Below are 144179 nucleotides of genomic sequence, written 5' to 3' on the forward strand. Positions count from 1 at the left end.
TCAACAGTAATATGCCAACCCCTATAACATATTACTTGACTTGGGTTTACTTTAAGTCTATTGGTCTATTATAAAGTACAGTCTCACTTCATGCTTGTATGAACACTTTATAACTACTCAAATAAACTTAGGGTTACTTTCTTTATGAAAGATTTGTGCCTTTATATATAGTTACATTTTAATGATATATATCTGATTAAACAAATGATCAAATAAACAATTTATTCATTAATAGTAATATCCTAAAACAATTGTCTATAGGACATAAACCCCAACATTCTCCCACTTGGACTAAAGCCAATTGTTTCTAAAAACATTCCTATAAGCGTTTGTATGACTATCATGAACCTTTTAGGGTAAGACATTCTTTAAAATGGATCTATAAGATTGTGCCTTGGTGGGCACTCTTTTAATTCTCACATCTACTCTTGTTGTTATCTCTCGGAAGAGATGGTAACGACTGAGGTAGTGTTTGGACGTATTATGAGACTGCGGGCCCTTAGCAAGAGCAACAGCCCTATTGTTAATCTCATTAACAATGTCAGGTACCACGCCTAGTTCATTAATGAACTTGCATTCCAAACTTCCTTTTAGCTGCTTCCGAAGCTACTACACACATATATATATACTCTGATTTAATTTACTGGCTCGGTCACGATTTCCTGCTTGGAACTATTCCAGCTAATCGTACCTCTTTCAGAATAAACTTGTATTCCGTAAGATCATCTTTATCTGTTTGATGACTTATATCTGAAAGTCTCCAACTTTCAAATTTCATCTCCATATACCCGGAACATATCTTCAGTCATTTTAAGTACTTAAGAATGTGCTTGAAGCAAAAGTGATGTTAGGTCTAGTGCAAAACGCTTTGAGCACTTTGTCAACGTGTTTAGACTAGGAGGGGTCAAGCAGTCTTCTCAATCTTAGATCTTAATCTTTAAGATGTAAGCTGCTTCTCCTAAGTCTATTATGGAGAATTTTATCCGATAACTAAAATTTTCACCAATTGCAGGGTAGCTATGTCGTTCCCATTAGTAAAATATCATCGAAATGTCATACTAAGTAAACGACCAAGCTCTCATTAGTTTACATGTAAAGGCTCACACGAGCTCCCACTAGTTTACATGTATAGGTTTGCAAGGGTCTCCTCATAAGCTGTAGGTTCATCGTCTAATACATGAACCTCTTCGTTGTCTCCCACTAGAAATCCAAATCTCTTTGGGATTTCATCGGCTCCCACTAGAAATCCAAATCTCTTAGGGATTTTGATGAACTTGACCAGACCTATGAGTTAGTAATGTCACCAGTGTCTCATCTTGTGAGACAGATTCGGTTTCCACCATCGCTTCCGTTATTTCAGCCAATCCTTCTTCTTTGAACTTCTTCAAGTTCAATCATGCTTTTTACTTGTGTTTCTAGAAGAAACTCTTTCTCTTAGAAGTATAGCGTCTTTGGATACTGTTACTTTTGATCATCTGGATGATAAAAGTAATCTCCTACTTTTCTTTCAGATATCCAATGAAGAAGTATTTATCAGATTTAGGGTCTAACTTAATCTGATGTTTATGCATTTGACATATGCTGAACACCCTTAAATTCTCATGAAAGAGAAAATGGGTTTCTTTTCCTATGAACGATTCAAAAGGAATAGAACTGGCGGTTTTGTGGATACTCGGTTCAAGGTAAATAAGGCGGTTCTTAGGGCGTAGCCTTAGAACATCTTTGGAAGAGAAATTGTGCTCATCATGGATCGTACTATTGATAGGGGCGTTTCGTCCCTATCTTTTAGCGTGATTTACGGTTTAATTTGAGATGAAATAAATAAGTTTAATTGCAAAAATAGAATGTTTTAATAAAATAACGAAATAAAAACAAAATCCGTACTTTTGGTTAATTATCTTTATTTTGGATTAATTTAGGAAATAAAAACGTCAATCTAACTCGGCTCTCGAGAATTGTATTTCAGGTACGAGTAAGGAGCAAAAATCCACCGACATACGCGGGGCGTATCACCCTCTACGCGGGGTGTGGAACACCAAGTCAGAAATGATTGCTCAATCCGCAGGCACCACATGGGATTTACCCACTGACACGCGGGGCGTCCTACCTTACACACGGGGCATATAAGCAATGATAAGCTCAATCATAAATGTCAGACTGCATGGTCTTCCAAGTCAACTGCTCTCACGCGGGGCGTCCCAACCTACACGCGGGGCGTATATGGGAAGTTCTCCAATCTAAAATTCCAGGGACTCATATACGCGAGGCGTCCGCTAGGCCACGCGAGGCGTAAAAGACTCATTTCAGGCCATTAAATCTCAGGAGCTCAACCACGCGGAGCGTACCCCAGTCTACACGGGGCATGGTTGAGACAACAAGATCTGAATTTGGTCCACATGCAGGAGATTTCTAACGGAATGGGTCAATACACGGGGCGTCCTCTACCATACGCGGGGCGTATCATGGGAATTCTGCAGAAATAATGTATCTTCATGCTTGTATCTTGTGAATTTACAATTTTACCCATGGCTTGATGTGTATAAATAAGGGTGATTCGCACTCATTTAGGCATTCAGATTTTACATAGCAAAAACTCTTTTACCTTAAGAGCTTGTTCGTTTATTTCGGCATTCCGTTAAAGTTCCGTTCTACCTTCGTTCACCAAGCTCGAGAGTTCCACCTCCAAGTCCTAAGAGACGGCCTTGAGTCTGGTTAGCTAGTTCCGAGGGTGGATTCTTCCCTTTTCACTTGCTAATTAGCTTGTACTCTTCCTATGTACTAGGCTTGGTTGTATTCCATATTTACATTCTCCATATTTATAATTTATGATTCATAATCTCTTTTTCTATATATGTGTTGATGTTTGTTACTTGTTTTGATATTCGTAATTGATTATTGTGTAGGGGAACGCGATTTCCGACGCCATTCGGGCTATCTTTAGGGATTCATATAGGTGTTGCCTTACCGGGAGTGACGCTCCGGAAACCATAGGAATTGACAAACCACGGAACTTACGGGCCCTAATTTCTGATCCCAAGCATTAGACACGCCTTGACTAGGAACCACGTAGTCTAAGTACTTCACGAGTCGGTCACACTACACGTAGTCGTCATTGCAAGAGTAAATCATTAACCGTATATATATATTGGGAGTCATTGTTTATCATATTTATAACTTATCACCATCCGTATCATTTCGTAGAGTTTTTGTTATATAAATTTGTCTCACCCGTAGTTAGGAGTAGTTTGTAGTTGTTCCCCGAATCAACTTAAAGTATTCACCGCTTAGATAACGTATAAAACCGAGTCGTTTAATACTTGTAGTTATAAATCCCGTGGATTCGATACCCGGTCTTAACCGGATTATTACTTGATACAACGAGGTACACTTGCCCCTAAGTAGTAGCGTCTAGTAGAGATAGAGCATTTAAGAAGATCACATCCATAGTCGTAACGCACTTATCATAATATATATTTCGTAAGCTCTACCTAGCCGTTCACGCCTATCAACTATATCTAATAGAGTACAGTTTCTCCTTTCAGATACATGGTGGTGTATACGGTGGAGTCCATTATGAGTGAATCCATATTCATTTAGATAATTCAGGAAATCATTTGAAAGATGTTCTCTGCGACGATCTGATCGAAGCATTATAATATTCTTTCTTGTTTGTTTTTCTTACTTCATTCTTGAAGCATTTGAACTTTCTCAAAAGCTTCTGATTTATGCTTCATCAAGTAGATGAATCAATATCTGGTATGATCATCTTATGAAGCTAATGAAGTGACTGAACCTTTCTCTTGCTTGTGTTGACATGTGACTAACTACATCTGAATGTACTAGTCCTAGAGTGTCTGATACACATTCTCCTTTATTGCTAAAGGGTGTCTTTGTCATCCTTCCTTTAAACAAGATTTACATGTGTCCATTGATTCAAAATCAACTGAGTCTACAAGCCCATCTTGATGAAGCTTGAACATGTGTTTTTCGTTTATATAGGCTAAGTGACATTCCCACAAGTAGGTTGAATTATCTACCTTTTAATTCCAAATGTAAAAGCACCATCCTGACCTTTCTTCTAGAGAAAGTCTAAGTACTTCTTACAGTTCCTTTTCCAATTCCTTTCTTTACCATATTGGTGGCATTCCCTTTTGGCTTCTTGCTTTTATTGACTTGGTTTTAATGCATTTGTTCTTCTTAGAATCTTTAGAATTGGGAAACTTCCCTTTTCTTCTCGTGAGATCTTTCAATAACAAGTGCTGACATCACTTTCTTAAGATTTGGGCTCAACTGTCTTGAGCATATTCAAGAGCTCTTTTATAGAGGTATTTAAGTTATTCATTTTATAGTTCATGATGAACTTATGAATAAATCTCCAAGAGGGGTCGAGAACTAAGTCGACACTTAATTCATTATCCATTACAAAGCTAATACTACAAAGCTTCGGTGATGTAGTCAATCGTCTTGACACAAAGTGCCATAGCTGCAAGTGTGATACATCATGTACGTTTGTCATCTGATTGGTGCTTCCGGTAAACAACAATCTTTTGACAAGAGCATCATCTACTAGGGCATTGGGCATCGGCATGCCCAATCTTTTCGAACTTCAAAACAATTTTGAGTTTGCCAAAGTAGTTGGTGAATTTTGAACTATTCAATTTGTTATCGGTTAAAATATTATGTAGATCCATTTTAGATATGATGATTCAGAGTATTTACTTTAACTTGAGAGTGAGATAGAGTGACGGATGTTATTCATTTGCTTTAATATATTTCAATTTAAAACATAGGACTTTAATTTTATTTTAAATTGCTCCCACTATTTTACCAAATTAATAGCCCTTCATATTAATTCGAAGAATTTCACAAATCCTTTAGTGAGCTAGGATCCTAACTCCTAAAATTTCACATTGAGTTTACTCAACAAGCTAGTCTCATTTGTTAGGTAGATTCATACAATCAATCACATCAACAATATGATTCCTAGGTTATTGGGTTACTAAGCACATTAGTAACTAATATGTTATTCATATTAATCCCAACCATATTGCCCATTAGTTTATGATAACATGAGTTTACCCATCCAATTATCATAATCTAATTTAAGTATTACCCCATATTCGTGAAAACGATTTTCGATAATTCAGGTGTTACCATAAGACCCCGAGCTCGAGTTTACTCAACAACCCAAAGGCCCCCAGTACTGCTGGCTGAATTATAATATTAGAGAGGGGCAATCGATTTTAATAACTTGCTTATTTACTTAACTTTTAATTAGTGAGAGATTTTATTATTGATAGGGGTAAGGTTTGATAGGGGTATTGTACCCCTATCTTTTAGCATGATTTATGGGTTAATTTTGGATAAAATAAATAAGTTTAATTACAAAAATAAAGTGTTTTGATAAAATAAAGAAATAAAAATAAATTTCGTACTTTCAGTTAATTTTCCATGTTTTTTATTAGTCTAGGAAATAAAAACATCAAGCTAACTCGGCTCGCAAGATTTGTATTTCAGGTACGAGCAATGAGCAAAAATCTACTCAAATACGCGGGGCGTATCATCCTTTACGCGGGGCATGAAACATGGTGTCAGCAATAATTGCCTTATCCGCAGACGCCATGTGGAATTGACTCAGCATACGCAGGGCGTATGCCACCCTACGCGGGGCGTATGACACATGTCGGAAATAATTGGCCTAATCCTGAAAGTCAGACTGCACTGTCTCCTTGAGTCAACTCTTCGTACCCGAGGCGTATCACCATACACGCGAGGCGTACCAGGCAATTCCTCAAATGATAAAAACTCAGAGACTCTTTTACGCGGGGCGTACTTCAGCTACGCACGGCGTAAAAGCTCCAATTCAAGCAATAAAACTTCAGAGACTCAAACACGCGGGGCGTACTTTAGCTACGCAGGGCGTGCTTGAGACAACAAGACATGGAATTGGTCCACATGCAGGAGATTTCTGACGGAATGGGCACTTACGCGGGGCGTAGACCACCTCACGCGGGGCGTATCATGGGATTTCTGCACCAAATAATGTTGCTCCATACTTGTGCTTTGTGAAGTTACAACATTGCCCTTGCGTGATGTTTATAAATAGGAAGCTCTTGAACTTCATTTGATACCAACACCCAATTACACACTAGAGAGCAAACTATACTTGTTTTGATTATTGTTGTAGTATAGATTCAGTTTTTGTAGCTAAACTCTCCACCTCGAGAGCTTGTTCGGTTGTTCCGGCATTCCATCGAAGTCCCGCTCCACCATTCGTCACCAAGCTCGAGAGTTCCACCTCCACGACCTAGGATACGGCTTTGAGTCCGGTTAGCTAGTTCCAAGGGCGGATTCTCCCTTTTTACCCGCTAATTAGCTTGTACTCTTCCTATGTACTAGGCTTGGTTGTATTTCATCTATTCACTTTCCATATTTATAATTTATGATTCATAATCTCTATTTCCCTTTACGTGTTAATGTTTATTACTTGTTTTGATATTCGTAATTGATTATTATGTAGGAGAACGCGATTTCCGCCGCCATTCGGGCTATCCTTAGGGAGTTATATAGGAGTTGCCTTACCGGAAGTGACAAACTGGAAACCGTAGGAATTGACAAGCCACGGAACTTACGGGCCCTAGTTTCTAATTCCCCCGCATTAGACACGCCTTGACTAGGAATCACGTAGTCTAAGTGCTTCACGGGTCGGTCCTACTACACTTAGTCATCTTTGCAAGAGTAAATTATTATCCGTATACATTTAGAGTCGTTATTTATCGTGGTTATAACTTATCGTTAGTCATCCTACTTCATAGGGTTTTCGCTACATAAATCTGTGTCGCCAATAGTTAGGGATAGTGTGTAGTTGTGTCTTACTTTACCCCAAAGTAATCACCGCTTAAATAACATATGAAACCGAGTCGTCTAATACTTGTAATTATAAATCCCGTGGATTCGATACCCGGTCTTAACCGGATTATTACTTGATACGACGGGGTATACTTGCCCCTAAGTAGTGACGTCTAGTAGATACAAAGCACTTAGAAAGACCACATCCATAGTCGTAATGCACTTATCATAATATACATTTTGTCGTAAGAAAACACGACCACTAGACGTCACGCATCAAGTTTTTGGCGCCGTTGCCGGGGATTTATAATCTCCTACAATATTAGACAAAAACGTTTCATTGTTAGTTTAAGCATTCTTTTTGTATAAATTGTTTATATATACTTTTACTAACATTATTCTTTCTTGTTGATAATTCTTTTATACTTGTTTTACTTTATGCACACCCGATCTAAGAGTGATCCTCTCGTACCTATTGATCTCGAAATTGAACGTACTCTTTGTAGGTTACGTAGAGAAAGAATGGCAAACCCCAACGCCGAGGTCAACCAACCCAACGGAAACCAAAGGCCGCACGTGAACAACATCCGCGGGGGCAATGATACGCGTTCGATGATGGAGATCCTTGCTCCGCATCGTCCCCAAAATCGTAATGGCATTGTCGCTCCCACGATCCCGGCCAACACATACGAGATCAAAACCGGCATGATCCAACTGATACAACAATGTGGTCAATTCGGAGGGGAACTCCATGAGAACCCCAATGAACATTTGGATAAATTTCTTATGTGTGCCGATACCTCTCGGCAAAATGGTGTTCGCGTTGAGGCTGTGAGACTAAAATTGTTTCCTTTTTCATTGACAGGACAGGCGTTGGAATGGCTACACTCATTGGAGGCGGGATCCATCACGTCATGGGAGGAGCTCGAAAAGGAGTTCCTTTCCTACTATTTTCCGCCATCCAAAACAGTCAAGTTACGGACCGATATCACGTCCTTCAGGCAATTAGAATGCGAGGCCCTTCATGCAGCTTGGGCTAGGTTCCGGAAGTTGCTCCGAAACTGCCCCCACCATGACATCCCGAAGCACGACTTGGTAAGCACTTTTTACCACGGGTTAACCCCCACTAATCGTGCGACTGTTGATTCCGCTGCAGGTGGGGATCTATTTCGGAAGTCAGCTAGTGAGGCCTACGAGCTCATTCATGAGCTCGCGAGGAAAAGCGTGCAATGGCAAGAGGATCGGCTTGCCGGTCCGTCGCGACACCAAATGTTTGCTGTGTAGAAAGAGGCTCCGAAAAGCTCCATGGCAGAGATGCATAAGAAACTTGACTCATTAATTGCCCAGCTAAGCTTCAACAAAAGTGCACAGGTCCTGATGTGTAATCACTGTGGTGGAGACCACGACGGACTCAACTGCCAAGCCGGTAGCCCTTTCGCCGGCGACATCGAGAGTGTAAGTTACGTAGGAGGAAATCCAAGGTATAATCCTAATCTGAACTCCTATCACCACCACAATAATAATAACGGCGGATGGAGGCCTCGGTACCAACACCCGAACTTGTCATATGGCAATAATAATAACGTGTTAAGGCCCCCATCCGGCTTTGAGCAAGAATATCGGGAAAACGGGCTCGGGCAATCACAAGCCGCGCCCGGTAATCGGAACGCTCCACCTTCCAACAATGTACACGACCAATCGGTCACGTCTTTGTTGAAAGACATATTAACCCGCCTTTCCGATAGCTAAGTGTTTTGCAGGGATCTTAGCCGCCAAGTAGCCCACCTGAACCGTCAACAGCAGGAAAGGCCTCTAGGAACCCTCCCGGCGAACACTGAGCAGAACCCGAGGGGTAAGAATCGGGAATCCGGACAAGCGATCACACTCATGAATAGGGGAAGTTCGGACCCGTCAAGCTCCAACACGGACGTCTTGCAATGAGCCGCCGTATAAGAAAGTCGAGCTACTTCGACTCAAAACGTAGCATCGGTTTGAACTTCTCGAACCACTTGTCTATATGTATTATAAACTTATTTTTTTATCTCTTTTATTTGTTTTTCCTTTGAATTGTTGTTATTTTATTTTCATTTCCATTTTTTGCTCTTCATTTTTATTTTATTTTATCCTATCTCCTTTTATTTTCATAAAATTAAAGGAAAAACAAATCCCATTTTTATCCAAATTTTTTGAAGTCACGCGGGGCGTACACACCATTACGCCCCACGTAATCGTGTGTCTGCTCCTGTTTCTACCAAAAAAGGGCACACTATGCAGGGCGTACCTATAGGCACGCCCCGCGTACTCTTCTTAATTCGGCTTAATAAGAGCCACATAGAGGACACGCGGGGCGTACCCTGGGGCGCGCCGCGCGTATCCTCGGGGAGTTGTGAATCACAACTCCCCATGGCAGCTTTTTCCTCATAACTTCCCATCATTCCTCTTCCCCAAAAATCTTTCCCATTTCTCCACTCCACCTCTTCTCCTCTCCAATCAACTTCTACCTTTTCAAATTCAAATCCTTAACCTCCCTCCATAATAAATTGTGCATTAACTACCCTCTTAATTTCAAAACTAAAACACACAAAAAACATTAATTAAATATAAAAAGCATAAAAACATTAACACCGCATTAATAACATCATAAATCAAAACTCCAAAAAAATTCAAAATACATCTAAAAAAACGAAAAAGATTGTTCCAAGTTCGTCTTTACGCGCGGCGTACTCCCCTATACGCCCCGCGTACCTGCCTTTTTCTTCCATCCAAAAGGGCAGGAGGTGCACTACGCGTGGCATACCCCTATGTACACCCCGCGTATTGCGCCCCTATTGCGTAATTTACGCTCAAGAGGTGGGATACGCGTGGCGTGGCCGCTTCACGCCGCGCATATCCCTCTTGGGGATCCGAGTTTTGCTTGGATCCCCACTTCCCTCCTATATATACACCCTTCCTTTCCTCCTTTTTCTTCCTCACTCATTACCCCAACTCTTCAAACACTCATCTTCTACTCTTTCTATCTCACATTCCACCATGGTTAGGAGAAAGAACACCGCCGATATGCGTCCCCCACAAGCCACTCGTACCCGTACCGGCCGCACCCAAAACCAATCACAACCACCACCCGAGCGGGAAAGCGCACCCCCCCTCACCCGTCTTTACCGGGCTCCTTTTCACCTTCTCACCGAGGAGGAGGCTACCCGGTACGAAGACCTTTGTGCCGCCACCGTCATGGAGCTTCCCTATATCCAACGTAGCGTGCTCGATCAACACGATCTCGGCACGCCTTTCGAAGCTCGTCTTCGTGCCCTCGGGTGGTACGACATCTACAGTAAAGAATACCACGTGTACCCCTCCTTGGTCATTGAGTTCTACACCACCCTCACCTCCAACAACGTCCCCGGAGCCGCCCTCTTCAACTTCCGCCTCCACAACCGCCCTTTCTCCATTGACACTCAATGGCTCCAACACCATTTCACTTACCAAGCGGAGGGGGGCACATCCAGTTGGCCCGACGGTGTTGCCGCACATGAGTTTTGGACCTCCATCACCGGGTCCGAAGACTATGATATCTCCAACCTCCGCCCATCTCTCATCCGCGACCCTATCCTCCAACTTCTCCACCGCTTCATCTCATTTTACTTCTCGGGGAAGTCCGAGTCCTCTAAGGTCAACAAGCACGAACTGTTGGCCCTCTACTGTTGTGCCAATGGGTTCACCTATGACCTTGCCTATCACGTGGCTGCTCACCTCCATGCCACACCCATTCGGAAACAGGCCAAGCTCGGGTTCGGCCACCTCGTCACCATCTTCGCCCTCTCCACTCTCGGCTCCGACGCTATTGAGCGCCTCCCGCGCCTTGTGCCTCGACCGTTGGACAAAAACGCCTTTAAATCCTTAAAGCGTCCAACTTCTGGCCCGGGCGAGACTTCGGGGGCGGCTCACTCCAATGCGGAAGGGGACTCGGATTCAAGCATGGGTCTCAATTTCAGTCCTCCACCCCTCCATGACTTCAACGCTCTTTATGCTCGGTTGGATATCTTGGAGGATAACCAACGCCGGGACCGGGTTCATTATGACTCCCAATTCGCCACCCTCAACACCCGCTTCGACTCCATCGAAGCACAACAACGGGAGGATCGGGTTCACCTCGATGCTCGCTTCAATGCCCTCACCAACTCCTTCGTCTCCTACTTTAACATCCATGGCAACCCTCCTCCACCACAACCTTAGTTTCCATTTTTCTTTTTATGTTTTCTTTATGTATTCCCTTTTGATGTTGTTTTTGTATTTTCTGTGTTGTTTTATGTTTTTTGCTTTCTTTCTAAATATACGTCGTTAAATTCCGGTTGTGTTTTGTGCTTTCATTGTGGTTGTTTTTGTTGTTTACAATAACACCACGCAGGGCGTACCCTATGGTACGCCCCGTGTACCCTGCATTCTCCTACTTAAAAAAGTTCAGAAACTCAAACACGCGGGGCGCCCTGTTCCTACGCCCCGCGTATTTGAGTCTCTAACTCAAAAAGAAATAAAAACGCCGCCCTACGCGGGGCGCCCCGCTGGGCATGCCTCTCGTAGGGCCCCTGACCACTAAGGGTCTTCTTTTCCTTCCTTACCATTATTTTTGTTTTTATTTTAACTTCTTTTTACGACGCCCTTGGAACAGGCATCATTTTAAATAACGCGGAGGGCCGTGCAACCCCGCACTTTCAGTTTGTTTTGCACTAACAAAAACAAAAATAATAAAAAAAATATAATAATAATAAATAAACCAACAAAATAATTAAACTACTTCATTGACTCTTTTAAATTCTTCCCGACATGCTATCCCTCCTTCGGAAATTAATTAAAGTTCCGTTATTTGTCATCAAAAATAAAAGACGTCGACACAAGGGGATGATCTAATTAAGGAATTTTAATCTTGGTTTTGAAATTAGGGAATTTGTGCAAAGCTTAGGTTAGTACTAAACTAAGACATTGAGTCTTAACCCAAATGTTATCTCCATAATGAATTTTGAAAAGGCAATAAAAACGGGATAGTTGAGAATTTAGCGAAGACTTGATAGTACACAATTTAAACCCGAATCTTTGTGAGGTATTTTTGAGCCTAAAGGAGTTCGTACGAGAACTCCAATTCTTTCACAATTTTTCGAGAGCTTTGACTTCACTCGACTCATAGAATTTGCATCCAATACCGGGTTAAGTACACTTATTTTTGGTAAAAAGGCAATAGATGATAAACCGAACCCACGTAGGCTAATTTCTTTTTCTCGTTTTCATTGAACATTAGTAAACCCCTTCGAGCCTATTAACCAACTTTTTTTTTAATACCCTTCTAACATTTAACCCTTTTTCCTCTTGTTCGAAATACCGACAAAATCAATTTGCACCCAAATCACTCGGAAAAAGTCACGGCCTTAAAAAACGAGCACCATAAGCCTTCAAAATATTGTTTTTGTGCCTCTATCAAAAAAAGGGTACGATAAAAATAAAAAGGCATTCTCAAGCTCCACTCAAGCAATTTTGAAGTACATTTGTAAAATTCGCCAAGGCCGAAATAAACAGAAACACGGTGCAATCACAAAACGGTATTTTTGAACTTGAGTTTCTTTAAACTAACCACTAAAGAAGCCACCCACATTACTACCCCCCTCCGGGTTCATTTTTAATGTTGCCTAACCATATTTTAGGAGGAAAAACCCGGATGAAAATGCAAATTCGACATGATCTCGAGTAAGTGCAAAGAAGAGTGCTAAAACACCGACCCACCTTAAATTGAGCGTAAGAGCGAAATCCCTTGGTGAGGTACTATCGGGTTCTCAAAAGATAATCAACCCCCGTTAATATTGCCTATTAATCTTGATCATGGAGGTTTCAAACAAGTTTCGTACTCAATTGTTTGCGTAGGTACTTACCGAAACCTTTGCATAAAACCATAACTTTGAAATCACGCACTTGGCAAAACCAACCTTCGGTTTGTTTCTTAATTTTCTCAATCCCTTGTCTTTCGATTTCTTTTACTTGAGGACAAGTAAAACTTTAAAGTCCGAGGAGGTTTGATAGGGGTATTTTACCCCTATCTTTTAGCATGATTTACGGGTTGATTTTGGATAAAATAAATAAGTTTAATTACAAAAATAAAGTGTTTTGATAAAATAAAGAAATAAAAATAAATTTCGTACTTTCAGTTAATTTTCCATGTTTTTTATTAGTCTAGAAAATAAAAACGTCAAGCTAACTCGGCTCGTAAGATTTGTATTTCAGGTACGAGCAAGGAGCAAAAATCTACTCAAATACGCGGGGCATATCATCCTTTACGCGGGGCGTGAAACATGGTGTCAGCAATAATTGCCTTATCCGCAGACGCCATGTGGAATTGACTCAGCATACGCGGGGCGTATGCCACCCTATGCGGGGCGTATGACACATGTCAGAAATAATTGGCCTAATCCTGAAAGTCAGACTGCACTGTCTCCTTGAGTCAACTCTTCTTACGCGAGGCGTACCAGGCAATTCTTTAAATGATAAAAACTCAGAGACTCTTTTACGCGGGGCGTACTTCAGCTACGCACGGCGTAAAAGCTCCAATTCAAGCAATAAAACTTCAGAGACTCAAACACGCGGGGCGTACTTTAGCTACGCATGGCGTGCTTGAGACAACAAGACATGGAATTGGTCCACATGCAGGAGATTTCTGACGGAATGGGCACTTACGCGGGGCGTATCATGGGATTTCTGCACCAAATAATGTTGCTCCATACTTGTGCTTTGTGAAGTTACAACATTGCCCTTGCGTGATGTTTATAAATAGGAAGCTCTTGAACTTCATTTGATACCAACACCCAATTACACACTAGAGAGCAAACTATACTTGTTTTGATTATTGTTGTAGTATAGATTCAGTTTTTGTAGCTAAACTCTCCACCTCGAGAGCTTGTTCGGTTGTTCCGGCATTCCATCAAAGTCCCGCTCCACCATTCGTCACCAAGCTCGAGAGTTCCACCTCCACGACCTAGGAGACGGCTTTGAGTCCGGTTAGCTAGTTCCAAGGGCGGATTCTCCCTTTTTACCCGCTAATTAGCTTGTACTCTTCCTATGTACTAGGCTTGGTTGTATTTCATCTATTCACTTTCCATATTTATAATTTATGATTCATAATCTCTATTTCCCTTTACGTGTTAATGTTTATTACTTGTTTTGATATTCGTAATTGATTATTGTGTAGGAGAACGCGATTTCCGCCGCCATTCGGGCTATCCTTAGGGAGTTATATAGGAGTTGCCTTACCGGAAGTGACAAACCGGAAACCGTAGGAATTGACAAGCCACGAAACTTACGGGCCCTAGTTTTTAATTCCTCCGCATTAGACACGCCTTGACTAGGAATCACGTAGTCTAAGTGCTTCACGGGTCGGTCCTACTACACTTAGTCATCTTTGCAAGAGTAAATTATTATCTATATACATTTAGAGTCGTTATTTATCATGGTTATAACTTATCGTTATTCATCCTACTTCACAGGGTTTTAGCTACATAAATCTGTGTCGCCAATAGTTAGGGATAGTGTGTAGTTGTGTCTTACTTTACCCCAAAGTAATCACCGCTTAAATAACATACGAAACCGAGTCGTCTAATACTTGTAATTATAAATCCCGTGGATTCGATACCCGGTCTTAACCGGATTATTACTTGATACGATGGGGTACACTTGCCCCTAAGTAGTGACGTCTAGTAGATACAAAGCACTTAGAAAGACCACATCCATAGTCGTAACGCATTTATCATAATATACATTTTGTCGTAAGAAAACACGACCACTAGACGGCACGCATCAATTATTAAGTCTCATAATCTAACCTAGTCTTGATTTGTTTTAGCATTCATCAGATACATACAATTTATATTGGTAGTTATGGACATATCATCTAAATTATTCCGTTGAGCCAGAAACGGAATAAAGGTCACCCTAGGGTAAATACTAACTATTACATATTTATCCTCCAGGTCCTCCGTCTTTTCCTTGACGCCTTGAAATTACATCAACATCAATTTCTATACTGCTAAAGAACACTTCAACTAATTTGAAGGGACTTAGATGAGAAGAGAAATTACAATAGAGAGTAAATAAGGCAGGACACGCATACCAAAAGACTAAATAACTATTATAAAGGGTCCAAATATGTCCATAACTCCAAACATGCAAAGACTCAATTAAATAAATTTAATTGGTTGATTACATAAACCTTTTATGTAATATTTAAGTTAATCAAATTAATCCTTTAGATTAATTACATTTTCAATTTAGTCCTTTAATTAACTTTACTATCTAATTAACCTTTAATTAATTTTGTATCATCTATATTTTATCTTAATTAAATTATGTCAAATATAAACTTAATTAGACAATTCAAAATACAACTATACAAAATATTAATTATTTGTGTTCAATTATTTTACCAATATTATTTAACGTGTTTAATTCAACCGTATCACATACAAATAATTAAACTATGTAAAATCAATTCCAGAACACAAAACTTTTAAGACGAGAGATTATACATCATTGTATTTAATCATTTTACCAAAACCGTTTAACGTGATTAACTAATATATCAAGTATATTTATTAAGCACAAAACGGCTCGCAAAATCAAGTTAAAACACATATCATTACCATATCTTTTTATTAATTATGACAATTAATAAATTCATATGGGCTCATTCGTTGTTCCTAAATTTTAATTTTGTAACAATGAAATAGTTTATCTAATCAACCGTATTAAAACATCTTAATTAGACAACTGAATTCAATCTATACAATTTAAAATAGACAACGATCAAATCATAAGGACTAATTAATTATATATTAATTTTAGTTTTCTGAAAAATCCAAATATTTAGAAAAATTAAAATATACATGTGACGGGGACAAAAATCGGGTTCGTCCCCGTTGCGGATCATATCCGCATCAGGTGGGAGGACTGCTGCCAAAAAGGCAACAGTCCCGCCAACTCTTATTAGAAGAGTTGGCGTGTCCAACTCTTCCAATTGGAAGAGTTGGAACACAACTCTTCTAATAAGAATTGGACACATCAAATTGATGTGTCCGATTTCTATTTTTTTAATTAAAATCTTGTTTTTAAATTAAAACCTTTTAATTAAAACTTTAATTAAAACTTTTATATATAAATCGTATAAAGCAATTTATAATTATATATAACCATTTTCAATATATATCCCTAATTAATCGGTTCTAACCGTTTCGTTTAAATCGTTTTAACAAAATCAAATTTTTCAAAGATTAATCGAATTAACCTTTTCAACGATTCATCCTTAATCCACAAATTACATGTATCACATATACAAACCTTGTTTTAATCAATCGTTTAAGAAAATAAATACTATTTTTTGGTGATTAATATTTACTAACATATTATTTAGAAATATGGCACAAAAATACTCCTAATTTTTCAATTTACTTATAACATTGACGATTTGGGTCAATTTAAGACATTATTCAATAAAAGATTTCACATTCTACGCCAATTGTATATCAGTTGGTTCTAAAAAAAGATTTCATATTTGTTTTATTCAATAAAAGAATTGGAGATTAATATTTATAAATTCGGTGAAATATTTGAATTTTTTATTCAACTCGTACACAAGACAGTGTAATTCTTTTTTAAAAAATTAAATGTTTTTCACGTTTAATCATATATTTATAATCTGTTACTAATTAGTGATAAAATAAACACATGACCGAGAAAATATTTTGATGAATTATTTCTCAAATTTACCCGACTTGTCAACTTTAAGAGTACAATTGCTCTTGACTGCTAACGTAGGGGTACAATTACACCATTTTAGCCGTTATGGATAAAATTGCTCCTGGTTGTAAACGTTATGGCATTTTTGTACTTTATCCCTATTATTTATGTTTTTATTAGTTTAATTCTTAATAATTAAAATAATCATCATTATTATTTAGCAAAAATAATTGACTTATAATTAATGTAAAATTTAACAAAAAAAATTATTTATATAACAAAATATTATAAAATATTAAATTACTGCATAAATAAAATAAAATAGATTAAATATCTTAATCAAGTATTAAAATACAAATTCTTAAAAAGTATTTAAACAAAAACTGATTACAATTTTTAAAAAAAAAAACTTATTAATACTTGATTACAAAATTATATATTAATGTCAACTTTTATTTTATGTGCTTTCTATATTTTTTATGTTATAAATTATAATATGACAATAATAAAGTATCATAAAAAAAATGTTATATTTGATGACCATATAAAAATTTCATAAATTAATATTAAAGGGTTAATACACATCTTTGCCCTTGTATTTTCTCGGAAAAACAGATTTGCCCTTAAATCAAATAAACCCACAAAACTATCCCTGAATTTTCCATGAACCTGCAATTATACCCTAATCTGACAGAGCTGCTAAACGGCGATGACATCAAACCTTCTTATCTCCAGAAAAACTTCAGATAAGAACAGCTAATCACAAACAGAAAAAAATATGCACATTCAATTTCGATTAAAAGCAAGTTAGAAGAACAGATTGGTCAAAATTCATTTTCATAAAAGTTCAATCAACCTAATAAAATGGCGTCTAAACCTCCTAATTAATCCAAAAGCAATAGCAATAGAAAAAATAAGAAACCAAATGAATTTTGATTGTCGTCATCCAATTTTTTGGAGACAAGAAGGTTTGATGTCATCGCCGTTTAGCAGCTCCGTCAGATTAGGGTATAATTGCAGGTTTATGGAAAATTCAGGGATAGTTTTGTGGGTTTATTTGATTTAAGGGTAAATCTGTTTTTCCACAAAAACACAGGGGCAAATATGTGTATTAAACCAATATTAAATTATAACAATTTAACTTTAATGATGATATCAAAAGGTCATAAATTAATATTAAATTATGACAATTTATCTTTTTGTCACATAATTATTCAAATAAATAACAATATTAATATTGTCACAACAAAATAACAAGACATAACAACATATATTTTTGTCACATTTTTGAATTTATTTTATCACGTATTACAATCGTCATTAAATAATTATCGGTAACTACGCAACTTTAATCGTCATTTATTACAAATATTTCGTCATTAAATTATTATTTATTCCAATTTGATATTACTAAAAAAATTCCAACAATGTTACGGTGACGATAATTGATATATCGTTATAACAATATCTCAAAAAATAATAATAAATGACACAATCTAATTTGTTACTGTTTGTTCGAAATTAAATGATGATAAATACCAAGTGTCATAAAAAAATAATTCTTACAATGACGATAGATTCGTCACGAATTTTTTTTCCCTCCATATTTATTCTACTAAATTTTACCTCCAAAACTATAGGTTATGATATTTTGCTTATCGTCATAAAATATACTAATAGTGACGAATTGATAGACTTATAGAGACGTTCGTAAAAATTGTCATGAGAAAATTAAAAACTATGACGAAAGGTAAAATTTGTCATGTTTAAGTGATTAGTAGTGACGAAATTATGTTTGTAGAAAAAAAATCGTCATAAAATATCATATTTCTTGTAGTGTTTACAGAGAATAAAAAGCATGGAAGCATTCAAAACAACATGAGAGTTCCGGGTCGTCACTCCTTTCCTCAAACCTCGTTAGAGTTTGTCGGGCTCCGGGGTCGAATCCTCTACTTAATCTTCTCGCTGAATCTTCGGAATAGAGATCGTTCTTCTACTACCAAAATGTAAACTAATCTTCGAACAGATCTTAATCTAAATCTAAAAGCTACTGTGTTTGCAATTAATGAGTAAACAATGTGTGTACATCATATCGTTTTTACAAAATCGAACTTCCAACTCTGAATCGTTCTTGACTCAGAATTTCTGCATAAATTATGTACTAAATCTTAACTCTCAATATATCTTCAACTCTCAATCAACTCTTTATTTATAGATGTTGAAGAGTCGTGTCTAGGGGACGTCTGCTGCAAAGAGACGTTTCTATCCAATCGAACGGACGCGTTTCTTTGAAAACGAACATGTGTATGTTGTGCTAACAGAAAATCTGAAGTTACCGAGAATGGTGAATCTCTACCGAGATTAGGGGGGTAGGTTTTGGTCTTCGAAAACGGAGGAGAGGGATGTCAGTAGGACGCGTGTTGCGATCGAGAATAGGGAATCTCGGTCGCGACAAGGATGATTATTCCCCGTCTTAACTTCGTTTCCCGTCTTCGTTTCGGTGCGTTTGATTTTCTTCGTCTTTAACTCTTTTCGTAGGATTTTTCCTTCGTTTTTGACCTCTTTTCGTTCCTATTTGGATTTTACCAAATATTTAGGTACCTTGCATGAAAGAAACATATTCAGACGTAAAAGTACTCTAAATAGATATAAACAGCACAAATTCGTAGCAAAACGGTGTTGGTCCCTTATAACGTAACAAGTTAGTTCCAAGGGGGGGATAGGAACTATTTAAAATTTTAATACGTTAAGGCTGACTTCTTTTTCTTTGAAAAAGGATTACACAGCGCACTGAGTAAATAAGACACTAGCTTAGTCAACTGGTGACTAAGTCAGCTTCTTTCGTTGAGTCAGGAGATAGCACTTTGAGTCTATTCCTGAACTCAGACACTCAATACACACAACTCAGCTTGACCTCTTTACTTGGTCAGTTTTGATTAAGCAAGCAATATATATATTAAGGAGTTTAAGGTTAGAAAGATATTACTCAGCAGATTTATCCAGGTTCGGCCTCCAAGCCTACGTCCTGTCCCCGGAACACGTTTCGAGATTTCGAATTCTCTACTGAGCTCTTTAACGGTAGAGCATCAAACCTTTTACAACTTAGAAGCTGAGTATAACAAGAGTACCTTCCTCTATACCTCTACTCACTCCTAATCTCACGCTGAGTACTATAACCGAGTACTCAGCCTCTCCTTTCTAATCTCTAGAAAATGATAAAGATTTGTCCTAAACAACAATTGCTAAGACACCTTAGATGATTGAATAATCACTCTAGACTTTTACACAAAAGATATGAAATTTGGTGTAAGAATTTGCTTTGCTTTTTCTTGCAGAACTTTGAGTAGAATTTTGGTCAGCGTAATGGCTTGATCAAGTTCTGTATCGAATGAAGCAACTGAAGGGCTCTATTTATAGAGACGTCTGAGGCATCGGTCATTTCGAATTTCGAAATAACCGTTGGAGGGAAACGGCTTCCTGTCGTTGTCACTCAGTCTTGCTCAGAGCTCTCGGCCAATCAGATTTGAGTATCTTCTGTCCTCGGTCAGTGTTGAGCAGCTTTTAGTCAGCTCGGCAGAATGTCTCTCTATTTATGGTAAGGTCAACTAGACAGCGTTCTGTGTCTTCTGAACTTTACCCAAAGTGGAATTAATTTGTCTGGAAGTTGTTCTTGCTCAGCTGCTTGCTCGTACTCTTTGTCGATTCAACTCAGCGGGTTCACTCCGAAGTTGTTCAATGAAGGTCTTCTAGATCCTTCTCTTGCTGAGTTGCGTTTTGATCCTAACGACAGCGTTTTGTACACGCGGGCCGAGTTGTCTTGATCTGTTTGACTTGGGCTTTGACTTCCGTATTGGGCTTTGGCCTTTTACTCTTTATGTCTTATAAATAATTTTAACTCAACATTGAACAAACACATTAGTATAATAAATCAAAGCATTTAAACTTAGTGTGTTTAGAATATATTTAATTGGGTAAATTCCAAAAAAAACCCCTGTGGTTTGGCCGATTTCCAAAGGTTTGGCCGATTTCCAAAAAAAACCATGTGGTTTGTTTTTACCAAAAAAAAAGAGCGTGATTTACGCCGTTACCAGAAAAACGGAAAATGGGTTAACAGTGTTAAAAATGAGGGGTAAAATTGGAAATTCCGAATTTTTTTAATTTTCTCTTTTTTCTTTTTTTCTTTCCTTCTTCTTTTTCTTCTTCTTCTTTCTTCCTTCCTTCTTCCTTCTTCTTCTTCTTCTTCCTCCTTCCTTCCTTCCTTCTTCTTCTTCTTCTTCTTTTCTCCTTCTTCTTCCTCTCTCTCTTCTCCTTCCTCTTTTTCTTCTTTTTTTAATCGGAAATTCCCAGATTTCCGATTTTGGAAATCTGAAATTTCCAGATTTCTGGAATTCCAGAAATCTGGAAATTCCAGATTTCCAAAATCGGAAATCTGGGAATTTCCAGATTCGTGGTGCATCAGTGATGGTGGAGCTTCCCTGCTTGGGCTTCCAAAATCGAAATAGAGGTATGGCATGGTGTGGACTGAGGGTAGAGGTGTGTCGGGGTGGTGGCCGGTGGCTAGTGTTTCGCCGTTTAAGTTCTCTGATTTCGTAAGAACGAGAAGTGAAGAGAGGGAAATAGGTGTGCAAGTGATTCTAGCTAACCAAACTAAGTTAATTAAAATCTTTGTACTAACCAAAATCAATCACCAAGCTTTGTTATGAAGTCATAATTGCTACTGGAGATTTTAGCAGCAAGTTAACTGAGTTAATTAATTGATTTGTGTACAAGTGATTCTAGCTAACCAAACTAATTAACTTCCATTTTGTAGGTCCTAATATAACTAATAAAAACTTAAATATACCATGCTTCATATTAGGGAATTTCCGAAGAAATCTGGAAATTTCCAGAAATCTGGAAATTTCCAGATTTCAGAAATTTCCAGGGGTATCGGAAATTTAAAAAAAAAATAGAAGAAAAAAAAGAAGAAGAAGAAGAAGAAGAAGAAGGAGGAGGAGGAGGAGGAGGAGGAGGAAGAAGAAGAAGAAGGAAGAAGAAGAAGAAGAAGAAGGAGGAGGAGAGAGAAAAAAAATAAAAGATAAAAAATAAAAAAAATTCATTTTTCCAATTTTACCCCTGGGCCACGTCAGCTTTTTAACCGTGTTAAGGCATTTTCCGTTTTTCTGGTAACGGCGTAAACCACGCTCCTTTTTTTGGTAAAAACAAACCACATGGGTTTTTTTGGAAATCGGCCAAACCGCAGGGGTTTTTTTTGGAATTTACCCTATTTAATTTTACTTAAATAATTTTGTCAAATCAAAATCATGTGAAAAGGTGTTTCAACAAACTCCCCCATTTTGATGTTGGCAAAACTATTCAGCGAGGAACTCAGTGTTGAGCTCCCCCATGATAGTTGACCTATTATTACTTAGCAAACTCCCCCGTCAGGATTGAGCTACTGACTTAGTTTTAACTCTTAAACATTCTAAGGTTTAATCGAGTAGGTCTAAGGTCAGTTTTCAGATATAGGTCATCTCATGGAACATATTCTATGTTACTCAGTATTAAGCGGAAGGTGTAACATTCAGAGAGCACTGAGTAAGCATTTTGTTCAATGGGTTTTATGAGACAATGTTTTATAAACATACAAGACAATGTCAAACATATGATCAGCATGGGATACAATCAACAAGTATTATAGATAGTAAACACAGTTGATGTAATTGAAGATACACAACAACATAATACTCAGCATCATATGAAATAACTCAAGTTAAGATAAAAGATGCAAGTATTGTAATAAAGTAAAGTAGTCAGCATACATAGCAAAAAGATGAGCATAAAAGAACATAGGACTACAGACTAAGTTAAAGACTAAGTCTAGCCTATTTCTACTTCTTTTTCTTTTACTTGGACTGACTGCTTCTAGGAGCCTCCTGCTGAGTTCTAGCCTGTTCTTTCTCCCCCGTTTTGTCAGCATCGGGAGGAGCAGGAATTCTAAAAGAGTCGGTTAAGACAGCGGCGGTTAGCACGGCGGACAGCTCCTTAAGTTTATCGGCGCTTTCATTAATGCCGTCAAAGACAATAACGCCTTCATTCAAGACCTCTTTTGGTATGCCGATTTCAGCGGCGCTGAGTAGTTCCAGTATATAGGCTTGTGACTTACCTACCCAAGTAATTGAATCTGTCAATGCAGTAAAAACTTGATGAAAGGTCTTCAGCAAGGCTGTGTTATAATATTGACGCTGGAGATTGTTATGACGCACATGGGTGAAGATCCTTTGAGAGTTGACCAATATCTCATTTTGCTTCATTTGGTCAGTGTCCATCTCCTGTTTATTTAAGTTCAGCATATGAACTGCTTCGCTTATTTGCTCTACCGAGCATTGAGAGTAGGAGGCCAGCTGGTGGTTGGTCTTGATTTGCTCAGTGTGAAGCTGGGCGAAGAGCATCTTAACTTCATCAGAAGTTGCATAATTAGTGTTCGCAGCTGACAAGGTCTGGAATTGGCCTTGAAGAGTGTTAAGATGTTGAACCGTTGTCAGTTGGAGCTCAGCCAGCTTGGTTATTGAGTCCTGCTTGGGCTGATGTGATTGAATTGAAATCATATCACTTAGCAGATCCTTCAGTCCTTTAACCTCATTTAAGAGCTGAGTGACTTGGGACAGCTGAGTTGATGCATTGTTACTCGACCCAGCAATAGGTTCAGTAGATTGATGAATGTCCTTAATGAATGACTGCACCGAGTTGATGAGTTTTCTACCAGTCTCGGTGGCATGTAGATAGTTGAGGGATTCATCATCATGTTGCCTAGTTTCCTCAGTATGACCAGTTTGTGGAGGAGTCAGTGTTATGACAGGGTCAGTGACTGGAAGTGTGTTTTCAAGCTGTACTTGATTTTCTGGGAGAGAGGATTGATTGGCAGTAGTGATGGTCGGTGAAGTAGTAATCCTAATGCTGTCAGTGATGATTGGTGCAGGAATATTCTGAGTCAACACAGTGCTCGGAGCAACAGCATTAACGAGAACTTGCTCGATCTGACTCGTTGAGTTTGCGGAAGCATTCAAGTCGGCTTGTTCCTTTGGTGAAGAAACAGAGGCTTGCTTTTCAAGAGAAGCTTGTTTAGAAGAAGGGGTTTGCTTACTGAAAAACCTTAGCTTAAGAGAGGAAGGATCTTTAGTTGGCTTTTGAACAGGTAAGTCAATGACAGTTTTCTGACTTGCCTTGATTAATCTTCTTCTTCGAGGAGGAGTGTCAGCCTGGATAGACTCTCCTGAGTGAGAGGGAGAAGTTTCTTCTTGATCAGCATTAAGCTGGTTAGCTTGTTCTTATTCTTGATCTGCACCCAACTCAGTATTAGATGGGTCAGCAGTTTCCTCTTCACTAGCTGTCTCCTCAGCGTCCTCAGCGTCCTCAGCGTCATCCTGACCGCTTGCTTCTTCTTCTGCTTCCTGATCATCGTTATCTAGTTCTTCTTCCACCTGAGTGATGAAGTGATCATCCAGTTCCACATCATCTTCTGGATGCTCAGCTTCAGTTCCTTGACACTGTGTGTAGTGAGAATCACCAGGAACAACGATGTCAGTAGGGATAGCATCAATAAGGGTCAGCACAGAAGACTTCTGCTTCTTTTGAGATTGCTCATCAGCATCTGTCCTTTCCTCTATTTCAGGCTCATCTTGCCTGCTTCTCTTTTCAGCTGACTTAGGTCTCTCCTGACCTTTTTGAGCAGCTGACTTAGGCTTCTTGGCCTGAGGCTCAGCTTTCTTTGAAGGAGTCCCAACAGCTTTCCTTTTTCGGGCAGCTGGAGCCTTTGTCCTTTTGCCCTTCTTTGGGACAGTTGTCTCCTCATCAGCCTCATCAGTATTTTTGCGTTTCTTAATTGGCTGATTGAACTTTAAAGCCCTCAGCGAAGCAGCGGTTATCTCAGATCCTCTAACCTTAGTTTCCTCAGATAGATCAATTTGATGATCTAAGAGGATTCTGGTGATGAGCGAGCCCAGCCTGAGAGTTCTAGTGCTCCTTTGGAAACCAGCAATCAAGAATACTGGCATGTTGATCGGCTTGTATGTTAGTATATGCCATATGAAGCATTGCTCAATATTCGTTGCTGAGGTGGTGCAGTTGATCTTGGGATAAATGTAGTAGGTCAGCAGATAGTGGGCCATCTTTTGGTGCTGACCCATTGAGGTGCTTGAGATTTCTCCAGAGTGGCCAGCGGGCTTGCAGAAGGTGGTATTGTACCCAGTTCCTTCATGATCCCTAGACCGCCTCAGTTTTGTTCCCTCATTCTTTAACTTCAGCAAGTTAGCAAGATAGGTAGGGTTTATAAAAATGGTCTTTTCCTTTACCATAGTTACCAGATAGTCCTGGTTATCATCAGCAACTCGGAGATTGTGGTAGAACTCCCTTTCAGCAACTCGGAGATTGTGGTAGAACTCCCTTACTAGGTCAGGGTAGGTGTGATCTCTAATGGAGAACAGCTCGGTCCAGCCATTCTTCGATATCCATTCGCAGAAGGGTTGCTCAGTTTCTACGAAGGCTTCTGAGACCCATCTAGAGAAGTCAATCTTCCATTCTCTAACGTTGTCGAATACCATGGTATAGGTTCTGACCTTGGTCGGCTTTCCCTTAGAGGAGGTGGCTTGGCCAGCTTTGCCTTTGCTCGGCGTAGTGACCTTTGTGGTTTCAGGCGAAGTAGTTTGCCTGGAGGGTTCATCGGAACTGGTCTTAGGATGACCGGCACCGGAGATGTTAACGGAAACCTTAGTCATATTTTTAGAAAAAGATTGGGAAGCTTTGAGAGTTTTAGAGAGAGAATGCTTTGCCAGAGAATTCGGTAAGTGTAAAGAGATAACAATGGGGATTTGCCCATTATTTATAGCGGTGAAAAGTGGATCTTATCGAATCCATGTGTCAGTTTTGCCTTGGGATTGTGAACCGACAATAATCCTGGCTTTTATGACACATTCGGCGCATACGTCATCCTAGGTGGCTATTCGCGTGCTTTAGCATTAAATGCAACGGATCTAATACTCAGCGTTTAGAATACTAAGCGTTTTATATTCTGAGTGGTCAGTTTTATACGGATGATTTCTCAGTTTGAGGTAACTACTCGGTGCCAATGTTTGCTCAGTATGTGATTAATTTAGCATTTGACACAGCATACATTTATTCACTCAGCAAACAATAGATCATTCAGCATGTTAATTCACTCAGCATGAGTCTATATTAAGAGCTGGAATTTACTGAAGAGGATTAAACATACCAATGGCTTCTTTCAGTATGCTGAACTGTTCACGAGCCAGTGGCTTTGTGAAGATATCCGCAAGCTGCTCATCCGTTGGGACGTAGGTCAGCTTTATCTCACCCTTGAGTACATGGTCTCTAATGAAGTGATGTCTTATGCTGACATGCTTCATCCTGCTGTGTTGAATTGGGTTCTTTGATAGATCAATTGCACTTTTGTTGTCGCATTTGACCTCAATTGTCTTTGTTTGAACACCATAGTCTTCAAGTTGTTGCTTAATCCATAGGACTTGAGCAACACAGTGTCCAGCAGCAATGTACTCAGCTTTAGTGGTAGACAAGGCTACTGACGCCTGCTTCTTGCTGAACCAGGATACAAGACATCTTCCTAAGAAATGACATCCTCCAGAGGTGCTTTTCCGTTCTAGCTTGTCTCGTCCATAGTCAGCGTCAGTGTATCCAACGAGTGTAAAGCCATGAGTGTTGGGATACCATAAACCTGCGTTCACTGAGCTTTGCAAATATCTAAGGATTCTTTTTACAGCTATGTAATGAGATTCCTTAGGGTTAGATTGATATCTAGCACAGTAGCATACTGAGAACTGAATGTCCGGTCTACTTGCTGTTAAGTAAAGTAGAGAGCCTATCATACCTCGATACAATTTGCTATCTACCGACTTACCATTCTCATCAGCGCAGAGGACAGTGTCAGTGCCCATAGGAGTGGATATTGGCTTGCAATTTTCAAGATCATATTTCTTCAATATCTCCTTGGAATATTTAGCTTGACTGATGAAGATGCCATTTTCCCCTTGTTTGATTTGAAGTCCAAGGAAGAAGTTGAGTTCTCCCATCATCGACATTTCAAACTCAGTCTGCATTTGCTTGCTAAATTCCTTGCACATTGACTCATTAGTAGCACCGAAAATAATATCATCAACATATATTTGAGCCAGCAGGGTATCTTTACCCTTTCTCTTAATGAATAAGGTTGTATCAGCTTTGCCCCTGACATAGTTTCTAGTCAGCAGGAAACTGGTCAGCCTCTCATACCAAGCACGTGGTGCTTGCTTGAGGCCGTATAGAGCCTTTTTGAGTTTATAAACGTGGTTTGGGAATTTAGGATCCTCAAACCCTGGAGGTTGATTAACATAAACTTCCTCATTTATAACTCCATTAAGGAATGCACTCTTAACATCCATTTGAAACAGTTTAAAGTTCATATAGCTTGCATAAGCGCATAGAATTCTAATAGCCTCTAGCCTTGCCACTGGGGCAAAGGTCTCACCGTAGTCAATACCTTCTTGCTAACTGTAGCCCTGAGCTACAAGCCTTGCTTTATTCCTGACTACATTTCCTTGCTCATCCAGCTTGTTGCGCAAGACCCATCTTGTTCCAATGGTCTTCTGACTCCTTGGATGTGGCACTAACTCCCATACATCGTTTTTTCTGAATTGGTCAAGTTCCTCTTGCATTGCGCTCATCCAGAATTCATCTTCCTCAGCATCAGCGAAGTTCTTAGGTTCCTGAACTGAGACGAAGGCTACATTGCTGAGGTATCTCCTGAGTTGGTTTCTTGTCATCAGGGTATTCTCAGCGGCATCAAGAATAGCACTCTCTGAGTGTCCTCTTGGTATCCTTATCTCCTTTGGTAGATTTATGTCTTGTGTTGTCTGTGTTTCAACAATCTCTGCAGGTGAAGACTGGTCAGTGAAAACAATATTTGGTTCACTTTTACCTTTGGTCAGCCCTTGAGGGAATGACTTAGCGGCTGTATCTTGATCAGCGGATGCTGAGTGTGGATCATCCTCGGTCAGTGGCAGATATCTTCCTGCAGGGTTAGTTTCGTCGAACTCAACATGTACTGACTCTTCTAAAACTTGAGTTCGTTTATTGAAAACTCTGTATGCTTTGCTGTTTGTTGAGTAGCCTAAAAAGATAGCTTCATCAGCTTTTGAGTCAAACTTAGCTAGGCTATCTTTGGTGTTTAAAATAAAACATTTACAGCCAAAGGCACGAAAGTATCCAATGTTAGGCTTTCATCCTTTCCAAAGTTCATAGAGGGTTTTCTTTAGTATAGGTCTAACAAGAGCCCTATTAAGAATATAGCACATTGTGTTAACAGCTTCTCCCCAAAAGTACTTTGGAAGCCTATGCTCACTCAGCATTGTCCTGACTATTTCAACCAATGTTCTGTTCTTCCTTTCAACAACCCCATTTTGTTGAGGCGTCCTAGGAGCATAAAAATTATGGTCAATGCCGCTGGCTTCACAGAATTCAACAAACTGTTGGTTTTTGAATTCTCCACCATTATCACTTCGGATGTGAGCCAATTTTAGGTCTTTATCATTTTCAAGTTTTCTAACCAAATTTGAAAATGTCTCAAAGGTCTCATCCTTGCTACTCAGCAAGATGACCCAAGTGTACCGAGAAAAGTCATCTACAATGACCAAGGAAAATCTTCTTCCACCCAGACTCAGCGGCTGGACTGGACCGAAGAGATCCAAGTGTAGTAGCTCTAACGGACGCTTAGTTGAGACAACATTTTTACTATAAAAAGATTGTTTGGTTTGTTTTCCAGCTTGGCAAGCGTGGTATAGTTGATCTTTTTCAAATTTAAGTTCTGGCAGTCCCTCAACCAATTGCTTTCTTGCTAATTTGGCCAGGAGGTCCATGCTTACATGACCAAGTCTCATGTGCCATAGCCAGGAATCTTCTTCCTTTGAAACTAAGCATACAGTTTTTGAAAACTTTTTCTCCAAGCTCAGCATGAAGACATTATCAATGCGAGGGGCAGTTAAAATTAACTCATTAGTTTTACCCTCGAATATTTTACATCCAGTGTCATCAAATATAACTTTTCTCCCATTATCACATAGCTGACCTACGCTGAGTAAGTTATATTTGAGTCCGCTGACTAGGGAGACTGACTCAATAGTAGGATTACCTCCAATGGTTCCTGACCCTACTATCTTACCCTTTTTGTTGTCTCCAAAACTTACACTTCCTCCTCGTTTACGCTCGAATGTGATGAATTGAGTTTTATCACCCATCATATGCCTTGAGCATGCGCTGTCAATATACCACATCTTTGACTTTTCGGCACATCTCAGGCTTACCTGCAATGTAACTAGTTACTTTTAGGTACCCAATTCTCTTTGGGTCCTTGCTTGTTAGGTTCAACAGGTAAAGCATCATATTTTATTTTATGGCGGCATACTTGGACAGTATGGCCATTCTTTCCACAGAAGTCACAGCTGACCTTCCGTTTAGGATTTTTCACTAACTGGTCAGCACCCCAGTGCTGAGCGTGCCAGCACACCTTTGTGGTGTGTCCTTTCTTCCCACAGAAGTCACACTGGACATTCCGTTGGGGATTCTATCTCTGCTGACCAGTACTTCGGTACTGAGCATTCAAAGGAATGTTTCTTTTGTTTTGAACCTTTAGTTGGTTCTGAATGGATGTGACATCCTTTCTCAGTTTCTTGGAATCTGATTGGACCTCAGAGACAAACTTTTGCATAATTCCGATGTTACTATGCAAATCTGAGTTGTCCTGAAGAAGATATCGAAGGTCACTCAGTTTGACCTCCTCAACCTCATCACATCGCCTGCTGAGTGCTCTAATTTTCTTATTACACTTTTTGACAAGTGTATAGAGGTCACTCAGGGCATTAACCATTTCATTTCTGAGCTGGGGAAGTGATATTACCTCATTTGATTGCTCCTCATCGTCAGATGCAATGGAGGGGTCAGCATGCTCAGAGATGCACGGCTCAGCAAGTTCGTCAGCCATAAAACAGATCTTTGCTGACTCAGTGGCATCAGCTTCTGATGATGAAGACTCATCACTGTCGCTCCATGTTGCCACCATTGCCTTTTTACCGTTCTTCCTTTCTTTCCTCAGCGTGGGGCAGCTTGACTTAATATGGCCAGTTTGATGACATTCAAAGCATGTAATGGGCTTTGAGTTGTCCTTCTTGTATTTGTTGTCGCTGGACTCAGCTTTATACTTATCAAACTTTCTGTAAGGCTTCTTAGAATATTTGTCATTCTTTTTTAATAGCCTTTTCATCTTCCTGGTGAACATAGCCATCTCCTCATCATCTGTTGAGCTCCCATCAGTGGAGTCAGCTTTCATGATAAGAGACTTTTGCTTCTTGTCTTCAGACTTTTCCTTCACCTCGAAATTCTTCATCGAGATCTCATGGTTCAGCAGTGAGCCGATGAGTTCATCATATTTATAGGTGGTTAAGTCTTGAGCTTCCTCAACAGTTGTCTTCTTTGCTTGCCAGTTTTTAGGAAGACTCCTAAGAATCTTCTTGACTTGTTCTTCCTCGGTGAAGATCTTCCCAAGTCTCTTGAGCTCGTTGATGATGTTTGTAAACCTTGCATTCATGTCAGATATTCCTTCATCATCGTTCATTTCGAACAGCTCGTATAATCTCATCTGCTGGTTCACCTTGGACTCCTTCACTTTGTTGGTTCCTTCGTAGGTGACTTCCAGCTTCTTCCAGATCTCTTGCTCCGACTCACAACCTGATATCTTATTATATTCTGCAGCATCAAGCGCACAGTGAAGCATATTTATAGCCGAAGCGTGATTTTGTAGCTTCTTGAGATCATCCTCTGTCCATTTGGCCTCAGCTTTGACAACTGTTTGGCCAGCCACAACTTCAACAGGAATAAACGGGCCTTGGACTATTGAAAGCCATGCACTCATGTTTGTTGCCTGAATAAAGTTTTTCATCCTATTCTTCCAAAAGGTATAGTTAGACCCGAAGAATAGGGGAGGCCGAGTAATGGACAGCCCCTCAGGTAAGATCTGAGTTGTTTGGTTTCCTGGGAGAAACCGAGTGCTGTTTTCAGCCATAGTGGGGATCAGCTCAAGGTAGTTAAACCTTTAACAGTGAGCTTTTAAGCTCTGATACCACTTGTTGGTCCCTTATAACGTAACAAGTTAGTTTCAAGGGGGGGATAGGAACTATTTAAAATTTTAATACGTTAAGGCTGACTTCTTTTTCTTTGAAAAAGGATTACACAGCGCGCTGAGTAAATAAGACACTAGCTTAGTCAACTGGTGACTAAGTCAGCTTCTTTCGTTGAGTCAGGAGATAGCACTTTGAGTCTATTCCTGAACTCAGACACTCAATACACACAACTCAGCTTGACCTCTTTACTTGGTCAGTTTTGATTAAGCAAGCAATATATATATTAAGGAGTTTAAGGTTAGAAAGATATTACTCAGCAGATTTATCCAGGTTCGACCTCCAAGCCTACGTCCTATCCCTGGAACACGTTCTGAGATTTCGAATTCTCTACTGAGCTCTTTAACGGTAGAGCATCAAACCTTTTACAACTTAGAAGCTGAGTATAACAAGAGTACCTTCCTCTATACCTCTACTCACTCCTAATCTCACGCTGAGTACTATAACCGAGTACTCAGCCTCTCCTTTCTAATCTCTAGAAAATGATAAAGATTTGTCCTAAACAACAATTGCTAAGACACCTTAGATGATTGAATAATCACTCTAGACTTTTACACAAAAGATATGAAATTTGGTGTAAGAATTTGCTTTGCTTTTTCTTGCAGAACTTTGAGTAGAATTTTGGTCAGCGTAATGGCTTGATCAAGTTCTGTATCGAATGAAGCAACAGAAGGGCTCTATTTATAGAGATGTCTGAGGCATCGGTCATTTCGAATTTCGAAATAACCGTTGGAGGGAAACGGCTTCCTGTCGTTGTCACTCAGTCTTGCTTAGAGCTCTCGGCCAATCAGATTTGAGTATCTTCTATCCTCGGTCAGTGTTGAGCAGCTTTTAGTCAGCTCGGCAGAATGTCTCTCCATTTATGGTAAGGTCAACTAGACAGCGTTCTGTGTCTTCTGAACTTTACCCAAAGTGGAATTACTTTGGAAGTTGTTCTTGCTCAGCTGCTTGCTCGTACTCTTTGTCGATTCAACTCAGTGGCTTCACTCCGAAGTTGTTCAACGAAGGTCTTCTAGATCCTTCTCTTGCTGAGTTGCGTTTTGATCCTAATGACAGCGTTTTGTACATGCGGGCCGAGTTGTCTTGATCTGTTTGACTTGGGCTTTGACTTCCGTATTGGGCTTTGGCCTTTTACTCTTTATGTCTTATAAATAATTTTAACTCAACATTGAACAAACACATTAGTATAATAAATCAAAGCATTTAAACTTAGTGTGTTTAGAATATATTTAATTTTACTTAAATAATTTTGTCAAATCAAAATCATGTGGAAAGGTGTTTCAACAAACGGATGTAAATATTAATGATGTTTTAGGTATATTTTGGGCTTAACAAGTATCTTAGTTCCCTCCCAGAGCGACACCCTGATGTCCCTCTTTGAGGCAAGTTCAATAGTAGTCTTTTCTAGCTCAGTCTTGACCCTCTCTAGCTCACCCACGGTCCCAGTAAGCCCCTCCTACAACTCATTTAGCAAACTTTCCTGCTGCCGACATATAAGGTAGACCTAGTGGGATCCGACCAAACCGTGCCATAAAGAAACAAGTTAGAATCTGAATAAGTCAATATCACATAACTAATAAGAATAAGCAGGCACTAACCACTCCACATGCCATCATCATATCCCTCAGATGATCCTCGAGGGACATGGATCCACACCAGTGCAACTCACCGGGGACTAGCGCCAACTTGGCCAGTTCACGTGCCAATATGGTGTTTGTCAGGTCACCATCTACCTTCATATTTTGCATAACAATGGTGAACTGCTGCATTTTTCTCTCCATCCGAGCCATAAAGTCAGTGTCACATCCTACAAATGCCTCAGATGGCTCCGGCACTTTGCTAGATTGGCCTTCACCCGTCAGCACAATAGCACGACTTTTCTTAAATGCTCTCTCTAGAGGCTCGTCAGAATCCCCCATCTCATCACTGTTGGGGTTAATGTCCTATACACAATTGTTTTAGGATATAAATATTGATGAATAAATTGTTTATTTAAATCGTTTGCTTTAATAAGATATAGTATGATTAAAACTAGATATGAAAGGCATTAATCTTTTGTAAGTAAAAGTAATCCCAAGTTTATTTGAAGTAGTTATAAAGTGTTCCTACAAGCATAAAGTGAGACTATACTTTATAGTAAGTCAATAAACTTAAAATCAACCCAAGTCAAGTAATATGTTAAAGGGGTTGGCATATTACTGTTGAGACTTGCATGTAATAGTGTTTTCTGTTGAGATATAGAGCTGATCTGACAAGCTTTAGATATGAAGATATCTAGACAGTTACATGGATCCGATGAAGGAGATCATTAGGATTGGGACCTGACTTGAGATAACAGTATGGATAGATTTATCTAAGTGTCAATTGTTCATCTCATTGGTGTTAGTAGGTATAAATATCCTCAGACTTAAACAATCATTAATTAGTGATTCTGGATTATGGAGTATGATGCTTTGATTATGTGCGAGCACGGTCCACTACAGGGGAGGCCCTAGGGCGTGTGAGAGTAGGGTTGGGTATCACATAAAGTAATTGCAGGATAGTTAATGATAGATTGAGCATTCATCACTCCTGATAAATAGGAGATATATCCAAAGGGCCGCTTGTGGTGAATTAACTAAAATCCTTGCAAGGTGATAGAGTTAAGTGTAGAAATGGAGATTTCACTTAACTTATCTTTTCAGAGTTAATTCCACATAGACAAGTATAACAGACTATTCATTATATGTAACATGACATGTTCCTTGGTTATAAGAATTGTCTAAAGGATATAATTGATGAAGGATTGAATTATACTAGACCTAATGCGGAAAGGTAAACGTCAGTATTCAACCTAGCTTCTTATTGCACTGGGGGAATGTCTAAGGTTGTGCTAGTAATAGCTCGCGAAGTCATTCCGCTATATATAAGTTGAAATTGATCATGTTGAATTAATTTCCAATAAATATATACTGCTAGTAGCAATAAGAATCTAATGGATCGCACATGGGACTTGGAACTAGAGGACGGAATTGTAATTTAGAGGGACTTACCTAATGGGCCGAAATTTGTAGTATTATTAGGGATAAAATAATTTGATTAAATAATTATAATTTGATTATAATTGTAAATTAAATTATATGATTATGTGATAATGTGATAATATTAATTAGAACTTTTAATGTGATTATAATTCTAATTAATTATCCCTAATATAAATTAATATCTAATTGGATTAGAATTATTATATTAAGAAAATAATAAGTATTTATTTAATTATCTAATTAGTAATCCTATTCCGAATTGGATTCTAATTAATTAATTAACTAATACAACTAGGGTTTGGATTTGAGAAGTCTATGAATAGACTCTCCCCTTGCATATTTCGGCCAACTAAGAATTGGAGGCTAGGAATTCTTCTGTCATCATCCCGTCTCAATTACTCTTTCGTTTACTCTCTTTTTGATCTCGTGTCGATTCCTTTAGAGGCAATCAATTTAGATTGCTATTCATTGGTTGATTACTAATCGCTTTTCTTTTCTGTTGCCATCATTGTTCGTGATACACAGATTAAGAGTTATGGGCACTTTGTTTGCAACTGTAGATAGTTCATCAATAAAGGTATTTCGTTCTATCCCTCTTTATATGAAATAACGATTAACAGATCTTGGGAAAAAGGAAATAGATAAAATAGATAAAAAATTATATTTCCCTTCAATCACTCTCTCGTTGCTCCTCCGGACCACCCGACTTATTTGAACCGGTCTTTGTAGCAGTCCATTTGCATCGGGAACAACTAACCATCTTCCCCTTTCTATCAGCTTCAACCTTGGCCTCCTCCTTCTCCAACAATTCCACCTCAAGCCTCGCTAGGGCATCCACCTCTACATCCGTGAGAGGCTAACCAACGGGCACGTTTCCCTCTGATTGGCCATCAGCACCCACCTTCAGCACACCTCCCATACTCCACATGACTTGACTCGTATCCTCGAGCGATTCAAGTAAGGCCAGAAGACTCGATATTGCCTCGAAAGCAGTGTTGGGAGGAAGGAAACCTTCAGTGAACTCACTCATGTCGAAGTCCATACTCACTTGCCTACTTCTGGGAGCTGCATCAAATAAGACAAAAGTTAGACACAAGGGCTAAAACAAGCAGGTACTACAAAGTATGAATAACATTATAGTAATCGGCCCCCGAACCCTCACTCAGCATGAAGAGCTACCTTCACCTGGATGGACTCCGACTCAGCGAGCTCCCCCTCAGTAAAACTACAAGCCTTCTTCCAAGCGGAGAACATCACCTCCGACCAATCGACCAGATACGCCAATCGCTATTGATTCCAGATAGAATACCCGGAGGACAAGTAAAACCCAATCAGTCGGTCGACATCTTTTTTTCTCCTCATCATCAAGGAGACCTTTCAGAAATGACACCAACCTTATTTTTGGCTCAATTAATTCTCTCTCCATGAGCCACTGCAAAGAGTCAAAGGGGTCCGCATTCCAACTGACCCGGAATGGAAACTCACCTCGTGTTTGCTTGATCAAGAAAAAATGGTGTTTCCATTCGGGCAATTTATCTTGTAAACCACCAAGGGCATTAAACTTGGTATGAGAGAAGCTCACATACTGCGACCTAGGGCTTTTCATTGGTTTGAAAACTGGCGAAAAACTATCCCCGTCACTTAAAATCTCTGAGAATGGGACAATGAGTAGAAGGCCACCATCATCCGCCAACCATTCGGATGGATCTGACCATAACAAAGGTTAAATTCCTTCATCACCTCAAAGAAGAAAGGAAGAAGTGGCAACCATATCTCGACATCAAACCGCTCCTAAAAAACGATCATCTCGTCTGGAGCAGTAGCATCATTCACACGTATATCAACTGACACCGCACTAATCCCGTAGGGCACAACTATCCGGTATGCTACAGAGAGTGACACAAGGTCCTCCGCTATAATAATAAAAAAGGCCCCATCTAGGCTCAAACTTTCGAGTCTCTTCAGCCTCTTTGCCCGTTCTAAACATAGACCATCTGACCCCGACACGCCATGACCCATCTGCCATACTTTCCTACATGTCCGTTTGTACAACATACCTAGATCTCACCACGTGACTTATAAGTTGCTGTGGAACGGTTACAACAACTTCTATGGTCCCTGGCCTGACCCCCCGCCCCCCTAACGGCCTCGGGATGGATGGAGGCAGACGGACCACGGGAGCACTCCGAGTATGAACCTTCTTCGTTCTCGATCTCTTTGCCCTTTTTCCTATTCCACTATTCGTTTTTCGTTTTTTCTGACGAACGCGTCTAGAATCCTTTAATGTGAAGTCCCCATGAGCTACAAGAGGCAATTTTAGAAGAGGACCCCGCGAAGAATCCCCAGACATAATCCCACCCAAAATACACTAGGCGCCACACTAGCTCACGAAGATAACTAGTAGGGTATAGGAGGACTGACCTTGTCTTCGCAAGAAAGTGTTCGAACAAAGGGGAGAACTTAGCAAGAGCAGCTCCGAACTCACCACCAGCAATGAATGACCAATAGCAGGAAAGATCAAGCAGCAACTTTTTCTCCAATAAAGCTTTCTCACGAAGCGCGCTAATCTCAAGTAAGAAAAACTAGCTAAATGACCCCCAAGACGGCTTTTATAGTCAGAGATTAGGAGAAAACAGCCGCTCAATAAGAACAACATCAATCATAAACTAACACTTGGCACTCGAAGTTCCGCAACTAAGAGCATGCATCATAACTATGGTCGTGTATCATCAATACCCCTGACGGCTTATAGCACGCGTGGAAGCGCAACTGTCTCTAAGAGGCATGTTCTGTACAGCTGGACGATCTCAATCCATCAGACGTTGTCCTCAAAATGACACAACAGACCTATCAAATGACACCTTTTGATGAACCACCTCAGACCGTCCGATGACATCCTCGAATAAATCACATGACATATCGGATGTCATTCTCAGACCATCGAGCATGCTCATCGAATGGCACCATCCGCTAAGCCATCTTGGTCCATCGGATGGCAGCCTTCAACGTTATGCCATCCTATCGACTGACACCCTCCAAGAACCAGACAGAACCATCGAGTGATATCATATGATTGAGCATGTCAATCCATCAAATGAGATCCTCCATATCACAACTCGTCCCCTCGGACGCTTTTCGCAAACAAAATACCTCGTCTTCTCGAGCGACACTTTCTGTCAAGTGACGTCGTCACTCATACCACTTCAGGAAATCGAAGGCCCTTACACCCAAAGAACTATCGGAGGCGAACCTCGAAAAAAACGGAATCTACTAGCAACGCACGCTCACATGCAATGGTTCGCACAACAATTCGTTTAGGGGGGGACTACTTGATAAGGGATATGGGCCAAGCCCAATCCAGTTAAGCCCAATCACAAGCACAGGGCCTAAAAAACCTGCTCCTCGCCTATAAAAGGGGGCAGGCCAGCCACAAATAAGGTCAGGACACACACACACACTCTCTCTTATTTATTACCTCTCTCTCTCTTATTATTGAACACTAACTTGATCGTCGGAGTGTTCCCAGGGACTGCTCCCGGCAGAGAGACGACGTCCGCATTCCGAGAACCCATGGCTACTCCATATCTCCATTATGTAATAAATTAATTTTAATTATAATACTATATTTATCTATAAAAAATATTATTTTATTTGTATTATATCTAAGAGTTCTATAGAATTTAGATTAGTCTCTAAATTCTCTCTTAAAATCTCTCTAATTTTCTACATATTTATATATAATATAAAACAGTAATAATGAAGCTGATGTGTCACTTTCTTCTTTTTTACTAATAAATAATATATTAATTTTAATTACATTATTATATTTATATAAAAAAAAGATTATTTTCTTCGTATTATATCTAAGAGTTCTACAAAATTTAGATTAATCCCTAAAATCTTTCTAATTCTCTGCATATCTATATATAATATAAAATAGTAACGATGGAGGTGATGTGTCACTTTCTCCTTTTTTACTGATAAAAAATATGTAATATAATCTATATATAATATAAAACAGTAACATTGTAGCTGATGTATCACTTCCTCTTTTTTTACTGATAAAATATATAATAAATTAATTTTAATTATATTATTATATTGATATTTAAAAAGATTGTTTTATTCGTATTATATCTAAGAGTACTACAGAATTTAGATTAATCTCTAAATTCTCTCTAATTCTTTGCGTATCTATATATATAATATAAAACAGCAACGATGAGGTTGAGATGTCACTTCCTCCTTTTTTTACTAATAAATAATATAATATTATATATTGATGTTAATTATATTATTATAGTTATCTATAAAATGATTATTTTATTCGTATTATATCTAAGACTTCTACAGAATTTAGATTAATCTCTAAATTCTCTGCATATCTATCTATTATTTATATAAAGCATGGAACAAAAGACACACTTGGCAGCGTATTAAAAACTACATTGTTGATGTGTCGCAATAATAAAATTTCTGCTAATGTATTGATTTCTACATGTTTATTAGTTTTAAATTATTTTTATTAATGTTAAAAGTGTTTTCTAAAAAAAACATTTATAGAGATAAACTAAAACTCTCTCATCTATCTATTATCTGTATCAAAGGGATTTCTTTTTTTTGGTAATACTCAAAGGGATTATTGTTATCGCTTGATCTCTCCAACCAAGACTCCAACCGATCAACTTTCTCTTTCAAGAAACCACATTCTAAGCCAACTCTTCGACTGTCTTCTATCACCGATTCCTTACTGATACCCTAACCTAACCTGCAAATTTCTCTTCTCCCTCAAAGTCCAAAAGCTGCGATTTCTCAAATCTTAGAATTCCCTCAACCGCTCAGCAATCCCTTTCTCAAATTTCAGTTTCGACTACAGATCTGTAATCATCGATTGGAAACCCATTGTTATTGTCTAATTCAGCTTTATTTTGGCAGAGGTTAAAAATGCGCGCTCGTTTTAAATTTCCTCATCAAAGTTTCTGGGCTCATGGTATTTCTTCTGTGGGCTCATTTTCTATGCATTATATTCTAAGTCAGTTATACCATCATAAATCAGATAGAATCTTATGTTGTTTTGTGGTATCTGTTTTGTTTTGCTTGATTGAATTAAATTATTTGCTTCTTTGATTTGTCTTATTTACTGAGCTTATGCTTTTTGTTATGATTGTTAATGTGGTTGCAGTTAAAGAAGAGGAGAAAGTTCAACTGCCAAGAAGAAAGTATCTAATCTGTATACTTTTAGGTATCTAATATACAACTCAATTAGATAGTTTTTTTGGTTGTGCTTTTTGAGAAATGAATTAGTAATATTTCTTTGTTTTCTGGACATTTCATTTTTAATACTCTTCTAATGCAAACACAACAAGATTCTCATGTAGATGAATTTATTTATCTACTTATCATACCATTTATTATACCATATGAGAAGCTTGCTTTAAGAATATTTTATTTATTGTATGGTTTAATAAATTATTGCAGAGTGATTTGGAAGTGTATATGATTTTGGAACTTATTTTTTGCACTCGCTATTCAGGTTTCAAGTGTCAATTTGAACCTAAAATCTTCAAAAAGTATCTTTGGCACTTCAATGTCAACTGGATATTCTTCCTTACAGTAAGTCACCCTTTGCTTTAATGTTTCAATAACAAATGTTGATAGTGTGACATGTGGTTTCATGGTAGTGTCTAAAATTGTTCTTAAATATTTCGCTCCATCTAGGACATGCAGCATAATCAGTTTCCAGCCCTTCAAGGCCACAACTACTGAAAAACCATTGCCACCCACTGTCTTGACTAAGAATCAAGGGTTTCATGTTACCGCTGCCACCGGACTAGCGTGTACAAGAAGACACAGGACTAGAGTCCTAATGGACTCTCCAGGTTTGATTTCTTATGCCAGATCTAAGTTAATTGATTCATATGAAATCTTAAGTTTTTCCATTAATTTTATCTTCTTTTTTTTTGTTTATCTATTCGAATTCTAATTTGCTCCCACCTGCCAACATGATGCATTTTATTGGGTCTGGCTTTAGCTTTAGTCTTAAAATGTTAGATTGATCTACAGCTATTGAGTTAAGTTTTAAAATTTTGTCTTAGAATTAATCTTACGTGATGAGCAATTTATTGGTACGTTCTCTGTACCAATGTTGTATTAGCTTCTGTTTTCAAAGTAATACAATAAATCTTTGATCTGTTTAGGAAATGTTTCATTTAACAAGTAATTACATTGATGGCAGTTTCTGTGTATTTAAATTACAGTAATAGTTTATGATACAATAATAGTTTCTTTGACAGTTTAACTTATTTGGCGAAATACATAACTAAATGACTCCTCGATGCTAGCTCATACAACTCGTGGTCTCTATTCACAAAGAAATAACAAGAATACATTTACCGATTATCAAATTGAAAAGCTTCAAAACATCGGTACACCTCTCTCTCTCTCTCGCACATGTTTGGATGGTGTCAGGCTCAGGCAAACTAATTGGTGTATATGGAAATTTTTTGCAAATTTCAGTATTAGCATACAACTCTCTGCATTTGACCCTCACTTTAATTCCATAGCATCCCACAATTACCAAGTGCAGAAGATACATTGTATCCAAGTTATAAAGCACTCATTTGCCAAATAATAATGTTTTATTTAGATAAATCTTTGATAAAATATACTAATGAATTGAATCATATTTGTTATTAAAATATAAATTAACTAAAATATTATAATACATCCCGTATTTTAGGGAAATTTCATCCCATTGCAGTTCAATTTCTTAGTAATCTGATTTTTTTTTCTATTAAAATAGTGTTAAAAACATCTAGATTTTTATTGGATTTAACTATGACTGTGGTAAAAAAATTCATGGTTTGCATATGATATTCTTCTTCCATCATATGCAATTACTCGAGTCAACAATGAAGAGGATCTTACCTCCATTTTGATCCAATTGGCCATTCTAGCTTTTGGGTATTTGATAGTCAGGTTAGTGAGTCAAAATTGAATCCTTTTGCTTTTGTAATATGATGATGGTGAATTAATTTGAATGAATCTGATGCAGTCAATTATCATGAATTGGCTTAGAATAAGAGGCTGACCTTCAACAAGATTTTGCATATAGGCTCTACTCTATGAATTTTTGTTTAACACGATGCAGGATAGAGTGATATATAGTAATTAATTGAGTTTGACCTGTTTCTTTGTTTGGTGTGGTTGTTTAGCTTCTGTTTTCAATAAAGTAAAAAAAAACTTTCAAACTACTGCTATTGTATTTGTGCGCAGTGCAAAGTGAATGTATGTACTTCTATGATATTGCCTTGGCTATTTAACTGTGTGAATACCATGATTTGTAGGTTAACATAGCTGTAGTTGGTCTTGGAGCTGGTTCACTCAATGTATTTAGCATAATCCCATGCAATTTTCTTATACTCATATGAGGCATATTTTTTAGAAGCCTCCAAATTTCAGGACCACTTGCAAATAGGCATGCACTTAATTGATATATAATTTTGTTTTTCTTATAAAGTTGTTTCCTTTGTGAATTGAATAAAAATTGGCTGTTCTCTTTTCAGAGCTCCATTTTATTGTTTGTTTTTTTTATATTATTTTAACAAACTGAATAACTATTCTAATTTTATTTTATTTTGCAGATAAAATTCAAGAGGTGGTGATAGACAGAGTTCAAGAGGACCATGGGAACATATTTAAGTCAAAATGTGGGAATAGTTAAGAATTAAAGTGGTAGAACCAATTTTTATTTCAAGAGTTTCAAACTCAATATAATTTTAATTCTAGACAACTAGGTAACTATTATTTATTATTTGCTATTTATAAGATAGCTACATTCAAAGGGGATAAAGGCACAAAGATAAGGATAAAATGATTGAGATGAGTTATCTCATGTTTGTTTTAGAGATATAGTAGGGAGATAAGAGGCATAAGAGTTCATCTTATCTCAAAATGTGGTATAAAGAGGTGAGATAAACTTCTACAATTTTAATATGATGGAAAAAGCAATGTTACATAGTTTAAATAGAATTAAAAAAATAAAATGTATTATTTTATCTTTATCCGTATCCAACATATTAAATATGTAATGATAATATATTTTATGTTTATCCCAACTATTTAACATTATTCCTATCCTAACCTATATTTTTATCTCTATTCAAGCCTGTAAATTGCCGGAGCCGGTCCTCAATGATCTTGATAAGATTAATCGGTGTTTCCTTTGAGGGAACTCGTCAGAGGGGAAAAAGATCCACCTCGTTCCTTGGAAGGAGGTTTGCCAGTCTAAGATCATGGGAGGCCTTGGGATTAGACAAGCCAAGGATAATAACAAAGTTTTATTAATGAAGCTTCTGTGGAGAATGTGGCAATCCCCCTCTTCTCTTTGGGTTCGTCTCCTTTGTGGCAAATATAGAAAAGATAAGATTTTTGGGGGTCCCAAGGAGAGAGTGGTCAATTGTTCTTTTCTTTGGAAATGCCTCAGTTCTGTGTTTTCAGAGTTCTGCTCTGGGATACGTTGGGAGGTAGGGAATGGGAAGTCCATCAGCTTCTGGAATGATATCTGGATTGGAGGCAAATCCTTATTAGAGGTGTGTAGATCCCAGCCGCCTAGTAATATTCGAAATTGGAAGATTGCTGATGTGGTGGATTCTGAAGGGGATTGGATTTGGGCTAAATTTGATTCCTTTTTGAATCTGGATACTCTCTTAAGAATTAGAGGGGTTAAGATAAGTAATAAGGAGGAAGATATGGATAGTCATTGCTGGGCTTTGTCAAACAATGGGGCGTATTCCTGCAAGTCTGCCTTTGAGGCTTTCAACCTTAATGGTTCGGATCCTCAATCTGAAGTATGGAAAATCATTTGGGCTTTGAAAATTCCTTACCGTATTAGAAGCTTCCTGTGGCTTGCTGTTAAAAACAGGCTACTCACTAACTCGGATAGAAATAGACGGCATCTGGTGGACTCAGGTGCTTGCAGCAGATGTAGAGGGCATATGGAAACTATTTACCATGCTCTTAGGGACTGTGCTAGGAGTAAAGAGGTGTGAAGGAAAGTTCTCCCTCACAACCTGCTTCCCACTTTCTTAGCTCGCTCCGATCAGGATTGGTTTATAGATGGAGTTAGTGGGAAGTTGTTGGGTATCCTTGAGCATTGTGATATTTTCTTTGCTATTGTTTGTTACCAGATTTGGAAGTGGAGGAATGAAGAAATCTTTGAGAAGAAAATTGTTTCTTTTCTTAACTTAATTGAGTTCTTCACGGAAAAAATGATCAATATTACTGATAGCTTCAATGGAGATTCTCTTGCAAGGTCTACCCAGAAGAAGGCTGTTCATCTCCTTGGTTGGTGCAGGCCTAGGGAAGGAGTGGGGAAATTGAATATAGATGGATCTTGTCTGAAGGATGGTAGGATTGCTGCAGGAGGTGTTATGAGGGATGATGGGGGTGCCTAGATATCTGGGTTTACTCAGAATATTGGTTTAGGTTCTTCCTTTTTGGCGGAACTTTGGGGGATCTTTTCGGGCCTTAAACTCGCCTTGAATCTGGGTTTGAAAAATCTGATTGTTGAATTTGATAACCTTGAGGCTATCGAAATGATTTCCAGAAAAAAATGCTATTTGTCTAAATATCCATAACCTTATCAAAGGTATTAGTAGGTTTTGCTCTTCTTTTGATTCCATTGGCTTCAGTCATATCTTCAGAGAGAAGAACCGGGTTGCTGATCGTTTGGCGACTGCTGGGCATGATTGCATGATGGGCGTCACTACCCTTTCTTATCCTCCTATTTATCTTAATTCTCTTCTTAGGGATGATGTCGTGGGGGTTAGCTTCCCTAGGCTAATCCCTGGCTAGGCTTTCGGGCTCTTTGTTTTCTTTTCTTTCCCATTCCCACCAAAAAAAAATTATAATTTCTTTAAAAAAATTATAGTGAAAATAATATAAATTAACGAAAATGTAAAAAATGTGCAATGCACGGGCTAAAATCTAATCTATATCTATATATAATATAAAACAGTAACGATGGAGCTGGGGTTCACTTTCTCTTTTTTTACTGGTAATATATATATATATATATATATATATATATATATATAATTTTAATTTTAATTACATTATTATATTTATCTATAAAAAGATTATTTTTTTAAATAATGTCAAGTTTTATGAACTTAAATCAGATGAAAGAATATTGCCAAGAAATGGTGGTGGACATGCCGCCCACTCACCCCCACCAGACACAGAATTGATCGCTTTTGCTAGAACATGGGCAGTCGAATTCGTTGAATGCTTAGTAAAGGAGATAGAGCACAGCTCTAAATCTCGTAATAAATGAATGCAAGTAGAAATAATGCCAACTAAATATGAAGGACCTTCTAAACTCATTTGAATTGTCTTCACTATGACGAGACAATCCGACTGAATTTTGTATTTTCTCACTGGGACGATGCTTCTTAATCCAACTTAAAGATTCTTTGATAGCCATGACCTTAGCTAACCGAGGACTGAGATTTTCTTGAAAAGCTATCATCTTAGCTAAAATTCATTCTCTAGAGTGATTACTTGATGATGACATAGATGGAAAAAGAACATTTGATGCAAGAATTGAAAAGAAAAGAAGAAACTTATCAAAGGACAAGATAAAACCAAACTTGTCAAAAGACAAGACAAAATCAAACTTGTCAGGTGATAAGACTTATATTCGTTTAACAGCAGCGGAGATGAAAGAACTCTAAATTTCCCTTTTAATCAACATTGTTTAACTCATCTTCTTTTTTATTGAGCATTCCTCTATTTTTCTCTCATCTGTATGCTCATAAAAAGATTATTTTATTCCTATTATATCCAAGCGTTCTAGAATATTTAGATTAATCCCCAAATTCTCTATGATTCTCAACATATCTATATATAACATAAAACAATAACGATTGAGCTGAGTTGTCACTTCCTCCTTATTTACTGATAAAAAATATAATATAATATAATATATTAATTTTAATTACATTATTATATTTATGTATAAAAAAAATTAGTTTATTCGTATTATATCTAAGAGTTCTACAAACTTTAGATGAATCTCTAAAATCTCTCCTCAAATCTCTCTAATTCTCTGCATATTTAAATCTAATATAAAATAGTAATGATGAAACTGATGTGTCACTTCCTCATTTTTTACTGATAAAAAGTATAATATAATCTATATATAATATAAAACAGTAACGATGGAAATGAAGTGTTACTTCCTTCTTCTTTTTTACTGATTAAAAATATAATATAATATATAATAAATTAATTTTAATTATATTATTATATTTATCTATAAAAATATTATTTTATTCGTATTATATTTAAGAGTTGTACATAATTTAGATTAATTCCTAAATTCTCTCTTAAATATCTATAATTCTCTGCATATCTATCTATATATAATATAAAGCAGTAACGATGGAGCTGATGTGTTACTTTCTCATTTTTTTACTGATAAAAAAATATAATATCTATCTATATATAATATAAAACAGTAACGATAGAGCTGAGGTGTCACTTATTTTTTTTACTATAAAAAATAATATAATATATAATAAATTAATTTTAATTATATTATTCTATTTATCTATAAAAATATTATTTTATTCGTATTATATGTAAGAGTTCTACAGAATTTTGATTATTTTATTCCTCTTTTGTTACTGATAAAAAATATAATATAATATAGTAATTCCAATTATATTATTATATTTATCTACAGAAGGATTACTTAAAGTAGATGTAAAAATAAAATAATTAAATTAAATTTAGACAACATATTTATATCATTAATTTTGATTATTAAATTATATATTTTTTAATATTTATATGTCAAGATGAATCTATATATCGTACGAGCCAAAAACTAGTTTTATTTATATACTCTTTACTTTATTATAATGAAGTATTTAATTCATTATATATTTACTCCTTTAAAAAAAATTATTATATACTCCATAAATAAATATGCATCATAAAGTACATTAAAAACATAGTAGTTATTTGTAGTTAAAAGATTAGTCATGTATATTTTATGGAACATGAGAAATAAACATTTGGCATATAGAAGTGTTAATATGGATCCTATATTGGTCAGTTATCGGCTTTAGGATTGAGTTTCTACATAAACGAATATGCATCATGCTCTCCAAAGGCAGAGCCAAGGAGAGTCAACCAACCTTCTGGCCCGTCGAAAAATGCCTAGAAGGGGTAGTTTTGGCGGACTCCGTCCTTAGGTGGCCATGGTTGGAAGCCCCTCCAGCCATTGCTGGTGTTCTTTAATGAAGAAGAAGATGATAGTTGTTTTAATTATTGCCCTAACTTGAAACTACTTCATTTTGAAAAGCTAAAAAACGATGTTGTTTTATAATAGGAAAATAGGTCGCTTGGTATTACAGGTGATGCATACAGAAAAATTGTAATAAAATTGCATATATTCCAGTGATAATTACGTGATACTAGGCAAGGATTATGCGTGGGAAGATCATGATTTTGGCAACTTATATGGAAATATAGTTTTTAAAAATTATTTACAACTATGTCAAATTATCATTTGAATAATATCAAATTAAGAAAATCATCATTTTTAATATATTGTAAGGACTATAATTTATAAATTAAGAGTCTATAATATTTTTTTAGTGTTAAAATTTATAGAATTTATTAATTGAGGTATAAAAATATACTTATTTTGTGATATATAAAAAAAATAGGGATAATGTACCAAAATAGGCCTATGGTTTTTGCGAAAGTATCAATTTAGGCTCCACGTATAAAATAGCATAAATATATGCCTAACATTTAAAAAAGGGTGCCAATTTAGGCCTCGATAACGGATTGGACACATGTAATTGATATTACTCCGTTAAGTTCTGATTTCTCCCTCCACATACAATTGACAAAACTTAACGGAGTAATATCAATGACGTGTCTCGTTCCGTTATCGAGGCCTAAATTGATACCCTCTTTTAAACGTTAAGCCTATGTTGGTGCTATTTTGTACGTGGAGCCTAAATTGATACTTCCCCAAAAACTATAGGCCTATTTTGGTACGTGGAACATATTTAAAAGCCCTAAGACATCACCAGCTACCTAAACTTGTCCAAAATAGTGGATTGGCTCCCTAAACTTTGCAAGTGTTTCACCAGCTCCTTGAACTTGCTTATTTCGTATTACCAACTCCTTAAACTTATCCATAAAAGTATTTTAGCTCCTTGAACTTTATAAGTGTCTCACCAATTTTCCAAACTTGCTTATTCTGTAACAACTAAATACAAAAACCATAATACTAACTCTCGATCCTCATCTATTCAATCTCTCAAACCTGCAAAACCAACTCTTATAATAGATTGAAAGGTAGAAGAAGCAAAAAACTTACCTCTCGAATAGATGAAGATGTATTTTTAGAATTTAGGTAATAAGTTTTTGTATTTAGTTGTTACAGAATAAACAAGTTTAGGGAGTTGGTGAGACACTTGCAAAGTTCAAGGAGCTAATCTATTTTTATAGACAAGTTTAGGGAGCTGATGATACGAAATAAGCAAGTTTAGGGAGCTAGTGAGATGCTTGTAAAGTTCAAGGAGCCAATTTACTATTTTGGACAAGTTGAATGAGCTGATAATGTATTAGGCGTATTTAAAATGAAGTTTTGTAATATGATATAATTTTAGGAAGAAGGCCATTATATTTTGACGTGGGCTGGGCCTTATTGATCCCAACTCTTTCAAGTTTATTTTGAAATAAATGTAAAATATAAAGTTTATATTTGTAGGAGTATTTTCAAACAAAGAAAGAAAGCTGCACTGTTTTTGTGATGGGTTTCTTGGTCCAAACCAGAGTATGTTCAACTCATTTGGTGATTCAAAACTATACTCTTCCTTATTTTACAACTACTATTAATTATTAATTATGTTCAAGAAGTTGCTCTAATTTTCTTCACTTCAAAATCAAGTTGTATATCAATTACGTGTAACTTTTTTTTTTTTTTAAATCTAGCCACATGAGATACATATATTTAATTTTTAGAGTAAATTATTTATTAATTTATCACTTTTTTACTGAACCGTTTTAGTATTTGTATTTGCAAAATATACATTATTGTTTGAACTGGAACTGGAAAAATAGCAAAAAAAAAATCGAATAAAAGAAATGGCCAAAGTCGCGGACTAAGTCGCTTTCTTTAAGACGTTCGAGGAACTGTCGGGAAATTGCAAGCAGTGTAATTTCTAGTCGTCTCCAGGATAAAACAGCCCTCTGTAATACGAATTCGTATTGCACCGTACGAATTCGTTTCTGTCTACACTCAATAATTTGCACAGTATCGAAAATGAATGAATTAATTGTATTAAGTCAGTCTCTCACACCTATTTATACAAAAGAAAAAGAGCTGTTGAGCTCTGATTTAGTGGAGAAGAAGGTGGGAGAGAAATCAGGGAAGGTGGGTTGAGACTGGTTCAGAGAAAGACACAATAAAAAAAATAGACATTAAAAAAAGACTGATTCTGAATGTAAATAATTAAATAAAAATAAATTCCGAATTTAATAAAATAATAATAAAAAATATTATTATTTTTTTCAATAAAAAAATTATAGAATTTACACCACACCACACCAACCCAACCCGGTTTGGTTCGGTTCGAACGAACGGACGTAGTGCGCGCGCGTGTGGTGGTCAAGCAAGAGGTAGGTCCTCACCCTTTCACAAAAGTGGGGTACCCCTTGGGGCACACTCAAGTGTGTGAGGACCTCTTTTATAAATACCTCCACCAAGTGCTTTGAAAGCAATGTGGGATACTTTCCACTCTATATGACAAAGGCTTGGGCTTTTTTCATAAATTCAAAATTGGGCCACGCCCAACAATCCCCCACTAGAATTTTTGAAAACGTTTTACTGAGCAGTTACATAAGGTCAGACATAAACAAAGGTATCTTTCGATTTGAACCTTTGCATAGTGAGTATAATTCAGATTTTACTAGACTGACTCGTAGTCTTGAACTCTATCTCTAACATTATAGCACGCCATAACCTTTTCAGAGTGCAGTTCTAGTAGTCCGTTCGTTTATGGCCATGCACGTCTATCCCGGTATAATGAATGCTCTAGAGTTTTGTCCTAAACTCATAGGAAGCGGCCTCACTTCCACATTCATATAGGCGAGTCTATCAAAAGTACTCATGTAGCTATGTACTTCACTCTAAATAGAGTATAGACTTCATTAAGAGTTTCTATTATCTCAACCTCACATTGCTTCAGGATATTCATGCTTCAAATTGCATGATGTAATACATATTACATCACAATTTGTTATTACCCGTTGAATCTATTTATTGGGATCTCTAGTCTATAGGTTGGGTTACCATTATGTGTAACTCATCACTGTAGGGGCATAAGTCCCATACGCTTTGCCGTATTTTGGACTTTCTCTCTAGCTAATCCTTTCGTCAAAGGATCAGCTAAATTCTCTTCTGAGCGTATGTGATCCACTCTAACAGCTCCTTTAGTGAGTAGCTCTCAAACAGTGATGTGCTTACGACGTACCTGTCGTTTCTTATCATTGTAATAACGATTATGAATCTTAGCAATAGCCGCAGTACTATCGCAGTGGATCAATACTACTGGAATCAGGTTTTTCCATAAGGGAATCTCAGCTAACAGACTTCTCAACCAACTTGCTTCTTCACTAGCCACAGCTAGTGCAATAAGTTCTGATTCCATAGTTGATTGAGCTAGAATAGTCTGTTTCTTAGACTTCCATGAAACAGCACCACCAGCTATATTGAAAATATAGCCACTAGTAGCCTTGAAATCATCTGATAAGGTATTCCAGTCAGCATCACTATATCCTTCAAGGACTGCTGGAAACCTTTGATAGTGTAACCTAAGTTTCATGGTTCTTTTAAGGTATCTCATGACCCTTTCTATAGCATTCCAATGCTCCACACTAGGTCTACTAGTAAATCTGCATAGCAATCCCTCAACATATGCGATGTTGGGTCTAGTACAATCAGTGGCATAACGAAGGCTGTCAATTATGCTAGCATACTCTGATTGTCTTACACTGTCTCCAGTGTTCTTAAAAATTTTTATACTAGGGTCATAAGGTGTAGATGCAGGTTCACATTCAAAGTAATTATATTTCTTTAGAATCTTCTTAATGTAGTGAGATTGATCTAAGGAAATTCCATTTTCAGACCTAGTTATCTTGATGCCAAGAATGATGTTTGCTTCCCCTAGATCTTTCATGTCAAAGTTTTCACATAACATCGACTTGACAGAATTCACAACATGAATGTTAAAGCCAAAAATAAGCAAGTCATCAACATATAAGCATATAATGGTGCAAACACCATAATAGATGCATCTACCACTTTCATTCACCTTAAAGCCATTTGAAATAATCAGATTATCAAATTTTGCATGCCATTGCTTAGGTGCTTGTTTGAGGCCATATAACGACTTATCTAACTTACATTCCTTATGGGCTTGATCAAAAACTACAAAGCCCTTAGGTTGATCCATATAAACCTCTTCTTCTAATTCACCATTCAAAAATGCAGTTTTAACATCCATTTGGTGCACCACAAGATTATGTACAGAAGCAATAGCAACCAAAACATATATTGATGTAATTCTAGTAACGTGTGAATATACATCAAAGAAATCAACATTTTCTCTTTGTCTAAAGCCTTTAGCTATAATGTGAGCCTTATACTTATTAACTGAACCATCAGGTTTCAGTTTCTTTTTGAGGATCCATTTACAATCTATTGGTTTGCAACCTGGTGGTAAGTCTACTAAGTGCCAAGTTTGGTTTGACTCAAGTGAGTCCATTTCATCATTAATGGCTTCTTGTCATAAATCAGCATCTAATGAGGTTAAGGCTTCTTGAATAGTAAGTGGATCCTCTTCTACTGTGAATGCATAGAAGTCAGAACCAAAGTCTTTAAAGACTCTAGGTCTCTTACTTCTCCTAGGTTCAGATTCCTCACTCTCCTTTTGCACTATAGGTCTAACAGCAGGCATGTTACTAGATGATGCACCCCCATTATTTCTCAATTTAAAAGGAAATCTATCTTCATAAAAGTCAACATCATGTGACTCCAAAATAACATGTGCATTCAGATCATAGAACCTATATGCTTTGCTATTCACAGCATACCCAATAAACACATATTCATAAGCCCTACTAGCAAGTTTGACTCTCTTAGGGTCAGGAATCCTAACATAAGCCAAACAATCCCAAGTTCTAAAATAGGATAGGCTAGGTGTTTTATTTTTCAAGATCTCATAAGGAGAGATTTTGCTTTTTGACTTAGGGACCCTATTAAGCACATAGCAAGCAGTCAATAAAATTTCTCCCCACCAATGTGAGGCAGCACCTGAACTAAGCATAGTAGCTACTACAGACTCGGTAAGTGTCCTATTTTTTCTTTCAGCCTTTCCGTTCATTTCTGATGAATAAGGTGCAATGGTTTCATGTATAATACCATGTGATTTATAAAAATCAATAAATAAGCTAGAACCATATCATGTGCCCCTATCACTACGAAGTCTCTTACCTTTCCTATTGCATTGATTTTCTATTTCAACTATGAACAATTTAAACATGTCAAACGCTAGGTGTTTTTGTGATTTTTGCCTGACTACAATAATCACATTTAAGAAACTCATTTAAATTCAACTTTGGAGTTAATCCTAAGTTACTCATGTTTTTAATGATACGATTATTAACGTGACAAAAACGAGCATGCCAAACATTAAAAGTACACAAGGTGTAAACATAAACATTCACTTTATTAATCTCAACATTCAACTTAAACATGCCTTCAGTTGCATAACCCTTTCCTACAAATACATTGTTCTTAGTCAAAGTAAATAAATCTGCCCGAAACTAAAATAGCCCGAAACTAAAATTTTCTCATTTCTGGAGTATGCATCACATCCTTCAAAGTTAAGGTTTTTCCAGATGTGAAGTTCAATTCCACATTACCAATTCCAGCAATAATAGTGGTATGGGAATCACCCAACAGCACTTTCTTATCTTCGGTCACAGTAGTGTATATTTTAAACATACTTCTATCATAGCAAACATGGCGAGAAGCACCAGTGTCTACCCACCACCCATTTGATCCACCTATGAGGTTGATCTCAGAAATCATAGCAACAAAATTATGTTGCTCTTCAGTTAGGTTAACACTAGGAGTAGTGTTTGGCCTTTTCTTGCACTTACGTGTCATATGACCTGGTTTTCCACAGTTAAAGTAGAGGAAATCAGCATCATTTCTAGGTGGCTGTTGTTGTGGCCTATTTTGGTTCCTTTGAAGGTTCCAAATCAGATTAACTCGGGTGTTGCGGTTTTGGATTGGTTTGCGGTTCTGATTCTTAAAATTTTTTTGAACAGGTTTCAGAACAGCAGTGAATCTTTTGGTGTTATTGGAAATAATAAGCACTTCTTCTTTTAAATCTTGTTTTCGAGCTTCCTCCTCAATTCGGAGGTTGAAAATTCTTGTGTTTTGTGCCTCAAAACATTTTTAAAATCTTTCCAGGAATGAGGCAAATTGTCAATAATCACAGCAACTTGAAATTGATCATTTAAAGGCATACCTTCTGAAATAATTTCATGTGCTATTTTTTAGAGTTCGTGAGATTGAAACTCCACTGATTTGTCATCAGTCATCTAAACTTTGAGGTAGCGGCTGACATCATATTTTTTCAACCCAGCCTCCTCTATGTTGTATTTCCTCTGCAGAGCTTCCCAAATTTCTTTGGCAGTTTTTTCTTCAGCAGTATAGTAGTCATACAAATCATCTGTTAACCCATTAAGAATATAATTTTCGCATAGAAAGTTTTTTTCTATCCATTTTTCAGCAGCACGAACATCTGCCTCAGCAACATCTTCAGGAACAACAGGATTCTCAGAACTCAGAATAGAAGCCACTTTTTTTATGGTGAGGTAGAACAGAATCTTATGTCTCCACCTTCGGAAGTGAGCTCCTTCAAACTGGAAGGGCTTGTTGATTTCAGCAATCTCATTTGATTGTTCGGTAGCCATATGAGCAGTAATTGAATTGTCTTAAAATTGTTGGAACTGGAACTGGAAAAACAGCAAAAAAACCGAACAAAAGAAATGGGCAGAGTCGCCTCCAGGATAAAAACATCCCTCTATAATACGAATTCGTATTGAACCGCACGAATTCGTTTCTGTCTACACTCAATAATTTGCTCAGTATCGAAAATGAATGAATTAATTATATCTTTAAGTCAGTCTCTCACACCTATTTATACAGGAAAAAAAGAGTTGTTGAGCTCTGATTTAGTGGAGAAGAAGGTGGGAGTGAAATCAGGGAAGGTGGGTTGAGACTGGTTCGAGAAAGACACGATAAAAAAAATATAATAAAAAATATTATTAATTTTTTCAATAAAAAATTATAGAGTTTACACCAGACCAACCCAACCCAGACAGACGGCGTGCGCGCGTGTGGTGATCAAGCAAGAGGTAGGTCCTCACCCTTTCACAAAAGTGGGGTACCCCTTGGGGCACACCCAAATATGTGAGGACCTCCTTTATAAATACATCCACCAAGTGCTTTGAAAACAATGTGGGATACTTTTCACTCTCTATGACAAAGGCTTGGGCTTTTTTCATAAATTCAAAATTGGACCAAGCCCAGCAATTATAAATCCTTAAATTTTAGGGGAAATTATAAAAATAAATCTTGTGGTTTAGACATTTTCAAACATAAACTATGTGGTTTAAAAGTTGGCAAACATATATCTTGAGGTTGATTCTGTTAGCAAACACAGTCCAAATTGACTAACGGTGTTAAAAAAAGTCAAAAGTCAAACAAAAAAGAGTTAATTTTGTCTGTATATTTATTTATTTTATAAATTAACCCCCTTATTATCTAATTATCATAAACAAACCCCGAAACAAAAATAAAAATCCAAACTCACAATCTCTCTTCTCTCTTCCTCTTCAATCTCTCTCCTTCAAGTCTCTCTCTTCAAATTGATGGTAAGGAAATTGAAATTCTAGGTTTCTTATGATTGAAATTCTTAATTTCTGAAAATGTTACAGTTTTTAAAGTTCCAATAAGTGTAGAGAAAGGTGCAACCGATCTTGTTTACAAATGGGAACAAATTGCAGACAAGATTGATGAAGATTTGTTCAGGAGAGTGATGATTGATCCGATGAATTCAACAGAACTAGAACCAGGGAAGAAAACTATAAATGCGACATTCGTAGGAATATTTTTGGGTGATTCAGGAAGGCTACTTACATTAATGAAAACAGCTTTCCTGAATTGGTTTATAGAAGAATGACTGAATTATTTAGATTTTACGCATATTGGATGTTTCAAGAAAAATAAAAGGACTTGTGAGACGTAGGAAAGTCCATCATAATCATGCCCTCCACTCGAATTCTCATTTGCAGACCGACTTCCTTGCAGCATGTAATAGCAGCTTGGACATGAGATTCATGATTTGCTTTTAGAATTATAACTGGTTTTGGAGTTGAAGGCGTTGTGAATCTAAGATGTTTTGTGTAATTATTGAAGTAGCGATTGTTCAGACATTAAGAATTTCAATAGTAAAAAATGCAGAATTTCAATTTCCTTACTATCACCATTTGAAGAGAGTGACTTGAAGGAGAGAGATTGAAGAGGAAGAGAGGAGGGGAGAGAGATGTTGAGTTTGAATTTTTATTTTTGTTTTTGTTTGTGATAATTAGATAATAATGGATTAATTATTAAATAAATAAATATAAACATAAAATTGTTTTTTTTCCTTTTGACTTTTTTTAACACTGTTAGTCAATTTTAATTGTGTTTGCTAACGGAATCAACCTCAATGTACATGTTTGCTAACTTTTAAACCACTAGTTTATGTTTAAAAATAGTCCAAGCCACATAGTTTATTTTATGCTTTTCCCTAAATTTTATTATATTCCCATCCAACTAAAAGATCAATTTTCCCTTGCTTATTAGAGGTAAATTAGCATATCTTACACTTTCATTTTTAAACTTTAATTTTATACTTAAAAATATTATTATCTAAATATTAAAAATACATAATTATACTCTCTTTTTTCTATGGTCTCTTTCTCTCCTATATAATTTTAATATTTTAAATATATTTAAATGAATTATTCTATCAAATAATTTGAATACAAATACGGGTTTAAAGGTTACCTCTTGTATAGAAGAACTTGTTGAGCATAATAGCAATAAAAGAATCGAATCAACCACGATCGCATAATATTGGTCACGAATCACCCATGTAAATATAAAACATGAGGTGAAAATGGTGAATCCATGAACTAAAGCTGATGTCAGAGACAGAAAGTGGGAGGCATACAAAGAGAAGGCACATGTGTGAATCTTAATTCTCTTGTATCCTTAGGGTAGATCTATTTATGGCCTTCAGTTAGGTTAATCCTCCATCTTGTATATGGGTTTGACCTAAATCCATTTTGTGCGAATTAATTACTCTGCCCATCGCCCGAATAATTCTAATAACTCTCACTCACACGTAATGGAACATATTAATCCTCTAGATCCAATGGCATGCCTAATTGTTTCTTCAACCATCTTCAATTTTTCCTTTATTTTCGCCATTTCGAAGGAGTACTCTTGTCTCATTACATTGACGGTTTTTTGAACAGATCCAAAGTTCTCTGCCAATCATTTAAAAATTTCATCCAAGAGCCTTTGTTGTTGTGGTCCTAGTGTAACGACCTGGTCCGGAGTGGGTGGCGTTAGGGTAGAAGGTCAGAGTAAGAAGCGGCCCTCAGAGTGACTAGGGCTTATTAGTAACGTGTGAATCTAATACATGCAGACTCGTTTTACGACCGTAAGACCCAAGGTGTTGGATTTGGACCAAAAGCAGACAATATCTACATGGTATTGGACAGGATGTTACAATTGGTATCAGAGTCAACTCTTCATGTACGATGTGTGGTTCGGGGACGAACTAGGAAGAAGCTGGTGGGCCTGTAAAGATCTGATCCCGAGTGGGTGGCGTCGGGGTAGAAGAGAGAGTAACCCTAAAGGATGGTGATGGGGATAGGAATAAACTGAATCTCACATCGAAAATGGAGAGAGAGTGATTGTGGCTTATTAGTAAGATGTGAATCCAGTACATGCAAACGCGTTTTAAAGCGGTAAGGCCCAAGGTGTTGGATTTGGGCCAAAGCGAACTATATCTACATGGTATTGGACAGGATGTTGCTGTTGAAACACATTTCCACAATGATTTTGATTTGAAAAAATTATTCAAATTAGAATTAAATCCCTATGATAAAATATTCCAACACATTAAATTTAAATGTTTTGATTTATTTGTTACTAATGTGTTTGTTCAAATGTTGAGTGTTATTCACAAGTATTAAAAGACATTAAAGACCAAGGCCCAAAAGCCCACAAGAGAATGTCAAAGCCCAAGTCAACAAATCCAAGTTGCTAAATCAATACGGCCCAGCATGAAGAAGGATCCAGAAGCCTTCCTAACTGCTTCACGATGAAGCTACTGAGTCGAACGGATAGAAGACAAGTCAGCAGTTGACTTGAACAACTTGGAGACAAAGCTAATCTATTTTGGGAAATGTTCAGACGTCGCAGAAAGCTGTCTAGAAGACTTTACCATAAATGGAGAGACAATCTGACGCTTACTGACCAGAAGTACCTGATACCTGATCAAGAGAGAAAATGCAACGTTCTCATTAGCCGATGACACTGAGTACTGACGAGTGAAAGCGACAGGAAGCTGTTTCCCTCCAACGGTTATTTTGATATCCGAAATAACTGGAGCCTCAGATGTCACTATAAATAGGCCTCTCATTTGCTTCATTCGATGCAGATCTTCATCAAGTCGTACCGCTGACCAAATTGTTATCTGAAGTTCTGTGCCAAAACAAAGCAAAGAAATCTTACACTCACTCTTATTTTGTGTAAAATACTAGATTATAAATCATCTAAAGTGTTCTTGTTTATTTAGAACAATATCTTTATCATTTCTAAAGATTGTAAGGAGATACTGAGTTGCTCGGTTATAGCACTCAGTGGTAGAATAGTATTGGGTATAGGATATAGAGGAATGTACTCTGTATACTCACTAACTATTGTAAGAGGTTTGTGCTCTACCTGAAGAGCTCAGTAGTGGATTAAAAAGCTCAGAATGAGTCCGGGGACTGGACGTAGGCAGGAGGTCGAACCAGGATAAATCTACTAAGTAACATTTTCTAACTCTTAACTCCTTATCTGCTTGTTTTGAACTGTGCCTAGTAAAACGCTAAATACATACATACTGAGTTGTGTGACTTGAGTACTGAGTTCAGGAATAGACTTCAGTGCTATCTCCTGACTCAACGTTAGAAGCAACCTTAGTCACCAATTAACTAAAGTTGCCTCTGATTTTACTCAACACCACTGTGCTAAACGACTAAGTGAAAACCCTTAAGTCGAAAAAGAAAGTCAGCTTAAAGAGAAAAAATTTAAATAGTTCCTTAACCCCCCTGGAACTAATTCTCACATTACACGGACCAGCAGTTACACCTAAAGCGTCAACATTATCTTCCATCTCTCGATCTAGATCGTTATTGACCCGTAGGAGACGATGTATTCTCTCTTCTACCTCCTTCTAGATTGTAGACCCCAGATGTGTGCTAAAGGAAGGAAATGCAATTGAACTATTCAAGCGAGCCATGGTTTCGTGTCAGTCCACGCTCAACGCACTAATTCGATGTGGTTGAATCCTGCAGATCCTTGAACAAGCCTGAAATAAGACAGAAAAAAAAGATCAAATGAAGGATATAGAACCAATAATTCTGCTCTGATACCTAAATAAATTGTTAGGGATGTGATGAGGATGAAAACAATAGTGATAAAAAAAAATTATGAGAAATGAGCTAATGATTGAATGCTTACTTTGGAGATTGTCTCATTCTATTTATAATACATTTAAGCTAGGTGAGAGTGTTACAAACTTTAGAGTGTATGGAAACATATGTCGTCCATTGACAATAGGAGTTGCGTTGGTCAATGAGCAGGAATTAGGAACCAGTATGATTCAAACTTATGGCTACATATGGACAGGGTCGATAGTGACATGATTGATAGTTTAATGCTACGCAATATCATATGGACTACTCATGATGATGCCACATGGATCGTTATAAAAGGCTTGACATCAACTCCAACGTTAGAACTGTAATTCAATTTTGCCATAGCCCCATGATTGAAATCTCCAGCCTAATTTTACTATTTTCCAAGTAAACGCTTCAAAAAATTACCGACAAAATCCTTTTAAAAAAAGTAAAATTGGCTTGGAATTTTTATGATTAGAGAAGCATATAGTAAAATTAAAATTGGTATCTATATATCTATATATATATATATATATTAAAAAGCAGGATATTAAGGTTGCTGATTTGGTGGAGTTTTAGAGTTTAAGGCTGATGTGTCATTTTGTAACTTTTTTTTTTTAAAAATACATTAATTTTCACTTTACCATTTTACAATCAACGTTTCAGAAGTAATAGCTAATTCGTTCATTCAACTGTCCCTCTCCACTCTTTGAATCTCCGCCCTTTATGCTCCCACTCTCTCAAAAATTGAACTATGTTTACGGAAAACTCACTCCCACTCTCATGATTCACAACTACTTCTCTATTTTCTTTTGAACTGATTTATCACTGGTGAGTTTGCCTCCAATTTTTCTCTACTACGGTCTCTTCTTCCCGTGTGCACATGGATTTCATCTTCTTCTTCGGTGAGTTCTTTTTTTCCTTCTCTTCATTTTCTTTTCTTTTCCAATTTGATGTCCTATAACAGGTACTATTAACCTCTCATGTCGTTCTACTGTTATTAGGCTATCTCTTTGCATGTTCATTACGCTCTCTGCTATTAGGGTTCGATCATGTATTTCTGATTCCTTTCTTTTCTTTTGGAGTTATGTTAATTGAAGTTTGATTTGTATAAATATAGTTACTTTCCATTTCAACCTTCCTATAGGTGCTTTGATTGCATAAGTTCTTGTGATCCTGATTTTTTTTTTCCATAATTGAATTTTATAGCATTGTCTCTCTGAAGTTTTTGGACTTGAAATTCAAATTATTTTGCTTTTGAACTACTCTTTGTTTTTAATATCTATTTTATATCTTTTTTCTCTGATTTACAGGAACTTTGGCAGATGTTGATCACCAACTTATGTCTGTCTCGTGCTTCTCTACCTCTCCAAGCCCTTCGCTGCACTTTTTTCACCATTACCTGGTCAGTATTTCAACCCTTTTTACTCCAGCATATATATATATAGGCTCTTTAAAGTAATTGCTCTAATTTTAATTGTGAGAATATAGGCTCTTTAACATAATTGTTCTAATTACTTTGGATGATGGATAAGAAATTTTGGTCATTGCTTTTTGGCTTTGAAATTCTATTCTCTTATATTCTAACTGCTTTTTTCATTTTTATATTTTTACTTTCGTACTCTCTATCTTTCTCCTAACTTTCTTAGACTATTTTGTTTGATTGTTTTCCAGGAATTTTTTAGGGGTTATAAAAACCTCCAATTTTCTTAAAGATGATTGCTTGAAGATTCATTGAACTATTGGGGTTGTAGTTTCTGCAATTGACTGCTCTAGACTGCATTCTTCAAAGGTTCCTGAATTGTATGTGAGGAACCATTTTGGTATGTTATTGGAGAATGAGGAATGATCTAATATCACTTTTCATATCCATGGTGAAAAGTTTCAAGCTCACAAATTGGTATTAGCTGCTCACTTTACAATTCTGTCTTAAACATACATGTTGTAAGTATCAAACCTTAAAAAAAATCCTTTCATTTGATGTTTGGAATAATTTAATTAATCTTTTGTTTCCTTTCATTTGCCTTTACATTTACCTCTGCCTAATCTTTTTGTGTTCTCTCTTTGTTTCTAGGAAAATGAAAGCTAAACAACAAGGTTATTTTAATTTGAGGTTAAATTGTAGTCTTTCATTAATTTTCTTCCCTATTTTTCTGACATCTCATGATACATTGAACTCATTTATCATGAAGAGTGGCGGACATGTTTGAAGGCTCTTCGGGCTTATTCTCTCAACAAATAGAAGAAAGCACTTCCGGAATTGGAGAAAGAGTTATTCTTTTATACTTTATATAATACACTGGCTACTAGAAATTGATTTTTAACTTAAAGGTGGGCACAAAAAAATTTCAAGGATTTCTATTCTTTTGCATTTCGATATCGCCTAACAGGTGAGCTTTTAGATGAGTTGTTTATTCAATGCATTTGTTTTCTTTTTTACTATTACACTTGATTAATTTTCTCTCATAAATGATCTAAGAAGAGAAGCAAAAAAGTGTTGAGATTGAGAGCATTTGTGAATTGTTAAATCTAATTTTGGTTGTCTTGAAAGATTCTTGTAGATAAGATAGTTTCGTGAAGTTTCAGATGCAGAATTCTCAATTCCATGAAGTAAGCACCCTGTTATGAAATATATAAAGGGTTTTCAACTCATAGTAGTTGAATCTGATTACGCTTGGGTTATTAGGTATGAAATTACTTTCAATTTCTTCTTCGTTAGGAATCTGATTATGCTTTTTTATTGACTGTTTGCATTTGCATTATGCCTTTATGAGTTTCTCTCTACTTCTCAATTATTTTCTGATCCGTAATTCCTTGCCCTTGGCCTAGGAAAGCCTCACTCAACAATTCTGTTTTTTTTATGAAATTAGGCGGTAGGGAAGGGCCAAAGGGCCAAAGGGCGGGAATAAGATAGGCCTCAGGGTGGAATCTCCCTTGTGCGCATAAGCTTGAGCTCTTTTTCTATTATTTCTTTCTATCCCAAGCATTCCAATTCCAACTAAGATGTTATGTTGTATAGGAATTAAAAAATGGAGAACGGGATTTCAGTTTGTGAATTATGAGTTTTGTTGGATATTATTCTATTTCATTTGTTCTGCAATTTTCTTTTTGTAATTTTGCAATATGGACTTGATCTGCAGAAAATTAAGAACGTGGGTTATACCCATTTACTACATGAATTATTATGATTATAATGAATTCTTTTAAAGAGTGAAGTAAAGAGAAACAAATTTAGGCATAATAATTGTTTCTCTTTCATTCCTCTTTAGTTCTAGGCATCTCTTATTTTTACTCATGTTATTTTTCTTTTGAGTTTTTACCTGCATATTCATTTCCTTCTCTGCTTACAATCAATGTCATCATTGTTGGTGGTTTTGGCACTACACGATAGGCAATTTGCTTCTTCATATATTTGTTTGACGGGTTTGGGTTAATCTTTAACCTCAAATATTGTTTCTTTGGATCAGGCTATATGAAGCAGTAACACTAATTTGCTTCATCAATTAATGTGCTTGATAGGTTTGATGTCTTTATTTCACTTTTTCTGTTGTTCGTGCAATTACAGACAATATTTGTTCCTGCAATCATATCTGAAGGTAGTTACTTTTATCTTTTGTACATCGAACAAGACTTTGTTCTTCTGTGTCTTGTGTGGGATTTGTTTGATGGTCTAATTGCTTCATCTGTATATGGCTTTAGTTAGATCCTAATTTTTTTTTAATGATAATCACTTCTAATCACTCTTTCTTCTATTATTACTCAAGGAGGCCTTATGTTGCAAGACTTAAAAAATCATCATTAAGTTATTGTATGTATGTAGTTTCAAATTTGTATAATTGATTGAATGGTACAACTTATTTGGTATTATAATGAGTTAAATTGCTCACTGCTACTCCCTATGAATTGGAATTTTAGTTTTCTTGATTTATATTCCCATTGGTTCTTTTATTCTTTGTGGGTTTTGATGTTTTCCTGAGTCTTCTTTTGCAAGAACTTCCAATGAAGTTTTTGTTTTTCAAGATTAATCTATGTGGAATAGATTACATGTACAAATGATTATTTTTGTTCAACTAATTTTTATGTGTTTATTTGGATCGATTTTACCGAAAAGTTTATGAAAATTTATTGATGTAATTGGATTATTTCCCTTCCCATACATTTTTTTTTTGGCAATCATGGGGTCACAAGGGAGCTCCTTTTAAACTGTAATTGTTGGAGTTTGCAAATTTCTACTATTTTTGGCGATCATGTGGCACATGTTTTGGTTGCTTACAAGGTGATTGTTCTGTCCTTGCTATTATTTATTTTTATGTGTGTAGGAAAATGCAGCAAATGGGATGGCTGTGCATGAGGATTGCAAACTGACATTTTTAGAAATGAAGGCAAAAAAACCCTTCATTTTATTGTTTTCAAGATTGAAGAAAAACAAAAGCAGGTTGTTATGTAGAAGCTAGGTAAACCAACTGATAGTTATGAGGCTTTTAGTGCTAGCCTTACATTTGATGAATGCCAATATGTTGCTATTTACAACTATGTTTATGTCACATGAGAACTGCTAGAATAGTAAGATTGTTTTTATTACATGGTACTATCATAATGTAATAGAATACATCATGTTCCAGATGATCATTGATCAATTTTATGTGCAAATCTCCTGATACATCAAAAGTAAAAAGCAAGATGATAAATGCAAGCTCCAAAGACAGATTCAAAAGAGAGTTAAATGCATGAGCGGATCAAATTGAACCTATCGTGTGATTTATGGCCGTATTATTTGGATCATTAAAGTTTAATGTTAAGCATTTTATATTCTCTGACCAAATAAATAAGAAGATATATTAGTTTTTTTTTGTTAAACTCTTCCAACTGTGCTTTAAAAAAACTAACAAATTTAATTAAATTTTGTAGTGGTTCTCCCTTATATAAAGTAGTTTAATTTTATGGTTTATATAAACATTAAGAACAATTCATATTATTACGTCATACAGTAGTACATTAAAATTGTAATTTAAAATATTTAACTTTAAATAACAAAATTAGAGGCACAATTATAAGAAAATAATTATTATAAAAAAATATATTTTAAAAGTGAATACATCCCGTGCATTGCACGGGGTTCATGCTAGTTTTCAAATAAACTTGAAAGCAAAATTAAGGTGTTAGTTTGATGAAATTGAAAATTAAATGTTCAAACTGAAACTATTAAACAATGTAAATGTTTGATAAATTTTAAAATAAATACTGAATATAAAAACATTAATTGATTAAGTTGAACTTAAAAGTTTAAATTAAATATTTTGACATATCAAAATAATTGATTTTTAAATTAATTAAATAATTTAAGTGATGAAGAAATAACAAATCTAAGTCAACTTACCTCCATCTAAGTTTGTTTAAAGCTCTAATGCGAAAATGAATAATTGAGGATTATACTCAAAGAAAAGAAAAGAAAAGGGAAATCAGGTATTTTTAAGAAAGTGGATTCATAATGTCTTTTACAAGTAACAAATCCATGGCTACAGTTAACCACACGGACATGAAGGAAACTAAAATGCCATTGCATTGCATAAACCACTTCAAGTTTGCCATATTTAACAACTTGGTACTTGAACATCAACCTGTCAGCAAATGTTTCACCATAACAACCAATCACTCTTTAAATCTTCTAGCAAAAAAGATGATGCTGCATCAATAAGGACTAATCCAATCAAGAGACATTACCAAATTCTTATTCACTTGCTTTCAAGGTGTTCACTCACTCAGCTTGCCCAACTAGGAGGAACGCGATCTGATGATACTGGAGGCAATGCACGTACATTGATGTCAAGAGGAAGCAACCGGTATTGAATGTCAAGCTCCCTAAAAATCTTAACCATCTCTTCAAGCAATAGGGCTCTCCTTGACCATTTCTCTCCCATGTCTTGATGGTTCATTCTATGAGTCAACCATATTGCTAGCCGCACCATATTCAGGTCTACCAGATCCCTGAATATGATCATCGGAGAAGGATACCAATGCTCCTTTTTATTCTCGATGTAACTACATGATAAAATCCAAGGATTATTCAAATACAGCTGATATAACTCGACTACTCAAAGAAGTAAAACAAAAACTTACCATGTTATTCGTTGCTTCATGACTGCAATTTTTTCAGCTGGGGTTGCTATGTGGACATGGAACTCAACTGCATCTCCCATGTCTGGGCTACGGTAGTAATTACTGATGGCTTTGGTAGCAAGAACACCGTTAGCAATTATGATCTTCTGATTGTCATATCTTAGAAAAACTGTAGTTAAAATGTTCATCTCTTCAACCACCATCTGAATGATATTTGTAGGAAAACAAGTTAGGCAGGGTTCTTCCTAAAGAAAGCAATGAATAGTCCATTTACTAATTAATTAATTAATGTACCTGAACTCCATCAATTTCACAGCGATCACCCACGTCAAAAGGGTGAATCACAAACAAGAAGATAATAGATTCAAATACTGTTTTGCATGTGTTTCCAAATATAAATGCCACAAGGAGAAGTTGGGAGGATATAAACACAAGAAATTTGCTTGTGGCAATCCCTAGTATAAGAAGCCAAATAACACCTATAACGGTCCCCACCAAAATGTTGACTACGTGATGCAGTTTGTTGACAGCTGTTTTTGTATCATTGAGTGTCAATGCAAGTGCCCTGCGTTCTCTAAAAGCATTAACCTGACAAAATCAAGTAATTTCATTTGTGATTACCATGAAATACAATAAAGGAACATCAAATATAAGGTTCAAAAGGGGAATGTAATTTAGAGATTAAGCACACATGAACAGTTTCAATTACCTAAAATAATTAATCACCTAAATAATGATGATTTAAGTGTATAGAATTGTCCATTGTAAGTGCGGTTTACAAAAGTATATAGGAAAACCAAACTCTCTTATCAAATTTTACTTTATGTGATTAAGAGTAATTAAAACAAAAGAACACAAGGGGAGAAAGATTTGATGCATTAATACTTCCTATAAATAAATATTTGTTACAGTCAGCAGTTACCTTAACTATTCTGCCACATGGAAATAATGTCCTACATGAGCTCACTAATTGACCCTAATATTCTTCAATCAAAAACCACTTGTCATTACTTTTGTGGAACTGAAAAATATTTCCAGTTCAATTAAAACTAGATAGGTAATTGTATTACAGAATTCAAGGATGCACAAATACCTCCTATACAAATTAGGTAACATGCATGCTTGCAAACAGTATTATTGGAAAAATGAAGGCAAAACATGAGGGATTGTGAAGTCAATTGTTCTTACCACCCAATTTTTCAAACAAGACTTGCTAATTTTCTTGCTTTCAGATGCTCCTTCAAAAAGACTCATGGCCTTTAAAGCCTCGTCTTCCGGCATGAAACGCATGATGTCCTCCAAATAGATATACCTTTGTAGAAAAACAAAAAGTTTTATTCATTGCAAGATAAGAAGTGAATCATTGACAGTCCATCAAAGTTTACCAATTAAACCAGAAGTTGAAGACATATGCTAAAGAGAAAGAACATGTTAATTTTATATTGATTATGTAATCAACAGAAACATAAATTCAGTTTCATTAATACATATCAGCTTATTATAAAAGATGTCAATAATTTGCAGACTGTTTTGAAACTTGCACTGGATCAAATAATGAGTCAATCACAGTTAGCAATTTCGATAAAATTTAAATGAACATGATAATAACAAACATAAAAGGACAAGTAATAACAGAAATCAATATTAACCAACCAGAGATGTAGTTATCTCAAAAAATGCACCACCCGTTGTAATTGGGAATATAAATTATAAACTATGCACACAATTGAAGCATGATCTAAGACAGAAATTAGGAGTTACCTAGACCCCGGCTTAGCAACATTATGAAATATTTTCTTAGCTGCAGCTTTTGCTTCAATTTCACTTCTAATCTTTGTAGCAGACTCATCATCATCATGAGTAGAATCTCTTAATTGTTCATCTAATGTAGACAAAGCACCATATCTAACTATGTTTATCAACCTCTTCATATTCCAAGCAGAAACATTCTTTGGATTCAATTTGTGCAAGTGATCGATGGTTATCCCGTCATCTCCTTCATCGAGTCCATGAGAGAACTTAGGGGTACCAATTCGAGGGCTTTTCTGCATCCTACCACTCCCTACTAGTCTTGGAGCTTGTGGCGAGGGGCAAGTAGTTGGCTTAAGGCCAGGGGGTACAACAGCACCTGCATTTTGCAATTTCTGTATCTCAGCTGCCATTCTCTCTTCCTCTTCCTCATTCCTTTTGATCTCAATCAATGGAGGACCAGAAAGTGTTTCAATCACATATTGATTAAAAAGTGACTCCTGAATTCGGTCAAAGTAAGTACTTACATGAAAAGAAGACGCAAGCACCTTAACCACAAGAGTCTTGACAAGCCAAAATAATGTACCGACCACCAAACAAATCAAAACTTTAGTAACATATCTAAGGGTTTCACTTCTTGTTTCCCTCTGAACTTTCTTGTCAAACAAAAAATGCCAAGCCATCAAAACAAGACCCAGCCACAAGCAATTCTGCACAGCTTTCTTTATCCCGTATACAAAATATAAAACTCTTTTCCTTAAGAGAAAATTCCTTTCAACAAAGAAGACAATGATTCTTATAACCCATCCAGAAACTAATCTACCACATATTAATACTAAAACTAACACTCCCCATTTCCACAATCTCAGTTTCCAAAGAGTTTTCTTCCTCAGAAATGGAAAAACAAGACTAGATATTAAAGCCGCAATAATTAAAAACAAACTCGCCCATTCAAGCAAAACCCATATATCAAGCTTATCTTTTCTGTACTCTTCAGGTATATCATCATCGAAAGGGTCGTCCTCTTCATCATCAACGCTACCTCTTCCTAAAAATCCAGACCTTAATTGACCTGATCTTGCTACCACTCTCCCTGATTTTTCAGGAGGTTCCGGGGGTACATCCATCAATCTCGATTTGGTCCTCTCCTTGAACAGGTTTGATTTCTTCTTAAACGACGAACTGTTGGAAAACGTTACATCGTTTCTGGAACTACACTTCAAAATCTCACCATCGTTAGCTTCAGGGCTCCTTCCATTAGCTCCGGCACTGTCAGTGCTCTTTTTGGCCGGCGAATCTTTAAACTGATACCTCCTCCTGACAGTCTCGTTATAGTCGAAGGAGACACGGTTGGCTTTAACTGGGGACTCGGAAATGGACGCTAAGTTCCGGTTGAGGGCCGTGGTATCATTTTGAAGCTCGGCCATTTCCAAGTCCATATCTAAGCAAAACTCACCTGAAGCTTGTTGTTTATGCAAAAACTGACCGATGAGCTTGGAGGGAGGATCCTCCGCTGAAGTAGAAGTATCAGCAGCAGCATTAGTCTGAGGAAAATCAAAGACATAATTCTGAGTCTCATTGTCTGGAATGAGTTTATCTTTCTCTTTATCATTCCAAAAATCATAGCTAGATTCCCTCCAAATGGTTCCGGCGTTTGGTGGTCGGACGTTTTTCATAGTGGCATCTGGTTCGGCGTCCATCTTAACTTAAGAAGAAGCTCTTTTTTTTTGGTAGATTAGTGTGTTTTATTCCAAGTAAAAAGCATAGACAGCTAATCTGGAATGTGGGTGTTGATTTTTCTGGGAATATTTTATTATGGGAAAAATGTGGACGCGTGTACGGTGAGGTGAGTGAGTGAGTGAGTGAGATTTTAGAGAGTAGTTCTGTTTATTTTCTTCATCAACAACACAACACAGAGAAAGAGAAGAATTCCAAGAAGCAAGAAAACAGTCAAAAAACATATACCCCACCTTTACTTCCTATTAACGTAAATGCCATCCGGAGAGCCGTTTTAGTTTAATGCCTGCGCAAATTGTGGAGTATATATATATTTATGTTCCAACTTTTTTGTCCAAAAAAAGAAATTCTTTTTTAGTTGCCATACCACTTTAAAGTATAAACATTTCCCCTCCTACTTCTTACTTATGAGAAAGAAAGTAATGTTCTTTTGGTTAAAAAATTAATACTGAAAGGTCATATATCCAAAAGATACACTTTTCATTTTATGAATGACTCAAATTATGTTAAGAACAAAGGACTATATTGTTTTCCATTTTATACTTTTTATATATATATATATATATATATATAACAGAGGACATTCACACAAATATTTAGGAACTATACTAATATCATATTTTTATGTACAAAAGTTCTCAAATTAGAAATGGAGAATTTTAAGTTTTATAAGGACCTTATGGGTTTGACCTTTTTAAGGATTTCACCGCTATAATTGGCCCTAATGGAACTAGCATGATGCAATTAGCTTTGTTCTCAATATTCGAACGAGTCTCTCTTATTTAATTGTTTTTCATTTATTTATTTATTTGTGGTAAACTTAGGATGGAGTGATAATGATATAGGATTTTACTATGGTTGGATGGGATGTGACATATGTAAAGAAGAGTTTATACCAAATGATGAAGATTCATATAGAGTTCTACTCGATGTTTTAAAAACCAGACTAGATCGGTCGGTTCAATCGGTTCATTTGTGAACCAATAATGTACTCGGTCCAACTACATATGTTTTTGGTCAATGCAATTGACCTATTAAGAACCGGTGTTAACTAGTGAACCAGTGTCAAACTAGTAAACCAGAACAACCCCAGTTTGATATTGCGAGAAGCACATACTAGAAGCCTATGTTCACTGCTCAGATAGAGTTGTTATTTTATAGATAAAATATTGACTGCTTGGCTTATTTTTTCCTATATGCTGTAATCGAGCCGAGCTTTGGCCTGCTCAAGCTCGGCTCGCTATAAAATTAAGGAGGTCGAGCCCGAGACGAGCTTTGGCTTGCTCAAGCTCGGCTCAACTCATTAAAAAATAAACAAGCTCGAGCCGAGCTTCGAGCTAGTTTCGAGCCCAAAATTCTCTTTGGACTTGGTTCATTAAACAAATTATCTAACCATGAACTGTTTGTGAGTAAATCATTAATTATATTTATGAAGTTTGCTCGCAAATAGCTCTTTAATTATATACATAAACAAGCTTACAAACAAAGTTCGTGAATAAATAAACAAGATGCATATAAATAATTTGTATATTACCCATTTATTATGTTTGTGAACGAACTCGTCTAATAGCAAATGAAATAATATTAAGTTTAGATATTTGTGAACTAACACAAAAACTATATAGTTTTATATAAAACTAAAATTTTTTCATAAATATTCTAATCGAGCTTTCGAGCCGAGCTTTGGCCTGCTCAATCTCGACTCGTTTACGAACCGAGCCAGTAAATCGTGCTCACAAACGGCTCATTTAAAAATTGAGCCCACCTTTTATCGAGCCGACCACCGAGCCGCTCATAAGCAACTCAGCTCATTTACAGCTCTTTGTGGGACAACTTGATATTTTATAGATACAACATTCACTACTAACTTATCTTTTTTTCTATGTGGGATAATAACTGTATAGATAAAATATTGATTGCTCAACTTATTTTTTTCGATGTGTGACAACTTGGGACAACTTGCTATTTTATAGCTACTATCTTAACTACTCGCTTTTCTTTTTTACAATGTGGGACAATTAATTTTGAGTATGAGAAAATTTCTAGTAGTATTTTAGTTGTTAATTTTAAAATATTTGAAAAATAGATAGAACAAATGTCATACATGAAAGGACTAGTGATACCGTATAAAACAAATTAGGACACATGGTGTTGTGTGCTTTCGGATCTAATGCCATGTGGAACGATGTGAGCTTTCGGATCCAGTGAAACTTCCATGAAACGTTTCTCATTAAAGGAAACCCTCATGCGGCCAAGATAAAAACTGATAAAGCACTCCTCCCAGTAGAAGACTTCTCCTAAAAAAATACTTCTAATAGAAGAAGGATTCTTAATAGGGGAAGGACTCCTAGAAGAAGAGGAGCTCGGAAGAAACATTATAAATAGACAGATATAACCACACTAGATGGTACGTTAACATCACTACATTACAAGTGTTCCACTTCCTTCAACCCTTTAAAACCCTTGTTTACATAGGCATCGGAGCGGGTTCACCAAACTCTGGCCCCTCTCTGAATGTATGTTCCTTTTTGCAGGTGCTTCTCTGAAGGGCTTGGAGAACACTTCAGAAACATAGATAACATTGGTGTGGTGAGCATGGATATCGAACAAACACGTAAATTTCAGAAACAAAAATCGAGCGCAGAAGGGAATCACACTGAGTCGGAAATTTATAGAGAAAATAGGGAGGAATCTAACCCTGAGTCTGGACACCAGGAACGGCTAGAACCACAATACAAAAGATTGATGGACATAGTCACTAGTCGATTCTGTCAAAAATTGGGAGCAATCTAGAAAGAGATTGATGACATTAGGGCAGCATATGCGGTCGAGATGGACGAATTGAAAGAAAAACTAAGAAAGATTGAAAAGACCTTGCAAAATAATGAAAATAATACAAGGGAGTCCAGTCATAGACTGGGTTGAACAATAAGAAGGTACGCCTGAATCCCATCCCCAAAAAATAAGATATTCTAGATCACGAAGTCCATCCAAATGGAGGGAGGATTCAGAAATCTCCAAGAAAAGGCCCATAAACCACTCAAAATAGGGTACCAAAGGTGTTAGGTTATCCCCTCATAGGCCTCGACCAGCCCATAGGAAGCATATCGAGAAATATAGACCAAAAGAAGATGATGGAGATAAACCCAACAGTAAGAAGGAGATGTATGAGGTTATTAGAAAGTAGGTCTAGGAAAACAAGGATAAATTCGGTACATTCACTGGACTTTCGCCCCTAATAGACACATACATTGTCCAAATAAATTCAACATCAACTGATGCCCAAAGGTTTCATATACCTACTTTAAACCAATATGGGGGCAGCGAAGATCCTATGAATCATGTTAAAAAAATAGAAAGATCATGAGAGAAACGGCGACTATAAATGCGGTTCTTTGTCTCCCCTTTCCCATAATTCTTAAAGATTCAGGAGCCTTCTGGTACGAGTAGCTCCTCCCCGGATTTATCCACAACTTTAACCAGATGGGAGAATCCTTTGTAAATCACTTTGTAACTTCCATATCGGAAGGAAAAACAATGCAAGACCTGAATAGAATGGTCCAGATCGAAGGAGAAACCTTAGCCCAATTCATCAAGTGGTTACAGGTCCTAGCCATTCTGGTCAAGGATTTTAGTGTGGGAGGATCTATAAACGCCATGGTAAGCAATTGCTGAAGTCGAGCATTTCAACAAAGCATCATTACCTCCAAACCCAGAGACTTTCAGGCATTAATAAAAGGGTGATAGGGGCGTTTCGTCCCTATCTTTTAGCGTGATTTACGGTTTAATTTGAGATGAAATAAATAAGTTTAATTGCAAAAATAGAATGTTTTAATAAAATAATGAAATAAAAATAAATTCCGTACTTTCGGTTAATTTTTCTTATTTTTGATTAAATTAGAAAATAAAACGTCAAGCTAACTCGGATCTCGAGAATTGTATTTTAGGTACGAGTAAGGAGCAAAAATCCACCGACATACGCGGGGCATATCACCCTTCACGCGGGGCGTGGAACACCAAGTCAGAAATGATTGCTCAATCCGCAGACACCACGTGGGATTCACCCACTGACACGCGGGGCGTCCTACCTTACACGTGGGGCGTATGAGCAATGATAAGCTCAATCATAAATGTCAGACTGCATGGTCTTCCAAGTCAACTACTGTCACGAGGGGTGTCCCAACCTACACGCGGGGCGTATATGGGAAGTTCTTCAATCTAAAGTTCTAGGGACTCATATACGCGAGGCATCCGTTAGGCCACGCGAGGCGTAAAAGACTCATTTCAGGCCATTAAATCTCAGGAGCTCATCCACGCGGAGCGTACCCCAGTCTACGCGGGGCGTGGTTGAGACAACAAGATCTGAATTTGGTCCACATGCAGGAGATTTCTGACGGAATGGGTCAATACGCGGGACGTACTCCACCATACGCGAGGCGTATCATGGGAAATCTGCAGAAAATCATGTTCCTCCATGCTTGCACCTTGTAAACTTACAATTTTACCCCTAGCTTGATGTGTATAAATAATAGTGACTAGCACTCATTTAGACAGCTTTTGAAATACAACTCTTGTTATAGATTAAGCTCTTGCTACTTATTTTTAGATTTTATTTTTACATAGCAAATCTCTATCACCTTGAGAGCTTGTTCGTTGATTCCGACATTCCGTCAAAGTTCCGTTCCACCTCCGTTCACCAAGCTCGAAAGTTCCACATCCAAGTCCTAAGAGACGGCCTTGAGTCCGGTTAGCTAGTTCCGAGGGTGGATTCTTCCCTTTTCACTTGCTAATTAGCTTGTACTCTTCCTATGTACTAGGCTTGGTTGTATTCCATATTTACATTCTCCATATTTATAATTTATGATTCATAATCTCTTTTTCTATATATGTGTTGATGTTTGTTACTTGTTTTGATATTCGTAATTGATTATTGTGTAGGGGAACGCGATTTCCGACGCCATTCGGGCTATCTTTAGGGATTCATATAGGTGTTGCCTTACCGGGAGTGACGCTCCGGAAACCATAGGAATTGACAAACCACGGAACTTACGGGCCCTAATTTCTGATCCCAAGCATTAGACACGCCTTGACTAGGAACCACGTAGTCTAAGTACTTCACGAGTCGGTCACACTACACGTAGTCGTCATTGCAAGAGTAAATCATTAACCGTATATATATATTGGGAGTCATTGTTTATCATATTTATAACTTATCACCATCCGTATCATTTCGTAGAGTTTTTGTTATATAAATTTGTCTCACCCGTAGTTAGGAGTAGTTTGTAGTTGTTCCCCGAATCAACTTAAAGTATTCACCGCTTAGATAACGTATAAAACCGAGTCGTTTAATACTTGTAGTTATAAATCCCGTGGATTTGATACCCGGTCTTAACCGGATTATTACTTGATACAACGAGGTACACTTGCCCCTAAGTAGTAGCGTCTAGTAGAGATAGAGCATTTAAGAAGATCACATCCATAGTCGTAACGCACTTATCATAATATATATTTCGTAAGCTCTACCTAGGCGTCTACGCATCAAGTTTTTGGCGCCGTTGCCGGAGATTTATAATTTCTTGCAATATTAGACAAAAACGTTTTATTGTTAGTCTAAGCATTATCTTTGTACAAATTGTTTATATATACTTGTTACTAACAATATTCTTCTTTGTTTATAATTCTTTCCATTTATTTATTTTATGCACACCCGATCTCGGAGTGATACTCTCGTTCCTATTGATCTTGAAATTGAACGTACTCTTTGTAGGATTCGGAGAGAGAAAATGGCAAACCTCAACAATGAAGCTAACCAACCCGAGGTCAACCAAAGGCCGCCGGTGCAACCCGTGAATAACAACCGCAATGGTGGAGGCAATGACATGCGCTCAATGATGGAGATTCTTGCTCCGCATCGCCCTCAAAACCGCAACGGAATCATTGCCCCCACCATTCCGGCCAACACATATGAAATCAAGACTAGCATGATCCAACTCATCCAACAACTTGGTCAATTCGGAGGGGAACCCCATGAAAACCCTAACGAACATCTCGATAAATTTCTTATGTGTGCCGAAACTTCTCGGCAAAACGGTGTTCCGGTTGAGGCCGTCCGACTAAAGTTGTTTCCTTTCTCTTTGACAGGACAAGCGTTGGAGTGGTTGCACTCGTTGGAGGCGGGCTCGATTACATCATGGGAGGAGCTTGAGAAGGAGTTCCTTTCTTACTACTTCCCGCCTTCCAAAACGGTTAAGTTGAGGAACGACATCACTACCTTTTGGCAGCTCGAACACGAAGCCCTTCATGCAGCTTGGGCAAGATTCCGAAAGTTGCTTTGAAGCTGCCCGCACCACGATATCCCCAAGCACGATTTGGTAAGTACTTTTTATCACGGATTAACACTTACTAATCGTGCCACCGTGGATTCCGCGGCAGGTGGGGACCTGTTTAGGAAGTCGGCCAGTGAAGCATATGAGCTCATCCACGAGCTCGCAAGGAAAAGCGTACAGTGGCAAGAAGATCGGCTTGCCGGACCCTCGCGACATCAAACGTTCGTCGTGGAGAAAGAGGCTCCGAAAAGTTCCATGGCAGAAATGAATAAAAAACTTGACGCTTTGATAGCCCAGTTGAGCCTTAACAAAGTTGCATAGATCCTGATGTGCAATCATTGTGGTGGAGATCATGACGGACTTAATTGCCAAGCCGGTAGCCCTTTCGCCGGTGACACCGAAAATGTAAGTTACATAGGAGGCAATCAAAGGTACAACCCTAACCCGAACTCCTACTCACACCACCACAATAATAATAACAGCGTATGGAGGCCTCGGTACCAACACCCTAACTTGTCGTATGGCAATAATAATAATGTATTGAGGCCCCCACCCGACTTTGATCAAGAATATCGGGAAAACGGGCTAGGACAATCACAAACCATGCCCGGTGGTCGGAACACTCAGCCTCCCGACAATGTGCATGGCCAGTCGGTAACGTCCTTGTTAAAGGATATCTTAACCCGTCTTCCCGATAGTGAGGTGTTTTGCAGGGACCTTAGCCGCCAGGTAGCCCACTTGAATCGTCAGCAACAGGAGAGGCCATTAGGAACCCTCCCGGAAAACACCGAGCAAAACCCGTGGGGCAAAAATAGAGAGTCCGGACAGGCGATAACTCTCCTAAATAGTAGAAGTTCGGACCCATCGAGTTCCAACTCGAACAACCTGCAGTAAGCCGCCGCATGAGAAAGTCGAGCTACTCTAACTCTAAACGTAGCATCGGTTTCAATTTCTCAAACCCCTTGTTTATATGTATCATAATCGTTTTTCACCTTATTTATATTTATTTTTTTATTTACTTGTATTTTTTCTCCCTTTTATGTTATTTTTATTTTTCTCTTTTTAGTTATTTTTATTCTCTCCCGTCTCAAAAATCAAAAGAAAAACAAATCCCATTTTTAATCCAAAAATAAGCCACGTGGAGCGTACACACCAGTACGCCCCGCGCAGCTGCGTGTCTATCCCATTTCCGAAATAAAAGACGAGTTACGTGGGGCGTCCCTCCTACCACGCCCCACGTAACCTTCGGCAGTTATCTCTGTCTCGAATAAACGCCATGTATTGGGACACGCGGGGCGCCCCATAGGGCACGCCCTGCGTATCCTAGGGGAGTTGCGAATTGCAACTCCCCATGGCAGCCTTTTCCTCTTCCACCTCTCCCATCACTCTTCCCTCTTCCCCATGTATCTTTCCCACTTCCACACTCCACCTCCTCTCACCTCCAATCACATCACCTCTTTTCAAATTCAAACATTATTCACCTTCCCTCCACATTAATTTCACTTTAACCACCATCTTAATTACACTTTAAAAATCATAAAACCATTAAATATTCAAAAACCACCAATTAAAATTCATAAAAAATTTAAAAACTCTTTTAAAACCGAAAAATAATGCTTCCACTTCTGTCCTCCACACGGGGCGTACCCCCATTTACGCCTCGCGTCCTCGTCTTTCTCCCACCAATTTATGGCCAGGAGGTGCGATACGCGAGGCGTGCTTCCCCGCACGCCCCGCGTGCCGTGCCGTTTTTGTGTCAAATAAAGATCAGGAGGTGGGATACGCGTGGCGTGGCCCCTTCACTCCTCGCGTACCCCTCTGGGAATCCGAGTTTTACTTGGATTCCCCACTCCTCCCCTATATATACTCCTCCCTTTTTTCCTTCTTCTCCCCCACAACTCACTCTCACTCCCCACACTCTTCCTACACTCTTTCTCAATCCTTCATTACCACCATGGCAAGACGCAAGCATATAGCCGACATGCGCCCCCCACGGTCCACTCGGGCCCGTTCCTCTCGTTCTCAACAACACCAATCACCGCCACCCCCGAACGAGAAGGAACACCGCCACTCACCCGCCAATATCGGGCTCCTTTCCATCTCCTCAATGAAGAAGAAGCCCAATCCTACCAAACACTCTCCGCTGCCCACATCATGGAACTCTCATACATCAACCGTAGCACTCTCGATCGCTACAACTTTGGAGGTGCTTTCGAGGACCGCCTCCGTGCTCTTAATTGGCTCGATCACTATCATGCACGCCAACACGTTTATCCATCATTGGTCGTGGAGTTCTACACCACCCTCGAGTCTAACGGGGTTCCCGGAGCCGCCCTCTTCAACTTCCGCCTTCACAACCACCCTTTCTCCATCAACACACAATGGCTCCGCACCATTTCACCCGCCAAGCGGAGGACGGCATAGCACATTGGCCCGAGGGTGTCTCCCCTCATGATTTTTGGACCTCCATCACCGGGTCCGACGATTATGACGTCTCCAACCTCCGCCCGGCCTGCATCCACGATCTAATCCTCCAACTTCTCCACCGCTTCATCTCCTTCTACTTCTCGGGGAAGTCCGAGTCCACCAAGGTCAATAAGCACGAGATTTTGGCCCTCTATTGTTGTGCGAACGGCCTCACTTACGACCTTTCCTACCTCGTGGCCATCCAACTCCACTACATGCCCACCCGAAAACGTGGCAAACTCGGGTTGGGCCATCTAATCACCATCTTCGCCACCTCCGCTCTTGGCGAAGCTGCCCTTGACCGCCTTCCCAGCTTGGAGCTGTGGCCTTTGGACAAAAATGCCTTCAAATCACTCAAGCGCCCCACCTCCAGCCCGGGTGAGAGTTCGGGGGGCAGCCCAACCCCAAGAGGACGAGGGATCGGACTCGGACATGGGCCTAAACTTCAGCCCACCACCCAACCACGACTTCAACTCCATTTATGCTCGGTTGGACGCCTTGGAGGGCCACCAACGTGCCGATCGCGCCCACTTCGACTCCCAATTCGCCAACCTCAACACCCGTTTTGACACCCTTGAGGCTAATCGCCTCATGGACCATTCCACCTTCATCACCCGCTTCAACTCCATTGAGGCCCAACGGCGTGAGGATCGAGCAAATTTTGACTCCTTCGCCAACGCGTTCTTCACACATTTTAATATCCATGGGCATCCTCCTCCGCCTCCATCCTAGTTTCCCTATGTTCTTCATTCTATGTTTTTCCTTTTTCATGTTTTATGTTTTTAGTTCGTTTTGTGTTTTTCTTGTACTTTCTTTTTATCTTTTGTGATTTTCTTGTCATTTCTTTTGTGTTCTTCTTGTACTTTCTTTTTATTTTTATATATCTATGCTTTCCCTTTGTATTTAGTTTCATTTATTTCTTCTTCCCATATTCAATTTTTTTCTGTTATGCTTAAGTTAATCACGTGCACGCGGGGCGTTCCCCATTCCACGCCTCGCATACCCCACCGTTTTACCCGTATAACTGGCCCAGAGCTCGGAACACGCGGGGCACCCCACGTATCTGAGTCTCTGGCTAAAACAAACTTAAAATGCACCTCCTACGCGGGGCACTCCCTTGGGCACGCCACGAGTAGGACCTGGCCTTCAAGGGTCCTTTTTAAATTCCATCTTTATTTTTGTTTTTGTTTTTCTTTTCTTTTGCGACGTCCTTGGAATAGACGTCATTTTAATAACGCGGAGGGTCGTGCAACCCCGCACTCACTGTTTGTTTTGCACTAACAAAAACAAAAATAAAAAATTAAATAAACAACAAAATAATTAAACTAATTTATCGATTCTTAAATTTTTCCGACACACTACCCCCTCGGAAATTAATTCAAAGTTCCGTTATTTGTTCTTAAATAAAAAGACGTTAACACAAAGGATCGGTTTGATTAAGAAATTTTAGTTTTGATTCTGAAGTTATAGACTTTATACAAAGCCTAGATTCGTACTAAACAAAAGCATTGAGTCCTAACCCACAGGTCATCTCTATAATGAAAATTAAAAAGGCAATAAAAACGGGATAGTTGAAAATTTGACGAGAACTTGAACGTGCACAATTTAACCCGAAAATTTATGAGGTATTTTTGAGCCTAAAAGAGTTCGTACGAGAACTCTATTTCTTTCACAATTTTTCGAGAGCTTTGACTTCACTCGACTCATAGAGTTTGCACCTAATACCGGGTTAAGTACACTTATTTTGGTATAAATGGCAATAGATGATAAAACGAACCCACTTAGGCTAATTCTTTTCCTAACTTATTTTTCTCGTTTTCATTAACCTCTAGGAAACCCCCTCGAGCCTATTAATTGACTTTTTGTTAATACCCTTTTAACATTTAACCCTTTTTCCTCTTGTTTAAATACCAAAAAAATCAAATCGCACCAAAACTACCCGAAATAAGCCAAGGCCTTGATAAGTAAGCACCATAAGCTTTCGAAATCGTTTTTGTGCCGCTCTCAAAACAAAAAGAAAAAGAAAAACACAATAAAGAGCAAAAGGCATTCTCAAGCTCCACCAGAGCAATTTCGAGTTATATTTTACCAACTTACTAAGGCCAAAATAAAAACACGGTGCGATCATCAAAATGGTGTTTGAACTCGAGTTTCCAAAAATTAACCACTAAAAAGCCACCCACATTACAACCCCCCTCCGGGTTCATTTTTAATAATGTCTAGACCATAACATAGGAGGAAAAACCCGGATGAAAATGCAAACTCAAAGTGACTTCGAGTAAGTGCAAGGGAGAGTGCAAAAACACCGACCCACCAAAATTTGAGCGTAAGAGTGAAATCCCTTGGTGAGGTATTATCGGGTTCTCAAAAGATAATCGACCCCCGTTAATATTGCCTATTAAATTTGATCATGGAGGTTTCAAACAAGTTTTGGTCACTCATTTGTTTGCGTAGGTACTTGCCGAAAACTTTGCATAAAACTTTAGCTTCGGAATCACGCACTTGGTAAAACCAACCGGCGGTTTGTTTCTTAATAATCTCAATCCCTTGTCTTTCGATTTCTTTTACTTGAGGACAAGTAAAACTTTAAAGACCGAGGAGGTTTGATAGGAGCGTTTCGTCCCTATCTTTTAGCGTGATTTACGGTTTAATTTGAGATGAAATAAATAAGTTTAATTGTAAAAATAGAATGTTTTAATAAAATAACGAAATAAAAATAAATTCCGTACTTTCGGTTAATTTTCCTTATTTTTGATTAAATTAGAAAATAAAACGTCAAGCTAACTCGGCTCTCGAGAATTGTATTTCAGGTACGAGTAAGGAGAAAAAATCCACCGACATACGCGGGGCATATCACCCTTCACGCGGGGCGTGGAACACTAAGTCAGAAATGATTGCTCAATCCGCAGGCACCACGTGGGATTCACCCACTGACACGCGGGGCGTCCTACCTTACACGCGGGGCGTATGAGCAATGATAAGCTCAATCATAAATGTCAGACTGCATGGTCTTCCAAGTCAACTGCTGTCACGCGGGGCATCCCAACCTACACGCGGGGTGTATATGGGAAGTTCTTCGAGGCGTCCGTTAGGCCACGCGAGGCGTAAAAGACTCATTTCAGGCCATTAAATCTCAGGAGCTCAACCACGCGGAGCGTACCCCAATCTACGCGGGGCGTGGTTGAGACAACAAGATCTGAATTTGGTCCACATGCAGGAGATTTCTGACGAAATGGGTCAATACGCGGGACGTACTCCACCATACGTGAGGCGTATCATGGGAAATCTGCAGAAAATCATGTTCCTCCATGCTTGCACCTTGTAAACTTACAATTTTACCCCTAGTTTGATGTGTATAAATAAGAGTGACTAGCACTCATTTAGACAGCTTTTGAAATACAACTCTTGTTATAGATTAAGCTCTTGCTACTTAGTTTTAGATTTTATTTTTACATAGCAAATCTCTATCACCTTGAGAGCTTGTTCGTTGATTCCGGCATTCCGTCAAAGTTCCGTTCCACCTCCATTCACCAAGCTTGAAAGTTCCACATCCAAGTCCTAAGAGACGGCCTTGAGTCCGGTTAGCTAGTTCCGAGGGTGGATTCTTCCCTTTTCACTTGCTAATTAGCTTGTACTCTTCCTATGTACTAGGCATGGTTGTATTCCATATTTACATTCTCCATATTTATAATTTATGATTCATAATCTCTTTTTCTATATATGTGTTGATGTTTGTTACTTGTTTTGATATTCGTAATTGATTATTGTGTAGGGGAACGCGATTTCCGACGCCATTCGGGCTATCTTTAGGGATTCATATAGGTGTTGCCTTACCGGGAGTGACGCTCCGGAAACCGTAGGAATTAACAAACCACGGAACTTACGGGCCCTAATTTCTGATCCCAAGCATTAGACACGCCTTGACTAGGAACCACGTAGTCTAAGTACTTCACGGGTCGGTCACACTACGCGTAGTCGTCATTGCAAGAGTAAATCATTAACCGTATATATATATTGGGCGTCATTGTTTATCATATTTATAACTTATCACCATCCGTATGATTTCGTAGAGTTTTTGTTATATAAATTTGTTTCACCCGTAGTTAGGAGTAGTTTGTAGTTGTTCCCCGAATCAACTCAAAGTATTCACCGCTTAGATAACGTATAAAACCGAGTCGTTTCATACTTGTAGTTATAAATCCTGTGGATTCGATACCCGGTCTTAACCGGATTATTACTTGATACGACGGGGTACACTTGCCCCTAACTAGTAGCGTTTAGTAGAGATAGAGCATTTAGGAAGATCACATCCATAGTCGTAACGCACTTATCATAATATATTTTTCGTAAGCTCTACCTAGGCGTCTACACATCAAAGGGAACGAAGTTAAACTTGTTGGGACGAACACAAGCCAAATCCTATACTAAAAAAGGAACCAGGCTCACGTAATGACAAATCATTAAGGGATAAAGATCAAAATGATAGAATCCATAAAAGCTTCGGGAGCAAAGTGACAAACCCCACATCTCCTTTAATTCCCCCATGAAAGAAATGATCTTCTGGGTAGAGGATAACAAAATTCGAATCGAATACCCACCCAAGCTTAAGAAGAGCCGGAGCAATGGAAAATATTGTCACTTCATAAAATCGAAGGCCATGAAACTGAAGATTGCAGGCAATTAATTATAGAGCTTGAAAAGATGGCCGAAAGCGGTAAGTTAGACTGTTTTTTTAAGAAATATGGAGAAAACTCAAAGAAGGAAAGAATGCCAAAGGCCGCACCTTTAAAGGAGTGATCAATGTCATAGAAAGAGGGTCATGACCTAAGAGGAAGAGAGAAGAAGTTGCACCCTAAATAAGATGAAGGAACTGTGGTCTGATTTTTACTTCAGTCACATAAATAATAAACCTGATGAATGGCATGACGATGCCTTAGTAATAGAAATGATGATATTATACTTTCAAGTCTGAAGGGTTTTCGTTGATACGGGCAAGTCCGTTAACATTATCACTAGAAAGGTATTTGAGAACCTTGATATCAGAGAAGATAAGTTAACCACAAACACAGCCCCGCTAGTGGGAATTAGTGGACATACAATACCTCTCCTAAATAGTGTTCACTTAAAGGTCGAGATTGGAGACCCTGGTGAAGGAAAATAGACAAACGTTTGGCAGCGGAAATATAAAACTTTTAACCTATTTCCTTAAACCAAGATCTGTTAATCTTTATTTCATACAAGGAAGGATAGAAGGAAATACCTTTCTGAAGAACTATCTACCATTGCTAGCGAATTGCCCTCAACTCTAGATCCGAGTTCACGAGCACAAAACAAAAACACAAGATCAAACAATATTAGAATTCAACCGATGAATAGCAACCAAGATAGATTGCCTCTAATTAATCAACACAAGATCAAGGATAAAGAGAAAAAGATGAAAATCAATTGATCGGAAGCAAGCGGTGAAAATCGATCCACTATAGTAGGGGGGTCGAATTCTCTCTCTCCGAGATTGTTAGGGTTGGCCGAATTTATCAATAGGAGGGGTATATATAACCTCTTGTATCTAAACCCTAGTTAGATAGAATTAGGTTATTGAATAAGAGTTATATTCGGAATAATACTCTTATTATTATTATCTATAACTATATCTAAATATAAAGATAATAATAACTTATTTAATAGGATAATAATTAGAAGTAATTTAATCATAATAAACTTTCTAATTGAATTGTCATATAATTAATTTAATCCACAATTTGAATCTAATTAGAATTGTTTAAAATCAAATTAATTCTTTATGTGTTTAATACACATAAATCGCCCCCTCCTTAATATGGGCCTTAGTGGACTCAGTTGGGTTTCCATCAATTAATTAACATTCATTCCTCTTTTGGGTTCCAAGTCTTATGTGTGACCCATTAGGTTCTTATTGCGTCTAGCCGTATACAATCATTAAATTAATTTTCCAAAATTATATTTAATCTTTGTATAACAGAATGAGTGCGAGAACTGTGATTGGCAAAACCGAAACATTCCCTAGAGCTATAAGAAGACATGTTGATTCCGTCGTTAACCTTTCCGTATTAGTTACAGTATAATTCGATCATTTATCAACTACATCCTTGAATAGAATCTTATGACTATGGATCATGTCAAGTCACATATAGCGAGATGTTCGTTTTACTTGTACAGGCCGAGTTAACTCCGAATAGATAGGTTAAGTGAAATCTCCATTTCAAGTCTTAAGCTATCACCTTGCAAGGATTTAGAGTTAAGTCTTCCACAAGCGATCCTTGGACGTATCTCCCATTTATCAGGAGTGACAAATGCTCAATCCAATGTTAACTATCCTGCAATTACTTCCTGTGATACCCAACGTCTGCCTGAACACACCCCAGAGTCATCCCTGTTATGGATCGTGTTAGAATAGGATCAAAGCATCGCATTCCATAATCCAGAATCACTAATTAACATTCCTTTGAGTCTGAGGATTACTTATACCTATTAATACCAATGAGATGAACAGGTGACAAGGATAAATCCATCCATCCTGTTATCTCAAGTCGGGTCCCCAATCCTAATGAACTCTTTCACTGGATTCATGTAACTGTCCAGATATCTGCATATCTGAAGCTTGTGAGATCAGCTCTCTGTCACGATAGAAAACATTGTTACATACAAGTCTCAACAGTATTATGTCAATCCTTATTCAAAACATATTACTTAACTTGGGGTGGTTTTAAGCTTATTAGTTTATTATAATGTTTTGTATCACTTCATGCTTGTTGAACACTTTATAATCACTTTAAATAAACTTGGGGATTTCCTTTTATTTAGACTTATTTAGTTCTTTAAAAGTAATTGCCTTTATACAGTTATGAAACCATATCTTATTAAAATAAATGATATTAAGAACAATTCATTTACAGCTGGTTTATATTCTAGAATAATTTTCTATAGGACACTAAACCCCAACACCCAGGCCCAAGTGGAGAAGCACGCTGAATTCCTCGTGGTAAACACCACTTTGCCTTATAACGCCATTGTGGGAAGACCACTTTTGTCCAGCTCAGTAGGGCGTTATCTATTCAACACCTAGCCTAGCAGATTTTAATAGAGGAAGGCATGGCCATTGCTTGAGGAAACCAATTAGTAGCTCACTAGATGCACATGGAATCCTTGAACATGAAGCCTTGGATGGAGGATGAAAAACAAAAGGAAAGGGAAATAGTCGAACATGTAGGCTCCTTAGAAATAATATGGTTAGTAGAGGGCAAACCAATCCAAATAGCTATTGAGCTAGTTGGACTAATCAAAGAAGACATCATCAAATGTTTAAAAGATAACATTAACGCCTTCATCTGGTGCCCAGTATAGGTCACCGACATATCACCTAAAATCATGATACACTCCCTTAACATTGATGAATTTGTAGAAGTTGTTTGTCAAAAGAAAATAAACCATGGCCTAAAAAGGCAAAAGATAATCAGCACTAAGGTTAAAAAATTGATATATTGTAGGCATATTGACCCAGTCCAATATCCCATATGGAGAGCCAACATGGTACTTTTAAGCGGCCAATGAACTCGATTACTCTTTCGCGTTTTTAGGACTTTTAACAAATGGGATCCATGTTTATATTTCACCATCACTTACTATTTTTAAGGATGACGCTTAGTGTGTCCCTTCCGGTGAAATTATTTTACTTATTAGCCTTTTATCAGTTTTTAGGCTAATAATCATATGTCAAAGTCGCCACTAGGGTTTAATGTCCGGTAACATATAAATTTAAATAACACATGGGCTCACAATATGTCATCTCTTCAGAGTTAGATTCGTGACTTAAATTATTTAAGGATCTGATTAATGAACGCGTAGACTTGTCTTTTTATTAAAATACCATATATAATCTAAGTCAAATTCCATTTAAATTATCGTTTTACGAACGAAAGCGATAAATAAATATGAAAAAGATAAAAATATATTACATCACAATCGAATGGCACAAATAGCCCTAATACATCATTTCTAATCCTAAATAAACTATTAAACCTACAAAACCGATGAACATTATTCGTGGGATAATGAGACCCATCTTTCTGATTAAACTATGATGTCAGACTCGATTAAATTGGACTCATTCAAGCCTAATCAACTTAGCACAACAACATGCAAGTTATCTCCACACCCTAGTTTATAATTCTAACGGGTTTAATATTTTAGAAAAGACTAAAATACCCCTTATACCCAAAGTTGATTTTAATTCCATAAATTACGTACAAAATACATAAAAGTACAAAATAAATGTAAATTTACGGAAAACAGGAAATTCCTACTCTACCCAGACTAAAATAGGATTCTGCTTGTCTGACTTTATTGTCGATCTGCTATGTATATAGTCAGTCGACAACAAGGGTAGCCGATTGGCAACGACGTCGTTGATCGGTTTCCTGTCACAAACTTTGCTTCAGTGAAGATAACAATGGCAAAAAACCCAAAAACCAAATAAAAACAAAATAAACAGATTGCAAACTAAAAGGGAAGACTTTTAAAACCCTTCAGAATATACCTTTAGAGTTGTAATCTGGTTTTGTATAGGGTAGACCCATAAACATGAAATCCAGAAACATGAGCAGTAACCCGAACCCTAGTGAATTGGTAACCAGAAAGACCCCGAAAGATCAGAAAAGTGATTCCAAATGAGTTTAGAATCGAATTGTAGTAGAAATAACAGGATTTAAACCCGAAAAAAAGTTTTTAGAAGTTTATAGCGACTTCAGAAACCTGAGATACAGTGAATGGACTCTAATGAATCTGATTTTGTCTGTATTAACTCGTATTTGTGTTTGAATCTGGTGTTTATCCCTCTAAAATGCAATGATTTTCAATCAAAAACTCTTTTTTCCTTCCTTTCTTTCTGTGTATCTTTTCTTTTACTAAAAAATCTGTTCTCCCCCTTGTGTCTGATAGTTTCTGCCAATTTGTTCAAAATTTGGCAGCAAAACTGCCATAATTCGAATTTATAATTGTCGAAAATTGTCACTCATAGCTGATCGGTAACGGGGTCGCTGATTGGCTACTGATGTGGTAGAAATAACGTTTTTCTTTTAAAAACCAATAAAGTTAAACCGAATTGATTTTGTAAATTAAGAGATAAGGTTCAGGTCCTGACTCGAGTTCCCATATAACGTGACGTATAGTCCACCTACATAACCGTATGCAAGTAATATAATCTCATCATTAGGATCGAAAAAAGTACGTGCTCATATGTTGCCTATCAATTAAACGCTATTTTGAAGCCAAGACGTCAACTATAACCTCGGTGTAAAAATTAATTAATAGAAAAGAGCGCGGTGAGAGGGAAAAGAAAATCATACCTGAGCAGTTGACTTGTCTTGTCGTAGTACACTCTTCTAAACTATCCCCATCGTTTCTTAATCAATTTTTCGTAATAAAAAATAATTTTACCTCCCGATTGAGAATGATGAGGTGGTGATCAATGCCCTCTGCCTCCTACGACACGATCCCCTTATCTCGGAGAGACGACTGACTTAATCACAATAATGAATTAAAGTTGGACTTTTAGTCTTGAGGATAAAAATGGCAAAAATAGGCTCAATAAATTCCAATAATCATCAAATAGCCGTCATTTTAAACCTCATGCCAATTGCGAAAAAGAGAGCAATAAGTATAGGCCACCTGGACAGAACGTGCAAGATAGAAGGACACTACTAGTTCTAAGGAATCTTTCATGCCATGTATAAACAGAGAAAGTTGTACACACGTGCTAAAAGGACTGAAGTAAAATTACCAAAGCAAAAAAACACGCCATCGCGAGATTCTCCCTCTTTTTGACTGAACCCTGCAAGAGTTCAGAAAAGAATGGGAAGGAGATATGGTACCGTATAAAACAAATTAGGACATATGGTGCATTATGTGCCTTCGTATCTAACGCCACCTGGAACAGTGTAAGCCTTCGGATCTAGAAAAACTTAGATAAAATGTTTTCTATTAAAGGAAACTTTCATGCAGCCAAGATAAAAACCTATCAAAGACTCCTCACGGTAGAAGGCTTCTCCTAAAAGAATAATTCTAACAGAAGAAAAATTTATAATAGGGGAATGACTCCTATAAGAAGAGGAGTTCGACAGAAACATTATAAATAGACAAATTAACCACACTAGATGGTACGTTAACATCATTATATTATAAGTATTCCACTTCCTTAAACTCTTCAATATCCCTACTTACTTGGTAATCAAAGTAGGTTCGCGGACTCAGATCCCTCTATGACTGTCTGTTTCTTTTTGCAAGTGCTCCCCCACAAGACTTGAGGAACACTTCGAAAACATAGATAATAATTTGTTGACTATTTGTCCTTTAAAAATTTCAGTCTCATGCCACAACAGTTACTCTATCCTTTATTTTGATCTAAATTTAGTAGCACCATGTTTCATCAACTATACTTTTGGTCTTGGAGAAGAAAGACAATTTTGTACTTATACACTATTTTATGTGCTCACTTTTTCTTTTATTCGATGCGGGATGCCAAAGTTTGAAAATAAATTTCCAACTGAAAATGATAAAATGCGAAAAAATATTGAGTGTCTTGGAATTTAAATTTTTATTATATATATTATTTATAGCGTCAGCAGATTCAATCAATCTGAGTCAATCAGTTAAATCCATTGACCCATAACCCAGTTATCAATCCAGTTCGACATTTGACCCTTTTTAAAACATTGGTTCTACTATGAAAATACAAGGAAAAAATAATTAGAGAATGTATAAGGAGTTCTTTTTATATTTATGAACCTGACAAATTATTTGAGTTTCCAATTTAAAATCTTACTACCTCAATGTATACCTTTTTTAAGATTCGGTCTTGGATATTTAGTTTTTAGAGAAAAAATGATATATGGAGGAGAGAGAAAGATATGAAAGATGAGAGAGAGAGAGGGGGGAGGAGGGAAAAAAAAAAGCAAAAGAGAGAGTTATAAAGTGAATATTAAAAATTTTGAGGGTAAAAAGTTTTTTTTTTTAATGTTAAATGGGTCAATTTTTTAATTTTATAAAAGTCAAATCAATAATGTGGCAAACCACAAACCTCGATGAGAGTTTACATCGGAATTCAAACCTGTCAAATAGAGATTTAACATCTTACCACTCGGACCAACTCTTATTGACTCTATCATATTTATATAATAACTTGTTAAATATTTATATGGAGCTCCAAAGGAAGGTGCTTATATCAAAACTCAACTAATATTGTAATCACAATTTAATTTGAGAAGATACCTTAAACAAAATAGTAGTACATTGAAAGCATTAAATATTGGTAAATGGTTATGTTGAGAAAAAGTTAAAATTGTGAAAACTACAAGTCCAATCAAACAAGTACAAGTGAATCTATGTGATGTAATTGATAGTGCATAAATTCCGTTTGTTTTTGTTTGATAGTGTCCTACTACATCAAACAAAACGACATAGTATTAATCCAACATTCGAAAAATTCCACATGCTAAAATATCTAATCAACCGCTTTCAAAATGGAGTTCTTATATTAAACACCCGGTCTTCCATATCACTCGAATGACCTTCAATTCACATTTGGACACGTGTATTGTGATCTCACGTAATAACTAAAATAGTGGAGCCTCTTATAAAATGTGTAGGTCCATATTACACGTGTCAAAATATATATGGAAGGTCTTCCATTTGACATGGATAACCGGGTGCTTCTAATAGTTTGCCCTCAAAATGAAATAATGTCGCTGAAATATTCGCCAATTATTAATTTATCAACTCTTACATTCCGTTTCCCTTAATGAGCAAGTGAATTTGCTCATTAACCGTTAGATATAAACTTATTAAATTTAAGCCTCAGGATGCTTTGAATCTCCATCTTATGATTCTAATAAGCATAGATTTAACGGTGAATAAGTAAATTCTACATGTTCATTAAGATGCATGTGATCAAGACTGTCTGTTTCCATATAAGTTAAAGAAAGATAGCTAGTATATGGATTAAAGGCTAAATTATGTAAATAATTAATTTAGTTCAATGTGAAATTATTTCATTCCCTCTTACAAAACTACTACTTCTCTTTCTCTTCAAATTTAAGTGTTCTTTTATTTTCATTAAATTTATCCCTCGATTTTTCTATTGATCGAGTTTTTTCTCCTTCAGATTGCTGCTTTCAAATTGAGGAAGAAGAAAAAAATGTCTTCCTTTTTTTTCTTTAATTTTCTTGTTTTCTTTGTTCAGTAAATTTCTTTAATTGGATTTCATATATTTTTTCAATTTTTTTAATCCACTTGAACTTTATCGGTATTTTATATTTATATAAGATTTTATTTCTTACTTTTCTTGTTATAGTTACATTTTTGTTATTGAATGGAATTAAAAAACAGTTTAATTGGGTGTGATATTAATATTTAATTTTGACTCAAATAATTAGTGTATAAAACATGAGTATATATGGATTGTGATGATATTCCAACATGTGTCAAAAAATATTAAGATGTGCATGTGATTTGGGCAATTATATAGGGATAATTACAATTATTTAGTAGTATAATTATTGAAAAGGAAGAAAAGAAATCGCTACTTTATTATTATAATTGATAGAAAACTTTGAATTGAATATAAAATCAGAAAATATAATTGATTTAGAAAGATGAAGGGCATTATTATTATTGGAAGGATGAAAAGGAAAAAGGAATGGAGAGGTGGTGGAGTCAGTATTTATTTGAAGACAAACGTATTGGAGTTGTAGACGTAGCCAGCCAGTTGGCAAAATTCCTTGACTTTCCATTCTATGTAAACATAACAATTTCTAGCTACGTGTTATCACACAAAAAGAGCTGTCCCATCCCATCCCATGTAAACACTAAGTATCAGTAGCGTTGACTTGGACACTAAGTTACCAACTGAATTTGGTCATTCATAGTCAGATATAGGTTCATGAACCTATATCTAACGGTGAATGACCATATTCATTTTATCACTCAGAGTCCAAGTGAACGCTATTGCACTAACTATTAATATTTAAGTATTAATAAAATATCTATTACGTTTTTCAAATACTTACAAATATTTTCTCGAAATCTACGAGTAAATATTTTCGATAGATTTAATATGATTTTCGATTAACGGTCAAATTTTACAGCGTCAGAGGTCAAATTATATTATAGGGGGATATTTGAATATTATCACTTAATATTATTATAATATCATAAAGAACACATAAACCAATCAATGAGATTACCTTATCCAAAAAGTACAACAGTTAAATACGTGGTTCAATCAAACGAAGACCTTGGATAGCACATGCACCTCGTCTCTTATTCTCTACCAAGACCGGCTCTAAGTCTAAGTCGGTAGTGCATCGGCCTAGGGACTAGAGCTGAAAGGGGTTCAAAAAAATTTCTAGCTCTATGTATATGTATGGTTTAATTTTTTTTAGGGCAAAGTATAAAAATAAACCTTGTGGTTACACCTATTTTCGATCGACGCTTTTATGGTTTAAAAATTTGCAAACTGGTACATTGAGGTTCATTCCATTAGCAAAATGCATACCAAATTGACTAATGGTGTTAAAAGTCAAAGAGAAAATAGTTAATTTTGTCTTATATTTATTTATTTTACAAATTAACCTCATTTATTATCTAATTATATCATAACGGTTTTGATCAATGTTTTGAAAATCGGACCGGACGTTGAATCGGTGAGACAACTGGTTCAAGGTTCAATAGGTTCAACCGGATAAAAAAATAAATAAATATATATATATATAATAAAATGATGTTTCATTGAACATAAAATTAAAAATTTCATACATATAATAAACAATTTTTAAGTTAACATATTAATTAAAAACTAAAAATTCATACAGATAATATAAAAATTCACACATAGGTAACCAATCCTCAATTTAACACATTAATTAAAAATTCACACATCTAAAATCAAACTCATAGTTTAACACAATATTAAGATTAAAATTAAATTAATTAACATCAATTATTAAAGAGGTTGTTCTCTACCTAATTTTTAAATTTTTTCCTTAATTCAATATGTTTTTAAAAAAATGGCAAAAAACCAGGGTCAATCCGGTTCACTGGTTCAATACCGGTTCGCGGTTCAACCCCAGTTTGATGCGGTTTAATATAATTGAACCTGTATAGCTAAAACCGGATCGGACACTTGACTGGTTCGCGGTTCGACCGGTCGGTCCGGTCCGGTTTTCAAAACACTGGTTTTGATATATGTAGCCCTTAGGGTTGCATATAAGCATTAAATACAATGGAATATTCTTTTGTATTTTCAAGATGTATATTTATTATGCATTGAACTTTTAAATACACCAAAAATAATTTAATGCAATCATAAATTCTTTTATATTTTCTATATCTGCATTAATTTTTTATTTTTTATTTTTTCAAAAGATATCTGCATTTATTATGCATTGAACTTCAAGATGTTATTTGTAACTGTGTTAGTAACAGAATAAAAGTTACAAATAACATGTCAAAATAATACAGTTACAAGTAACCTGTCGAAATGATAATGTTTAAGTATGACAGATAAAAGTTACACACAAAAAACTGTATACAACCCGTCAAAATACAATTAACTGCTTTATTTTATCAACGAACTTCTTTGGAATATCTGATGTGATAGTCAAATAACTGTCAAGTCAGTAAGTTCAATTTTTTTTTGTAAGGATAAAATTGAATTTACTTGACATTGTTAGGGGTAAAATTGCACAAATTCATAGTTACGAGTAAATCTGCACTTTTTAGAAAACGTTAGAAGTTCAATGTATAATAAATACAATTTTCAAAAAATATTATCATTTCGACAGGTTATTTGTAACTGTGTTATTTCGACAGGTTATTTGTAACTTTTATTCTGTTACTAACACAGTTACAAATAAGCTGTCGAAATAATAAATGCAGATATCTTTTGAAAAAATAAAAAATAAAAAATTAATGCAGTTATAGAAATGGTAAATTCCAAAAAAAAAAAACTTTGTGGTTTCATGTTCTTCCAAAAAAAACCCTCGTGGTTTGTTAATACAAAAAAAAAGGACTGTGGTTTGCGCCGTTACCCGAAAAACGGAAAATGGCTTAACATCGTTAAAGTGCTGACGTGGCACAGGGGTAAAATTGGAAATCAAATTTTTTTTATTTTTTTCCCTCTCTCTCTCTCCTCCTCCTCTTCTTCCTTCTTCCTTCTTCCTTCTTCCTTCTTCCTTCTTCCTTCTTCTTCCTCCTTCTCCTCTTCTTCTCTCTTCTTCTTCCTTCTTCTTCTTCCTCCTTCTTCTTCCTTCTTCCTTCTTTCTTCTTCTTTTTTCTTTTTTTTTTCCTCTATTCTTTTTTTTTTAATTTCCAGATTTTTGGAAACTTTAAAAAAAAAAAAGGAAGAATAAGGAGGAAGAAGAAGAATAAGGAGGAAGAAGAAGGAAGAAGGAAGAAGAAGAAGGAAGAGAGAGAGAGGGAAAAAATAAAAAAATAAAAAAAATCGATTTTCTAAAATTACCCCTTGCCACGTCAGCACTTTTAACACCGTTAAGCAATTTTCCGTTTTTCGGGTAACGGCGCAAACCACAGTCTTTTTTTTGTATTAACAAACCACAAGAGATTTTTTGGAAGAACATGAAACCACAGAGGTTTTTTTTAGAATTTACCCTTATAGAAAATATAAAAGAATTTATAATTGCATTAAATGATTTTTGGTGTATTTAGAAGTTCAATGCATAATAAATATACATCTTGAAAATACAAAAGAATATCTTATTGTATTTAATGGTTATATGCAGCCCTAAGGACTGCATATATCAAAACCGTTATTATAAATAAACCTCAAAATAAAAAATAAAAATCAATTACACTATCTTCTCTATCTCTTTAATTTCTTATAATCCAAGCTCCACAAAATCCAACCAGAAATCTACCACAAACCCCACAAAATCAAATGGGCTGCGTTTCGTCAAAGATGTTCAGGGAAGAACAACACCATCGAGACATCATCGTAAAAAAAAATGGAGGTCGAGTGGGTCTCAGCCACATTGTTTCTCTCACTTCAACTACTTACTGCACTCTGAATCTCGACATCAAAGAAAAACAGAGCAACAAAGAACAATCGCAACATCCTGATGAAGAAGATGAAGAAAAAGAGAAGAAAGAAGCAATTAAGAAAATACAATCGCCAATTTGCGATGATCCGGAAGTAATCAATGTTGGTCCCATGTAATTAGTTCCAAGGGGGGTTAGGAACTAATGTAACTTTTTCGTTTAATTATACTGACTTAATCAATTCTTTAATTTACTTAATTCAATTTTGGTCAGCACGACCGAGAGAGATGTAAGACAGCTTTAGTCAGAGGCTGACTAGAACCGTTTTACTTGCGAGTTGGGAATTAACACTTAAGTCAGCTTCCAACTCTGCAATATGATTACTCAGTGTCAGCTTAAACAGTTTATATCCTGAGTAATTTAAACAAGCAACACATACATATATATATATATTGAGAGAAAGGGTTAGAAATTACTCAGCAGACTTATCCTGGTTCGGCCTCACCGCCTACGTCCAGTCCCCAGAATCCTTCTGGGCTTTTTCAATCCAATACTGAGCTCTTTAAAAGTAGAGCACAAACCGTTTACAAGCAATTGAGTATGCAAGAGTACCTTCCTCTATTCGTCTACTCAACCCTACTGAATGTTATAACCGAACACTGAGATTTTCTCTACCGCTGAGTACTAAAACCGAGTACTCAGCACCACTCTCTCAATTTTTACAATTGATACAAATTTGTTCTTTCTAGATGAAGAACACTTTAGATGAATACAAATTCAATCTAGACTTTTACACAGAGATATGAATTTGGTGTAAGATTTTCTTTCTTGTTTGAATGTGCTTTGTATGTATGCTCTTTTTCTTTTGTATTTCGGCAAAGGATCCAAGAGTTGGACTTGTCCTTTTATAGTGAATTTTTGATGCCTCAATCATTTGAATTCGGATGTATCCGTTGAATTCAAACGGCTCCTTGCGTCATTCACTGGTCAGCATACAGATTTTGCAGGCCAATCCTGTCTTCTGAAATTAGCAGGTGCCAGGCTTGTCTTCTTCCGCCAGGTTCATCTTCTAGCACCAGTTTCGTCTTTTAGCTAACGACCAGTTGACCCATGCGTCTCGAAACTGTCTCCTTGCGTAATTCCAAGGCTTCTGAATTGGCGCAGACTTATGTCGGATCTTGTCTTTTAGTAAACGGATCATCCGCGCTGTCCTGACGAACACTCAGCTTGAACTTATAGACGTTGCCTTTGATCTTTTATCTTTGGCGAGGCTGAGTCATGTTCCACTCAGTTTCTTTGGTCAGCTTCGTCTTCAAGTATTGGTTCTGAAGAAGACTTTTCTTCTATTATGCTGAGTCGTGTTCTACTCAGCATCTGTTACTCATGCTGACTTCGTCCTGTCTTACTTTTTATTTCTTTTCACATTTATGATTATACTCAATATTGAACAAACACATTAGTACAATTAAATCAAAGCACTTAAATTTAATTGTCTTAATCATGGATTAACTTAAATAATTTTGTCAAATCAAAATCATGTGGAAAGGTGTTTCAACAATCAACACATGGGAGCTTATGGAGGATCTTGAAGATGGAGTACCGGTTCAGAATTCGAAGAAAAGCCCCAAATCGAGAGGTTTAATTCTAGGTTTGCAGATTTTGATGATAAAACTCCATTGAGATTTCTGAATCAATTTGGGTCTCCGAGAAAAGCATAGACAGTTAGCCTTTGTTTGGGAGTTTGAAGGTTAATGGAGGTGAGAGTTAAAGGAGGTAATGAAAATGGAAGGGAAGTGATGGAAAGGAAAGTTAAAAATTAACCTTGCTTGGGAGTTTATAGGATGTAAATGAGGTTAAATGTTTAACTTCGTTTGGGAGTTTAAATGTGGAGGGGGAGGAAGATTAAATTTACTCTGCAGAGACAAGAAATTTTAAAAAAGTTTACGTTACTTCCATTAACCCCCAATTTGGAGGTTAGAGGAAGTAAAGATTTAACCCCATTAACCTCCATTTACTCTAAAAAAATAACTCCCAAACAAGGTTAACTTAATACTTAACCTTCCATTACTTCCATTTACTCTCATTAACCTCCTCCCAAACAAAGGCTTAGGGGGAAAAGAAAACAAAGTAAGAAGAAATTCTGATTTCAGCCCAAAGACCCATTCTCAAATGAACGAAATCAAGTAAGGCAGTGCTCAAATTAAGTTATCCGATGAAAGAATCTCCGGTCAGGAACAAAATACAACCATAGATTGTGATAATTCCAGCGAATCATCATCAAGAAGGAGGAGTTCCAGTCCTTTATTCGATCCAGAACTCGTTGCATTATACGAAAAGGAATTAACTTCAGATGAAGAACAAATCAAAACCATCATTTCACAAACCCTCAAAAATTACAATCTTCTATCCTTACCATGAGGATTGTTGGAGGATATGATAGAGAGATAGATAGAGAGAGAAAAATAGAAAAAAAATTAAAAATTAAAAAGAGATGGAGAAGATGGTGTAATTGATTTTTATTTTTTATTTTAGGGTTTGTTTGTGATAATTAAATAATAAGGAAAGTTAATTTATAAAATAAATAAATATAAGGACAAAATTATATATCTTCCCTTTGACTTTTAACACTGTTAGTCAATTTGGTATATGTTTGCTAACGGAATTAACATCAAGGTACCAGTTTACAAATTTTTAAACCATAAGAGTGCCGATCGAAAACAGATGTAACCATAAGATTTATTTTTGTACTTTTCCTTTTTTTTATTCATATATTAATGTCTTAGGGTCCAAATAATTGATATTTTAGATATATTGGCCCAATTGACTTTTTGAATATAGGTTATCTAGAGGTATTGTGAAACATTTTTTATTTTATTTTGCATAAACAATGGTATTTGGTGAACGTAGTAATAATATGTACAATAAAATCATTAATGAAATACTTTTTTTTGTTTATTATTTATAGGAATATATTTTAAAATTCTACGTACAATTATTCTTGTTAAAGGGCTGTTGTCTTGCTTTGGTATGTTTCAAAGAGTCTCATTTGTTTATTTCCAACAAGGGCTGGATTTCATATACATTTTAAACAATAATTCAGAACCAATAAAGGAACTGCCCTGTAACTTCTATTCATACTGATACTTACTTAACAGACAACAAACTTGAAAATCCTTTGTCACAAGGATTGCAGTTAACAAACCGGTAATAGAAATGGAAAAGCTTTTGCATTTTACAATGTATGAGCATGTTAATGTTAATCAGCAGGAATAAAATAAATATCCACACAACAGAAGCTCCTCAGCATGTATCCGTGTCAATCTGCTCCCTCTGATATAGCAATCAAGGTTAAAAAAATGCCCTTGCCGTGCTTTCTTCATCAATTTTGTAATAGTGCTTTCAGAATGTACACAAATTAATAAGTCGAGTTTGTACAAGATTTTCATAAGTTAATGGAGTATAACTTGCTGCATCAGGACTGCTATAATGCATCCCATAGATATGTTAAGGACATTGACAATATCGTTGTTAAGCTGCAAAACAAGGCAGAAGCATAGATGTAAGAGAACATAGCTTATTACAGCCAGAAATAATCAAATGCCCTCACAGAGTTAATGTCAACTTGCTAAACTATCATTATCCAATATGATGGTTGCTCAACTTATCTTTCTGCCTAATCATGTCTAAAGCACTTCTTACTACAAATTTAACATATTAATAAACAAATAAAGAAAGAAAACGGATGGTAAATGAAGTAGATAATCATAGCTTACCCATTGAAATCCTTCCTTCTCTTGAAATAAAGCACCTATTATGCTCTCACCAACGTTAGCAATCTGTGAAGCCATCACGCATATAACTGCTTCAGATGCACGTATCTGTTGCACAAAAAAGTATATGATTCCAACACTTCAAATTTGTACAGGTCCAAATGGTAATGGCTGAACGCTATAAAGAAGCTTCTTATCCACTTAGTAAGTAAATGCCTCTTCAAATGCTTCTCATTTTAACAATTGAATTATTAATTGTTTAACATTTTGTAGGCCAGACCTTGGATCAATGCCAACTCAGATATATATGATTCCTAAAAGCCTAATATGCTTCAAAACTTGATAGCAACTTAGAATTAAGTTGAGGGACTCAAACAACAATAACCAAAATAAAATTCCAATCCATCCACAAGTCAATGTTGGGTCATGAAAAACAGATCAGTTTTCCATATATTCTCCTTTCATTTCTTCCACAGCAAACACAGAAGGAAGAAGAATCATGCAACCAGAGGCATTATACACGTGGGAAAACTAATGCACAAGGAGGCAAACAAATTACCCAAAACGCTGCAAGGAAGTAACAATATGGTCCATATCTAAATCTAACAAAAGTAATTTTAATTTCTTAAAAATAGTACAGATTATAGATAGCTTGAACGACTATGTGAAACCTATATATGAACTTACCAAAGGACATATACATATGAGGAAATGGAGAGCAAAAAAAGAGGAATGCATATTATAAATTCCCAAATGGATTAAAAAACAATAATAAGTTCAAACTCTACAGATCATATTTTGGCACTTTGCAAGAAGAACTGGTAGTAGCATTTTAATAACAGGAAAAACGCGGACATGATTCAGCAAAATGCTACATAAGGAACAATAGCACTGATGGTCCCAAGCAATTTGTAAGTCCACATAAATGACAGGCACAAAAAAGAACGGGAATCACAAAATAAATAACATATTCTACTATTTAGCCTAATTTTGCTTTCTCTTGTTTATCCCCTTTTTGACAGTATATTTCTTTTGTAATGCATGTCAAGGCAACTTCACCGGAACACAAGGGAAAATGCTTTAAATAAAAAGAGATGTCAAAAAGAATAAAAGAGAAGGTTAAGAACAAACAAGGAGAAAGTAACAAGCCATACCTCCCCCATGAAATAACCAATAGAGGCAAGAACGACTGATGCCAATAATCCGGCTAATGTTCCCTCAAGACTTACAGCCCCTTCTGTTCCTCTTGGGACTACCTTAAAGGTTGTAACAAGGTACCTGCTCATGCCACCCACATTCAAAATGACAAAACTTATTATTCCTGGTCCACAGAGTTATTCAACAGCACCGATAATATACATACATAATGATGCAAGATGGGTTAGATTCTTTTCTGTTTCTTTGCAAGGAACCAAAGCCAAGGAGCAACCTAACAGGGTATACACAAGATGGAACTCACACAAATAGAAATTTTGATTGCCACATTTAACAGATGTTCATTCCTGGAGCATAATGCAGCCAGCAGCAAACAAGATGGCACAATAATCACATTATTCTGTTCAAATAAATGAAACAGAACTTAATCCATGTACCAAGATAAGATGAAACATACTATGATCTGTGAAAGAGACAAAGGTTTCGGAAGTTTCGTGGTGCGAAACCTAACTCTATTCTTGACAATTATCTCTAGACAAAAGCTATAATCACCTGATTAGAAGTTATTTTTATAATAGAAATCATTGCCAAGATAAGTCTTTGTTATTGCTCCAAACTAACAGGATTCCCGTTCATAATTTCACAATATCATCATACATTGCTACAAAAATCCCTGTCAGCACTCAATCTCAGCCTACTTTCTCTTCCACTTTCTAACTTAATGACCATGATAGCCTGGATATAAATGGAATCATGTGAACCACAGACAACAACAACAACAACAACAACAACAAAGCCTTAGTCCCGAAATGATTCGGGGTCGGCTAACATGAACCATCATATAAAACCGTGAAAATCAAGTCGTGTCAGCGACACAGATTCGCTCCCTCCACTCCGTCCTATCCACTACCATATTTTCCTCAATTCCCAATAAACTCATATCACTCTCGATCACCCTCCTCCAAGTTTGCTTAGGTCTTCCCCTACCCCTCACCACTACATCCCTTTGCCACTCTTCGGTTCTCCTAACCGGCGCATCAAGCGCTCTACGTCTCACATGGCCAAACCACCTTAATCGGTTTTCTCTCATTTTATTCTCAATAGATGTGACCCCTACTTTTGTCCTAATTATTTCATTACGCACCCGGTCCTTTCTCGTGTGACCACACATCCATCTCAACATACGCATCTCCGCCACCGACATCTTATGGATGTGGCAGTGTTTCACTGCCCAACACTCCGTACCATATAACAATGCTGGTCTAATTGCCGTCCGGTAGAATTTTCCCTTCAATCTATTAGGCATGCCGGGATCACAAAGGAAACCCGTAGCACTCTTCCACTTCGACCAACCAGCTTTAATCCTATGAGCAACATCTCCATCTACTTCTCCATCCGTTTGGATAATAGATCCTAAATACCGGAAGCAATCCGAGGCCTGAACAACTCTCCCATCTAGGATGATTGTCCCTGCCTCCCTACTCCTACGGCCGCTAAACTTACACTCCAAATATTCTGTCTTACTTCGACTCAACTTAAAGCCTCTAGATTCTAGAGTTTGCCTCCATAGTTCCAACTTCATCTCCACTCCTTCTTTCGTCTCCTCAACCAACACAATATCATCTGCAAACAGCATGCACCATGGAAGTCCAAATAGGCCCGGGACATGTTTACAAGTACTCAAGGAATTGCAGTAAAATATCGGACACACCTATATATAAACCAATGACGCTCGTTCAATAATACCCTTTTACTTTCTTTTTTTTTTTTTTTTTTGAAAAGCTACTATTTTTTTACTTATTTTGCATGTCGTCTAAATAAAAATTTCTTATAGCTAAGGTTTTAGATCCCTCAAGATCTAAAGCATGACAATGAGACATCCCCAAGGATTATAAAGCTACAAAAGCATGTTGAATATGGAGGACTTAAATGAGCAACCTTTATTTTATTAAATTGGAACTAAAATTTTACAAGAACAACGGAATACACAAGATGGAACTCACACAAATAGAAATTTTGATTGCCACATTTAACAGATGTTCATTCCTGGAGCATAATGCAGCCAACAGCAAACAAGATGGCACAATAATCACATTATTCTGTTCAAATAAATGAAACAGAACTTAATCCATGTACCGAGATAAGATGAAACATACTATGATCTGTGAAAGAGACAAAGGTTTCGGAAGTTTCGTGGTGCGAAACCTAACTCTATTCTTGACAATTATCTCTAGACAAAAGCTATAATCACCTGATTAAAAGTTATTTTTATAATAGAAATCATTGCCAAGATAAGTCTTTGTTATTGCTCCAAACTAACAGGATTCCCGTTCATAATTTCACAATATCATCATACATTGCTACAAAAATCCCTGTCAGCACTCAATCTCAGCCTACTTTCTCTTCCACTTTCTAACTTAACGACCATGATAGCCTGGATATAAATGGAATCATGTGAACCACAGACTGCTTGCAAAATTTACTGGAAATAAGTGGTAGTCTCTCTCATTATATCCTTAAACATTAAAGAATAAAAAAAAGGCTTAATAGGCACCCAACCCCCTAAACTTGTAACTTTTTTTCACCTGACCCCCTCAACTTAGGGGACAACCTCTCAACCCCCTCAACTCTCCAAAAACATCACATACAACCCCTTACACCCTTATGTTCGGTCAAAATATTGACCCGTATATAAAACGCACTTGACTGTTGACCTCACCAATGCCACGTTTCATTTTTGTAACAATCACTTAGATACATTTCACCTCGATGACCACTACCGCCAACCTCAGCATCTCGATAAGGCTGCGACGACAAACAGCGGCAGCACCTCGCACGAATATGGAAAAATTTAATAAAAAAATGACACGTGGCATTGGTGAGGTCAACAGTCAAGAGCGTTTTCTACACGGGTAAATATTTTCACCGAACATAGGGGTGTAAGGGGATGTATGTGATGTTTTTGGAGAGTTGAGGGGGTTGAGAGGTTGTCCCCTAAGTTGAGGGGGCCAGGTGAAAAAAAGTTACAAGTTTAGGGGGTTGGATGCCTATTAAGCCTAAAAAAAAAGAGTAATGCTAGTCATCATCAGCATTTAGTAACTTAATCAAAACAAGGAAGTCCAAATAGGCCCGGGACATGTTTACAAGTACTCAAGGAATTGCAGTAAAATATCGGACACACCTATATATAAACCAATGACGCTCGTTCAATAATACTTTTTTACTTTCTTTTTTTTTTTTTTGAAAAGCTAATATTTTTTTACTTATTTTGCATGTCGTCTAAATAAAAATTTCTTATAGCTAAGGTTTTAGATCCCTCAAGATCTAAAGCATGACAATGAGACATCCCCAAGGATTATAAAGCTACAAAAGCATGTTGAATATGGAGGACTTAAATGAACAACCTTTATTTTATTAAATTGGAACTAAAATTTTACAAGAACAACAAGACATTTTTTTTGTTGCACTCTTACTCCTCATACACTTTGCTCTCTTCCTCACTCACTCGTAACTCTTTTGCTCACTACTTGAGCTTTTTAATTTTTTGCATACATAAAGGAGATCCTAAACACCCTATCTATCGTATGTTAAATTGATTTTGGACCACAAATTAAGTAGTTGAGGAAACAAAAAATCAACTAAAGAAGACATGAAAAATCTAGATATTATAGTAGACTAATCTAGAAATGAGTTTTGTAGACTATTCTAGAAATTAAACTACTAATCCCTTTTCCAAAGTTGGTGATGATACTAATTAATACTCCTCCAGCACCAACTTTCAATACCTCGTACTTGCTTGTCATTCCAAGTTGCTTTCTGAACTGTTGGAATTTTGCACCGTTCAGTCCTTTCGTAAATATGTCAGCATCTTGATGTCTCCACGTAAGACCTTCTCTCGTATGAAGTGATAATGCACTTTCACATGTTTAGTTCTCGTGTGAACACTGGATTCTCAGTCAAGTGTATAGCTGCTTGATTATCACGGTATACTGACTGATGAAGATCCTTCATAAGTTGTATCAACCAGGTACATTCTTGAGCTACGATGGCTGCTGCTCTGTACTCTGCTTCGGTACATGACAATAAACCGTAGATTGTCTCTTGCTGCAAGATATAGGTCCTGATCTCGAGACTAAACACGTAACCTGTAGTCGAACGTCTTGTGTCATGATCTCCAGCGTAATCAGCATCACAGTATCCACGTACCTCACACTTCCCTCCTTTCTTGTATAAGATACCATAATCCATTGTACCTCGAACATATCGAAGAATTCTCCGGATAACTTTTAAATGGGGCTTCTTCGGATTCTGCATAAATCGACTTACCATACTTACTGCATATGATATGTCTGGCCTCGTCAAAGTGAGATAGATCAGGCTTCCAACTAGTTGTCTGTATATGGTAGCATCCTCCAAGTCCTTTCCTTCGACGGAACATAGCTTTGTGTGTACCTCTATTGGAGTTGTAATTGGCTTGCACTCTAGCATCCCAAACTTCTCCAAAATATTTTTAACATACTTGTGTTGACACAAGAAGAGTCCTTCCTTCGTGCGCGCAACTTAAAGACCAAGAAAGTGATTTAACTCTCCCAAAGACTTCATTTGAACGTACTGATAAGTTGGCTCTCACTTGATTTATCTCAGCAGCATCATCACATGTGATGATAAGATAATCAACATATACTAATATTATAGCCAACTTCTCACCTTGGACTTTCACGAACAAACTCGAATCAGCTGGTACCATCATGTAGCCACTTTGAATCAGAAACTCTGATATCTTCCTGTACCATGCTCTTGGTGCTTGCTTCAATCCATACAATGCATTCTTCAGCTTGCATACATAGTTTGGCTGAGCCTTGCTCTCGAACCCTTGAGGTTGATCCATGTAAATCTCTCGATCCAATTCGCCATGTAAGAAAGCATTCTTCACATCCATTTGTCATAGCTTCCAATCTTTACTAGCTGCAAGTGCTAATAGAACATGTACTGTGGTGATCTTTGCAACTGGACTAAATGTCTCGTTATAATTTAAATCATACTTCTATGAGGATCCTCGAGCCACCAATCGAGTTTTGTATCTTTCCACTGATCCATTAGAGCGATGGTTTACTTTATAAACTCACTTGTAGGAAATAGGCTTCACATCTTTGGGTTTGGGAACTAAATCTCAAGTCTCGTTATGCTTCAATTCATCTATTTCTTCCTGCATAGCCTTTCTCCACTCCTTACTTAAGGATGCTTCTTCGTACGCTGCATGCTCCTTTACTACTTCGATCACTGCCGCATTTGCATACTTAGGATTTGGTCTCCGTTTTCGTGTTGACCCCCGTATCGATGATTGTTGTTATGTTGTTTTATCAACATCAACGATCTCCTAGAGCTGACTTGGTCGCTCTTCTTCCGGTGTTTGATGATGTACTCTTGTACGCCATGGAGATTGGATCTTTTCAGGTGACTTGATCCCAAGGTTTTCTTCTACTGGTTCCCCCTCTTGAGTGATTTTTTCAGTCGCCTCTTCCCTTTCAAGTTTTTCTTGTAATTTCTCCTCGATTTCTTTGGAATCGGGTAGTACAACTTCACGAGGAAACCACCAGGATGAAGCTTCTTCAAACACCACATTTCTTGAAGTATAACACCTCCCTGTTGTCGGGTCACAACACTTCCACCCCTTTCTTTGATTGTCATAACCCACGAAGATGCATCTTATAGCTTTCTTATCAAATTTGCTGCATAAATGATCAGGAACGAAAACATAACATACACAGCCAAACACTCGAAAGTGACTTACAGTGGGTTTGATCTTCCAAAATTTCTCGAAGAGTGAAATGAATCCAAGTGGTGCTTGTGGTAGTCTGTTGATAACATCTGCAAATGTCTTCATTCACTGTACCCAAAACTGAGGTGGAACATTCTTCACATGTAACATATTTCTGCATATCTCCGCAATGTGTCTATTCTTCCTTTCCGCTACACCATTTTGTTGTGGAGTGTTAGGACAAGTCAAATGATGTCGAATCTTGCAGTCTTGCAAGTATCTTGAGAACTCATGTGAAGTATACTTTCCTCCATTGTCAATGCAAAGGCATTGGATCTTCCGATCAATTTCCTTCTCGACCTTCTCTTTGAACTCTTGGAACTTACTAAATGCTTCTTATTTGTGTTTCATAAAGTACACTCACACGTACCTTGAGAAATCATAAAAAAAAGTTATCATGTATTGATGACCACCGACTGATGGCTGCTTCACACGGCCAAATACATCTGAATGCACTAACTCGAGCGGCTCCTTTGCTCGATACTGAGAATCTTCATACGGCAACTGGTGTGCTTTCCTAAACTGGCATCCAGCACATACAATGTCTTCTCGAACATCAAGTTGTGGAAGTCCATTGAGCATCGACTTCTTCATCATCACCTTTAACTTATGATAGCTCACATAGTTATTAAAGGCACAAGGGGGGTCCTGGAACCTTGGCGCAAGGCGCAACTTAAGGCGTGCACCCGAGCGACTCGAGGCGAACCAAAAAAATAATAATCATAAATTCATAATACTAATCACAAATAGTCAAATACCAACAATAAAACCATAAAACGCATGAGTTAAGTTCTAGTTAACTACTAAGGCATAATGTCTGCTGCGATATGTGTAGTAAAAACTTTCGATCTTTGTCTGTCTCTGTTTTTCTTTTATTTTCTGAACTTAAAAACCCCTAAAATACCCTAACCCTAAAACACCCTAAAATACCCTAAATTACCCTAAGGTAGCCAAGACGCGCACCTAACTTACCAAGGCGCTAAGGCTGGAGCCTTAGCCGAGGCGCGCCTTTAATAACTATGATAGCTCACGTGTCCCAAACGCGCATGCCATAGATCGGCTGCCTTATTCTTTCTAGCCTTGTCTACATAGGCTGTTTGGGGTGACATTACGTAGACATGCTCAAGTTTCCGCCCCTCCATAAACAGTGTGCTCATTAGCTTCAAACTTCGATAGACCTTCATGTCGTTCGGACCAAATACCACATAGTTTCCTGAGGATTCAGTTGTGACACTGATATCAAGTTCTTTGTCATCCCAGGTACATGGAATACATTCTCCAATTGCACTTCTTTAGAGTTGTATCTGGGCGCGACCATCATCTTGCCAACATTTGTGATTGGTAGTTTTAAGTTGTTCGCCCCCTTGTTGCCAACTCCCTCTTTGTTGCCTTTTCTACCATCCTTGTTTGGATCTTCCGACATTTCTCGATCTCGTGGTTTTTAGATCCTTGCTCTATCTTCATCCTTGGCTCAGATTTTAGACATTTGTTTTTCTAATTCGTTAAAACTTGGCTCTTTAGCCCATCCAAGAGTTGCAGTGACAAGCGCGTTAAATTCGGGACGCAACCCATGGACTATAATTCTTCTCATTCTCGTTTCAGTAATTTTATTTTCAGGATCCAATTTTGAAATTTCTTTACATAAAGTTTTAACTTTGGTAAAGTATTAACTCACTGTCATGTCGCTTTGCGAGACCGACAGTAACTTGTTCTCGAGTTGTTGGAGTTTGGCATTGTTTATTCTTGCAAATACTCCGACGACAGTGTCCCATGCTTCTTGGGGAGGGGGGGGGTTGACATCCTTGATGCGTTGCAACAAATCGTCCTCTACCGAAATTGATAAAGCATACATAGCTTGATCACACTTGACCTTCCGCTTTTTAAGGTCATTTTGTTCCGTTGGAGACGTTGTTTCATTACCTCCAACAATATCCCATAAATCTTGGTCAGGTAGATAAAATTGCATTAGAGCACTCCAAGTACTATAATTATTATTATTGAGTTTTTCCATAGTGCTTACCGAGGTAGAAATGTCTGCCATGACGACTCGGTTATCTCCTTTAATCAACCAAGTAACTTCGGTCGCCGACTAATAATTTCCACAGTCCCGGACTGCGCGCTAAAAATACCTCGTACCACCACGATCCCGGATCGCAAACTTCTAGCACTCGGTAACTGGTCCCGAACCGCCCGCTTTGATACCACTGTTGAATATGGAGGACTTAAATGAACAACCTTTATTTTATTAAATTGGAACTAAAATTTTACAAGAACAACAAGACACTCTTTATATTGTTGCACTCTTACTCACTCACACACTTTGTTGTCTTCCTCACTCACTCGCAACTCTTTTGCTCACTACTTGAGATTTTTAATTTTTGCACATATAAAGGAGATCCTAAGCACTCTGTTTATAGTATGTTAAATTGATTTTGGACCACAAATTAGGTAGTTGAGGAAATAAAAAAATCAACAAAGAAGACTTAGAAAAATCTAGAAATAAGTTTTATAGACTATTTTAGAAATTAATCTACTAATCCTTTTTCAAAGTTGGTGATGATACTAATTAGTAAAGTAACTAATGTTGTTCTACAAATCTAGATAAAATGAAATGGTCAAGGGCTAAAATCATCCCTCTGCCACTTTTATTTCTAAGTTTATGAAGCCTACGGGAAGACTGCCGTTCAAAAACCTAAATTAGTTGCTTACTGCAACTATCATAATAGGCATTTATAACAAAAAGAGGTTAGTGATAGAATTGGAATGAAAACCCCAATTGAAACCAAATAGATATATATACTTACGTAATTTTGCCATATGCCTTCCCAATCTCGCTTGAGACGGTATCACTTAACTTGGTACAGAAACTGGCAACAAATCCAAGCTCCCAAAGCCGAGAAAATGCCTCACCCCCTACTCCATGTATTGATAGAAAAGCGCACACACAACCAGCAGCACTGGAACCAATTACACTGCCTGGTCCCCTTCTTCCCTTCCTCTTTTCCGCCACTCCTTGTGCTTCCTTTTGCGCCATTTTCACTTTCGTGGCTGCTGTCCCCTGAAATTAGAAGAATTTTCTGAAAAAAATCAATGACTTGGTAATTCCAAACACTAGATTCCAAAATACAATCATCATTAATTACAAGTAATAACGAAATCCAAATAAAATAAGCTGATAAATCTCATAAAGAAAAGGCAACAGTAGGTATAATAGTGGACTCACTATAACGAAGTAAGAGGCAACAAGAAGGAACCCAGGGAGCCCAAAAGCACGCCAAGTGAGAGTACCCAAAATGAAGGCAGCGAAAATACCGGAGAGAGAAAGGCCAGAGAGCAGAATAGGGGACCCCAAAATGAAAATCAACACGTTATTAAGGAGAGATGATTGCCAAGTGGGTGGGTAAGATTTGATCAAGATCATCGCCTCTGATAGAGCTCCCTGTATCGATGTAGCACCGGGTGTTTGGGGCAACATTCTGGGAAATCTACGAGTAGAATTTCGATCGAAAGTTAGGGTTTTAGGAAGGATGATGGGAGATTTGGAGATTTGGATAGGAGGTAAGGAAGAAGGAGATTTGATATGGAGAACAAATGATAATGCCATTTTTTCTTATGCAATGCTGAGCGAAGGTGGAGTGAAGCCGAAGCTTTGAACTGCACCGGTTCATGGTTGTCGGGCTCAGCGGGGTTTGCCAAAATAATGCTTAGCCTAATCTTTGTTTGATAACACTTAAATTAAAATATTAAATATTTTATTTAATTTAACTTAAATTAATTAATTAAATTAAAAATTATTTATTTTAATAAATTAAAGTATTTAACTTAACATTTTAAATTAAACATTATCGATTAATATTTTTATAAAAGTTACATTATTCATTTTTTTTGTTGAACAAAGAAGGCTCAAGGTACAAGGAACAACAAGGAAAGAAAAAAGAAAAGAAAACGAGGTTAAAGTCGAACAGCACGGCTGAGGAGCAGTCCTCTAGCATCTGCGAAGAGGATATTTTGGAGGCCTACAGGAGGCACATCAAACTCATGATGACCTAAGGGATAAGATCCTGCGAAATTCGCCAACCAATCTGCAACTCGGTTTTCTTCTCTATATGTGTGGACAAAGATCAGAGACCAGTTCTCTCTCCGGATAGCTTAACGACGAGAGATTATTCAAGCATAAGGGTGATGGAGCTCAATATCATTGTTGATCAGATTCAATACAACTAGAGAGTCAAGTTCAACAATTACCCGTTTAAAACCTTTCTTCCAAGCCAGGCATAAACTGTAGTAGAGTCCCTACAGCTCTGCTAGAGTGACCGTACACACCCCAATATTTACTCCGAAACCTCCACACCAGCAGCCTCTGTAATCTCGGATTATCCCTCATGCTGCTGCCGCACCCGGGTTGCCCCTGCACGCCCCATCTGAGTTCACTTTTACCCAGTCTTCATCTGGAGGCCGCCAACAGATCCAAATAACGCTCAGAATTTTAGGCCTATCAGCAGCATCCGCCTGCTTAGCTTGGGTAATCCTCATCATGGTAAATTCCATCATCTTCATCATAATCAAATTCATTTGCATCATGATAAAATTCACCATCATCATATAAACCATTCTTAGAATCATTCTCTATCTCTTCAATCCCATTCCCAAACTCACTCTTATCATAATCAAGTTCACCATTGCTATCTAGCTCATCTTAGAATCATTCTCTATCTCTTCAATCCCATTCCCAAACTCATTTTGTTGGTCCCGTGTGATTAGTTCCAAGGGGGGGGGTTAGAAACTAATGTAACTTTTTCGCTTAATTATGCTGACTTAATTGATTCTTTAAGTTACTTAACTTAGTTTAGGTCAGCACGGTCGAGAGATGCAAGACAGCTTTAGTCAGCTTCCAACTCAGCACCAAGATTACTCAGTGTCAGCTTTTACAATCTATATTCTGAGCAATTTAATCAAGCAACAAATATATAGATATATTGAGAGAGAGTTAGAAATTACTCAGCACGACTTTGTTGGTCCCGTATAACGTGACAAGTTAGTTCCAAGGGGGAGGGATAGGAACTATTTAAAAATTTGTCCGTTGAGGCTGACTTGTTTTCTTATGAAAAGGTTTACACAGCGTCACTAAGTAGATTCAAGACACAAGCTTAGTCAACTTGTGACTAAGTTTGCTTCTTTACTTGAGTCAGGAAATAGCACTTAGAGTCTATTCCTGAACTTAGCTTCTTAGTAAACTTAACTCAGCGTGAGTTCTTTACTTAGTCAGTTTTATAGCAAGCAATATATATTAAAGGAGTTCTTTACTTCAGTTCGCTGAGTTCTTGGGGCTTGTTCTTTCTCCCCCGTTTTGCCAGCATCGGTTTTGGCAATGAAGGTTTCTTCAATGGCAGCTTGAGTTAGGCGTCTAGAAAATGCCTTTAGCCTTCTTGTGCTTTCATTCATTCCGTCAAAGATTGGGACACCCTCATCCACAATAGCTCGAGGAATACCGATAGATGCAGCACTCAGCATACTCAAAACATAGGCTTGAGACTTGCCAACCCAGTGTATGGTTTCAGTGAGCATTGCAAAAGCTTGATGAAACATCTTCAGCAAAGATGAATCAAAATACTCACGCTGAGCGTTGATTTGGCGCACATGGTTGAAAGTTACTCGAGAGTACTTCAAAATCTTGTTGGTTTTGAGCTGGTCAGTGTCCATCTCTTGCTTGCTTAACTTAAACAGACGTACAACCTCGCTAATTTGCTCAATGGAGCATTGGGAGGAGGAAGAGAGTTGGTCATTTGTTTTCTCTTGTTCAGTATGAAGCTGGCTGAAGAGATGATGTACTTCGGCAGAAGTGGCATATGCTGAGGTCGCAGCTGACAATTGATGAATCTCCCCTTGCAGTGAGTTCATGTGGTTGACCATGGTCAGCTGGAGTTCGGCCAGCTTTGTTAAAGAGTCCTGCCTGGGCTGTTGAGATTGTAGGGATGTCATGACACTCAAAAGATCCTTCAGACCTTTGATCTCAGTAAGAAGCTGAGTGATAGATGAAAGTGGAGTTGTCTCAACATTAGTAGACCCAGAGGCATTTGTACTTGTTTGATGGAGGTCCTGGATAAGAGCTTGAGCTGAGTCAATGATTCTTCGACCAGACTCAGATGCATTTAGATAGCTTAAGGATCCATCATTTGTTGGCCCAGTTGCCGGAGGAGGAGTAGAACCGAATGAAGGCGGTGTTTGGTTCTGCTCATCATTAGAAGGCCCAACATTGTCAGCGGTTGGCCTGGAATTAGGATTGTCTGTAGAAACTGACTGTATTTGATTCTGCACATTGAGTTGTGGAAGTGGAGGATCGGCAGAAAGTGTTACTTGCTCAGTGCCAGGCTGAAGCTGACTGGATTGTGGAAGCTGAGGAAGTTCAGTGTTCACCTGAGCAGGTAATTCCTTGGCTTGCTCAACGTGTTGAGGAGCGGGATCTTCGAGCACTTGCTCGGCATTACTTTGGTTGGCGGAAGCATTTAAGTCGGCATGTTCCTTCGGCTGAGAAACAAGAGGCTTGATTTTCTTATTGCTCTGGTTGTGACTCAAGAGGGGTGGAGAAGAACCTAAAATGTACATCTGTAAGGTCGGAGATCTCATCCCTTAGCGGTGAGTCACCCATTAGGTCAATGACGGGTGCTCGAAATGCCTTCTTCTTCCTTAGTCTCTTTAGTTTTGGAGGAGTAGGGTCACAAGGAATGGACTCAATGGAGTCAGTGGGTGAAGCTTCCCTTTGAACAGCGAGAGCATTTGCTGTGTGCTCAATTTCTTCTTCGTCAACCAACTCAGTGTTGATTGGTTCAAGGTGCTCATCATCAGCTGTTTCTTCAGTGTCATCCTGACCACTTTCTTCTTCTTCAGACTCATCATCCAGTTCTTCTTCCACAAACTGTTCCTCCAGTTCTTCCTCGACAAACTGACCACCCAGTTGGTCTTGTTCTTCCTGAGCATCTAACTGTTGCTCAGCGTCAACGTCTTGACTTTGTACATAGTGTGAGTTAGGAGGAACGACGACATCAGTTGGTAGTGCATCGATAGGTCTTAACTCAAAATTGAGCTTCTTCTTCTTCTTCTTCCTCAATGATTGCTCATCAACCTCTCTTTCTTCTGCCTCAGGCACAGCTTGCCTAGGTCTTTTCCCAGCTGACCTAGATCCACCCTGACCTGGTTGAATCTGAGGCTGAGGTCCTCTGCATACAACCTTAAGCCATTTTGGTGTAGAGGCAGCTCCTTTAGAGGTGCTCTAGACAACCTTCCTCTTTCTTTGAGTTCTTCCCTTTCTAGTCACCGCCCCCTCAGCGTTCTGGACAGCTTCCCCTTTTCCTTTCTTCAGCACAATAGGTTGATCATATTCCAAACCGAATAGGGCAGCAACTGTAATCTCGGTTCCCCCGCAATCATGTCCACATTGTGATCCTTGAGGATTCGGGTGATGAAGGAGCCCAGCCTAAGGGTTCCTGTACTTCGTAAAAACCCACCGATTATGAAGACATGCATGTTTATCGGCGTGTAGGTCAGCATGTGCCATATAAAAACACTGCTCAAAATTGGTTGCTGAGTTGGTGCAGTTGATTTTAGGGAAAAGGAAATTTGTCAGTATGTAATGGGCCATCTTTTGATGCTGACCCATGGAAGTGCTCGAGATTTCACCTACATGACCCTCAGGTTTACAGAAGGTCTGAACGTAGTTGGTTTTCTCATGGTCACCTGATTTACGAAGTATAGCTCCTTCGTTTTTCAGCTTGAACAGTGAGGCAAAATATGCAGGGTTGATGAAGATGTCCTTTCCTCGAACATGAGAAGCTAGGTAGTTCTGGTCATCATTGGCGATCTTTAGGTTGGCGTAGAATTCTCTTACCAATTCTCTTACCAACTGAGGGTAAGTAGCATCTCGAACAAAAAGGTTGCTCGGCATCCACGAATCCCTGTGAGAACCATCGTGAGTGATCAATCTTAAACCCCCTCACACTCTCGAAGACCTGAGTGTAGGTGCATTCTGCTACTTTCTTGCCCTTGTCCTTTTGCTGTTGTTTCCCCTTGGAAGAGGTGGCTTGGACAGTTTGAGCTTTCTTGCTCGGTGTAGTAACTCCAGCGTGGTCACGCTGAGTAGGAGAAGTGGGATTGTCATCCGAGCGGTTATGGGAGAGACCGGCACCAGAGATATTTAGAGAAACTCTTGTCATATTTTTAGAGAAGTTTTGGGAAGTTTGGGAATTTTTAGAGAGAGAGTATGAATCCCAAAGATTTCTAAGCGTAAAGAAGTAAAAGTGGGAATTCATCCACTATTTGTAGAGATGTTGAGTTAATCCAAGGCGTTGGGTTGTCCGTTTTACCTCGAGATTCTCAATCGACAAAGATTCTGGCATTTATGACACGTACGGCGCGTGTGTTTTCTAATTATAGCATATACATCATCTTAGGTGGCTATTTACTTCGCGTGCTTTGCATTAAAGTTTGCAACGACTCTTCACTCAATGTTAAGAATTTCAAGCGTTTAGAATTCTGAGTGGTCAGTGTTATGCAAGGGAATAATTCTTATGCTTAGTTGCTCAGCTTAAGATGAACACTCAGCATGTAAATCTACTCAGCATGTGATAGTAATTGATTTAGCATAAATCATTCAGCATGGTAATTCACTCAGCATGCATACTATACTTGAAATTTATTGAAGAGGGTTAAACATACCAATGACTTCTCTAAGTATGTTGAATTGCTCACGAGCCAGTGGCTTTGTGAAGATATCAGCAAGCTGCTCATCCGTTGGGACATAGGTCAGCTTGATCTCTCCCTTGAGTACGTGATCTCTGATGAAGTGATGTCTTATGCTGACATGCTTCATCCTGCTGTGCTGGATTGGGTTCTTTGATAAGTCAATGGCACTTTTATTGTCACATTTGACTTCAATTGTTTTGGTCCGAATGCCATAATCTTCAAGCTGTTGCTTAATCCATAGGACTTGAGCAACCCAGCTTCCAGCAACAACGTACTCAGCTTCAGTGGTTGACAGGGCTACTGACGCTTACTTCTTGTTGAACCAGGACACAAGACAGCTCCCAAGGAAGTGGCATCCTCCTGAGGTGCTTTTTCGTTCAAGCTTGTCTCGTCCGTAGTCAGCGTCAGTGTATCCAATGAGTGTGAAGTCATGAGTATTGGGATACCACAAACCTGCATTCACTGAGCCTTGCAAATATCTAAGGATTCTTTTTACAGCTATGTAATGAGATTCCTTGGGGTTAGATTGATATCTAGCATAATAACATACCGAGAACTGAATGTCCGGCCTACTGGCAGTTAAGTAAAGTAGAGAACCAATCATACCTCGGTACAATCTGCTGTCTACTGACTTACCATTCTCATCAGCGCAGAGGACAGTGTCAGTGCCCATTGGGGTAGATATTGACTTACAATTCTCAAGTTCATACTTCTTCAATATCTCCTTAGCATACTTAGTTTGACTGATGAAGATGCCATTTTTCCCTTGTTTGATTTGAAGTCCAAGGAAGAAATTGAGTTCTCCCATCATTGACATTTCAAACTCAGTCTGCATCTGCTTACTAAATTCCTTGCACATTGACTCGTTAGTGGCACCAAAAATAATGTCATCAACATATATTTGAGCTAGCAGGGTATATTTACCCTTCCTCTTAATGAATAAGGTTGTATCAACTTTATCTCTGACATAATTTCTAGTCAGCAGGAAACTGGTCAGCCTCTCATACCAAGCACGTGGTGCTTGCTTGAGGCCATACAGAGCCTTTTTGAGCTTATAAATGTGGTTTGGAAATTTAGGATCCTCAAACCCTCGAGGCTGATTAACATAAACTTCCTCATTTATAACTCCATTAAGGAATGCACTCTTAACATCCATTTGAAACAGTTTAAAGTTCATATAGCTTGCATATGCACATAAAATTCTAATAGCCTCTAGCCTTGCCACTGCGGCAAAGGTCTCACCGTAGTCAATACCTTCTTGCTGACTGTAGCCCTGAGCTACAAGTCTTGCTTTGTTTCTGACCACGTTCCCTTGTTCATCCAGCTTGTTGCGGAAGACCCATCTTGTTCCTATGGTCTTCTGGCTTCTTGGTTTTGGCACTAGATCCCATACTTCATTTCGTCTGAACTGATCAAGTTCTTTTTGCATTGCATTCATCCAGAATTCATCATACTCAGCTTCAGCGAAATTCTTTGGTTCCTGGATTGAGACGAATGCTACGTTGCTGAGGTATCTCCTGAGTTGATTCCTCGTCATCAGTGTGTTCTCAGCGGCATCAAGAATGGCACTCTCTGAGTGACCTCTTGGTATCCTAATCTCCTTTGGTAGATTAATGTCTTACGCTGGTTGTGTTTCAACAATCTCTGCAGGTGTAGATTGGTCAGTGAAAGTAATTTGAATTTCACTTTTACCTTTGGTCAGCCCTTGAGGAAATGACTCAGTGGCAGTTTCTTGGTCAGCGGGTGCTGAGTGTGGATCATCCTCGGTCAGCGGCTGGTATTTTCCTGCATGGTTAGTTTCATCGAACTCAACATGTACTGACTCTTCTAAGACTTGAGTTCGTTTATTGAAAACTCTGTATGCTTTGCTGTTTGTTGAGTAGCCTAAAAAGATAGCCTCATCAGCTTTTGAGTCAAACTTAGCTAGGCTGTCTTTAGTATTCAAGATAAAGCATTTACAACCAAAGGCACGAAAGTATCCAATGTTGGGCTTTCGTCCTTTCCAAAGTTCGTAGGGGGTTTTCTTTAGTATAGGTCTAACTAGAGCCCTATTAAGAATATAGCACGCTGTGTTGACAGCTTCTCCCCAAAAGTACTTTGGAAGCCTATGCTCACTCAGCATTGTTCTGGCTATTTCAACCAAGGTTATGTTTTTCCTTTCAACAACCCCATTTTGTTGAGGCGTTCCAGGAGCAGAGAAATTATGGTCAATGTCGTTGGTTTCATAGAATTCAACAAACTGTTGGTTCTTGAATTCTCCACCATTATCACTTCGGATGTGAGCTAACTTAAGGTCTTTATCATTTTCAAGTTTTCTTACTAAATTTGAAAACGTCTCAAAGGTTTCATCCTTGCTACTCAGCAAGATGATCCAAGTGTACGGAGAAAAGTCATCTACAATGACCAAGGAAAATCTGTTGGTCCCTGGTAATTAGTTTCAAGGGGGGGTTAGGAACTAATATAACTTTTTCGCGTTTTAATTAAGCTGACTGGATGTTATTTTGAGAGTTTATTAACTCTGCCTTTGGTCAGCTTGGTGAGATATATCACAGGACAGCTTTAGTCAGATGTTGACCAAAGTTGTTTCCTTGAGAGTTAGGAATTGACACTCTTGGAGGTCAGCTTCTAACTCAGCACCACTTACTTACTCAGGATCAGCTTAGGCAATTTATATGCTGAGTAAATAAAGCAAACAACACATGCAGTTATAAGAGAGAGTTTAGAAACTACTCAGTATCACTTATCCTGGTTCGGCCTCTCTGCCTACGTCCAGTCCCCAGAGTCCTCCGGGCTTTTTGAATCCAATACTGAGCTCTTTAAAGGTAGAGCACAAACCAATTACAAGGTAGTTGAATATGCAAGAGTACCTTCCTCTATTCGTCTACTCAACTCCTACTAAGTGCTACAACCCAGCACCTAGATTTCTCTACCACTGAAATGCTTACAGCCAAGCACTTAGCTTTACACTCTCAATATTCCTATTGATCATAGACTTGTTCTTTTTTTGAACTAAAGAACACTTTAGATGATTACAAATCAATCTAGCATTTACACATAGAATAGAAAAGTTGGTGTAAGATCCTTTTTGTATTTGAGTGCTTTTGAAACTTTCTCACTTGTATTTTTCTTTCAATACTTCAGTGTGTGTCATCCAAGTTTTTCGATTGTCCTTTTATAGAAGGAAATCTATAGATTTGATCGTTTTGAAATGTCTTAACCGTTAACATCAAAACGGCTCTTTTGGGGAACAATTTCTGGACAGCTTCAGACTGCACCGCCATTCCCTTTCTCTGTTTTCTTCATGCGTCAGGTTTGTCTTCTAGTCGTCTGGTTTGTCTTTTTGTGCCAGTTGTCTGTTTCCAATAATCCAACGTCCCATGACTCTTGGAATTAGTCTTTTAGGTGTCTTCGAGGTTCCAATTATTGGTGCAGGAGATCGGCAGACTTTGTCTTTTAGTGAACGGATCCTTTATGTTGTCCTGACTGTCACTCAGCTTCGTTTGTCCTCTTCGAGTATTCATCGTTCATGCTGAGTTCCTTCTAGATCAGCTCCGTTTTGTTTAACCGCTCATGAAGAAGCCTTCAACTTTAGTCAGCTTCGTTTTGCTTCTGAATTATACTCCACTCAGCTCTTATTCTGTCATGCTGAGTTCCGTTCTACTCAGCTTCGTTTGTGCTGACTTTTGTCCTGTCTTTACTTTATATATTTTTGCACTCAATATTTAACAAACATATTAGTACAATTAAATCAAAGCATCTAAATTTAATTGCCTCTTAATCATGGATGATTTTGTCAAATCAAAATCTTGTGGAAAAGGTGTTTCAACAAACTCCCCCATTTTGATGTTGGCAAAATACATAATTACGGAACTCAGTTATAAGTTGCCCCATGATTGATATTTTTGATATGACTCCCCCGTAAGGGTTGCATTCATTTTGTCTTAACTTTATTCTAAACCTTCCAAGATCTCATTTAATTAGACTTAAGACATTTGTGTGTACTGACTCAGTTTTGGAAGGATGTTGTCTCTCAGTTTAGTTTTAGTGTTAATGTTTTTAACCTTTTTGATTCGTCAACCTTGATTAGTCAGATCAGGAAGAAAACTGATACTTGTGATATTGGATTTAAACAACAACAACAAAAAACAAACATATTAACCTAAACAGTAGACAACTAAGTATTCAAAGACAGGAAACGGGATATGAAGCTAAGTCTCTAGACACTGACTAGCTAGTTTTACTTCTTCTTTCTTTGAGCTGAGGGATCAACATGAGCAATGCCTTTTCCTTTGCTTCCAGACGCAGTACCTGCAGGCTGAGGCTGAGTTCCTCCTTGACTTGTCTCCCCCGTTTTGCCATCATCGGGTTTGTAGAGGAAGGTTTCATTTCGTGCGGCGGAGGAGAGATACTGAGAGTAGCGCTGGAGCCTTTTGGTGCTTTCACCCAAGCCATCAATGACTGGCACACTATCGTCCTGGATATGCCGAGGAACCCTAAGAGAGCTGCTGATCATACTGAGGAGGCATTTATGAGATTTGCTCAGGCATGTGAGGGAGCTTGTGATCTGACTAAAAGCTTGATGAAGCAGTTTTAGCAAAGTAGAATCATAAAACATGCGCTGGCCATTGTTGATGCGCATTGCCTTCATGATAGCTTGTGAAAAGCTCATGAGTTCAGTGTTGGAGATGGGATCAACATCCATTTGGGCTCGGTCAATGTTGAGTAGTCTGACTACCTCACTCAATTGGTCAATAGTACACTGAGAAGAGGAGGATACTAGATCACGTGTACTGGTCAGCTCAGTATGAAGTTGGGTGAAACATTTTTGAAGTTCGGCAGAGGTGGCAAACTCAGCATTACCGGGTGGACTTAATTTGGTCAGCTCAGTATTCAATTTGGTAAAACAGTCTTGCAATTCAGCAGACGTAACAGATTCAGGATTGGCAGGTGCTCTCGAGGTGGTCAGTTCCGCTGCTAGCTTAACAAAGTAGCTTTGAAGCTCAATGGAAGTGACATACCCTGGATTGATTTCTGACAGTTGGTGAATTTTTTCTTCAAGCGAATCCATATGGGTGGACATTGTAAGCACTAGTTCAGTCAGTTTTGCAATTTGTTCTTGATTTGGTTGCTGAGTTTGAACCGCAGTGATAACACTAACCAGATCCTTAAGCCCTCGAAGTTCATTCAGAAGCTGAGTAATACCTGTCAGGTGAGAAGACTCAGCTTGAGTAGATTGGTGACCATCAGCTTGAGTAGTATGGAAATCTTGAAGCAAGGACTAAGCAGAAGCAATGACCCGTCGGCCAGACTCAGTAGCATTCAAGTATGCAAACTTAGCAGCATTGGACTCAGAGGCTGGTACAAAATTTGATGGTGGTGGAGGAGTTGGTTCTCTGCCAGATTGAGTACCTTGATTGGTACCTGGACTTTGATGGGTTTCTTGAGCTAAAGCATCAACATGTTGTGTTGGGGGTGGAACTTGATTAGATAAGTTAATCTGCTCAGCTTGAAGTGGTGAAGTGGAGACAGGAAGTGTGCTACCTTGAGCATCTTGGATTGGATCTGCAGGGTTTTTGGCTTGTTCCTCATCCTGAGTAACAGAGGCTTGTTTTTCCACTGGATCTTCTGGTGGTGACTCAGTTTCATTGGAGAAGTACTGGAACTGGATTATAGAGAGGTCAGTTTCAGGCTCATCAATGGGAAAGTCGTCCATGAGATCAATTTGCTTTTGTGCTTTCTTTTTGAGTCTTCGCCGTGTCTCAGCTCTTGGCGGTGAATGGTCAGTTCGAATACCTTCACTGGACTCAGTAGCAACTGTCTCCTCTTCTACAGGTTGCTCAAAAGGTCCCTCAACAGCATTACTTTCTTTCTTTCTCTGCTCAGTATCATCCCGAGGTTCTTCAACATTGGGACATTCTTCCTGCTCAGTATTAACTTCTTGGTGTTCAACATGTTGCTCAGTCTCTTCCACAACTTCCTTTTCTTGGTCAGTTCCATGACCTTCAGGTTGAGTAGAGGCTAGTAGGACAGCTTCTACTATCTTTAAGGAGTTACCATTTTCTTCTTCTTTAAAGGGGTTTCTGGAGTTTCTTCGTCCTCATCCTCAGGCTCTTCTTGCCTCTTTCTTTTCTCAGCTTGCTTCTTAGCCTTGTCAGCTTTAGCTTTTTCTCTTGATGAAAGCCTTACTTTCTTTGGGACAGCATGAATGTCTTTGGAGCAGGTTTCTACAGCCTTCCTCTTCTTCCTTCTCTCAGGCTGAGCTGTGTCAGGTGACTCAGCATGAGCCTCAACATCTTTTGCAGGCTCAGCTTTAGGCTCAATTTCTTGTTGCTCAGCTTCTTCATCTTCCTCAGCATCTCCAGCTCCTTCATATCCCTTCAAGGGTTGATTATACAATAGTCCATCTAGTAGGACTGCAGTGATTTCACTTCCCAATGTGCTTGTTTCATTCACCGTCTCTATTTGCTTGTCCTGTATAATTTTTGTAATGAGTGAGCCCAAGCGGAGTTTCTTACCACTTCGTTGAAACGCTCCAACTAGAAAGACGGAAAGATTGAACGGAGTGTAGGTCAACATATGCCAGATGAAGCACTGTTCGAAGTTTGATGCGGATGAAGCTGAGCTGAGTTTGGGGAAGATAAAGTTGGTCAGCATGAAGTGGACCATCTTTTGTTCTTTACCCATACAGGTGCTGGGTATTTCCCCCTTATGATATTTGGGTTTACAGAACCCCTTTAGCTTCTCAGTTGTGGCTTTTGGTATTTTCTCCTTTGTCGTTCTAAATTGAATTCCTTCGTCTGGTAAATCTAGCAATGTGGCTAGATAGGCAAGGGTTACAATGATTTTCTGACCTTTAACAGTGGTCTCCAAATAGTCACAGTCATCTGCATCAACACGTAGATTCGAGTAGAATTCCCGTACTAACCTGGGATATGTTGTTCCTGAAAGAGAGAAGAGACCTTTCCACGTGTTCTTCTCGATCCATTCACAGAATGGTTTCTCAGATGAGACAAAACTTGAAAAAAACCATCGGCATTTTAAAACCTCCAGATTGTTGACCTTTGAATGTACCTTGATCATTTTCCTTTCTATTTCCGTCGAAGGACCCGCGTGGTCAGTGGGTTTGTCTGTGGTTTGAGTTTTAGGGGTTTTGTTTTTGCCGGAAGCCATTTTTGAAGGTTTTGAAGTTCTTAGGAGAGAAAGAAGTTTGATTTTCAGGAGATTACAGGTGTAAGGAATGAAGAGTGAGGATTCTTCCACTTTTTATATAAATTTACGGCGGTCCTTAATCATTAACTAGCCGTTTTTACCTAGGGACGTTCAACCGATAAAAATTCTGTCAATTATGACATCTTCGGCGCATGGGATTTGCCATTAATGTGCGTCTTCCCAAGGTGCCAGAGGTTACACGTGTAGGTTCTCTTTACGCGAGTGGGTTTTTACTAGGTTTTGCTAGAATTCGAAGCATCCACGATATTGATTGCCTAACTTTTGTGAAGATAAATTCTCTATCACTAATTTACTCAACATACGTTACTCACTCAGCATGTGTATTTACTCAACATAGAGTGATTACTCAATATGTTTATCTACTCAGTATAGGATGTTTACTCAGCTTTTATGCCTACTCAGTATCATCACTCAATATATATGTCAATTCAGCATAGGGTGGCTTTTTCATTTTCAAGTTTAGTAAGAAGTTGATATTTTACTCAACATGGCATTTGCACAATTATTCAAAGTTCCACTCATATGACAATTATTTAATACAGACTTAGTTAGAGTGGATTTGACATACCAATTGCTTCCCTTAGTGTGTTGAATTGTTCTCGTGCCAAGGGCTTTGTGAAGATATCTGCAAGCTGATCATTTGTTGGCACGTAGGTCAGCTTGATCTCATCTTTTAGTACATGATCTCTGATGAAGTGATGCTTTATGCTAACATGCTTCATCCTGCTGTGTTGGACTGGATTTTTAGATAGATCAATGGCACTTTTGTTGTCGCATTTGATCTCTATTGTCTTTGTTTTGACTCCGTAATCCTCAAGCTGTTGCTTTATCCATAGGACTTGTGCGACACAGCTTCCAGCAGCCACGTACTCAGCTTCAGTTGTAGACAGAGCTACGGATGATTGCTTCTTGCTGAACCAAGATACTAGACAGCTTCCAAGGAAATGGCATCCTCCTGAAGTACTCTTCCGTTCTAGCTTATCTCGTCCATAGTCAGCATCAGTATATCCAATGAGTGTGAAGTCATTTGAGGTTGGATACCATAGACCTGCATCAACTGAGCTTTGCAAGTATCTAAAAATTCTTTTTACAGCAGTTAGATGAGATTACATGGGGTCAGCTTGATATCTAGCGCAATAGCATACTGAGTATTGAATGTCTGGTCTACTGGCAGTGAGATAGAGTAAAGAACCTATCATACCTCGATAGAGTTTACTATCAACTGACTTACTCTTCTCATCCTTGCATAGGACAGTATCAGTACCCATGGGGGTTGATATTGGTTTGCAATCTACCATGCTGAATTTCTTTAACATTTCCTTGGTGTACTTAGACTTACTTATAAAGATGCCATTCTTTCCTTGCTTGATTTGAAGTCCAAGGAAGAAGTTGAGTTCACCCATCATGGACATTTCGAACTCATTTTTCATATGTTGGCTAAATTCTTTGCACAAGGATTCGTCAGTAGCACCAAAAATTATATCATCAACATATATCTGCGCAAGTAGGGTATGTTTACCCTTTTTCTTAATAAACAAGGTTGTGTCAGCTTTTCCCCTGACATAGTTCCTGGTCAGCAGGAAGTTGGTCAACCTCTCATACCAAGCTCTTAGAGCTTGCTTTAGGCCGTACAGGGCCTTTTTGAGTTTATAAACGTGGTTTGGAAATTTTGAATCTTCAAACCCAGGAGGTTGGTTAACATATACCTCTTCGTTTATAAAGCCATTAAGAAACGCACTTTTTACATCCATTTGGTATAGTTTAAAATTCATGTAACTGGCATAGGCACACAATATACGTATAGCTTCTAATCTAGCAACAGGAGCAAATGTTTCTCCATAGTCTATACCCTCTTGCTGACTATAGCCTTGGGCTACAAGTCGAGCTTTGTTTCTAATCACATTTCCATGCTCATCTAGCTTATTTCTAAAGACCCACTTGGTTCCTATGGGCTTTTGATTCCTAGGTTTAGGTACTAAATCCCATACCTCATTTCTGGTGAATTGGTCAAGCTCTTCTTGCATAGCATTGATCCAATATTCATCTTGCTCAGCATCAACAAAGTTCTTTGGCTCATGTATTGAGACGAATGCAACATTGTTGAGGTATTTTCTAAGTTGATCTCTAGTCATTAATTTGTTGTTGGCGGCATCAAGAATGGCTTGTTCTGTATGTCCTCTTGGGATCTTTATTTCCTTGGGCAGTGTTGAGTCGTTTGGAAGAGGTGTTTCTACAATCTCTACAGGAATAGATTGGTCAGCAAATGATATTTCAATTTCTTGCTTACCTTGAGTCAGTTCCTGTATAGATGACACAGAGGCTTCTGGTTGATCAGCGGAAGCTGAGCCTGGTTCATCTTCTTCAGGCTGAGCTGTCTTACCTGTAGGGTCAGTTTCATCGAACTCAACATGTACAGACTCTTCCACAACCTGAGTTCTTTTGTTAAATACTCTATATGCTTTACTGTTTGTTGAGTACCCTAAAAAGATCGCCTCATCAGCTTTAGCATCAAATTTAGCAAGGTTGTCTTTTGTGTTAAGTATAAAGCATTTACACCCAAAGGCACGAAAGTATCCAATGTTGGGCTTTCGACCTTTCCAAAGTTCATATGGGGTTTTCTTAAGTATAGGTCTAACTAGAGCCCTATTCAGTATGTAACATGCCGTGTGAACAGCTTCACCCCAGAAGTACTTTGGAAGCCTATTTTCACTCAGCATTGTCCTAGCTATTTCTACAATGGTTCTATTTTTCCTTTCAGCGACCCTATTTTGTTGAGGTGTTCTAGGAGCAGAGAAGTTGTGGTCAATACCACTGGTTTCACAGAATTCATCAAACTGTTGGTTTTTGAATTCTCCACCATTGTCGCTTCTAATGTGAGCTACTCTTAGGTCTTTGTCGTTTTCAAGCTTTTTGATCAATGTGGTAAACATCTCAAAGGTTTCATCCTTGCTACTCAGCAAGATGATCCAAGTGTACCGAGCGAAATCATCTACAATAACCAAGGAAAATTTCTTACCTCCCAAGCTGAGTGGCTGGATAGGTCCGAAAAGATCCAAGTGTAGTAATTCCAATGGTCTTTTGGTTGAGACAATATTTTTGCTATGAAATGACTTTTTAGTTTGTTTGCCTTGCTGACAGGCTTTACACAGTTGATCTTTTTCAAACTTTAACTTGGGTAATCCCTCAACTAATTTCTTTCTAGCTAATTTGGCAAGAAGGTCCATGCTGACATGCCCAAGTCTTCTATGCCATAGCCAGGAGTTGTCCTCTTTAGACACTAAGCATATGTTTTTAGAAAACTGTTTTTCTAAGTTTAACATGTATACATTTTCTACACGAGTGGCAGTTAAAATTAATTCATTTGTATTTCCCTCGAGTATTTGACACTTAGTATAATCAAATACAACCCTTCTGCCGCTCTTGCAAAGCTGAGCTACACTCAGCAGATTGTATTTGAGACCTTTAACTAGGAAGACAGACTCAATAGTTGGGTTACCTCCGATAGTACCTGAGCCGACTATCTTACCCTTCTTGTTGTCTCCAAAGCTTACACTTCCACCTCGTTTAAGCTCTAGTGTGATGAACTGAGTTTCATCACCTGTCATATGCCTTGAGCATGCGCTGTCTATATACCATAGTTTTGACTTCTCCACGCATGTCAAGCTGACCTGCAGTTTAAACTATTCATTTTTAGGTACCCAATTTCTTTTGGGTCCTTTCTTGTTAGTATAAACAGGTGCAAAATCATATTTTAACTTGTGATGGCATACTTTTATGGTGTGGCCTGGCTTACCACAGAAATCACAAAAAGGTACCTTTTGTGGGTTGAACTGAGTATAGTCAGCATTATTGTGTTGGGCATGCCAACATACTTTTGTGGTATGCCCTTTTCTTCCGCAGAAGTCACATTGGACAGTCCGCTTGTTATGCCAACACACATCCTTTGTGTGTCCCCTTTTTCTACAACACTCACATTGAGTAACTTGCTTATGCTGACTATTATTTGCGTACTCAGCATGGGCTTTATTTCTTTTTGAGCCCTTCTCTTGACTCTGTAACGTTGTGATATCCTTTCTAAGTTTCTTTGACTCAGATTGAACCTCCGTGACAAACTTATGTAAGATTTGCATGTTGGTATGCAAGTCAGAGTTGTCCTGGAGAAGATATCGGAGGTCACTCAGCTTGACCTCTTCAATCTCATCACAGCGCCTGCTGAGTGCCTTAATCTTTTTGTTACACTTCTTAGTTAGTGTATATAAGTCACTCAGGGCATTTACCATTTCATTTCTAAGCAAAAGTAAGGATGTTATCTCATTGTTGTGATTCTCCTGGTCAGTTTCATCAGAGAGGTCAGCATGCTCAGATTGGGATTGGTCAGCTCCATCATCTGCCATAAAACATATGTTGGCTGTTTCATTTTGCTCAGCTTCAGATGATGTTGACTCATCACTGTCACTCCATGTGGCTACCATAGCCTTTTTGCTTCCCTTCTTCTCTTTCTTGAGGTTGGGACAGCTTGACTTGATGTGCCCTGTTTGATGACACTCAAAACATGTGACAGATTTCGAGCTGTCCTTCTTGTACTTGTCACTTGACTCAGCTTTGTACTTATCATTTCTTCTGAATGATCTTTTGCCGTTTCTATCATTTCTCCTGAACAGCTTTTTCATCTTTCTGGTGAACATGGCCAGTTCCTCATCATCAGTTGACTCCGCTTCAGTTGAGTCAGCTTTCATGACAAGGGATTTTTGTTTCTTATCTTCTGATTTTTCTTTCTCTTTGGCTTCAAAGTTTTTCATAGAGATTTCATGGGTCAGCAGGGATCCGATCAGCTCATCATACTTGTAGGTAGTCAAGTCTTGGGCTTCTTTTATGGCTGTTTTCTTTGCTTGCCAGTTCTTGTGCAGACTTCTCAGAATTTTCTTCACCCGTTCTTCTTCAGTGAAGTTCTTTCCAAGCCTTCTTAGCTTATTTATAATGTTTGTGAACCTTGCGTTCATCTCTGAGATGTCTTCATTCTCCTTCATCTCAAACAGCTCGTAGAGTCTCATATGTTGATTTACTTTAGACTCCTTAACTTTGCTTGTGCCTTCATAGGTTACTTCAAGCTTCTTCCAAATCTCCTGTGCTGACTCACAACCTAAAATCTTATTGTATTCTGCAGCATCTAACGCACAGTGAAACATGTTTATAGCCGAAGCATTATTTTGTAACTTTCTGAGGTCATCCTCTGTCCACTCAGCCTCACTTTTAACAATTTTCTCATCGTTAACTGTTTTGTATGACACATGTGGACCTTGAATAATTTCAAGCCATGCACTCATGTTTGTGGCTTGAATAAAGTTTTTCATCCTATTCTTCCAGAATGTATAATTTGACCCAAAGAATAGGGGAGGTCTAGTGATTGATAGTCCCTCAGGGAGTATTTGTGTTGTTTGGTTTCCTGGAATGAACCGAGTGCTATTCTCACCCATTTTTAGGGATCAGCTCAAGATTGTTAAATCTTTGAGTAGTGAGCTTAGGCTCTGATACCACTTGTTGGTCCCTGGTAATTAGTTCCAAGGGGGGGTTAGGAACTAATATAACTTTTTCGCGTTTTAATTAAGCTGACTGGATGTTATTTTAAGAGTTTATTAACTCTGCCTTTGGTCAGCTTGGTGAGATATATCACAGGACAACTTTAGTCAGATGTTGACCAAAGTTGTTTCCTTGAGAGTTAGGAATTGACACTCTTGGAGGTCAGCTTCTAACTCAGCACCACTTACTTACTCAGGATCAGCTTAGGCAATTTATATGCTGAGTAAATAAAGCAAACAACACATGCAGTTATAAAAGAGAGTTTAGAAACTACTCAGTATCACTTATCCTGGTTCGGCCTCTCTGCCTACGTCCAGTCCCCAGAGTCCTCCGGGCTTTTTGAATCCAATACTGAGCTCTTTAAAGGTAGAGCACAAACCAATTACAAGGTAGTTGAATATGCAAGAGTACCTTCCTCTATTCGTCTACTCAACTCCTACTAAGTGCTACAACCCAGCACCTAGATTTCTCTACCACTGAAATGCTTACAGCCAAGCACTTAGCTTTACACTCTCAATATTCCTATTGATCATAGACTTGTTCTTTTTTTGAACTAAAGAACACTTTAGATGATTACAAATCAATCTAGCATTTACACATAGAATAGAAAAGTTGGTGTAAGATCCTTTTTGTATTTGAGTGCTTTTGAAACTTTCTCACTTGTATTTTTCTTTCAATACTTCAGTGTGTGTCATCCAAGTTTTTCGATTGTCCTTTTATAGAAGGAAATCTGTAGATTTGATCGTTTTGAAATGTCTTAACCGTTAACATCAAAACGGCTCTTTTGGGGAACAATTTCTGGACAGCTTCAGACTGCACCGCCATTCCCTTTCTCTGTTTTCTTCAGGCGTCAGGTTTGTCTTCTAGTCGTCTGGTTTGTCTTTTTGTGCCAGTTGTCTGTTTCCAATAATCCAACGTCCCATGACTCTTGGAATTAGTCTTTTAGGTGTCTTCGAGGTTCCAATTATTAGTGCAGGAGATCGGCAGACTTTGTCTTTTAGTGAACGGATCCTTTATGTTGTCCTGACTGTCACTCAGCTTCGTTTGTCCTCTTCGAGTATTCATCGTTCATGCTGAGTTCCTTCTAGGTCAGCTCTGTTTTGTTTAACCGCTCCTGAAGAAGCCTTCAACTTTAGTCAGCTTCGTTTTGCTTCTGAATTATACTCCACTCAGCTCTTATTCTGTCATGCTGAGTTCCGTTCTACTCAGCTTCGTTTGTGCTGACTTTTGTCCTGTCTTTACTTTATATATTTTGCACTCAATATTTAACAAACATATTAGTACAATTAAATCAAAGCATCTAAATTTAATTGCCTCTTAATCATGGATGATTTTGTCAAATCAAAATCTTGTGGAAAAGGTGTTTCAACAAAATCTTCTTCCACCCAAGCTCAGCGGCTGGACTGGACCGAAGAGATCCAAGTGAAGTAACTCTAATGGACGCTTAGTTGAGACAATGTTTTTACTATGAAAAGATTGTTTGGTTTGTTTTCCAGCTTGGCAAGTGTGGCATAATTGATCTTTTTCAAATTTAAGTTCTGGCAGTCCCTCAACCAATTGCTTTCTTGCTAATTTGGCCAGGAGGTCCATGCTTACATGACCAAGTCTCCTGTGCCATAGCCAGGAATTTTCTTCCTTTGACACTAAGCATACAGTTTTTGAAAACTTCTTTTCTAAGTTCAGCATAAAGACATTATCAATACGAGGGGCAGTTAAAATTAACTCATTTGTTTTACCCTCGAATATTTTAAATCCAGTGTCATCAAATATAACTTTTCTCCCATTGTCACATAGCTGAGCTACGCTGAGTAAGTTATATTTGAGTCCGCTGACTAGGGAGACTGACTCAATAGTAGGATTACCACCAATGGTTCCTGACCCTACTATCTTACCCTTCTTGTTGTCTCCAAAACTTACACTTCCTCCTCGTTTACGCACAAACGTGATGAACTGAGTTTCATCACCAGTCATATGCCTCGAGCATGCGCTGTCAATGTACCACATCTTTGACTTCTCAGCACATCTCAAGCTTATCTGCAATATAGCTAGTTGCTTTTAGGTACCCAATTCTTTTTGGGTCCTTGCTTGTTAGGTTCAACAGGTAAAGCATCATATTTCATTTTATGACGACATACTTGGACAGTGTGTCCATTATTTCCACAGAAGTCACAGCTGACCTTCCGTTTAGGATGTCTCACTGACTGGTCAGCACCCCAGTGCTGAGCATGCCAGCACACCTTTATGGTGTGTCCTTTCTTCCCACAGAAGTCACACTGGACATTCCGCTGAGGATTCCATCTCTGCTGACTAGTACTTCGGTACTCAGTGTTCAGAGGAATATTTCTTTTATTAGGAACCTTAAGTTGGTTCTGAATTGATGTGACATCCTTTCTCAGTTTCTTAGAATCTGATTGGACCTTAGAGACAAACTTTTGCATAATTTCTACATTACTATGCAAAATTGAAGTGTCCTGGAGAATATATCAAAGGTCACTCAATTTGACCTCCTCAACCTCGTCACATCGCCTGCTGAGTGCTCTAACCTTTTTATTACACTTTTTGACAAGTGTGTAGAGGTCACTCAAGGCATTAACCATTTTATTTCTGAGCAAGGGTAGTGACATTACCTCAGTTGAGTGTTCCTCATCGTCGGATGCAATGGAGGGGTCAGCATGCTCAAAAACACATGGCTCAGCAAGTTCGTCAGCCATGAAACAAATCTTTGCTGACTCAGTGGCATCAGCTTCTGATGATGAAGACTCATCACTGTCGCTCCAAGTTGCCACCATTGCCTTCTTGCTGTTCTTTCTTTCTTTCCTCAGCGTGGGACAGCTTGACTTGATATGGCCAGTTTGATGACATTCAAAGCATGTAATGGGCTTTGAGCTGTCCTTCTTGTACTTGGTGTCGCTGGACTCAGCTTTGTACTTATCAAACTTCTTGTAAGGCTTCTTAGAATATTTGTCATTCTTTCTGAACAGCCTCTTCATCTTTCTAGTGAACATAGCCATTTCTTCATCGTCTGTTGAGCTCCCATCAGTGGAGTCAGCTTTCATGATAAGAGACTTTTGCTTCTTGTCTTCAGACTTCTCCTTCACCTCGAAGTTCTTCATTGATATCTCGTGGGTCAGCAGCGAGCTAATGAGTTCATCATACTTGTAGGTGGTTAAGTCTTGAGCTTCCTCAACAACAGTTTTCTTTGCTTGCCAGCTTTAAGGAAGACTCCTAAGAATCTTCTTGACTTGCTCTTCCTCAGTGAAGATCTTTCCAAGTCTCTTAAGCTCGTTGATGATGTTTGTGAACCTTGCGTTCATGTCAGAGATTCCTTCATCATCATTCATTTCGAACAGCTCGTACAACCTCATGTGCTGGTTGACCTTGGATTCCTTCACCTTGTTGGTTCCTTCATAGGTGACCTCCAGCTTCATAGGTGAAGCATGTTTATAGCCGAAGCATGATTTTGTAGATTCTTGAGATCATCCTCTGTCCATCTAGTTTCAGCTTTGACAACCGTTTGTCCATCAATAGTTTCAACAGGAACAAATGGGCCTTGGACTATAGATAGCCATGCACTCATATTTGTTGCCTGGATGAAATTTTTCATTCTATTCTTCCAAAAGGTATAGTTAGACCCGAAGAATAGAGGAGGCCGAGTTATGGACAGACCCTCAGGCAAAATCTGAGTTGTCAGATTTCCTGGGAGAAACCGAGTGCTGTTCTCAGCCATAGTGGGGATCAGCTCAAGATAGTTAAACCTTGCACAGTGAGCTTTTAAGCTCTGATACCACTTGTTGGTCCCGTATAACGTGACAAGTTAGTTCCAAGGGGGGGATAGGAACTATTTAAAAATTTGTCCATTGAGGCTGACTTGTTTTCTTATGAAAAGGTTTACACAGCGTCACTAAGTAGATTCAAGACACAAGCTTAGTCAACTTGTGACTAAGTTTGCTTCTTTACTTGAGTCAGGAAATAGCACTTAGAGTATATTCCTGAACTCAACTTCTTAGTAAACTTAACTCAGCGTGAGTTCTTTACTTAGTCAGTTTTATAGCAAGCAATATATATTAAAGGAGTTTAAGGGTTAGAAAGATATTACTCAGCAGGCTTATCCCGGTTCGGCCTCTCCGCCTACGTCCAGTCCTCGGAACTCGTTCCGAGCTTTTAGAATTCTCTACTGAGCTCTTTAAAGGTAGAGCACGAAACCTTTTACAGATAGAAGCTGAGTATAACAAGAGTACCTTCCTCTATACCTCTACTCACTCCTATATCTACACTGAGTACTATAACCGAGTACTCAGCCTCTCCTTTCTATTCTTCTAGAAATGATAAAGTGTTTGTCCTAAACAACGATTGCTAAGACACTTTAGATGATTGAAAATCACTCTAGACTTTTACACAAAGATTAAGAATTGGTGTAAGGTATTTGCTTTGCTTTTCTCACAGAAACTTCAAGTATGAATTTGGTCAGCGTTTCGACTAATTGAAGATCTGCATCGATTGAAGCAAATGGATGGCCTTTATATAGTGACACTTGAGGCACATGGTTATTTCGAATTTCGAAATAACCGTTGGAGGGAAACGGCTTCCTGTCGTTGTCACTCTGGGCGTGCTCAGCGTCGTTGGCCAATAGGATTCTTGCATCTTCTGTCTTCGTCAGTCTTCGGCAGAATGTTTCGACATTTAAGGAAAAGTCCACGAGACAGCTTCCTGTGCCTTCTGAACTTTTCCCAAAGTAGAAATACTTTGTCTAGAAGTTGAACATTGTCTGTCGCTGTCCAGAATGCATTGTCGTCCAACTCAGCAGCTTCCACTTGAAGCTTTTGCCTCGAAGGCTTCTCGATCCTTCTCTTGCTGAGTCGTCGTTTTACTTGATACGGCTTCGTTTTGAACTCTTGAGCCGAATGGTCTTGATGTGTTGATTTGGGCTTGACTTCCACTTTATGGGCCTTTGGGATTTTTTAATCCCAATGTCTTATAAACAATTAAACTCAACATTGAACAAACACACTAGTGTAAGAAATCAAAGCATTTAAATTTAATGTGTTAGAATATTTTTATCATCACTTAAATAATTTTGTCAAATCAAAATCATGTGGAAAGGTGTTTCAACAAACTCCCCCATTTTGATGTTGGCAAAAATATTCAGTTGAAGAACTTAGTGTTGAGCTGCCCCATGATAGTTGACCTAATTTTATCAAATAACTCCCCCGTAAGGGATTGAGTTGCTGACTTAGTTTCACTCTAAACATTTTAAGGTTTAATCGAGTAAGTCTAAGGTCAGTTTTCAGAAATAGGTCAGCTCATGGAACATATTCTATTTAACTCAGTTTTATGCGGAAGGTTTAAATATCAGAGAGCGCTGAGTAAGCTTTGTTCAGTGAGTTTTTCTAAAGTGGACATATAAGAAGTGGTCAACATATTTGATCAACACAGCAGACATATCATTAATCAATATAGACAGTGTAGCACAGTTGATTTAAACAAGTTATAACAATCACTTAAGTAGCCATCACATAAGAGTAGACAGTATGAAAGAGATGCATATACTTTGTTTGAATTTTTAAAGTCAGCACAACAAAGTTCACAAAAAGAATACAGATATGAAGGTTCAAAAGGCTAGCTATTCTAGTCAGTACAAGTGAAGCTATTTCTTCTTATAATTAATTTGAACAACATCATGTTCTGTAGCTTTGCCTTTACTCTTGACTGTCTGCTGACTAACTAAAGCTTCTTCAGTTCGCTGAGTTCTTGGGGCTTGTTCTTTCTCCCCCGTTTTGCCAGCATCAGTTTTGGCAATGAAGGTTTCTTCAATGGCAGCTTGAGTTAGGTGTCTAGAAAATGCCTTTAGCCTTCTTGTGCTTTCATTCATTCCGTCAAAGATTGGGACACCCTCATCAACAATAGCTCGAGGAATACCGATAGATGCAGCACTCAGCATACTCAAAACATAGGCTTGAGACTTGCCAACCCAGTGTATGGTTTCAGTGAGCATTGCAAAAGCTTGATGAAACATCTTTAGCAAAGATGAATCAAAATACTCACGCTGAGCGTTGATTTGGCGCACATGGTTGAAAGTTACTCGAGAGTACTTCAAAATCTCATTGGTTTTGAGCTGGTCAGTGTCCATCTCTTGCTTGCTTAACTTAAACAGACGTACAACCTCGCTAATTTGCTCAATGGAGCATTGGGAGGAGGAAGAGAGTTGGGCATTTGTTTTCTCTTGTTCAGTATGAAGCTGGCTGAAGAGATGATGTACTTCGGCAGAAGTGGCATATGCTGAGGTCGCAGCTGACAATTGATGAATCTCCCCTTACAGTGAGTTCATGTGGTTGACCATGGTCAGCTGGAGTTCGGCCAGCTTTGTTAAAGAGTCCTGCCTGGGCTGTTGAGATTGTAGGGATGTCATGACACTCAAAAGATCCTTCAGACCTTTGATCTCAGTAAGAAGCTGAGTGATAGATGAAAGTGGAGTTGTCTCAACATTAGTAGACCCAGAGGCATTGGTACTTGTTTGATGGAGGTCCTGGATAAGAGCTTGAGCTGAGTCAATGATTCTTCGACCAGACTCAGATGCATTTAGATAGCTTAAGGATCCATCATTTGTTGGCCCAGTTGCCGGAGGAGGAGTAGAACCGAATGAAGGCGGTGTTTGGTTCTGCTCATCATTAGAAGGCCCAACATTGTCAGCGGTTGGCCTGGAATTAGGATTGTCTGTAGAAACTGACTGTATTTGATTCTGCACATTGAGTTGTGGAAGTGGAGGATCGGCAGAAAGTGTTACTTGCTCAGTGCCAGGCTGAAGCTGACTGGATTGTGGAAGCTGAGGAAGTTCAGTGTTCACCTGAGCAGGTAATTCCTTGGCTTGCTCAACGTGTTGAGGAGCGGGATCTTCGAGCACTTGCTCGGCATTACTTTGGTTGGCGGAAGCATTTAAGTCGGCATGTTCCTTCGGCTGAGAAACAAGAGGCTTGATTTTCTTATTGCTCTGGTTGTGACTCAAGAGGGGTGGAGAAGAACCTAAAATGTACATCTGTAAGGTCGGAGATCTCATCCCTTAGCGGTGAGTCACCCATTAGGTCAATGACGGGTGCTCGAAATGCCTTCTTCTTCCTTAGTCTCTTTAGTTTTGGAGGAGTAGGGTCACAAGGAATGGACTCAATGGAGTCAGTGGGTGAAGCTTCCCTTTGAACAGCGAGAGCATTTGCTGTGTGCTCAGTTTCTTCTTCGTCAACCAACTCAGTGTTGATTGGTTCAAGGTGCTCATCATCAGCTGTTTCTTCAGTGTCATCCTGACCACTTTCTTCTTCTTCAGACTCATCATCCAGTTCTTCTTCCACAAACTGTTCCTCCAGTTCTTCCTTGACAAACTGACCACCCTGTTGGTCTTGTTCTTCCTGAGCATCTAACTGTTGCTCAGCGTCAACGTCTTGACTTTGTACATAGTGTGAGTTAGGAGGAACGACGACATCAGTTGGTAGTGCATCGATAGGCCTTAACTCAAAATTGAGCTTCTTCTTCTTCCTCCTCAATGGTTGCTCATCAACCTCTCTTTCTTCTGCCTCAGGCTCAGCTTGCCTAGGTCTTTTCCCAGCTGACCTAGATCCACCCTGACCTGGTTGAATCTGAGGCTGAGGTCCTCTGCATACAACCTTAAGCCGTTTTGGTGTAGAGGCAGCTCCTTTAGAGGTGCTCTGGACAACCTTCCTCTTTCTTTGAGTTCTTCCCTTCCTAGTCACCGCCCCCTCAGCGTTCTGGACAGCTTCCCCTTTTCCTTTCTTCAGCACAATAAGTTGATCATATGGCAAACCGAATAGGGCAGCAGCTGTAATCTCGGTTCCCCCGCAAGCATGTCCACATTGTGATCCTTGAGGATTCAGGTGATGAAGGAGCCAGCCTAAGGGTTCCTGTACTTCGTAGAAACCCACCGATTATGAAGACAGGCATGTTTATCGGCGTGTAGGTCAGCATGTGCCATATAAAACACTGCTCAAAATTGGTTGCTGAGTTGGTGTAGTTGATTTTAGGGAAAAGGAAGTTTGTCAATATGTAATAGGCCATCTTTTGATGCTGACCCATGGAAGTGCTCGAGATTTCACCTTCATGACCCTCAGGTTTACAGAAGGTCTGAACGTAGTTGGTTTTCTCATGGTCACCTGATTTACGAAGTATAGCTCCTTCGTTTTTCAGCTTGAACAGTGAGGCAAGGTATGCAGGGTTGATGAAGATGTCCTTTCCTCGAACATGAGAAACTAGGTAGTTCCGGTCATCATTGGCGATCTTTAGGTTGGCGTAGAATTCTCTTACCAACTCAGGGTAAGTAGCATCGCGAACTGAGAACAGCTCGGTCCAACCATTGTTCTTGATCCACTCACAAAAAGGTCGCTCGGCATCCACGAATCCCTGTGAGAACCATCGTGAGTGATCAATCTTAAACCCCCTCACACTTTCGAAGACCTGAGTGTAGGTCCGTTCTGCTACTTTTTTGCCCTTGTCCTTTTGCTGTTGTTTCCCCTTGGAAGAGGTGGCTTGGACAGTTTGAGCTTTCTTGCTCGGTGTAGTAACTCCAGCGTGGTCACGCTGAGTAGGAGAAGTGGGATTGTCATCGGAGCGGTTATGTGAGAGACCGGCACCGGAGATATTTAGAGAAACTCTTGTCATATTCTTAGAGAAGTTTTGGGAAGTTTGGGAATTTTTAGAGAGAGAGTATGAATGCCAAAGATTTCTAAGCGTAAAGAAGTAAAAGTGGGAATTCATCCACAATTTATAGAGATGTTGAGTTAATCCAAGGCGTTGGGTTGTCCGTTTTACCTCGAGATTCTCAATCGACAAAGATTCTGGCATTTATGACACGTACGGCGCGTGTGTTTTCTAATTATAGCATATACATCATCCTAGGTGGCTATTTACTTCACGTGCTTTGCATTAAAGTTTGCAACGACTCTTCACTCAATGTTAAGAATTTCAAGCGTTTAGAATTCTGAGTGGTCAGTGTTATGCAAGGGAATAATTCTTATGCTTAGTTGCTCAGCTTAAGATGAACACTCAGCATGTAAATCTACTCAGCATGTGATAGTAATTGATTTAGCATAAATCATTCAGCATGGTAATTCACTCAGCATGCATACTATACTTGAAATTTATTGAAGAGGATTAAACATACCAATGGCTTCTCTAAGTATGTTGAATTGCTCACGAGCCAGTTGTTGGTCCCTAGTAATTAGTTCCAAGGGGGGGTTAGGAACTAATATAACTTTTTTGCGTTTTGATTATGCTGACCTGAAGTTATTTTAGGAGTTAGTCAGCTCAGCTTTTGGTCAGCACGGCTGATTGTATAATAAGGCAGTTTTAGTACGATGCTGACTAAGACTGCTTTACTTGTGAGTTGGGAATTGACACTGTTGTGGTCAGCTTCCAGCTCAGCACTCAGATTTACTCAGTTTCAGTTTTAACAATTTATAAGCTGAGTAAATATAACTAACAATACATGCACATACATATATATATATATTGAGAGAGAGTTCAGAAGTTACTCAACACGACTTATCCTGGTTCGGCCTCTCTGCCTACGTCCAGTCCCCAGTTCCTCCTGGGATTTTCAATCCAATACTGAGCTCTTTCAAGGTAGAGCACAAAACCCTTTACAAGGCAGTGAGTATGCAAGAGTACGTCCTCTATTCGTCTACTCAACTCCTACTAAGCACTACAACCCAGTACTTAGATTTTTCTACCACTGAATGCGTACAACCAAGCACTCAGTACATACCTCTCAATATTACTATTGATTACACACTTGTTCTTTTTCAGGTAAAGAACACTTTAGATGATTACAGACAATCAATCTAGCATTTACACAAAGAATAGAAAAGTTGGTGTAAGATCTTTCTTGTTTTTGAGTGCTTTGAATATCTTTCTCTCTTGGATTTTTCTTTTTGTTGCTTCTGTAGTTGTATGTTATCCAAGAACCACCATTGTCCTTTTATAGATGAATTTCTGGTGATTGAAATCATTTGAGGTGATTTAGCCGTTAAGTCCAAAACGACTCTTTTAGCAGACATCTTCTGGTCAGCTTCAGTCTGTTCCGCCATTTCCTTTCTCTGTTTGCTTCAGGCGTCAGATCTTTGTCTTCTTGCATCAGACTTGTCTTTTTGTGTCAGTTGTCTTTTACCAATAATCCATAGACCCATGATTCTTGGAATTAGACTTCTATATTTTCGAGGTTTCAATTATTGGTGCAGAGGATCGACAGATTTTGTCTTCTTGTCAACGAATCCTTCATTCTTATTCTGACTGTAACTCAGCTTCATTCGTTTCTGTCGAATGTACAAGTTTCATGCTGAGGTATTTCTTAGTCAGCTCCGTTCTGTATGTTTTCTTAAGAAGGAGTCTTCTGCTTTGGTCAGCTTTGTTCGGGTGATTTAGAAGGAAGCTTATGATGCATGTTCTACTCTACTCAGCTTCTTTGTTCTCCCATGCTGAGTTCCATTTCACTCAGCTTTGGCTTTATGCTGACTTTTAACCTGTCTTACTTTATATATATATATATATTTGCACTCAATATTGAACAAACTCATTAGTACAATTAAATCAAAGCATTTAAATTTAATTGCCTCTTAATCATGGATGATTTTGTCAAATCAAAATCTTGTGGAAAGGTGTTTCAACAAACTCCTCCATTTTGATGTTGGCAAAATACATAGTTATGGAACTCAGTTATAAGTTACCCCATGATTGATATTTTTGACATGACTCCCCCGTAAGATTTGCACATCTTGTCTTAATTCTGAATCATTTACTCTTAAGATATTTTACTTTGTGGGAATGTAAGTCAGTTTTCAAAAATATGTTACTCAGTCTATTTCCTCATATATACTGAGTATGCCTTACTTCTTGTTTGTTCAATTTTAGTTTAATCAACTTATATTGAGAAGAATAGGACTTAGTATAGATAAAAAAGGATAAGCACATTTCTGAAAATTGCTATGCTAAGTTCTACACATCTAGTGGACTTTATCTACTTCTTCTTCTTTTGATCAGCTTTAGCTATTCCTTTGCCTTTATCTTTGCTCATTGAGGCATAATCTGCAGGCTGAGTTCTACTTGTCTCCCCCGTTTTGCCATCATCAGGTTTATACACAAATGTGTCAGTGCGAGCATGAGCGGAAAGATGAGTTGCGTAGCGCTGGAGTCTCGAAGTACTTTCACGCAGACCGTCAATGATAGGAACACTGTCACACTGGACACGTGGAGGAACCCGAAGGGAACTGCTGATCATGCTGAGCAGACATTCATGAGATTTGCTCAGCCAGGTGAGGGAACTTGTAAGTTGACCAAAGGATTGGTGATACATTTTAAGCAAGGCAGAGTCGTAGAATATGCGCTGGGCGTTATTGATTCTCATCTCCTTCATGATGGCCTTTGAAAAACTTAAGAGTTCGCTGTTGGAGACTGGGTCAACTTCCATTGGTGTTTTGTGAAGGTTGAGCAGACGAACAGCTTCACTCAGTTGATCGATGGTACATTGTGAGGAGGAAGATACTAAGTCACGTGTGTGGGTCAGCTCAGCATGAAGCTTGGTAAAGCAATCTTGAAGCTCAGCATTGGTGACTAACTCAGCATTGGTAGATGAACTGGACTTGGCTAATTCATGAGTGAGCTTGGTGAAGAGCCCTTGGAGGTCAGTAGAAGTAGCATGTCCTGAATTTATTTTAGATAAGTGTTGAACTTTACCTTCAAGGGAGTTCAAATAATTGACCATTGTAAGAACCAATTCAGACAGCTTTGTGATGTGATCTTGTCGTGGTTGCTGAGTTTGAATGGAGGTCATTATGCTGATCAGGTCCTTCAGCCCTTTTATTTCATTCAGAAGCTGAGTGACTGTGGGCAGTTGGGAAGATTCAGGATTGGAATTTGCAGTTTCAGATTGAGTAGGGTTCAACTCTTGAAGCAGAGATTGAGCAGAGGCAATGATTCGTCTGCCTGACTCAGTAGCGTTCAAGTAGTCAAACTTGGTCGTGTTTGGGTCGGTGGATGGAATTTGCCCTGGTGGTGGAGGAGTTTGATGTTGGCCAGCTTGATTATCTTGATTGGGGACCGGACTCTGCGGCAAAGTGCTGGTAGGAACAGTGTTATCAACATGTGGAGATGGAGGTGGAGGCATGTTGATCTGTGGATCCTGAGCGGGTGAAATGGAGGCAGTTTCTGTTTCTCCTTCTTGAACAGTTGGATTTGGATTTTCAAAGGACTTGGCTTGTTCCTCATCCTGAGTAACAGAGGCTTGTTTTTCCTTTTGAGTGGACTCAGGAGCATTTGCAAAATAGGAGAATTGTAACTCAGACAGACCGAAGAGTTGTTCATGCGGGGTTGAGTCTGCAAGAAGATCAATAATCTGAGCTTTATGAGCTTTCTTTTTGAGTCGTTTGAGTTTCTGTTGCTTCGGAGGAGAGGGGTCAGCATCATTTCCCAGATCAGTGTCAGCTATCTCCTCATGAGGCTCAGCATGATCCTCGACTTCCACATGTTCAGTTTCTTACTCTATTCCTTCCTGAGGCTGCTCCATATCAGCATTTTCTTCATACTCAGCATGAGTCTCTTGCTCAGTATGAGTCTCTTGCTCAGCAGCGGCTTCCTTGTCTTTTTCATGATCTTGGGTTGATACAACCCAATCTACGGGATCAGCTTCAACTGTTCTTATGGACTCAATTCTCTTCCTCTTCTTCAAAGGAGATTCAGGAGTTTCTTCTTCTTCTTCTTCATGCCTTTTCTTCTTCTCTGCTGACTCAGCTCCTTCTTTTGCTTTGTCAGTTTTGACCTTTTCTTTAGACATCAATCTTACCTTCCTTGGGACATCATGGATGTCTTTGGCACAGGTTTCACTGGCCTTTCTCTTCTTCATCTTCTTCTCCTTAGGTTGCTCAGCAGGAACTTCCACTTCTGTTTCAGGCTCATTTTCAGGCTCAACGTTTAACTCAGCATCATCATTAGCAGCTTCTTCATATCCTTTCAGTGGTTGATTGTATGTTAATCCAATCAACAGAGCTGATGTGATTTCAGTCCCTAAGGAGTCAGTTTCGCCTATTGTTTCAACCTGTTTGTCTTCGATGATCTTGGTGACCAAGGAGCCCAGCCTGAGTTTCTTTGTGCTGCGTTGAAAGGCCCCCACTAAAAAGACGGGCATGTTGAGTGGAGTATAGGTCAACATGTGCCATATGAAGCACTGTTCGAAGTTGGAGGCAGATGAGGCTGAGGCGAGCTTAGGGAGGATGAAGTTGGTCAGTATATAGTGAGCCATCTTTTGATCTTGCCCCATACATGTGCTTGGTATCTCCCCTTTGTGATCCTTGGGCTTGCAGAATCCTTTGATTTTGTCAAGGATTTCTTTGGGGACTTTCTCCTTTGTTGTTCTGAACTCTATGCCCTCGTTTGGCAGGTTTAGCAATGTAGCGAGGTAGGCAGGGGTTATGGTGATTTTCTGGCCTTTTATTGTGGTCTCCAGGTAGTCAGCATCATCCTCATCGACGCACAAGTTGGAGTAAAATTCTCTGACCAGTCTGGGATATACCTTTCCGGCGAGAGAGAAGAGGCCGGTCCATTTGTTTTGCTTAATCCATTCGCAGAAGGGTTTCTCAGAGGCGATGAAACTTTGAGAAAACCATCTGCACTTCAATACTTCCAGATTTCCAACCCTTTTGTGCACTTTGATCATATTCCTTTCGATTTGCTTTGAAGACCCAGCTATGTCAGCTTGAGTGGGTTTGCCAGATGTTTGGCCAGTCTGAGTGGTGAGGTTAGGGATTTCGTTCTTGCCGGAAGCCATTGTTATCGAGAGGGGTTTTTAAGATTTAGGGAGAAGGGGAAGATTTCGATTTCTGGCGATTTGTAAGCGTAAGAACAATGAATGGGGACTCTTTTCGCCATTTATAGACACATCAGTCATTAATGTACTGGCCGTTCTTATCTTGGGACTCTAATCGACAAGGATTCTATCATTTATGACAGGTTCGGCGCATGGGTTTTCATCATTACTCGCATTTTCCTAGGTATGATTTGTTACACGTGTTATGGTGTATTGGTGCAAGTGGATATTTGCCCGGTTTTCCATAATTCGAACCGTTTGTTATTCTGAGTATTCAATTCTATGATGATGGATTTCCTATCTCTAAGTGACTCAGTATTCACAACATATGTATATTCACTCAGCATAGGATGATTCCTCAATATATCTATCTACTCAGCACAGAATCTTTTCTAGGCATTTGTATTAACTCAACATAGACTATTAGGCTCAATATCTAGTAGTTGGTCAGCATGACAATTACTCAACATTTATTCAACTACTTTAGATTATTGAAGAGGATTAGACATACCAATGGCTTCCCTTAGTGTATTGAATTGTTCACGAGCCAAAGGTTTAGTGAAGATATCTGCAAGCTGTTCATTTGTTGGCACATAGGTCAGCTTGATCTCATCCTTTAGTACGTGATCTCTGATGAAGTGATGCCTTATGCTGACATGCTTCATCCTGCTGTGTTGGATAGGATTCTTTGATAGATCAATGGCACTCTTATTGTCACATTTGATCTCTATTGTCTTCGTTGTTACTCCATAATCCTCGAGTTGTTGCTTTATCCATAGGACTTGAGCAACACAGCTTCCAGCAGCAACGTACTCAGCTTCAGTTGTAGACAGGGCAACTGATGCTTGCTTCTTGCTAAACCATGATACTAGACAACTTCCAAGAAAATGACATCCTCCTGATGTACTTTTGCGTTCTAGCTTGTCTCGTCCATAGTCAGCATCAGTGTATCCAATGAGTGTGAAGTCATTTGAGGCTGGATACCATAAACCTGCATCAACTGAGCTCTGCAAATATCTCTATAGAGTTTGCTATCAACTGACTTACTCTTTTCATCCTTGCATAGGACAGTATCAGTACCCATGGGGGTTGATATTTGTTTGCATTCTTCCATGCTGAACTTCTTTAACATTTCCTTAGCGTATTTAGACTGACTAATAAATATGCCATTCTTACCTTGCTTTATTTGAAGTCCAAGGAAGAAGCTGAGTTCACCCATCATAGACATTTCGAACTCAGTTTGCATCTGTTTGCTAAACTCTTGGCATAAAGATTCGTCAGTAGCACCAAATATTATATCATCCACATATATTTGTGCAAGTAAGGTATGTTTCCCCTTTTTCTTAATAAACAAGGTTGTGTCAGCTTTTCCTCTGACATAATTCCTGGTTAGTAGGAAGTTGGTCAACCTTTCATACCAAGCTCTTGGAGCTTGCTTCAGGCCATACAAGGCCTTTTTAAGTTTATAAACGTGGTTTGGAAATTTTGGATCTTCAAAACCGGGAGGTTGATTAACATAAACCTCTTCGTTTATAAAACCATTAAGGAATGCGCTTTTGACATCCATTTGATATAATTTAAAGTTCATGAAACTAGCATATGCACATAATATGCGTATTGCTTCCAACCTAGCAACAGGTGCAAACGTTTCACCATAGTCTATCCCTTCTTGCTGACTATAGCCTTGAGCTACTAGTCGAGCTTTGTTTCTAATTACATTTCCATGTTCATCTAGTTTATTTCTAAAAACCCACTTAGTTCCTATGGATTTTTGATTCCTAGGTTTCGGTACTAAATCCCATACCTCATTTCTTGTGAATTGATCAAGCTCTTCCTGCATAGCGTTGATCCAATACTCATCATGCTCAGCATCAGCAAAATTCTTTGGTTCATGAATTGATACGAAGGCAACGTTGCAAAGAAATTTTCTAAGCTGATCTCTAGTCATTACTTTGTTATTTGCATCGTCAAGGATGGACTTCTCTGAATGTCCTCTTGGAATTTTTATCTCCTTGGGTAGTGTTGAGTTGTTTGGAACAGGTGTTTCTACAATCTCTGCAGGGACAGATTGGTCAGCAAAGGTAATTTCAGTTTCAATTTTACCTTGGCTCAATCCTTGAACTGATGGCTCAGTATGCACATTTTGATCAGCAGACACTGAGTTGGGTTCTTCCTCTGTATGTTGAGTTATTCTTCCTGCAGGGTCAGTTTCATCGAAATCTACATGGACTGACTCTTCCACAACTTGGGTTCTTTTATTATAAATTCTATATGCTTTACTGTTTGTTGAGTATCCTAGAAAGATCGCTTCGTCAGCTTTGGCATCAAATTTTGCCAGATTGTCTTTGGTGTTGAGTATGAAACACTTACACCCAAAGGCACGAAAGTATCCAATATTGGGCTTTCGTCCTTTCCAAAGTTCATAAGGGGTTTTCTTTAGTATAGGTCTTACTAATGCTCTATTTAATATATAGCAGGCTGTATTGACTGCTTCTCCCCAAAAGTACTTTGGAAGCCTGTTTTCACTCAGCATTGTTCTAGCAATTTCTACTATTGTCATATTCTTCCTTTCAACCACTCCATTCTGTTGAGGAGTTCTAGGTGCAGAGAAATTGTGGTCAATGCCATTGGTTTCACAGAATTCATCAAACAATTGGTTTTTGAATTCTCCACCATTGTCACTTCTAATGTGAGCTACTCTTAGGTCTTTTTCATTTTCAACCTTTTTGACTAATGTGGTAAATACTTCAAATGTCTCATCCTTGCTACTTAGCAGGATAACCCAAGTGTACCTAGAGAAATCATCTACAATAACTAAGGAAAATTTCTTACCTCCCAAGCTGAGTGGCTGGATAGGTCCGAAAAGATCCAAATGTAGTAATTCCAATGGTCTTTTGGTTGAGACAACCTTTTTGCTATGGAATGATTTTTTTATTTGTTTGCCTTGCTGACAAGCATTGCAGAGTTGATCTTTCTCATACTTTAATTTTGGTAATCCCTCAACTAATTGCTTTCTAGCTATTTTGGCAAGAAGGTCCATGCTAACATGCCCAAGTCTCCTATGCCATAGCCAGGAGTTATCCTCTTTTGATACTAAGCATATACTCTTTGAAAATTCCTTTTCCAAGTTTAACATGTAAACATTTTCTACACGAGGGGCTGTTAAAATCAAATCATTTGTTTTTCCCTCGAGTATTTGGCACTTAGTATCATCAAATATAACCTTCCTTCCACTTTTGCAAAGCTGAGCTACGCTTAGAAGATTATACTTGAGACCTTTAACTAAGGAGACTGACTCAATTTTAGGGTTACCTCCGACAGTTCCTGAGCCGACTATCTTGCCCTTTTTGTTGTCTCCAAAGCTTACACTACCTCCTCGTTTAGGCTCTAGTGTGATGAACTGAGTTTCATCACCTGTCATGTGCCTTGAGCATGCGCTGTCTATATACCAAAGTTTTGATTTCTCCACGCATGTCAAGCTTACCTGCATTTTAGACTATTCATTTTTAGGTACCCAATCCTTTTTGGGTCCTTTCATGTTAGTGTAAACAGGTGCAAAATCATATTTTAACTTGTGACGACACACATTTGTGGTATGACCATTTTTTCCACAAAAGCCACACATGGTTACCTTTTGAGGGTGATATTGAGTGTGGTCAGCATTGTTATGCTGAGCATGCCAGCATATTTTAGTTGTGTGACCTTTCTTACCACAGAGGTCGCATTTGACAGTTTTATTATGCCAGCACACAGCTTTTATGTGTCCTCTCTTCCCACAACAGCTACACTGGGTAAACTGTTTATGCTGACCAGTACCAGAGTACTCAGCATGGGATTTATTCTTAGTTGACCTGTTTATTTGGTTTTGTAGGATTGTCACATCCTTTCTAAGTTTCCTAGACTCAGTTTGAACCTCCACGACAGACTTATGTAAGATTTGCATATTTGTATGTAAGTCTGAGTTGTCCTGGAGGAGATATCGGAGATCACTTAGTTTGACCTCCTCAATCTCATCACAGCGCCTGCTGAGTGCCTTACTTCTTTTGTTACACTTTTTAATTAGTGTATATAAGTCACTCAGAGCATTTATCATTTCATTTCTAAGCAGGAATAGGGATGTTACCTCATTGTTGTTTTCTTCCTGCTCAGAATCTTCAGATAGGTTGATTTGCTCAGACTGAGATCGGTCAGCTCCATCGTCTGCCATGAAACATATGTTGGCTGTTTCGTTTTGCTCAGCTTCGGTTGATGTTGACTCATCGCTGTCACTCCAAGTGGCCATCATTGCCTTTTTGCTTCCATTCTTGTCTTTCTTCAGACTGGGACAGCTTGACTTAATATGCCCAGTTTGATGGCATTCATAACATGTAACAGGCTTGGAGCTGTCCTTTTTGTATCTGGTGTCACTAGACTCAGCTTTGTATCTGTCTCCTCTCTTGTATGGCCGCTTACCATTTCTTTCATTTCTTCTGAATAGCTTTTTCATTTTTCTAGTAAACATGGCCATTTCCTCATCATCAGTTGATTCTCCTTCAGTGGAGTCAGCTTTCATCACTAGTGATTTTTGTTTCTTATCCTCAGATTTTTCTTTAGCTTCAAAGCTTTTCATTGAAATTTCATGAGTCAGCAAGGATCCGATTAGCTCATCATATTTATATGTGGTCAGGTCCTGAGCTTCTTCTACGGCTGTTTTCTTTGCTTGCCAGCTTTTGGGAAGACTTCGTAAGATCTTCTTCACTTGCTCTTCTTCAGTGAAGATCTTGCCGAGTCTTTTAAGCTCATTTATTATGTTAGTGAACCTGGCATTCATTGCTAAGATGTCCTCATTGTCGGTCATTTCAAACAGCTCATACAGTCGCATGTGTTGGTTTACTTTTGACTCCTTGACCTTGTTGGTGCCTTCATAAGTTACTTCAAGCTTTTTCCAGATCTCCTGTGCTGACTCACAACCTGAAATCTTATTGTATTCTGCAGCATCTAAAGCACAGTGAAGCATATTTATAGCCGAAGCATTATTTTGTAATTTTCTGAGGTCTTCCTCTGTCCACTCAGTTTCACTCTTGATAACTTTCTCGTTATCAACAGTTTTATAAGGTATATGTGGACCTTGAACTATTGCAAGCCATGCACTCATATTTGTAGCTTGAATAAAGTTCTTCATCCTATTCTTCCAGAATGTATAATTAGATCCAAAGAATAGGGGAGGTCGGGTGATTGATAACCCCTCAGGGAGTATCTGTGTTGTTTGATTTCCTGGAAGGAAACGAGTGCTATTTTCAGCCATTTAGGGATCAGCTCAAGATTGTTAGATCTTTGAATAGTGAGCTTTTGGCTCTGATACCACTTGTTGGTCCCTAGTAATTAGTTCCAAGGGGGGGTTAGGAACTAATATAACTTTTTTGCGTTTTGATTATGCTGACCTGAAGTTATTTTAGGAGTTAGTCAGCTCAGCTTTTGGTCAGCACGGCTGATTGTATAATAAGGCAGTTTTAGTACGATGCTGACTAAGACTGCTTTACTTGTGAGTTGGGAATTGACACTGTTGTGGTCAGCTTCCAGCTCAGCACTCAGATTTACTCAGTTTCAGTTTTAACAATTTATAAGCTGAGTAAATATAACTAACAATACATGCACATACATATATATATATTGAGAGAGAGTTCAGAAGTTACTCAGCACGACTTATCCTGGTTCGGCCTCTCTGCCTACGTCCAGTCCCCAGTTCCTCCTGGGATTTTCAATCCAATACTGAGCTCTTTCAAGGTAGAGCACAAAACCCTTTACAAGGCAGTGAGTATGCAAGAGTACGTCCTCTATTCGT

At 38.1% G+C, this 144179-nt stretch overlaps 3 protein-coding genes and 1 long non-coding RNA gene across 8 annotated transcripts; 2 read left to right on the forward strand and 2 right to left on the reverse strand.

Moving 5' to 3' along the window:
- Window positions 1-58400: 58400 nt before the first annotated feature.
- On the forward strand, window positions 58401-62385 carry LOC136218577 (uncharacterized). Of its 4 annotated transcripts, XR_010683846.1 has the most exons (5): window positions 58401-58644; window positions 59053-59144; window positions 59414-60425; window positions 61259-61335; window positions 62059-62385. It is a non-coding gene; the product is annotated as an uncharacterized lncRNA (long non-coding RNA). The 4 variants fall into 4 exon arrangements; XR_010683843.1 differs by having other exon boundaries at window positions 59414-61335; XR_010683844.1 differs by having other exon boundaries at window positions 61207-62385.
- Window positions 62386-63182: 797 nt separating this feature from the next.
- Window positions 63183-67616, reverse strand: LOC136218578 (mechanosensitive ion channel protein 6). Of its 2 annotated transcripts, XM_066005548.1 has the most exons (6): window positions 65618-67616; window positions 65045-65168; window positions 64151-64444; window positions 63857-64059; window positions 63461-63778; window positions 63183-63357 (listed from the first exon to the last, which is right to left on the reverse strand). In XM_066005548.1, exons 1-5 carry the CDS (start codon window positions 67303-67305, stop codon window positions 63499-63501), a joined length of 2589 nt encoding a protein of 862 aa, XP_065861620.1. In that variant the 5' UTR covers window positions 67306-67616; the 3' UTR covers window positions 63183-63357; window positions 63461-63498. The 2 variants fall into 2 exon arrangements, with proteins under 2 accessions (XP_065861620.1, XP_065861619.1); XM_066005547.1 differs by having other exon boundaries at window positions 63183-63778.
- Window positions 67617-92119: 24503 nt separating this feature from the next.
- On the forward strand, window positions 92120-94638 carry LOC136217116 (uncharacterized). The gene is made up of 3 exons (XM_066003699.1): window positions 92120-92387; window positions 93767-93868; window positions 94472-94638. The coding sequence occupies exons 1-3, from the start codon at window positions 92120-92122 to the stop codon at window positions 94636-94638; spliced, it is 537 nt and encodes a 178-aa protein (XP_065859771.1).
- Window positions 94639-95326: 688 nt separating this feature from the next.
- LOC136218580 (protein VTE6, chloroplastic) lies at window positions 95327-106646 on the reverse strand. The gene is made up of 5 exons (XM_066005549.1): window positions 106187-106646; window positions 105768-106021; window positions 97145-97268; window positions 95994-96098; window positions 95327-95753 (listed from the first exon to the last, which is right to left on the reverse strand). Exons 1-5 carry the CDS (start codon window positions 106565-106567, stop codon window positions 95670-95672), a joined length of 948 nt encoding a protein of 315 aa, XP_065861621.1. The 5' UTR covers window positions 106568-106646; the 3' UTR covers window positions 95327-95669.
- Between the last annotated feature and the right edge of the window lie 37533 nt (window positions 106647-144179).

Source organism: Euphorbia lathyris, chromosome 2, assembly GCF_963576675.1.
Source record: "Euphorbia lathyris chromosome 2, ddEupLath1.1, whole genome shotgun sequence".
Taxonomy (NCBI): Eukaryota; Viridiplantae; Streptophyta; class Magnoliopsida; order Malpighiales; family Euphorbiaceae; genus Euphorbia; species Euphorbia lathyris.

Bases quoted from the DNA above. Each gene is read 5' to 3' on its own strand.
- LOC136218578 (XM_066005548.1), bottom strand. From the start codon at position 67,305: ATGGACGCCGAACCAGATGCCACTATGAAAAACGTCCGACCACCAAAC. The intron at 65,169-65,617 runs GTAACTCCTAAT...TTTTCTACAAAG, and splicing joins GTTGCTAAGCCGGGGTCTAG to GTATATCTATTTGGAGGACA. The intron at 64,060-64,150 runs GTACATTAATTA...AATATCATTCAG, and splicing joins GTGAAATTGATGGAGTTCAG to ATGGTGGTTGAAGAGATGAA.
- LOC136217116 (XM_066003699.1), top strand. From the start codon at position 92,120: ATGGGCTGCGTTTCGTCAAAGATGTTCAGGGAAGAACAACACCATCGA. The intron at 92,388-93,766 runs GTCCCATGTAAT...TCATGTGGAAAG, and splicing joins TCCGGAAGTAATCAATGTTG to GTGTTTCAACAATCAACACA. The intron at 93,869-94,471 runs GTTTGCAGATTT...ATACAACCATAG, and splicing joins ATCGAGAGGTTTAATTCTAG to ATTGTGATAATTCCAGCGAA.
- LOC136218580 (XM_066005549.1), bottom strand. From the start codon at position 106,567: ATGGCATTATCATTTGTTCTCCATATCAAATCTCCTTCTTCCTTACCT. The intron at 97,269-105,767 runs GTAAGTATATAT...TGGCATGAGCAG, and splicing joins AAGGCATATGGCAAAATTAC to GTACCTTGTTACAACCTTTA. The intron at 95,754-95,993 runs GTAAGCTATGAT...CTTGTTTTGCAG, and splicing joins AGAAGGAAGGATTTCAATGG to CTTAACAACGATATTGTCAA.